Below are 144,179 nucleotides of genomic sequence, written 5' to 3'. Positions count from 1 at the left end.
TGCTCGTTTGTTTGGGCCTTTTGACATTTAGTTTGAATAGTTGTTAGGAAAAAAAAACCTTAGTTTGAATAAAAATGATTAAAATAAAATAGAAAATACATATTCTTACTATATTTATTATTTTTATAAAAAATATTAATAATTTTTTTATAAATTAAATAACTCCTTTTTATTATAAAAGTATATGTATTTTAATATATTTTATGAGAATATATATCTTAATATAAAATAACATTTTATTCCTTACATGCACTTTGTGTAGAATATAGGTATAGATAATAATACAATTATTTAATTATTAAAATAAAATTACTTTATTGAATTCTTTCAATATAAGGCTATAAGCACAGTTTTATTTATTTTTATTTCACCAACGATATCATATATGAATGAGTTTTATTTCACAAATATCTTATTTGAATCATTAATCTTTAAAATAATAGAATACCAATTATTCTTATTTATTATTTGTTATTTTTTCATTTAAATTTTAACATATATATATATATATATATATATACATTTAAAGACATTTAAATTTTAGCATAACATATTATAATAAATTATTGCAACAATAAATATGACAGCAATGGGACTTTTTTGTGCGGAGGGATGGCACATGGGTGTGCGCGTGCATAATGTGTTAAAATTTTCACTGTTTTCATGTTCCTTTTTCGGTGCAAACGATTAAAATTTATGCTAGTTTAGTGATACAGAATTTATTTATGTGAATAAGTAATGATTCAAAATCTTAATTATTGATTATTTCATATTTTATTTTTTATGTTTGATACATTCATGTGTATCGAACGCATGTTAATTAAGTTAATAAAGTTAAAAAAACAAGGAACACATCCCTTGAATGAGTGAATGTATCTTGATAATAAGTAAATAAGAGTAGGCAATTATGGGAAGGACCAGGAACATTTGTCGTGAAGGAATTTAGGCTAACAAGGTTCAACCGTTGATATAGTGAGCAAAATATTCTTTAAAAAGTGTCCTCCCACAAAGGAGAAGGCTAGGCCTCTCTATCTAGTCATAACTACTAATGTAGTAGTAATTCAATTACATTGCCCAAAATATCTTCAGCCATTGTTTTTATTAATTAATAAATAAACCATATATAATTACTACAATTTCTCACAAAATTTTGTTAAAGCCACTGATAATTTTGAAGGAGATTTCTTTGATGAATTTTTTTTCTTAAGTATTTTCTACTTATATATCCACCTGGATCGTCTTAGGATGTAAGTACCTATTTATTGGAGGTCATTCGAATTTTTCTTAATTAAAGATTCTTTTAATTAATTTATGTCTTTTAATAAAAATAGGTAATTTGAATCATGAGAGAAATTAATTAAGTAAGGATATGTAGGAAAAAAATAGTTAATGTATCTAGAAAATAAAATAAAAATTAATACAAAAGAATAAATAATTTTTTTAAAAAAAATCTTATAATTAAGAACAGATAAAATAAAATATTACATTATAAGTTTGATTAGTAGCCAAACATATGTGGAAGCTTACGTTCGTGCATGGAATTTATAGCCCTCCATGTATGTGGAGCTAGCTTCTATGCAATAATTAATCCCGAAATTTACAACAACAAAAATAAGTGCAACGACGACTTTTGGTGATTATCTCTTGCTAATAGTGTACAGTATTCTATTAATAGTTCTTGTGTTCCTTATCATCTCGGGAATCACTGTTACATGTCTCACACGTTTTCTTTGAGTATTGAAGTCCTTCGACGTAGGTCTCTTACTAAGTTTACGATGATTATTGTCAATTGCAAGGATTAAAATGTTTAAGTCAATTAAAGTAAAGAAGTAAGAGATAAAGATACAGATAATATTGTTTCTTGTTGGTTGGTTTGTATTTTCAAGTATATATATACTGTACAAGAAGTAAATTACGGCAACTTATGGAATAATTCTTCAGCTGTGTTTCATGTTAACAAATTGGATACAATCAAGCTATTTGATCATTTCCTTATGGTGACATCAAACAAATCGTGGCGGGAATGCACGCGTGATCTTGATCAACAAGAATATGATTTTATTCTTCCTTTTTAATTTGGTGCATCGTGGAAATCATAATAATCAAATAAAGCCATAGAATTCTACGATTAGCTGTAAAGACTTTGAATTACCAAATAAGAATAGTACTTATTAATTTAAAATAAAAATATTTTATTAAAAAAAATGTAGATGGCACTTTGTTTTGAAAGAATATGCCCCCGAAACAGCTGTTTGATACGAAAGTAAATAGATTTGATTGACATGTTAGGGAATTTGGGATATAATGTATATTGTAGAATATAACCAATTAAGGTAGGCCCCAGGAGTTTTGAGCAAGAAATTTCTTGAAACGTACAATTTTCATTTTCTTTCCAAGGCAAATACTTGTTTTTGAACTCCATTAAATAATGATGAACTGGTAGCGTACATGAACAAGCATCTATTGCTTAGTGGGTCTTCATTAACAAACACACAAAGTACAGAAAAAGGAAAACACAGTATATGCTTATTTTTCGTATAATAAAATACTTGAGGCGATTCCTTAATAGTTAAGATCTTATGGGATGTGTTAAAATTCTCGATTTTGTTTTCTTCGTATTAGAGAAAATAAATTTTGCATGCATGTTATGCTTGTGCATTAAAGAACAGGAACAGAAAATGAAGAAAATAATAAAACGACAGCGATAAGTAGGGCGAAAACATGTTAAATCGTTAATGATGACATAATTAAAGAAAAACAACAACAAATAAGTGGATAGAGAACGCCATTAGAATGAGTTATCATGTGTTTTTTTAATTAAAACAATAATAAAATGACACGTGTATGTGTTAAAATTATTAAATATTAATCTTTATAAATGCCACCTGTCTTTGTTTTAGGAAAGTATATAAGTGCCATAAGCTAAAGGTGCCATCTAGAGAAGAAAAAAATGACTTTAAATTCTTTATATTTTTTTATCTATTATATTTGTATTATGTTGAGTACATTAATGATTAAGTAATAAATCAGTGCTGGCCTAGAACTATTGTAGTAACATTGACTAGGTCTTCTGTTTGCGAGCAATGCCAAATGCTAAGCTACGTGAAGTCTTGAGATGAATGAATGCCACATGGAAAGATGGAGGAACAAGAGTTTGAAAATATTGTGAAGTTTGTGGATCTAACACTGCTTATTGCTATAATCACTTGAGGTTGGCCAACCACTCACTATCTCAAAGTGAATGATGACATTATGTTATGTAAGTATGTAACCTGGTTTTAACTTTTAATCAAATCCATGTGTAATGTGTATATTTCGTGATATTTGATCTGTTTTCTACTTTTATTAATTAATAATTATAATATCATTATTTTTCATAATTTCTTTCACAAAATCATAGAAAAGGGAAAATAACATATATATATATATATATAATTATTAATCAAAATATATTTCTAAAAATAATAACAAAAAACAATCAAAATGCATACTTGTCTAAAGTTAATGACTAACATGGCTTGAATATATTTTCTAAGGGTTGATGATTGATTAATGTAATGCATAGATCGTGTTTTCTAAATTAGGATGCGTGCAAGTTTTGTATAATGGTTTATAATTTTAGTCAGAGAAGGAGGCAATTGAATTTTCTTCTCTTAAGTCTTGACATCTTTAAACTTTAAAGCATCAATGCTATGTTTGGCTTGTTTAAGATTTGATTAGAAGTTGACATTGTTGCAAACCATGGTTGATGAACTGATACAGAACCAAATGTTATCACCTTTTCTCAAAACGCGTTTAGTCATTTTTGGTGATAAACTAAAACCAATCTCTCTAGTTTTCTTCTCCGGAGCAAATGGACTTAATTTGTCCCTTTATATTGCAAGATTTTGCGACGAACATAAAAATGAATTTAAGAAAAAGTTTTTCGCACCAAAAATTTAAATAGAAAGGCATGGGTTATATGCTAAATAATATTATTTTTTGTTGTGTTTCGTAAAATACGAAAAAGATGTTCCTCTCTGGTTCGTATCTGGCATCTAGATTGCAAGTTGTTGGACCAAAATCTTAAACAAGGATGCTGATGTTTGGGCCAAAAATCCAATCAACTTCATAAATGTTATTGGACTTTGATAGATAAATGTCCAATTTCTCTTTTCCTTGAAAAACTAAAGGCTTTTGTTATTTACACTTCTCACAATTACTATTTACACTCCCCTTTTCCTTTTTTTTTTTTATAAAAAAAGTGAATTTACTTAGATACCTTTATTTTAATATATTCCCCTTAAGACAATAATCAAAGCCTGGATTTCATTTCACTCTTTTCGGTTAATAAATCTAAATCTCATATCCATATGGCCCAACAAACGAACCACAACCACCTGTTCTTGTTTCCATTTGGTCTCTTTCAACAAAAGAACGGGCACTAAAACAATTCCACAAACCACAACATTCTTAAGAACGGTGATTTGAAGAAGTGTTCTGTGAATTTTAAACCATCATGTGGGGACTGTGAATTCCTTCATCGGTTTCTTCACTTCATCCAGGAGGTGGGGGCATGGATGTCTTGAACACTTAAGGATATCATTGTCTCTCGAGACAAAATATTTATGAATGAATGAAAAACTGGGCTTAAAATGGATTTTCTTAAAGAAGACTATATGTGGGCCATTGACAAAAACAAATAAACTTGGTGGACCACACCAAACTGGGTTGGATTGCCAATATCTTAAGATTTAATTAAATTAGGCTTATGTCTTTAGTCCTTTAACTTAGGCGATTATTTTTTTTTATTCTCTCAAATAAAATTTGTATTTTTAAGTTTCTTAAATTCTGGCAGAAGACTAACAAGAGTATTTTTTTTTCAATTTGAAGGAGGAAAATAAATACAAATTTTCATTTAGAGGACCATAAAAATAGGCCCCTAATTTGAGTTACTAAAAATGTAATTAAGCCTATTAATTATTAATGAGTTGTTGGTTTAAGTAATACATAATTTTGATTTTTTAAGTAATAGTTTAGGATCAAGTTTTGTATATGAATTTTATTTTACCAAAAGAGGTCCAAATAAATAAATAAAATAAAATATAAATAAAATTTACTTTTGCATGCATATTCTTAAAATTGATATTTGATAGATTTAAAGCATCCCCCGGGCCCATGTTAAAAAAATATAGGCAAACTTACCGCAAAAGTTCATATAGTTTTGTATTTGTATGTTTTACCCTTGAAAATGTTTTTTTAATTAATTAATTTTTTTTAGGAAGGAACGTTAGAAAAAAGACTGCCACCTTAAACTCTCAGGTGATTTAATTCGATTAACAACTCCCACTAATTAATACTTGCAACCTCCAGGGAATTCGTAACCTGATAAGTATACTATGGAGTTTCATCAACATACTTATGTTTCTATGTACATTTTAATGCTAATTAAGGACTTCACTTGTCCATTTACTCCTCCCAAAACCAATCAATTCAAAGGTTCATTGAATATTTGAAAACAAACTTGTAAACACAAGTACTAGTTGGGAATGGAAATCACAATTACATCAAGAGAAACAATCAAACCATTGTTCCCCACACCAGATGAACACAAATTCTTCCAACTCTCTTTGTTTGATCAGCTTCAACTTGTCACCTATTTGCCAATGGTTATGTTTTACCCCAACAAGGTGGGGTTCCCTGAACCCTCTCATATCTGTGCTCAATTGAAACAATCACTGTCTGAGACACTAACAATTTTCTACCCTGTAGCAGGCAGAAGAGAAGACCACACTTTCATCACTTGTAATGATGAGGGTGCACTTTACTTGGAAGCCAAGGTGAACCTTAACATGGTTGAGTTCCTCACACCACCTAAGCTAGAATTTCTAAACAAATTGCTCCCACGTGAGCCTAACAAGATGCACTCACATAGAGAAACCTTGCCCCAAGTACTTTTACAAGTGAACATATTCAATTGTGGTGGAATAGCTATAGGCACATGTAATCTCCATACTCTTCTTGATGGTTGCTCTGGAAGCCTCTTTCAAACTACTTGGGCCGCTATATGCCGTGGCTCTAAGGAGGAAGTTCCATCTCCTGATTTAAGTTCTGCCTCTTCTTTCTTTCCACCATTGAATCATTTGAGTTTGCATAACCATGCTAATCAAAATAATGAGGATTCAAGTGCACAAAAAATGTGCACCACTAGAAGGTTTGTGTTTGGTGTTGAATCCATCAACACTCTAAGAGCTGAAGCAAAAGACGGTGATTATGATGAAAGCTCAAAGCCTCTTACCAGATATGAAGCACTGACTGCATTCATTTGGAAACACATGACACTTGCATGCAAGATGGAGTCTGATAGCACAAGACCAGCAGTGGCTATCCATATTGTGGACATGAGAAGGAGGATTGGTGAACCTTTCTCTAGATACACCATTGGTAACATTTTGTGGCCAGTGATGGTGTTTTCTGAAACAGTCAATGCAGACACTAGTGTTAGATATTTGGTCAGCATTGCCAGGGAGAAATTTGGAAAGCTTTCAAGGGAGTTGTTTTTAAGAGTGAAAAGTGATCCTAATATCCTAGGGAGCACTCAGTGTGTGGATCTGCCTCAAGGTATTGAAACAATAAGTCCAATTCCAATTGTGCTGACAAGTTGGTGTGGCTTGAATTTCAGTGAACTAGATTTTGGTTTTGGGAAGCCTTTGTGGGTTGGTGTTAGAGGAGGGGATCAGGAAACTCTCCCCAATGTAGCTGTTATCATGGAAACAGATGAAGGCATGGAAGCTTGGTTGACAATGGAAATGCAACATATTGCTAACTTGGAAAGAGACGTTGAGTTTCTCAGATTAGCTTTGCCTAATCCTAGTGTTTCAAACATCTAGTTTTGACATCTGCAAATGAATTAACTTTTCAAATAGAAACAATTGAAACATGTGTTTGCAAAAAAGAATGATAAAATGTTTGTTGATCTCCAGAAAGGTTGAAGTACTAATCACTTGTCAAGTCACTGTTAAAGACAAAGACCTCTTGGGATAAAATGAAAAATAAGTTGAATTCTTGTCTGGTCCAAACTAATTAATAGGTATTGAATTATAGGAAAAATACCAGTATGCTAGACAAAAAAGCTAGTTAACAGCTTCTATGACAAACCAAGTAGGTGCACTGCAGCGCTAATAAATTTAATGGAATTCTGAAATAAACTAGTTCCACGCATAACCAGTGTTCGGAAGCTGAGCAAAGACTCAGACAATTTTTCCTTTCTACTTAGCTGTTAGTTTCTTCAAGCAGTCAACTGTATTTTTTAAATTTGTATTTTGTATTTTCACGGTCATCTATAACTATACTACAGGTGATGTACCTATACCTACCGATACCGATCAATTATTAGTTCAGTTCATAATTTTTCTACCATACCTGAATGATAGAAAGAATAAGTATTGTGTCAGTAATACCGATTCTATCTGAATTAACAATACATTGATTAGCCTTCTTGTATAGTAGTATTAACGTGTTATCCAAGTTTTATATTGATCTTACAAACAAATATCAATGGAACTTGGACTATAGTACTCCATATGAAATGAAAATGAACATAATAGAAAGTGCGTGGAACTGCAGCTAGAGTCACTAGTAGTGCTTGCTGCAGTTGTTGGTCCACATCACATAATTTCACTGGATGGAGCAGCACGTGATTCTTCCAACCAGATAGGAGTGGCTATAGCATGACGGTATGGTAGTGATGAATAATACCTTGCAAAAAGGTAGGTATGGCAATCCATACATAATTAAAGGGGAGGGCGAGTAAGATAACAGGTTATGAAAATATTTGATGATAAACAAAGTTAGATTTGAGTTTCTTTTTCAGTAACAATTTTATTTAAAACAGCATCATCATATATACAAAAGAGATGTGAATTACTTAATTATCTTTCTTATGTGTTGGTACTACTTGTTCCCCCAAGAGTGCAACAGAAAGGAATGGAAATTAATTTAAGGGTATTTAAGACTGAATTCCACCGTTTTAAATCGGCAAATCAATTCCAAAAATTGAAGATCAACCAAATCGAAAGTATGTGGTGTAGCAAATGCATGTGTCAACAGCAGTGGTCACAATAATGAAAAATATCTTTGTAAAATGTCACTATGTATTTTTAAAATCAAAAACCAAATTTACATATAGATAGATGTTTTTGAAATAAATGGAAAGTATTTTAAAATTGAGTTAAAAGTTATTTCAACTCAATTTCAGCCAAATACATTTTGATCCAGTATTTTTTTTCTTTTCTAATTTACAAGTAGTATAACTACTAGTCTATTGCTATTGAATATTATTAATATTATATCTGATATCAATAATGGTTTTATTTTATTATATTTTTCATTTTATTTAATTAGATATTAAACATGCAATTTAGGTATTTTACTTTTAGTTTATGACAAATATAATATTTTGAACAATAAATGAAGAACATTATTACTTTCATCTGAAAAAAAATTTCATTTTAGATTATTTTACACAGATAAAATAAACTAATAAATAGAAAAAAATACTAAAATAAAAACTAAAATAACACTTATTAAGAATATTAATAAAAATAATATTATATTAAAAAGTTAAAAAAATTACTTATTTTGAATTATTTTTTTTCATATGCGAAGGGAGTAGTATTTTAGTCATATAAAGAGGCTCACTCCACAACTTCCTACCAGCTACAAAGCAACTTTTATTAAAATGGGGGTTGGTGAGAAGTTTGAAAAGAATACGTACGATAATTATTCTTCAACTTCATGATAATCGGGTTTGTTGTCATTCGAGCGCTATAATTGATTCTGCATGAAAATCTTGTTGTTTGGAAATTAATGTAGGCGATAGCTCTAATTAATTCTTGCTTAACCATATCTGAGTGTTATTAAGTATCAATTCAAACAAAATTTATACAGTACTACACAATAATGAAAACTAAAGACTTCAAGAAACAAATTCTCGTCTACATTAAAAGAACATAGTGTCATTTTTTTTTTTCTCAAAAAAATAATACGAGTAGATAATAGTAGAGCTCTCTGTTATAGCTCTGTTTACATAAAATATATGGAACCGCAACTACAATTATTTTGATAATAGTATAACAAACACAAGGATTGAGGGTTAGGTGGCATTGCGATTATTGAAGCTATATAAGTTGCCCGTGTATCAGAAAACAATTGATAGTGATTTAGGTGAAATTAATTTTTTTTTAAAAAGGTGTTTCAGGAGGCTGACGCCAGAGCAAACCCAAAATAAATTCATGTAAGGCCATATAAGACTACTAAATGATCAAAATTGCAGTTAGAAATTAGTCCGGGAATAGGGAGCAGAGTTTAAGTTTTAACTACAGTAATTAAGGAACCTGGGAATAATTTACAGCTGACATTGTTATGCTATTCTGTTGTTTATCTTTTTCATACTAAATTTATATTTTTTTAGGCAAATGTTAATTAATACCTTTGGATTATTGGTTTAATTTTTTTTTTATTGAAATACATAAAATTATGCGATTCATAACTTTTTTATGTTTTTTTTTATAACTTTTATAATAAATATTTTTGTCTTTTAAGTTTCTTAATTAATTAGTGCTCTAAAGATATTACTGATTAACAAAATTTCTCTAAAAGGAAATTTTATTTGAAACAAGAACACAGGGAGTGTTCTAACAGAAGTACACAAATGATCATGACAATGTGACTGACAAACTCCCTTTATACACTTCATGGGATTAATGAACCAAATTGCAAAAAATACAACCGAATCCACCCTCTTTTGAAGTAAACCAATTTGAAAAGTATACCTTTACCATATTCACTACATAAACATAACACCATTAAAGACTATCCTAATCCCACACAGCCTACAAGAGAATTGTAAAAGATAAGCCGTGCCTTATATTATTTCGTCTCTCTGAACAGAGTTGTATGTTGAGTAAAATGGGCAAAACCATCATTGTAAAGAATCATGTTAAATTCCAACTAGTTTTTTTTTCTATATTTTTCGTTCTTATAAATATTAAAAAATTTAGAATCTATTCTTGAAAAATTTTTGGTATTTTTTCATCCTCGTAAAATTAAAATATATTATTTTTTGGCTTGGAGTTAAACTAGGACGAATTTGAGCTTGTGTCATTTTTTAAAACTTAAATTATAGGTTAAAATATATTTTTTGTCCCTATAAATATAAAAATGTTTGGAATCCGACCAACAAAATTTTGAGTCTTTTTTTCATTCTCGAAAAATTAAAATCTATTAATTTTTTACCCGGACTTAGGTTCGAGTATCCGAACCTATGTGTCATTCTTTCATTGATTTTATTGATGACTATGAGAGTAAGAGATTTTTTGGGTTAAAAATCACCGCAAAATACAAAAACAACCCCCCCCCCCCCACAAATTTGTAAATTTCACTTTCATAACCTTCTTCTTCTCTAACTTTCTTCATCTTCTTCGAATTTAAATAAATATTTTTTTTATATTTTTTAAATGTTATGTTCAATTGAAATAACCAATCCCACCTTATTGATCATATCTTCCTCTTCTTTGAATTTTTCTTCCTTCTGAAAATCTAATACCTTCACTCCTAAACTCAACGTTACAAATATCAATTTCACTGTTCTATTAGAATTGAACGTTGCTGACAAACTCAACAACTTTATGAATTCTCCTCTGTCTCGAATTAGCTTGGTGGATGGAGAAGATGAAGAAAGTTAGGGAAAAAGAAGGTTAAGGAAGAGGGATTTACAAATTTGTGAGTTTTTTTTTTTGAATTTTGTCACAGTTTTTAATCCCTAGATCCCAAACATTTAAAAAACTAAAAAATTTGTGGCGGTTTTGAAAAAAAACTCAAAATTTTGTAGGGACAGATTCCAAACATTTCAATATTTATAAGAACAAAAAATATATTTTAGCTTATAATTTAACCTTTAAAAAATGCCGCGTATGCCTGGATTCGTTCAAGCCTAAATCTGGACAAAAAATAACACATTTCAATTTTACAAGGATGAAAAAGATATAATTTTTTTTGTAAGGATGAATTATAAACTTTTCAATATTTATAAGGACGAAAAACATATTTTAAATTTTTTTTTTACTCTATGAAGACATTCTAATTAAATTCTTCAATTAATGCAAAAAAATATTTTTCATGTATAATGATTGATGCAAATGCTATCTGAGTGAATGGAGTGATGTTGTTTAGGTTTTTTATATATAAAAATGTATTATTATTTCATTATATATTTTTTTTCAAATTAGTGAAATTAATATATATATATATATATATATATATATATATATTATTTATGAGATAACAACTCAATGTTAAAACGATAATAGAAAATTAATTAATTAACTACATAAAAAATAAACCTACTTCTGTAATCCTTTTATACTAAAAAAGATATCTGTTTATATTATATTATTTAACATTTTCACTCTGTTGAACTTAAAATTAAATTATGTTATTTTACATATTATATTTGGTTGGTAGAGAAAGTTCATGCATTCAAAATTTTCTATCGTCCTTTCGGCCAGTCCTTAATTAGGAAAACTTTCTAAGTCAAGTTAGCTTCTGGTGAACCTTTTACATATTTTCAGAAACATAAAAAATAAAAAAAAGTCAACGCGGTTGATATGAGTTAGAGGGGAAAATGAAGGTAGAAAATTGGGGAAAAGCAAATAGATGTAACCAACTATGACATTAATCCCTCTGCTATCTCATCGTCAAACCAATATGGACTATGAACGTAAACCACAAGAAAACTCAAATTTAACTCAGGCTTATTAAATGTCAAGCATACTTTAGCGGCATTGAATTTTATTCATATAATCTTTCTTTTAATTAAACCCAATGGTTTACTACAAAGTACTAATCATAAGAAAAACAAATGCAAGTTTTGAAACTTTTATATATATATATATCCGGCCGTCCCAATAAAAACTAAAAACTAAAAGGAATGGATTATCTATCTTTGTATTAATGAATTTGCAAGTCTTTAATACATTGTCAATTTTGCAATTCTTTGGGTTTCATCAAATTATGTATGTTAATATATTACATTGTCACCATGCATGACTTTGTCTTTGTCTTACTTTTCATTAAGATATGCTGAGTGACACTTTATTTTGTAGGAATAAATATATTTAAATTGTTTTCCACTTTATCTAAATGGCGATAGTGACTTCTTTGTCATTTTGGTATATTTGTAATTGCATTGGATTTATATTGAATGTTGAGAGTCTATATCACATGATTGATTCACACGATGCTATACTGCTATTGTAATGCATATCCAATCGAATGAAGCTTATATGCATTTTCTGTTTCATGTATCGATATTTAGTTGGATTAGTAATTGAAAACTTCATATTGATAAAGCTAAAAAAAATTGTTATTAACATTTTGCATTATTTTATAATTTTATTTTATTTTATTAGAAGTATACCTTCTAAAAGGTTATTTAAAAAATCATTTTAGAATTCTTTTTTTTTAAAACACATTCCAAGACGAATCATCTTAAAATGACATTTTTTTAAGAAATTGTTATAAAAAAGAAAAACTTTTGACGACCCTTAAATTCAAAGACGATTTTGTTGTTTAAAATCTTCATTACATATATCCTGATTGTAATGAAAGATAAAACAACCAAAAATTATGTTTTAAGTTTACCAAAAAATAAATATTTACTATTCATTTTTATAAAATAAATAAGACCACGTATGTTAAAAAAAATGTCACATTGACAAAAAATATTTAATTTATAATTCTTTCTTTTAAAGTAATTTTTTTATTTTTAAATTTATTTTAGGTTTCTTACATCGTTTGGTCGATCCTAATATAAATATGTATTGTATTTAAATTGGTGTCCTCTTATGTAAAACCTCCTCCAAGTCACTGAGAAATTAACCATTATTATGTGCACCTATATTTTCCACAAAGTTGGCACATCTATATTGGTGCAGCATGTGTGTGGTTGTGACATCCCAAATGTCCAAATTCCGATAGTAAACGACGATGGGCGTCTAGCTATTTTTTATTTTATCATTTTTAAATTTAATCACATTTTTAATCTTCCATTTTCTTATTTTCAACAATTTTATTAATTAGTGTATTAAGTTTCATCCGTTTAGATTCAATATTTAATGAAAATTTTGATGTGATAAATTAAAGTTAAAAGATAAATTAAAGTGCCACATCATAATTTTCATTAAATATTGAATGATAAGTTAAAAAAATAAATTAAGCTTGCATAATTAAAATTAATAAGGAAGATGAAATTTGTGGGGGAAAAATCATGAGACAAAATTCATAAAATTGAGAAAGTAAAACATATAATAGAAACTTAAATTTATTTATTCTATAGTCTGTTTTTAGATAAAAAATAAAATAAATTCTAATTATTTTTGTTTTCTTCAATATTTTTTTATGAATTTATGTTTAATATATTGGACCATTAGAAAAATAAAATTTTGTTTGCTATTAATTTAATTATTATTAAAGTTGATAATCTTATGGTACATAATAATTTATAATTCAACAATAATGTGAAAAAAAACCCGTTCTCATGGCCAACACATTTTAATTAACTTCTTTTTTAATTCAATTTCATTATTCCTTGTATTATCGTCGTAGTCGTCATTCTTAAAAGGCTGGATCATACTTTTGGTTTCGTTACTATAGTTATTTGGTGATTTTTGGTCTTATCATTTTTTTTATCTTCAAAATTAAATTTTTGTCTATACTGTAATTTGACATCCAACATTTAGTCAAAATTAACATAACACTGTAGCAGAGCGTGGCATCAACACAGTTTTGTTAACATGAATTGCAATAGAGTGCCATTTTCATATTTTCATTACATATTGAATGTCAACTTAATAAATGAATCAAATGACATAATTGAAATAGTATAGGAATCAAAATTGTAAAAAGAAAATAAGGAGACTAAACTTTATAAAAGAGATGGTATACAATAAAAAAATTAAAAGTGTAATTAAGTCATATATAAAAATGATAGCTACAATGGTAAAGAATAAAGGAAGTGAATTATACAAATGAAGTTAATTAAATAAGTAAATTACACTAATCACTTACGAGATTTTATGAAAATATACAAACACCTGTTTCTTTTATATTCTACACAAATCTTTCTTAATTTTTAAAAAAATATACAAAACACTCGGTTATTCATTCCACTAATCTCTCCTACAAGAGTGATTACTGTAAATGTTAAAAATATATTATTCTAAAAATATCTTATATAATAGTGATAATATCTCTCTCAAGTCTCACAACATATTTTTTTCTGCGTTAATGATAACTCTACATGCGTTCCACGAGAAGTTAAAAACAATATATTGCTTCATAACTTGTGCATAAAAATAAATTTAACGTGATTTTATTACTACTATATATGTGCAAATTGAACGTGAGTCCAAACACACAAAATCGATTGAATTAACACTTGTACGTGTTGTGCACTAAGCACAATGTGATGGATATGGAGGACATTAATTTGGTACTTGAACATCATGTGTCCTAATAAAATGTCTCTACACACAGTTCAACATCCTTTGAAATCGTGTCTTGTGTCCACTGTCCACCAACCCCTCTCTTTCTCTCTTCTTCTCTTGCCCTTGCCCTACCCTTCTTCATCTCACTTACCTGTCCTTTTCCTCAATATTGACCAGTAAACTGAAACCACCACGCTCAATAACTTGGACCCAGCACTGCCTCCACCACACTTCACCCACATCCACGTCCCACAATCTCAGCCCTCCATTCCCATGACGATCCAACGGCCACCTCACGTTCTCAACTAACCCATCGGCTTACCCACCTACACTAAATGTCACCAACCCTTCTATATATACCCCCCATTTTTTCTCTCTTTCCTCAGGAAAATTTTTCTTTTCCCACACCCCCCCAAAATAGAAAATTTTCCATTTACCATTCTTATGCAATCTCACCCTCCAATCCCACATTTGTGCATTTGTTCCTTTCCAATTTCTAACTTCCCATGTACTACGTATTTATCCACCTAGCGTAGCTATAACACATCATATATCACCCAACAACATCATCATTCACATATCCACACACAAGATCTTAAGAGACAGAGAGAAATAAAACAAAAAACAACAACCTTAAGTTGATTTTTCCCATATCCTATAATACTTCCTCTCCGACCAGGCCATTTTTTTAGGATGGAATATTCCAAGGAAATTCATAGCAATGGCAATGCAAATGGTTCATTGAACCTTTGCAATGGTAGCACGGACCCACTTAACTGGGGCATGGCCGCGGAAGCTTTGAAGGGTAGCCACCTTGATGAGGTGAAGCGCATGGTGGAGGACTACCGTAACCCCGTGGTGACGTTGGGTGGCAAGAGCCTCACCGTGTCTCAGGTGGCGGCGGTTGCCACCCACCACCACGGCGGAGTTACGGCAATGCAAATGGTTCATTGAACCTTTGCAATGGTAGCACGGACCCACTTAACTGGGGCATGGCCGCGGAAGCTTTGAAGGGTAGCCACCTTGATGAGGTGAAGCGCATGGTGGAGGACTACCGTAACCCCGTGGTGACGTTGGGTGGCAAGAGCCTCACCGTGTCTCAGGTGGCGGCGGTTGCCACCCACCACCACGGCGGAGTTACGGTGAAGCTGGCCAAGGAGACCCATCGCGGTGTCAAGGCCAGCAGTGACTGGGTCATGGATAGCATGGTTAAGGGCACTGATAGCTACGGGGTTACCACAGGGTTTGGTGCAACCTCACATAGGAGAACCAAGCAAGGTGGTGCCCTCCAAACCGAACTCATCAGGTGATAATTATTTCTTTTTTATTAGAGTTTATTCGTCATGCATTATATATATATATATATTTGCGGAGAGATTAAAATTTAATAAAAAATTGTTTTTCTAATATAATTTTTATATTATCAATTAATTGTATCGCTTATAGCAACCGTTTATTTTATTGTATTTCTCTTTGAATTTATTCTTATATTTTAATCTAAAATAAAATAAGTTTATTTCTATAAAAAAACTTATAAAAAAATATTATTAGTATGATTTTTAAAATAATTATAATAAATTTATTTTATATATATAATAATAATAATTTATAATTAAATTACAGTATAAAACTGTACTTATTTCATTAATTGATTGATTAATGGGATATAAGTTATATTGGTGGATCTGGTGTTTTATATCTACATATAACTGAATATTTTAATTTTTTTGGGTACTTGGGGGTAGGTGGATTACCAGTGATCTGCTGCATGCAATTAGGTAGAGAGTCGTCTCATGATCTGTAATTTTTTTTTGTTTCCCTTTTTCGTGTGCTTTTGTAGATTTGACACAGGTGTGTCCTCTTTTCTACTTTCGTTTAGGTTCACTTAGGCCTCGTCTGATTGGACTGGAAAATCAAAGAAAAAAAAAATAAAGGAAAGAAAAGTTTAAATTTTGTTTATTTTTTTAATAAAATTGAGAGAAAAAAATTAGGTAATGTGGGTCTCATTTTAAAAATTATTTCCGTCCAAATCGAAAAAAAAAGTGAAAAAAATTCAAATTTATATATGAAAAGATAAAAAGACCCTCAATTTAGTTATTCAATCTCTTTCATGTTTTCTTTGTTATTTATTGTTGTTGCTTTTATGCGAGAGGTGTTTTTATTTATCTACTTGAGATTTTTTCTCCTTCCTCTTACCTTTACTTTGCAATAATTTTTTCCCATGTTCTTCTCCTTCCTCATTTTCTCATTCTTTTCTTCACCTTTTATTTAACGTTTTTTTTCCTTCTTCTTTTTGCTATTAATTTGTCGAGATATTTCTTGTATTTTTTTTCTTTTTCATTATTTCATCACTTGCAATATTTACTAATTTACTATGAGGATCCTGAAGGTGTTCAAAGGGTTGCGTTGCTTGATTTTATAATAATTTCATGTTTTTCTAATTTTTTATTTAAGTTTATAAAAATATATTAATATATTCATTTTTTTAATTTTGTGTGTAAATAATTTTGTTTAAGGATATTCATGTCTTTTTATAAATTTATATTTTTCTTTCTTCTCATTTTTAAGCAATCTAACAAAGGAAAATAAAACTCATTTTTTCTTTCTTTTGATTTTCTCTTATAACAAACCATAAAAAAAGCACCTCATTTATTCTTTTTCTTTCCTTTTTTCTTTTTCTTTTTCTTTTGTAAACCAAACAAAGAGTTACTGTTGATTCCAAAATGAGGTGAATAAAAAAATAGATAAAATTGAAATAAAAAGAAAAAATAACCAAACAATTATAACTTTTAAATAAGAAATAGTTCTATGTGGTAAAAGTCTGGATATAATAACTGCCGCTTATGGAAGCGGTTATTGATGTTTTGTAACCTCTAGTTTTAACGCATAAAATAATTATTAGGCATGGAAAAATAGGTGGAAAGGGTAAAAAACAAACTCCTATGATGTTTTTTTTTATGTATATATAGAAAACTCTTATAATGTTATGAAATACTTAAACGTTCTTATGGAAGTAGGTTTAATAATTTTTAAAAATTAAAATGATATTTTATATTTATTAAAAAAATCAATTAAAAAATAAGAACAGTACCCGTTCTCTACGAATTATTGATCAACAATGACTCGAGCACCCGCGTTAAGTGGTCCACTCCATTCCAACGTGTGTTTGGTTAAGATTTTTTTTTTTATAAATGTAAGTTGCTAAGTGATAGAAAGGAAAACATTTTCCCTTTAAATAAAAATGTATAAGAAAAGTATACTTACGGCAATATTTATCTTAAACGAACATGCTGTTAAAGAAGGAAGCAGTCACCAAAAAAAAAAAAAGAAGAAGGAAGTCATTATCCAAATGTTAATTATTATTATTATTATGCAAAAAAAAAAAAAGACATAACTTTCAAAGATGAAAACAGAAAATAAGACAATTTTAAGAGAACGTACACTTGTCTAATAGCCGGAAAGTAAACAAAAATTCCCAGTCACACAACAAAGAGATGACTTGTCATTTCTGAATTTTGCTTTTGCTGCTTTGTCTTTGAGTTGATATCGTCCCATCAAAGTCAAATCATGGCCACGAAATTTGTAATGGAGGAAAATACTATACGAATAATTATTAAAGAAATAACAAAGAATTGTATGAGAGTAGAAGTATTATTGCATGTGAAGTTGCGTGAAAACTGAAAAGTAAGTGATGTTTGACACATAGTGTAAATAAATATAAAGATATATCTATAAACTTTTAGGTATAAAAATGTTATATTCATGAGTGTGCTAAAAATTCGATGCTGACAAAGTTCGAATGACAGACCATTAATTATTAACCGATATTACGGTTGTCCCATTAGGCGAGTCTGCATGGAAGCACCAGAACCACTGATGCCACAACTTTATATTTAATGTTATGTGGCTCTTTCTTTATGCATTCTTTTTTTTCTCTTCCTTAATGCTATATTGCTCTGAGAAAAAGAAAGGAAGGATACCACTTTAATGCATGTTAAAAAAAACTACTTTAGTAGCATTTTAATATATTTTTTTTGGAAAAAAATAAGACAAAATACTGATTTGTTTTTTTAAAAAATATGATCAGATCAAATATACAAAATAAAAGATAAAAAGATATAGATAATTATCATCATAATTTGTATACAAAATTATATATTTTCATTTCAAACCAATTAATTTCCTATATGCAAGAAAGAAAGAAAAAAAAACAGAAGCAAATGCCGAATATGTGTGCCTAAAAAAGGTGTTATGAAAAAAAGTAGAAAATAAAAAATTCTTGCACGACTGATCAATTGTTAATATGTTATATTAAATGGCAATGGCGGAGTTATCTATTAATTGTTAGAGACTGGTTGGTGGCTTTACATGATTGGGATATTATTTTAATGTACTTGGACTTCTATTCAACACGATTGTTTGACTTAGTATGAATTACTTGGAAGCCCACCCTTATTGTTTATTCGGTTTAGTCAATATGTTTCTTAGTTGTTTATAATTTATTAGTATTATTCATTATATACAATTCTTGTCATTTTGTTATTATAATTTAGTGTTGACACTGACACAATTCAATAACTACTTTGTTTTAACAGATTTTTGAATGCTGGCATTTTTGGCAATGGAACAGAATCTTGTCACACCTTACCTCACTCAGCTACAAGGGCAGCCATGTTGGTTAGGATCAATACCTTGCTTCAAGGATACTCAGGCATTAGATTTGAAATCATGGAGGCCATCACCAAGTTTTTGAACCATAACATAACCCCATGTCTTCCTCTACGTGGTACAATCACTGCATCAGGTGACTTGGTTCCTTTATCATATGTTGCTGGCCTCTTGATTGGAAGGCCAAACTCCAAGTCTATTGGACCTAATGGACAAGTTCTTAATGCTAAAGAGGCCTTTCAACTAGCTGGAATAGATGGTGGTTTCTTTGAGTTGCAACCTAAAGAGGGTTTGGCACTAGTGAATGGCACTGCAGTAGGATCTGGCTTGGCTTCCACGGTTCTTTTTGAGGCAAATTTGCTTGTCATCCTTTCAGAAGTTTTGTCTGCAATTTTTGCTGAAGTCATGCAAGGAAAACAAGAATTCACAGACCACTTGACTCATAAATTGAAGCACCACCCTGGCCAAATTGAGGCTGCAGCTATCATGGAACATATATTAGATGGAAGCTCATATGTTAAGGCAGCACAGAAGTTACATGAGATTGATCCACTTCAAAAGCCTAAACAAGATAGGTATGCTCTTAGAACATCACCTCAATGGCTTGGACCACAAATTGAAGTAATTAGGCATGCAACAAATATGATTGAAAGGGAGATAAACTCTGTCAATGATAACCCCTTGATTGATGTTTCAAGGAATAAGGCACTCCATGGGGGGAATTTCCAAGGTACCCCAATTGGTGTTTCAATGGATAACACCCGTTTGGCTATTGCATCAATTGGTAAACTTATGTTTGCCCAGTTCTCTGAACTTGTGAATGACTTCTACAACAATGGTTTGCCTTCAAATCTAACAGCTAGTCGCAATCCAAGCTTAGACTATGGATTCAAAGGTGCTGAAATTGCAATGGCATCCTATTGTTCAGAACTCCAATACCTTGCCAATCCTGTTACCACTCATGTCCAGAGTGCTGAGCAACATAACCAAGATGTGAACTCTTTAGGCTTAATTTCCTCTAGAAAGACAGCTGAAGCAATAGATGTATTAAAGCTCATGTCATCCACTTTCTTAGTTGCTTTGTGCCAAGCCATTGATTTGAGGCATTTGGAGGAAAACTTGAAGAACACTGTTAAGAATACCGTTAGTCAAGTGGCCAAAAGAGTTCTCACAGTTGGCATCAATGGCGAGTTACATCCTTCTAGGTTTTGTGAGAAGGACTTACTCAAAATTGTTGATCGTGAGTATGTCTATGCTTACATTGATGACCCCTGTAGTGCAACCTACCCTCTGATGCAAAAGTTGAGATTAGTCCTAGTTGATCATGCATTGCAAAATGGTGACAAAGAGGCGAGTTCAAGTACCTCAATTTTCCAAAAGATTGGTGCCTTTGAAGAAGAGCTCAATGCCCTTTTGCCCAAAGAGGTGGAAAGTGCTAGGATTGAAGTTGAGAATGGAAATCCTGCTATTCCTAACCGAATTAAGGAATGCAGGTCTTACCCATTATATAAGTTTGTGAGAGAAAATTTGGGTACAACTTTGCTAACAGGAGAGAAAGTCAAGTCACCTGGTGAGGAATCTGATAAGGTATTTACTGCATTGTGTGAAGGGAAGTTCATCGATCCTTTGTTGGACTGTCTAAAAGAGTGGAATGGTGCTCCTCTACCAATATGCTGAGATGGTGCTACCTTTTTTCTTAAGAAAACCAAAATTTACTTTTCATTTTCCTATGATGTATGTTTTATAACGCTATTGGACGTGTATTTGAAACTGTAGGAATTGTATTTCAATCTAATATATGTTCTTTTTCTGTAAACTACCAAAACATTTATATTGGTGTTGATTAACCAGAGATGTTTGACCATGAAATCATAAACAAAATAAAAACATACGAAGTTCAAAGTAAAAGTAATACATAAGAAAAAAAAATGATTTATTTTATAATCTCAATTACCATAATAGAAGTTCAACTTCATACTTCGAGACAATATTAGAAAGTATATCATTTGTCCAACTATGGACTTTTCAAAAACATTTGGGACAATATAATTAATTCATGCAGCACTTTTTAGACTATTCTACTTTTTTTTTTGTATTTCCTTTTCATCAAGAGCATCAAGTCATCTGCATGTGCAAGATGGAAGATTTCAAGTCCATTTCTATATCTAAAACTAAAAAGGCCGTCAAGATTTTTTTGATCATTGATAATCAAATAGCTATTCCATATAAAGAATACTCTACTTGATTCTTATTCTTCAACCATGACAATTTACATTTAAATGTACTATATTTATTATGTTATAATTATTAAATTTTAATTATATTTGAAATATTTAAATATTAAATTTATATTTTTTTAAATTTGCAGTGTTATAATTATTGAATTGATTTTTTTATTAAGATATTAGCGACTGAAACATTTAATCGTAAATTACTTTATAATAAATTTAGTGACCAATAGAGTCGGTCGCAGAGTGAGAGACGATGATTAACTTATTTTAATATTTTACAATGTTAGCCCGACATATTGGATCGCCAAATATTAAATGACATTAGTGAGCGAATAACTTGGCAGCAAAGTTTATATTTTGCTACGGGATTAGCCACCATGTGAAATTGTTCCATTTGCGACTGAAAAATTGGTCTCTAATTCCGTCTGGGCATTTTAAAATCTTGTTATATGCAAAAAAGAGAAGCAGTCGCTGGATCGGTCGCTGGATCGGTCGCTTTCTTCCAGAGATGTTGTTCAGTCGCTGGATAGTCCCTATCGGCCGATAATATCGTTCAGTCGCAAAACTATGGTCGCTAAATCGGAATATTTTTTGTAGTGTCACTTGCTTTACAACATTCGTGAGAATGTTGACAACAAAACTAAGTCTATTATTTAAAGAGGCTTCACTAATTATTAGAAGAAAAAAAAATTAATTAAGACCCTTTACTCCTTTAGCTTTATATCACTATATTAATCTAACAATTGACAGGAATTGTCTGGAAATGATGTGATAAGATATTGGCCGGTGCAGGTCCCTTATTGCTAACTTATCAGCTGCAAATTGTTTTAAAGCTAAGCACTTGAAGCATCCAGAAATTTGGGCACGAGGTTTGATGATCCTATTCATATTCATTCTTGTTTCTTACTTTATTTTTTCTTCATCTTCTTCTTCTTCCATACTCACTATAATGTAACTCCAGCATATATGATGAGAAGTGGAAAAGGCTAAGTACTATTATGTTGCTGGATTTTTCCTCACCGTGTCCCTTGAGTCCATTAAAATTCTTGCTAGGAATGCAGCTGCGAATAATAAGGTAAGAATTACTCACCATATATAACTAGGCAGGATATAATTAATTAGTTACATCAATCATTATCTGTTTTTACTTTAGTGACATTGATCGAATCCTTACACACGTATCTAATACTAATTTGTTTATATATACCATTGACTAAAACCTGTTGGGGCACTTGATCTTCACGATGGACCTGTCTGCTCCATTCATCTGCGAGTTTTACGTACAGGGATGAGCAGGATCAAATTATGCCGTAAGCATTCTCACATTTTTTTTGTGCATCATATATGAACTGAGTTAATTAATGTTGACCTGTTCTGTCTAGGTATATTGACTATGTATTTGTTTATGGGGTTGAGGCTAGAACCTTTTCACAGGCGCATGGCTGGAAGGTAATTAGTGATTTCTAACAAGCCTTCATTAAATATATTCTATGGTTCAACAAAATCAATCAATTAATTTCTAGAAGCTAATTACATTCAATTTCATGTCCAATTAGACTGATAATAATGTTATCATTCAAGATCCAGTTCTTCCCGTTGTACTGGCTGAGGATGGAAAGATCAAATTATTCTCAGCTGTTCCACTGCCAAAAGAGAAGATTGTGGATACCAATGGAGTAGGTAAGCCATTCAATTCGTCTCTCCTTTTTGAGTTTAAAATTAATATAGCTACTATGGAACCAAGATAGGTCTATTTTATAAATTCCATATGTTATATATAGGATAAAACTTAAATGTGATTCTTGATGATCATGTGTTTCTGGTGTTGTTCTTCAATCAAAATTATAGTTTCATATCACTATAAAAGGTTTACAATATAGATTACTGAAATAAAACTCTGATTTTAATTGACAGATAGCAACGAAAGCACTTAAAAGAACTAGTATATCTAATGTTTGAAGTGATATAAAGTAAGATGCAGTTGTTCTTATAATCGTATTGTGTTGTACATGTGTGTGGCAGCGGACGCATTTGTTGGTGGATTCTTGTCACAGCTGGTTCAAGAAAAGGCCATTGAGGAGTGCGTGAAAGCTGGTTGCTATGCAGCAATTCTCATGTTAGTTAAACCTCTTTTCCTTTCGTTCTTGTTTTACATTACATGTTAAACTGTCTAATAATAAGAGTTTGTCTTGTGTCACACCCAGTGTGTAAGATCAGCATGGCCCTTCCAAAATGGCCTAGGATGTGATGTAACAAAAGAGAGATGTAAAATAAAATGAGTGTTAATTGAGTGTTTGAACTGTTTAAAAATCATTACGCGTATCACTTGTCGCTCTTACATTTCTTTCTCTATTATTCATGATCTCAACTTTATTGCCTTTGTGCTAAATCTCCCTGCAAGAAATTTAGGTTGGCAATGCATGCTGCATGGTAACCCAGTATCTTTAACACTGATTTGGAAAATGATTTGTTCCTCCTATAACATGATCCTCCAACCCATATTTTCCCCACTCCAACCAGTAGCTCAACCTTTTTCATATTAACACAAACCAACAAAGGAAAGGAAGACAGGCAAAGAGTAAGCTCACTGTCTTACAAAAAAAATCAGTGTTACAATATGGAGCATGAGCAATGAGCAATTGTGTCTTATTAGACATAGTCAATGTCACTACTGAGTCTCTTCACGTGGCCTAGTCAAAATCAATTAATAAAACAAGACTAAAAGTCATTTTACACGGAACTAAATAAAAAAATGAGGATATTTTTTTCTCCCCAAAAGATAAGTATATATATATATATATATATATATATATATATATATATATATATCTCAACGATTAAGTTAAGGATTTGCAAGCTATGGCTCATAAAATCCGTGAAGGATAGAAATTATCCGAGATTTTTGGAAGAGTTTATTAAGACTTATAAAAGTAATTCGTAACCATTCTATAAATTCTCTTTTAATTTATTTCAACAAAATTTACACTCAAACTTATGAATAAATTTTTATTTGATAAAAAATTATTAAATAAATAATTAATTTATAAGCTGTTTATATAAGCACGCTCTAAAAATATATTATAATGTATGCTAATATACTGATAGACCATAAGTATAAAGTAGGATATGCCAAATCTATATATCTAATATATACTTGAATATTTATCTTTCAATTATATTTGATGCATGCACAAAATGAAGGAAAATTATTTTTGTACACTCAAAGGATATTTACACCTTGAGAGAGATAAATAATTAATAAGTGATAATATAATGTGACAAAAAGAGAGATATAAAAATAAATAAAAAGTGTTGATGTTGATGGGAATATTTACATAATAGACGTGTCCAAATATCACCATTCATTTATTAATAATGTGAAATCACCGTACAAAATGTACAAATTAAACTTTTCCTGGAAAGCTAGTTACGTCTAGCTTCCAATAGCTATATATCATAATTTGTCTATATGACTCAGAATGGAAAATTGCTAGTATACTAGCTAGCTACAAACAGTTGAAGAGCTAGCCTCAGATCCTAGACAAGATCACCAGCATTGTGAAGAACAAGAAGGAAAATGTTCTCATTGCAAGGGATACGGAGTTTAGAATCATTGGTGAATCCAAACACATCCTCTGCATGGTCCAGCAAGGCTTGGAAGAGTGGATGGTTGAGCATACCTACTTTGATCACAAATCTCTTGCAATCCTCACCAACATAGACAACTAGGTGACCTTTTGGGACATCTTTGGGTACGTATGAGTGTGACTTTTCATGCGAGGAACAACATGTAACCAATATTGCATAATTGGGAAAATTAGCACTGACCTTTCTAATGAATTTATAAAATTCCCTTATGCAGCATTTGAGAAGTTTGAGCTTCATCTTCATCATACATAGAATTGAGACAGAGAGAGAGAGAGAGAGAGTCAAGAGATAGAGACACAAATTAAAACTAGAAGTAAAAAGAGGTTTATATATGTAGTTGTTGCAAAGAGGGAGAAGAGAGAGTTATTATTCTAAGCTTAATATATATTTTAATGGCCCAAAAGAATCATTTTTGGATCATGGCTCAAATATTTTAGTTTAGTACGAGTGGAGTTTTGCATGCATTAATTGTACGAAATAGGACCTTTTGTTGTTTATGGTATGGTTCATAACTCATAAGTGGGTTAATGTAGGGAAGTACGCTTTGGGAGGGTGGGAGTGACAGGAAAAAGGCACGCATGAAGGATAAGAAAGTGTTGGTTGGAAGAAGCACAGTGGTGAGAATGATTAATAAGAAAGTACCAAGTTGTGATTCCCCGTTCGGACAGATATATATATGGGAAGGGAATAAAGTGTAACAGTTCCCTTTTTGACAAACTAATTATTGGATGCACGATTACAAAATTCTCTCCTTTTCAGAAATTTTCATAACATGCCGTCACCCAATGATCTAGTGTGGAGTTGTTTTAATTTAATGAGACTCGAGTTTCGGTCATAATGAGTTACATATAAAATAGTTAGAAGAAGAGTTGCACCTTCATGGGTAAAGAAAGAAAGGAGAGAGAAGGATTTGTAGGTTCGAATATAATATTTTTACTTAACATCTCCAGTAAAATCAACAAATTAACACTTGATAAAAAAAATTCTAGTTTAAATAAAAATTGTCTCCCATAAAGAGAATATCTACATATGTCCTAATATTAATGCATTCATCTCAAATTATTTGTAACTTGCAAATTTTAGTTTATTAGAGTGTTTTAGTTCAAAAAATTATTTTTCTAACAATAACGAATGGAATATTAATAATTTAATACTATTTTTATATAGAGATACTTTAAAATGAAGAGGACAGTCTATAATTAACCAACTTGTTAGATGTGGTATTTGTTGTATATCTTGAAGACTGATCATAAATTTGTTTGAGGCAGATATTTCAAACATGCAGACATCATGGATGCATGAACGCAATGATTCCTTTGGTGGACACGCAAATCCAAATAAAACAGCCAACAGATTTATGTTTGGTAATTATCATGAAACAAGACATCCTCAATACGACACACACTATTCTCTAGGAGCCAACAGATTTGGGGTATATATTGATGGGTTTTATGTTAATTATTTTTTGGCTAGCTAGCTAGCTACGTACGTTCCAATTCGACACCCAAAGTACCGATCGAGCATATATATGGTTGAAGGTTGAGAAGTCTCTATCACATGCTAAGATATCTGGCACTTTTGGAAGGGTCTTGCAGCATGTCACGGCCAGATAATATTCTTTTGCATTATCTTTTAGCACCTTTCAGAATATATCACTCAAGATTTAATTTCCAACAATTTTGTTTGAATTTAATTTAATAACAAATAAAATCAACGTAAATCAATGGAACTTAGTGCTTTTTATAGCCTTAGTATTTTAGTAATTAAGTATTGATTTTGTTTAAAGGCGTTTAGGGATGAGTGGTAGTGAATCTTTGGTTGGCATCTTCAACATGTGAGTGTTGTCCTGATATATAGTATTGAGAGTATCTTTTTGTTCCACTATTTTTTTAACAAAAAAAAAAATTATTGATTTCGTTTGAGATATTTTTTTGACTCACTTGTATTTTCTATATGAAATAATTTTACTCAAGATGATATAGTCTTGTAATAGGAAGTCTTTTTCCTATTGTTTTAATAAATATTCGAACTGTACTTTTTGTAAGACAATAATATCTTTCGTCAGTTGGTGTTATCAAATAAACAAAAGTATCATAATTAAAGCGTCATGCGTCATTTGTCATTACATGTGTCTAAAGCCAAACATGACGAGAATATTGATCTGAGTAGATAGATATGTTCGAACTCAGAACAACCATCAATTCGATAAATCTAATACAAATTTCCGGATTTAATATTTTCTTAAAAATGGAAATAAATTATAGTACTTTTGTAAACAAATTAAACAATAGTTTTTACTATTTCTTGTAATAGTCATTGGAGAATATCGCGATTTCACATTCCTCCCAGTATCATTTCACACCCTCTGGATCGGAAGAGTGAAATTACGATATTATTAATTCTGGAGTGTTTTCTTCTTTTATAGTAGTATTGTTCATAGTATTTTTTCTTTTTTTTAAGAATTGATGTTATAAAAGTTCTATTTGAAACATAAAAAGGCATGTTTACTACATCAATCTAAAAAACTTAGGAAAAGTTGTTTCATTATAAGTATAGTTTATGTGAGCTCTTATAAAGATCTATTTTTTATTTTTACTATATTATATTTCGTTAAAGAGTTTAAAAACTATAAAATATTTTGCTCAATACCAAAACTTTTACAACTCTTTTTATAAAAAAAATGATTTTCAAATTCTCCACATAATCACTTCTAATGGATGTAACTTTAAATATTTTTCATTTTGAATCATTTTATCAAATTTATGAAATGCATTAAATTAATGTATCAATTTTATGAGGAATGAATCATGTTTTGATATTCTATTTGTGGATCAATTATGATTATATTTGATAAGATATTTCAATTAGTTTTTAATTTTTTTATTAATTGAAAAATTCATTTGACTGTTTGATAAATAAATTTTTTTAATAGTTTTTAATATTTTTTAAAACATTACTTGAAATAATGTTTTTTAAAATATTAATTTTTAATTTTTTATATTTTCTTTCACTTTTATCTTTGATATATTTATTTATTTTTATTGTTATTATTTTTAAATAAACCATGATATTATTATTTTATGTCATTTTACACTTTTTAACTATAACAGTTAATTTTATTAAATATTTTTAATTTAATAAGTTAATTTTTGAGCTTGCTTTCAACTATCAACTATCTTTTTATTTTCTAGCTAACATGTTAGTTTTTAATTTTTAACTAATTTTTCAATTAGTTTTATGAAACATGTGTTGCATCCGTTATCAAATTACTCGTCTTTAAAAAAGATGTTATAATTTTACATAAATTTTAATGTTATGATAATAGGTAAGTTTTAATTAAAAAATTCTAAAAATAAAGAAATTTTAATGTTATAATTCTAAAAATTTTAATGTTCTGATAATAGGTAAGTTTTAATCAAATTACTCACATTTTATACAATACTCTTACAATTAATAATAATTTTCTCTCGCAAAATACCGTGTTTTATTTTATTTTTTGTCTATAAATTAAATTTTAATAGTTTTTTTTAATATGTCAGTAACTGAAGATAATCTTGTATTATAATTTAAACTGTTCATTATAAATTTAAAATATATTATTTATATGTCCAAAATAATTCTACTATAAAAAAATATTTATCTCATAAATGTATAAACCAAAATAATAATTAGTGATTAATAATTAGTATTAACTATTAATATTTAATATGATTGCTGAGTACCTGCGGTGCAAATTAGCCGAGTAAGCAGGAGAGGACTAACATGAGCGGATAGACAATGTCACTCACAAGTCATAACATAAACGAAAACCACCGTTCTCTTTCTCTCTCCAAAAATTATACGGTGGGTTTGAACTTCGAACTATGAAGGGCGAAATCATGCACAGTACCATGCAGTTACAGGTTCTCCAATTCACTTCTTCCTTCAATTTTCACTTTGCATTTCGCTATTTTGCTCAATTCATGACCTTATAGTTTTTCCAATTGCTTCAATTTTATGCAAAAAATTCACCAAATCTCTTACCCATTTTTAGGGTTTTTGAAAATCTCAATGGACACTACCGCTGCACGTGATTGAGTAGAATTAGCCTCCTGCTCCAACTTGCATTGCTGTTTCAAATCTTCAATTTTCCTTTTTTATTTTTTACTTTCATGTAATGGGTAGTGTTGAAATCCCCAATTGGCTGAAAGGGTTGCCCCTGGCTCCGGAATTTCGCCCTACAGACACTGAATTTGCCGACCCAATTGCTTATATTTCGAAGATTGAGAAGGAAGCTGCCAACTTTGGGATTTGTAAGATTATCCCACCGTTTCCCAAACCTTCAAAAAAATACGTTTTTTCCAATTTGAATAGGTCACTCTTGAAGTGCCCTGATTTTGGTCCAGATAATAGTTCATTAGGTGTTTGTAATTCATCGAAAACCAGTTCTGGGGATGGTAGTAGTGACGGGGTGTTGCGAGCCGTGTTTACTACAAGGCATCAAGAACTGGGGCAGAGTCAGAGTGTGAAAAAAGCCAAAGGGACAGTTCAGAATCCACTGTCAGGTGTTCATAAGCAAGTATGGCAAAGTGGGGAGGCTTATACTCTGGAGCAGTTTGAGTCTAAATCGAAGTCTTTTGCGAAAAGTGTGCTAGGATCGGTGAAGGATGTTTCTCCTCTGGTTATAGAGTCTATGTTTTGGAAGGCAACTTTAGAGAAGCCTATATATGTAGAGTATGCAAATGACGTTCCTGGGTCTGCTTTTGAAGAGTCCAAGGGTCAATTTCATTATAGTCATAGAAGGCAAAGGAAAAGGACTTATTATAAGAGTAGGCTAGATAGCTCTGATTGTAAACAAACTGAAACGGGTTGCGTAAGAGATACCCAAACCGATGAGACCAAGGTTGCTTCTGTCCAAAGTCATTCGGACACATGTTTGCAGATGGCCAAATCAAGTACAACTGTGTCAACATTTTCATCAAATGATGATTCACAATCTTCTAAGGAAAAGAGTTCAGATGCCAGCAATGAAATGCAAGGCACTGCTGGTTGGAAGCTTTCAAACAGTCCTTGGAACTTGCAAGTTATTGCACGCTCGTCTGGCTCACTAACACGTTTTATGCCTGATGATATTCCTGGTGTCACGTCACCTATGGTATACATTGGTATGCTGTTCAGTTGGTTTGCTTGGCATGTAGAGGATCATGAGCTTCACAGCATGAATTTTCTTCACACTGGCTCATCAAAGACCTGGTATGCTGTTCCTGGAGATTATGCCTTTGCTTTTGAGGAAGTCATCCGCACTGAGGGTTATAGTGGTAACATTGATCACTTAGGTATGTGAATGCCTTGACTATTACCTGATTACGTTTGATCTATATGTTTGGCATGACATATTAAGAAAAGTGTGTAGTGATTTATAGCCATTTTTTCTTATATTTGCTAGTAAATGGGTCTCCTGTTTGCATATATGCCTGCCTTTTTAACATCCACTCCTGTGAATATTTATCTTATATGAGGATGATCAGAATTTTTTTTGTTTGAATTCAAACCTGATCATCTCATTGACTCATTTTTGTTTCCTTTTAGTTGATCCATTTTATTCTTAAGGTGGTTGACTGCTATAACTTCCACAGTGTATTTGTAACTCAAGTACAGTTTCTTTTCTTGCCAGCTGCTTTGAAACTTTTGGGTGAGAAAACGACTCTTTTATCACCTGAGGTAATTGTTGCATCTGGGATTCCTTGTTGCAGGTCAGTTGCTTAACATATATTCTTTTATGTTATGAATATCTTGTGATGTTAAATTATATGCTTACAACTTATTATTATTTAAAATATGTAGTTAGAGGTTGTTGCTGGCATTTCTGCCGAATATCCCATTCTCTTTCTTGAACTTCAAACTTATGTATGTGGTGTCTTTCCTTTCTAGGTTAACTCAGCACCCTGGTGAATTTGTTGTGACTTTTCCAAGAGCTTATCATGTAGGATTCAGCCATGGTAATTGTTTTGAAGTTTACGCACGTTCCTAATATTTGCGGAAAACTGGTGTTGTAGGTGTTTAGTCTATGATTGATGGATTGATTGTACAGGTCTTTCTGCAATTTGTGCTACAGAGATCTGTTTGACATGTGGTACATGAAGAATTTACATGCATATTGAAGACTACAATTAAAAATGCCAGTGTTTCTTAAAATGTTTTATCGGTTGAATTTTAGAATATCAATATATACTCTGTGGTTCTTGATAAGTAGAATAATGAGCATTTTTATTTTTTTAAATGTGAGGGAAAGTTTTTTGGCCATGCATTCTGAAAAGATATAGTTAAAACTAAAATATGCCAGTCATTCATATATCCTTTGATTGGTTGGTGATTATAAAATTAATTAGTTAAAGCTAGTGTGTGCCCAATATTTTTTGATGAGCAATGAATTAAGATATGTTTCACTACGGGAGTACAGGGATAAATGAAACATATCAGACATCTTCTACATATGCTATTATGGATAACTATGAACTATGATACTGGTACAATACTGGGATATTACATTTCTTTAAAATTAGGATACAATATGACAAGATATGGGATTGGCACATAAAAAATTAATATCGTCTCAAAAGCCACCCCATATTACATAACTAAAGATAAAACATGGTACTCTGTTGCTTCTTTTGGATATCCCACTCTTTTTTGGCTAACCAATGCTACCTTCTTATAACTATGTACTGCTAATGTATGGAATTAATATAGTATTTTAAAGAATGTAATTTGATGAGATAAACTTAAGAAACTGTGTAAGATATCTGGAGAGAAAGATAGAAGAGGATACTGAAAAAAGTGCAGTTTTTTTGAAAGTTGTGCATTCAGAGGGTTGATGTCTTATTCACTGCATAAAGATAATTTGTTTGTTCTGTTTTTCTTTAGTCTTTACTCTTTAATTTTCCTCTGGATTTGTTTTCTCCGCTTCTTTTCTTGGCTTGGAACTTTTTACTAGGAACCATTTTAACCACATAGTGGTTGATTTTAAATTTTAATCATGGCATCAATAGTAAAGAAAAAGCTTTTATCTGCCCATGGGATCTTAGAAACACACTACTTTTTTTATCCACCCTATACTGTCTTGTTAGGTCTCTTTCTCTTCAATTGTCAACATAATTCTTATTTTATATACCATTTGGTGAAATCAAGGTTTTAACTGTGGGGAAGCTGCTAACTTTGGAACTCCACAATGGCTTAGAGTAGCTAAGGAAGCTGCAGTACGCAGAGCTGCAATGAACTATCTTCCCATGCTTTCCCATCAGCAACTGCTTTACTTACTGACCATGTCTTTTATTTCAAGGTAAGCTAATCTTCCACCACTGCTTGTATACATAGATACTATACTGCTGTATGGAGATTATATTATCATTTCAATCAATAATTACCTCTTGTTTCTTTTCAATTATATCCTACTTACCTATAAAAGCTGGTGATAATCAGTTTTAACTTATAACTATTTGTGATTGCCGTTGGTGATTTTTAATTAATTATTGCACCAGTTGTTTAATGACATGAATGGATGGTAATATTATAAGTCCTTTGCTGTTACCATAACCGTATTCAAATTTCAAAATAGAGATGTTTGGGGCTTTATCAGCTTATGGGCCTGTTTGTTACAGCTTTTCTTGTAAAAGAATAAATTTTTTAAAATAATAATTTCAGGTTTTCATTTGTTTGTTTCAATTTATCAAAATAATCAACAGTTGAAAAGAATCTAAAATTTAATTAAAATCAAAAGCTATTTTGAACAGCTTCTCATAATAAAATCAGTTTTTTTAAGTGATTTTTATGATTGTAAACAAACATAAATTAGCTTTTTGTTTTTTATTTTTTATTTTTTTAGAATCTCCAAAAAAATAATCACTAGATTGTTTTATATCAGAATCACTTTTTTTTATAATCTGTAACAGACTTGCCTATATTTAATGTTCATATAAAACAGTTTTGAGAGATATTTTGGATTAAAAATGTAATATATATTTGGTTCAATTTGATCTTGAAGTGGAATCTTTCTGTTGGCTTTTAGATTGTACAGATATAAATATAGATCCATCTCCATTTCTTGTTTTTCTATCACAAAGATTGTTCTAACATTCAGAAGCATTATTGCAATTTGCAACATGTATTTTGCTTTTATCTAGGTTTCTAATGTCTTACATAATTTTTATTCCTCCTGATGATATGTTCATTTAATAGAGTGCCAAGAACACTATTACCTGGCGTGCGTAGTTCTCGTCTAAGAGACCGTCAGAAAGAAGAGAGGGAGTTTTTAGTAAAACAGGCTTTTATAGAAGACATGCTGCAGGAAAACAAGCTTCTATCCATTCTTCTTGGGAAGGAAGCAACTAAAAAAGCTGTTTTATGGAATGCTGATTTACTGCCTGATTCCAGCAAAGATTTTCAGTTGCCTGATTTAACTTCTACTACTGGATCCTCTATGGCACATATGTCAAATATTAGTTCTGCAGAAAAGAGTGGTCATTATCTGCTTGATGAAATGAGTTTGTATATGGAGAATTTGACTAATTTAGATCTTGGTGGTGATGATCTTCCATGTCACTTCCAAACTGATTCAGGAGCATTGGCTTGTGTGGGTTGTGGAATCCTTGGTTTTCCATTTATGACTGTGATACAACCAACCGAGAAATTGATAATGGAACTTCTTCCTGATAATCATCTAGTTCAAGTTTCCTCTCCAGACTCTACTGCTTGCGTTCATAGTTCCATCTCAAGTAATGCCTTCGTACTTTGTCATATTGTCTATATTTATATTTATTCTCTATCACATTTTCATTTGTAGGTTTTTATGCCTTTTTTGTGTTTAGTGGTAAAATTGAGCTTGTCAACTACTATGGATGTGCGAAGGTAGATGAACAACGCCTTATTTCTTCTATGAAATAATGAACCAAAATATTTTTTTATTCTCTTGCATTTACTGGAAATTCAGTATACTCCTTATCTCATTTTTTTAAAAGGCTAAAGATGAAATTTATTAATGACATACTCCTTTACTCATGATTAGGTGAAAAATAATGAAAAATGATTATATCAACTATTTACCATTTTGATTTGCATTTTCCTTTTTTATATTTATGAAATTACTGAAACTGACATGATGACCAAAACATATTTGATAAAAATGTAGGTTGAACTTTTTGAGGTAGTCCTTTACTTTGCCAATCAGATGACACTTAATATTGAAATGAGTTACTATGTGATCTGTTCTTCAGGGGATCTTTCTGTTTCCGAACTTTCATCAGTAAAGGAGTTGCCAGATCAATCATTAAACAAGTGCAATAAATGTTGGAACACCTCCAGTAAGTTTTTGAGGCCTCGGATTTTCTGCCTGGAGCATGCTGTTCAAATATTTGAGATGTTGCAGAGCAAAGGTGGAGCCAATGTGCTTATAATTTGCCATTCAGGTTAGTTTGCAGATTGCAAATATGTTTGCATTTTCATTCTGTAATAGTTGGGTAAAATCAATATCTAATTTTGCAAGAGATGTATGCCTTTCTGTTTTCTGCTGCTTTCAACTTCAATTTAGTAAGGAAAACTTGTGGCTCTTGGATATAACAATCTGACCAAAGTTTCAGCTATATAGGGTTTGTTGATGTATCTTGGAATATCTTGCATCTTGGATGATATCTTAGAAGTGGTTTCCATATTTCATGATTTTTTTCCTTATTTAATTAGGATATAATTATAGTATTATAACATAAATGAAGGCTAATTTTTTGTTTTTTGTATCACGTCTTAGCACATCAGATTAATATCGATTAGCTGGTCCCATTTTTCTCCTTTTCTTCTTTCCCTAGCTAAACCCTAAACATGAGTAAACCCTCAAATTAATCCTCAAAATTATGACTTGGGCATTTTAGTCCCTGAGGTTTTTCAACCCTCTGTTAATCCCTGACTTTACAAAATAATACCATTCTCCATAACCTGTCTCATCACTTTATTGCTGTTGAGTTCCTAAAGTCTGGAACTCTTTTGTTTGGTATATTCTGTTTTTCAATTGCTGGCTTTCACTGTTTTGTTGGCCATAACAAATTTTGGTCACCCTTTCCCTCTTCGATTTGTGTTTCATTTCTCATCGCTCCACCCACCTCACTGCTCTGGTATAGCATTTTTGGGGGTGACTGGACTGCGCCGCTATAAGAAAGTTGTTAAGAGAATTCTTATGGTGAATAATATCTTTGAAGATTTAGTCTTTAAATGAGCTGAATGTTGTGTGATCCATGTAGCTTACCTCATATAGTGGGATTAGACTTTTGTTGTTGATGTCGTTTCCTTATTTTATTAAGGACTAGTCTAAATGATCTTATTTATTATAAATAAGATTTTGTTATTTTTTCTGATAAAAAGAATATACATAAGAAATAATGCTGTTATTTTGTATCACATTGAATCAATGTCAAGTTAAGATTATTCATTCTCAAGTTTCTCCTCTCCATTCCCTGCATAAACAATATACTTTCTGCAGGGTCTAATAGAGATGGAATCCATGTGCACAAGTCAGCTGTTGATCAATATATAACTTGTGCTGCAATCCATGTTTATATCAATTTTTGTTATCAGTTATAGAAATGCAAGTTTTATTTTATAACTCTAGAAACAATGAAAAGCATAAATCTGTGTTTCAAATATTTAATATATTTATTTTTTTATACTTTTCTGCATTTTTGTAGACTACCAGAAAATAAAGGCACATGCCAGGGCAGTTGCGGAAGAGATACATAGTGCTTTTGATTATAATGAGGTTCCATTAGATACTGCATCCCCAGAAAATTTGACTTTGATAGATCTGGCAATTGATGGTGAAGAACATGATGAATGTGAAGACTGGACATCTAAACTAGGCATTAACCTACGGAATTGTGTCCATGCAAGAAATAACTCTCCATCTAAACAAGTTCCTTGGATACTAGGGACGCTGTTGTATGATAAATGCCTTGCTTCAAAATCTTTAGCTTTAAATTGGCAATCACGGAGATCTCGATCAAAAAGGTCAAGTTGTTTGGCTCAGACTAAACCGTGTGACAGTATTGAGAGAAAGAAGGAGGATCGGTTTTATGGAAGAATAGATGACTCCCCTGCTGAAAAGAAGCTACTTCAATATTCAAGAAGGAAGTTCAAGTCAAAGCAAAGGTGTTTCCCTGTAGCAAGCATGGTCAGTGAATTCCAAGAGAAGTCCAAAAATTTGTCAGCTACTTTGAATGGGGATCATAATAATTGTTTTTCTAAAACTGATCTTGAAGCTAAGAATTTCAGGAGTGATTATGCATTGTCATGTGTCTCTGCTTCTACCAAAATGTCTCCAATACATCCTGAAATCCAGATTGCTGAAATGCCTGCTAGCACGAGATTAAACGATGCTAAACCGCAACCTTCCAATTCCATTCCTGATCATACTTTAATGACTGAAGAAGTTGGAGCAGAGATTGAGAAGCAAACCATACAGGAATCAGATGTAGACAGAAATAATGATTTAACACTCGGTCATTCTAAGATGCATTGCAATACCAGTGTCTCAGAAATATGTGGCAAGGAGAGCCAAGGTTGTCAGGACAAGAAATGTTCTAGCTCACTTACAAATGCAACTGATAGAAATATTGAAATGATTAGAATTTCTGAAATTACAGAAGCAATTATCATCGATAGCAGGTGTAATAGCTTAATTTTGAATGGTGAAGGGCATCAAGAATATCAGTCTACCTGCAAAAGCAACAATGAGGAAGCTGCTTTATCACCTGCTTCATTGGTAAATCAATCTACCCTGGCATCTGTGGTTGGAAGTTTTGGAAGTCCAAATAATAATTATACTGCAGAAAAAATTAGCAGTCCTATTTTCCTAGAAAAGACAACTGAGGAAGAAATTGATTCTTTAAGCGAAAGGGACAAGGAACCTCTAATTGATGACAGACCAATTAGCGAACATACTCTAAAAGAAGTTTGTGAAGTTCAAAGAGAGCTTTATGCTTCTGCAGACTTGCATAATACCATAGTCTTGGATTATGAGATGCAACATGAAACTCAGGGTGGAAAAGATAGCAGAAAAGAAATAAATCAGTCAACTCTTGTTTCAACAATTACAAGAGGGGAATATGCTGAAGGGTTGAATGATGAAGTGATTCCAAAGTCTGTGGAGCAGTGCCAGATTGAAAATATGAATAAAATTAATGTGGAACCTGTTTCTAGCTATGTTGCAAAAGGTGAAAATAAATGTGTAACTTCATCAGAATTAGGATGTTCTGAAGTTTTAGTGGAAACCTATCCTAAAGACTCCTGTATTCAATTGATTTCAGATAAAGAAAAAGAAACGGAAATCCAGTCAGTGAGTATAATTGATGAGGAATTTTGCTCTGGCACAGATACATCGATAGATGACTCTTCATCAATCCAGGAATGTTCTAAAATTGAGAAAGAGAGCTGTGTTACAGAAAACATAAATGGAATCAAAGCCAATTTGTCAAAAGATAATAGGGAGCTGGAAAGCTGCGAGTTGACTACAGCAGTTCCCAGATCAAATGCCAGGAAGAATAAAAAGAGAAAAGTGAAAAATACAACGAAGAATCAATCCAATATTGACAACTTTATTAGAAGTCCGTGTGAGGGGTTGAGGCCAAGAGCTGGGAAGATTGCCACTGACAAAAGTGGGGTGGAAATCAACCAAGTTGACAAGGAAAATCAGGTGGCTAAAAGGGCAAGGAGATCTTCTGAAGGTTTGGTTCCTCACAAAAATAAAAAGGATGATGTTAAAAAGCCCCATAAGTGTGACCTTGATGGTTGCCAAATGAGTTTCAAGACTAAGGCTGAGTTACTACTGCATAAACGAAACCTTTGCCCACATGAAGGGTGTGGTAAGAAGTTCAGCTCCCACAAATATGCTTTACTTCACCAGCGTGTTCATGATGATGAGAGGCCCCTTAAGTGCCCATGGAAAGGTTGTTCCATGTCATTCAAGTGGGCTTGGGCAAGGACAGAGCATATTCGCGTACATACTGGGGAGAAGCCTTATCACTGCAAGGTCGAGGGATGTGGCCTTTCTTTCAGGTTTGTATCAGATTTTAGCAGGCACAGACGGAAAACGGGGCACCATGTGAAACCTCCTGCTTGAGAAGATATAATATTCATTTGTTAACTTTTTGTTCTCGCAACATGTGCATATTTGCAGTTAGATTGGTAAAAGTGAGGCATAGAGTCATGTCTGACCATAAGCATTCTGGTTAGTTGTAAAGTTAGGATAGAATGGTTGTTTTGTAGGTGCACAATATCCAATTCATTCGAAGGCAGTTAGAGTTGGTAACTTCAGAGAGTTTTGATCTTTCTCTCTTACTAGAATTCAGATCTAGCAACATCCTCTAAAGGAGGGAAAACTCTCCCTAGGAAGCTGCATCATGTTGGTTGGTCATGCCTATGATAGCTTTTGTTGATTGCCTGTACTTATGGTTCTTTTGAAGCAGTTGATAGGACCTTGATCTTTCAGGATATATAATTGTTCATTAGGGCTGTATATTACTTTGGATTAACATTATTTATTATTAAGGGGGACAAGAAAGTTGAGAGTAAAAACAAGGTATGTGCTCTCAATGATTGTATGTACTCTACCCTCTTCGCTAGTAAATTCAGTGGTTAAACATTCGGTTGACACTGCATATTCTAATTTGGTTGTCTACCCTTTTACGGTGTTTTTCATTAGTTTGATTTTTTTTCCAATTTTATCCTGTGCAATTTTCACCAAAATGTGTCAATTAATAAAATTCACTCCTATAAGGTGTATATGAAAATTGCTTAACTAGTTTTTTTTTTCCTTTGTTCAGAATTTTTAACAAAATAAGTTAGCATATTGATTGATTCTTGGGTATATGAGTTTTTTTTTTTTTACCTTTTTGTCCCATTCAACCTTTTAATGATTACTTGGGCAAAAAATCTGATTAATTTCTGGTTGCGTAGATGTATGAATATGCAAATTAGGACTTGTGTTATAGTATGATCTTCTATTCTTCGCCTACTGCAATTATTTTAATTTAAATTGTGAATATATTTATGTCAAATTCTACTTAAAAAGTTAACGATGATTAATTATCTAGACAGATGATTAGATAACCAACGAGTAACATAAACTTGGCGCTGACCAAATAGGTTGAAGAGCATAATAACACAGAAGGGCTCATGAGCTCTCTAAATGCTAGACCAATGGGGGATGTCATGGTTTGGATTTATGAAAATTAAATCAAATGTGTTTTAAAATTAGGGGGCTTCTATTCTCACTCCCAAAATTTCTATTGACACCCACGTGTGCTTAAATTTTGTTTTTTGGGAAATACCTTATTCGATCATATAAACACGATTTTATTGAAAAAATACACAATAAAATCATGTTTAGTTAATATATTAATGCTAATTGCAATACTCGAAATCCATTCATAATTGTTAGCATTCACAATAATAAAATTCTATTGAGTGCATAATCCTTGCGTTTAACTAAAAGTATTGAGTTCAAGTTTTAAGTATGTGTCAGTGTTAAGTATTCGAAAAAAAAAAATTATCTTTTAAAATAGTTTTATTTGATTGGAATGAGATTGCTTCTAATAAAATATACTTGTAATCTAAAAAAATTCACAATAATAAAATAAATATATGTATACATAACTAGTAATGCTAGATTAAGCCAACTCGGGCAAAATTATTATATAGTTCCGATATAATTTACAAACATTTGTAACCTAATATCCTTTGTCAGGATAATAATGTTAGATTATGCGAACATGGGCAAAATTATTATATAGTTCCGATATAATTTATAAACTTTAATTTTAACCTAGTATCCACTGTCAGGATAATGTAAGATATACAAAACAAATAAACAGGTGTAAGTATACTTGCCATGTATTATCATTTAATTTCATGTACTGATAATGCTCCCTACAATTTTAATATCCATCCTTTTAACCTACCCTCTCCATAGATTGACAAAGCTGGGGAGTCATCTGAGAAGATAAAGATAATCGATCTCAAGTTGTTTCCAAAACACTTAAAAATTATTTTTCATGTTGAACATAAATGAGTACTTAATTTCTTTGGATGTGTTGAAAACAAGATAGAGTTTCATGGGAAATGAAAGGTGATCGTAATAATTAAAATACGTACCGGTTTTTATAATATAATCTAAAAATATTTTTTGATATAAATAGCTACTTTTAATCACTACTGTGTTATACTAATCATAAATATTTGATAATATATATTTTAAAACGCTGTAAGTAAAAATTGTTTTTGCTTTTGAAAATATAAATTAGCTGAAAACTTATCGGCTATAAACTAGGTCTCAGCTGAAAAATTGAAAACTAGCTTAAAGTTTATATTTGAAATTAAATATAATATTAGGGTTTGTTCACGTTTTAGTTTTTTGCTTTTAACTAAAAAAAACTTGATGCAGCTTTTAATAAAATTTAAATATATTATTTTGTAATTTTATGTTTAACTATATATATATATATATATATATATATATATATATATATATATATATATATATATATATATATATATATATATATATATATTCTATTTTAAACTTAAAGTAAAATCCATATTTTATCTTCTATATCCTTTTAAGATAATCCCAAATCTTTATAAGTTTAACTCAATTGATTGAGTATGGTATGTGAGTATTATAAATATTCTGGTATCATGTTTAATTTCTATGGATAAAAAAATCTCAAATCTCCTTATGAGATCTTTTTATTAATTAATATTTTTATAGACTAAGTAAATAAAATATTAATTATTCTTTGTATTTTTGAGATATTAAATGTATTTTTTATTTAACTTATTTTTTTTATAAAATATTACAAAGATCAGAAAATACAGACATTATAAAAGGATATAACTTTGTGACCACCATAGACTTTGACTTTTCAGTGGGATTATGAGATATTTTTACAAGTTTTGTATTTTAATATCAATTATATGACTAATTTTGGTTGATGATTTAGTCATATATTAAAAATTCTTATATCTTTCTTAAATTTGCATTTTACGAAAATCAAATTTATGTCACAAACTCAGGGTGTACCAAGTAAGTTACACCCAATTGTGTAAAGGATATAACTTTTATACCCATTTTTTATATGTTTACAAACATTATTAGTTGTAGATGTAGTATCTCGTATACGGTGACCCGGAGAATTAGGGGTAAATACATGTTCTTCAATTTAAGATGAAAAGGATGTAAGGATAGTGTTTTTTTTTTTCTTCACTTCATTGGAAAGATGTAAGGAATAAGGATAGTCTGTGTTTTTACAAGTATTTTTTTTTCGTTAATTAAGTTTTAAAAAAATACCAATAACACTCTTTCTAATAACATTCTATTTCTAACACTTTTTTCATTGTTTTTATACATATAAGAAAAAAAAAACTCTTTTCATTAAATTTGTTGAAAATTATAAATTTTGATGGATCCCACAAATTTAATGTTGGAAATTTATTAATCCTAAATTAATATTTTAAAAGTCATATATTTGTTCTGTTATTTAACAAACGTAACCCTCCATTTTAAGTTGACGTTAACGTTACATTAAATAATATAAACGTCAACTTACCATAAAATAGACTTTATTTATACCGTGCACGTGGTTCATAAGGAAATGAACTTAAAAAATAGTCCAAATACATTTTGGTATGCATGCATGCCAAGCTGAGATAATATCCGAATGGAAAAAAAAAAATACATGACACCACCACAATGCTATTCAGTATTCAACATATATGCAGTGAGAGAGAAAAAAAATAAAAATATAGATATCATAAGATGATAAAAATAAAAAGTAATGATATTTGAACATTCATAATTTACACGTACTACACCAATGTCTTTTATTTCTCTTCATTTGATCTCTATCATTAATCTTATTAATTATTTATCTCTCATCTCTTGTTATCTCAAGATGTCTATATCCTTTTAATGTTCAAGAATCATTTTCCAAAGATTAATAAAAAGATATTGGTAGAGTGTTTAAAATAATAAGGTGTTGAAGGATCAAAATAATATAATTGAGCAATGATATTTAAATACCTATTTTTACTAAACACTTAATTAATTAGAACACATTATTTCTCTCTATCTTTCTTCCTATCACTTATAAAAACATATTTTATCATCATATTTATAAGATTCAATTTCTAATTCATTAACATTAAAGAAAAGAGTGAATTTAGTTGATAATAATAAATTTATCTTAAATTTATAATTTTATTAAAATTATGTTTGTCAATAATTTCCCTCTTTCTTCTAATTATTTGTTAATATGTTTTCTCTCTTCTTTTAATTAAGGGTATTTTTAATTCAAAAATAATTAATATAATAAACATTATATATTAAATCTAATAAAATATAAATAAATATCATTTTAAATTTGAGTCTTATAAATAAAAAAGATAGAGTAGTTATCTAACTAACAACATATTAGCCTTATTAGGTGTTGAAGTATTATTTTCCAATACATACAATTATCAAGCATCCACTAGTATAAATACGTATATAGGTGGTGAAGGTTGTAGCATGCACCACTGATCGATTTCAAGACTACTATGGCTATCTCGAAAAACAACAAAGCCCTTTCTCTTGCTCTACGAAGGTGATGCAACCATTTTCCATCAAATAACAATAAGTTACAACTCACCAAGATAAACAGCAATGGCAGTTTTCGACCCTTCTGCTCCTCTGGACAAAACCTTCTCAGGTGGCAAGTTTTACCACCACCTTTAAATTTACGATCACACCAGAATCATCTGACCCTGCTCCAGGTGATGCCATTGTCTTCTTCATTGCGTCACCTGACACTACCATCCCTGATTAGGTAGAAAATAAATAATCAAATTTTATATTATAATTAGGAAAAAGAGGCATTTTTTAAAGTTGAAAGGTAAAAAATATGCCTAGTATCAATACAATTTCATGCAAAAATGGAAAAATTGAATTAATATATCATGTATATGTTGCAGTGGCCGTGTGAAATCCCGTAAACTAATCAAAGTTTATATAGTGAGTGCTATCTAAATTGGCGACTAAAAAGACTTTAATACCGTTCACGTGTAATTTTTTTCGGAATTTACCAATTGGGGTTCATTTTTAAATTATTACTTATTTTGAAATAAATAGTAATAGGTGTTACATTTTTTCTGTGTTCGGACTGATAACATTTTTTTTATGGAATTCGTAAAATTTTTTATTACTTCAGTTTTTTTTAAGTTATGATTTCAAAGCAGGAAAGGTTTTTTTTTCGTTAATGTATTATTTTTTATGTTAATTTTTTAAAAAAATTGTAAATATACTTTTAATTTAATTATAAAAGAATTGTAAATATTTTTTTAATTTAATTATTTAATAAATAAATGTTTTTTTTTACTTTTTTAGTTTTATTTAATATTTTATATATATTTTTTATTAATGTTAAGGAATTTAATTTGTTTTGTAAATGAAAAACAACATAATACATTTAGTAATGACTAATATTATTTTTATTTTTTATATTTTTTTTAATTTGTATTGTTCATTTTATATTAATATATTATATTGTATTTATTTTAACAATTTTTATTATTAAATTATTATCTATTGTTAATATTAAATTCATTTATATAATAAAATTAATATTATTTAATAAATTATAAGTTAATATTAATAACAAACATTTTAATATTTTCGTTTAAATTTTAATCAACTTATATTAATGTATTATGTTGTCTTTTTATGTTTCTCTGTAGTCTTTTTAAATTTAAATATTTTTTATTATTTGTTAATTTATAAAACAAATCAAAACATTAATGAAAAAATATATAAAGTAAAACAATATTAAATAAAATCATATAAAAAATATATAAAAATATTAAATAAAACAAAAAAAAGTACAAAAATTATTAAATAATGAAATTAAAAAATTATTTACAATTTAAAAAAAATAAATTAAAAAAATATTTACAATTGTTTTAAAAACATTAACTTAAAAAGTAAAACATTAACAAAAAAATATTTACTAATTCAAAGTGATAAATATAAAAAAAATATGACTTTAAGGTGGTAAACTAAAAAAAAATTAAAATCATAAAAAAATTTATAATTTCTTTTTAAAAAGTCATAATAAATATTACCACTTCTAACATAAAAATTACAAAATTTATTATGATTTACTGTCTCGTCCTCTCACGATTCAAAAACAACCCTAATTGATATATTTAGAAAAAAAATTACATCCAACTGGTATTAAAACCGACTAAAAAAACACAATTAACCGTAAATTAAAACTGTCAGAATTTGCAAACTAATGTGTTAGTTTTAATTGGACGAAAAGCATTGGATTGAAGTAATTTTGAAAATAACGAAACCTAATTACAGCTTCAAAAAATATGAGGAACTAATTCAGCATTTTAAATAAATTAAGAAATCATTTTAATAATTAAGCCTTGATCGATTTTATTTTTTTTGCATGATTTTGTAATTTTTAATAAATTGTAACTAATTAAAAAGAATATATTTTAAAGAATACGTTAGAAAATATATTTTTTCTCGTTGTCTGAACACTCCTATGACTTGAAAATACCTGATATATCTTTCAGGAATTGAAGCAATACATCCCTTTTTTATGATTACATGTTATGGGATGGACATATCATATCGTTGGGCAATCCATTACGAGAAGTTCATATAGAATTTGGGTAATGAAATTGGGCTCTGAAAAAAAAAATATAGGAGGGGGATGGGGTTAGCTCAAATTGTGAGGGCTTTTTTATCTCAACAAATTTATTTGGAAGGGGATTTTAACCTTGTTTTTAAATTAATGAATTTTTTTCACATAAAAAACCTCATTTTTCTAAATCAGTTACCTATTCTTAAAATAGTCTTATCTCTTGAATAAAAAATAACAAGATGGATAAAAAATAGTAATCTTATGACTTTTAATTTTATTTGAGATTCCAGAACCAATTTTGGCCAAGAACGTTAATATACTAAAACAAAACAAAAAACTCTAATCTATCCTGGATTCCAAGCCATTCCCTCCCAAATTGGGTTACTGTCCTGATATCCAGTGTGTTTAATTTATTGTCCTGCAAGTAGATTAACATTCAATTTCCATTATTGTAAATTAAGCACTTCTTGTTACTTTGACAGCTGCAGCTTAATTTAGCCCCCTCTTCCCAAGGTGCATCTCTGCCACTTTATTCAATTTCACATCTTGTGATCATTCTTGCAATTTGCATAATTCGTCTTCATTGCTTGTGAATAAATGTTGTTGTTTCTACTTATATTTTGAAAGCTTGTTTCCCCAACATTTACTATTTAGTATACAAGTGCACGGCAAGGTATTTGAGTCATTTTAATTTTAAGTTATGTTACTTATGTATAAAAGAGATATGTACGAGCTATATTTTCTGCATTTGTGCTCCCTACAATCAAAATATCTTTTTGAGTTATATAAATTAAGAGGTGTGTATTACATATAACTATCATTTAAAAGGATCCATGAAATATGAAATTTCCTGTTAATTAAGAACACAATTTTTATATATATTGCTTCTCACAGAATAAACGTGGGAACTTATTCTCTATCAAGCACTTGCAGTAATGAACCCCACTTTCTTTATAACTTTAACTTTCAGGATTCAAAGTAACATAACAAGTAACCAAAGAAACCAGTGTGGGAGTGGACAAGCCATAAAGACACTGAAACTGAGCAATTGGCAAATACAACCTATAAAAGAAATTACAAGATAAAAGAATTTGTTAGAAGAAAATAACTTGAGAAAAATAATAATTATTCAAAAAAATGTCAAAACAAATAAATATTTGTTTCAAGTTTTGACTTACCAGCGTGTACTTGAAGTCATTACAGCCATCCCTGCATCAAATGAACAAATAATTGTTTATTTGACTAATCAATCGTATTTAGAAAGGAGACATATTCAAATAATTCCAGGTAACTAAAATATACTTCTTGCAGTGAGGAGCATCCCTATCCAAACGAGCAAGAGTACCAGCAAAAATGGAAACCTGAAATTAAAAGACAAGTTGTCGGAAAAAAGAAAGAAGTTGGATAATATTCAAGGTAGTGGTACTCAATCATAACAATAAATAAACCAAAAATTCATAAAACAACAAACTTATTTCCCAATAGTTTAAAATGTCACTGTGCTATGGGCAATAAAGTTTTATTAACTTAGTGCTTGCATGTTGCATGTTTAGATGTGCTCTCTCGCCATGCAAAAAGAATTTTTTTATTAAAAAAAAAAGTACTTTTCTTATAGTACATTAGTGTCAGCAATAAAATAAACAATTATTTGTTGATTTGAATTCATATTCATAGCGTTCCAATCACAGAATCATTCGAAAACACCAACTACGACTTTGAGTGGTCAAAAACCTCTGCGCTTCTCTCTCAAGTCTCAAAGACACGCTCCCTGAAAACCCTAACATCTACCACTTCTCTGAGATCTCCGCCGCAACCGCCAATTTCTCCGCGCCACGCCTTTCCTCTTCCTCCTGGCGCTGCGTAATTCGTCACCGCGAAGTCGTCGTTTCGCGCCGCGACTTCCGCCGTCAAATTGATATCCCGGAGCTCAGCCGCCGCCTCGCCCTCATCTGCCGGAGTCACCACAGCAGCCTCTTGAAACTCCTCGGCGCGTCGGTCTCTGGCGCCGTCATCTTCCTCGTCAACGAGTTCGTCCCCGGCGCCAGCCTCGCCGACTGCCTCCGCAACCGCCGGAACCCTAGCTTCACCGATCTCAACACGTGGATCTCTCGGATGCAGATCGCGTCCGACGTGGCGCACGGTCTCGATTACATCCACAATTTCTCTGGTTCCGGTTCGGATTCCGGTTCCGGATCAGGATCCGGATTCGTTCACAAGCACATCAAGAGTTCGAGCATTGTTATCACGGAGGAGAATCTGCGCGCGAGAATCTGCCACTTCGGCGTGTCGGGTCTCTGCGGCGAGGCCGTCGCCGGCGACGGCGATCCTTCTGGCGGCCGGACTGTGAGGATCGAGGGGAGGAGAGGCTACATGGCGCCGGAGTTTCAGATCAGCGGCGTCGCGACGAAGAAGAGCGACGTGTACGCTTTCGGAGTGGTGGTTTTGGAGCTGCTGAGCGGGGAAGAGGCGGTGAAGTTCGAATTCAACGACGACGGCGGTTATCGCAGGATTAGCGTGGTGGAGACGGCAAAGATTGCGGCGGAGGAGAACGGCGGCGTGAGGAAGTGGGTGGATACGAGGCTGAGGGATTCATTTCCCGTGAATGTTGCGGAGAGAATGATTCGGGTCGGATTGGAATGTGTCGGGGATGACCCGAATGAGAGACCCGATATGGGTTGGGTTTCTGATGAGGTGTCGAAGTTGTATTTGGATCTCGTTGGCCCCACGGTGACTTCTTTTGGTTGGGTTTGAGGGGTTTTCTTTTCTTTTTATTTGCATTCGCTATGAATTTTGATTGTAAAGAAAGAGAAAAAACTGACTGTGAAAAGAGATTGATGTATAATTTTATACTTTGTATAGTACATGATTGCGGATATGAAGGAAAAGGTGAAGTTTGAAGCACTCAAATCAGCCAATTGGGCTTGAGTGGAATGGAAGGATTCTGTCTTGTGTAGAATTTGGATTTTGAACAAAATAAACATATTTAGTTAAGCAAGCATCCAGTGTATTTGACTGCAACATAGGGCGGTTCACAATTTTGTATCAACATCTAAGGATGTCGTCATCAAGTTTCAGTCAATATGAATTATCAGTTATCGTTGGGATTTTGATATCTTTCCAATCAAGATCAATTATCATTGGTTATTTGATTGCTGTTTTCAGTTGACATTGATTTGTTCTCAGGATAATAAGTCTTCGTTTTCTACTTTCCTTATTATTTTCAGTAGTAATCATCTCATCTATAATGAAATGTCAAGATATGAATAGAGTAATTACAATTATTAACATTCCAAGAGTAAGAATTTCTCTTTCATGTGATTGTACTTGATCTTGCTTATATTTTTAAGCACTTGCGATTTTTTTTTTAAGAGTACCTGCGATCCTACTACGTTCACAAATACAAAAATATTCTTAAAAATAAATTATTTAAAAATTTGATAAACATTTTTATGTAATTATATTATTAAATAAAAATTGATTTTAATAGTGTAAAAACTCTATTTACCTTTCTTCCCCAAAGACCAAAGTCAAAGCCACATACTACGGGCTCTAGAGGGTAATTGCTTCATGCACCAATTTTTTATTTGGTGCACCACCAAAATTTGTAATGTCTCCATCTTACCCTTCTTCCCTTGCTCACTCTCTTCTTCTCTCCATTTCCTCTTCACGGCATCACACCTTCTCACTGCTGTCACTAACCCTTTCTCTCATGCCCTTCCATCAGCAGCAAAGCCTCCTCACCCTTCAGATTCAATATTCAAAGTTATGGTTTCATAACTCTGAATCCCAAATCCAAAGGGTAAAGAGGGTGTGCCGGGGATGAATAGGTGCAGTGGAAGAGATTAGTGGCAGCAGAGAGAAGGCGTGATGCGATCAAGAGGAAGAAGATGGAAAGAAGAAGAGACTGAGCAAAGGGAGAGGGAAAAAGGGTAAGATGGGGTTATATTAAATTTTGGTGGTGCATAAAGCAATTTCTGCTCTAGAGAACGAAAATACAAAGCCTAAAGCTGGTGTCGTAGAAAAGAAGAAAAAAAAAAGCTAAAAAAACTCAGAAAGTAGAAGGTCTGGGCATAACACCACATTACATTGGCTTGGGAGCTATGGCGGCAAGGATGTTGCAGAGGCGATTCATTTCAATCTTCTCAAGACAAACCCATCACCCCATTACTCAAGGCATGTCCTCACCTTCATTCTTTGCCGATACCTTTGCACAGTTTCTTTTGTGTGTGTGTTGTTCAAGTTTTAGTTCCTCTCAATACTAGCTTCTTCAACAAACTACCCCTTTTTTTTATTCACGAATAACCCTTTATTCAATTTTATCATTTTGCCTTAAAAATTTTAATTGAATGCATTGGTAACATGACTGGTTTCTAGTTTCCACTTTACGGAATTGCCTTGGATTTTAATTTCTTTTGGCAATTATTTTATCTGTAGGGCTTCTCATAACTGGTTCTGAAAAGTGCTAGGCTTGTCAAGGATGATGTCTTTTTTTAGGGATTCTTGATAGCTTTAGTATAATACTTTGATTGTTATGGCTTTCTTTGTCATGATTTAGCACTTTTGGATGCATTAACTTCATTTTTTTTCATTTTCTGTTTAACATGAATCTTGATAAAAACCTTTTAGTATTAAATTAAGCAATTAGGATGTTCAGGAAGATATCTTAATAGCAATAAAAGACATGTAAAGCAATACAAAGATGAAGATGTCACTCTGGTGTCAAAAGCAAAAAAATGCTATTCATGAAGGATAATTTCTTCAAAAAAACACATTTTGTAATATTTGGCTGAACGCCTGAACTGGTTGTTGTACTAGTCCTTTTGAACCAGTAAACAGACACTGAACTGCCAAACAAAAGGCATTTCCATTGGGTGGGGAAACCCTCTTTAACAAAAAGTGTTAATGTTGGGAATTAAAGCACCAGATGTTGGATAACAAATAGCTAGGCCTTAGGCATGCTTGCTCTGTTATAGTACCTGTAAAAATTTACCTTTTTATATAGGTTTCCTTAAATTAACTTTCTGTTTCGTTGATGGATTTGGTTCAAAACTCTGGACTTAGGCAATGAAAATTTACTGTTAAACAACTTATAGATTTTATAAACAGATTTTAACACTCGCATCTCCTATAATGCAAAGCAGACAGTGTTTTCAGAATAACAGGAAAGATTAGGTATTGTTAAGTGTTAACTTGAATTGGACTTGCTCTAAGCTCTAAGCAATCTGATGTCTTCCACCTTATCCATTTTGTGGTAAAATATGTTTCTGCTTGGTATTTGCTCGAGTTAAAGCCATTTTTTATCATTGAGTCAGCTAATAACTTAAGTTTATGCATTAAAAAAATGAAGAACTATCTAATTCTCTCTCTCTCTCTTATTTATTCCCTTGTGTGTGAAAGTTTTTCTTATTAATATGTGAATGTTGTATATTGGCAGAATCTTGGTATTCTCCTACCAGTGCAATATTAAACAGTTATGGATTCCATCAACGGGGGGTCATGACCCATACAAATCCAATCAAACCTGTCTGTGAAGATGTAGAGAATAATGAAGCAGACACCTTAAAATCAAGTCCAAACCCAGATGAAGTTGCTACATCTATTAGTGTTAATGAAACCTCTTCTGTAAAGTTTTCTGCCAAGTCCAGTTTGAAGACATCCTCAAGGCATGATCTTGCTATGGTTTTCACCTGCAAGGTCTGTGAAACGAGATCCATTAAGACGGCTTGTCGCGAATCGTATGAGAAAGGTGTAGTGGTGGCAAGATGTGGGGGGTGTAATAACCTTCACCTGATTGCAGATCACCTTGGGTGGTTTGGTGAACCAGGAAGCGTTGAGGACTTCCTGGCTGCTCGTGGAGAAGAAGTGAAAAGAGGTTCAGTTGACACACTGAATCTTACATTGGAAGATTTAGCTGGAAGGAAACCTTGAAAGATAGAATTTGACCAAGTGTATGTTCTGCAATAGGGTGTCACTGAGAGTTTGGAAGTGCAAGGGAGGTAACAATAGTTGGTTTTGTAAACTCGGCTCTTCTGTCTATAATTATGCTAGTAATATTAAAAAGCAACATATTCAATGTACTGTTTGCTTTATCAATTATTTTTGGTGCCTGCCAAAGGAATGTTTTTAGACCATGATACACCTTCATGTGCAAAACTTAGCCAAGAAAGGAATTTATGAAAACATATTATTTGAGTAGAACTGAGATTTTAGTAGGAATAGTTATTTCCTTTGATGCTTAAATGATTAAAACTAGTACTTCGTTTCTAAAAGTTAAATTTATATACTCCATCCCAATTTTCTTTGTTAGACTTGGTTGGTAGTTTGTTTTGAGAAAAAATTTGCGAGACCCATGAAAGAAAATGTTCTAGTAACGGAAGCACAGTTATTGAATCAAATAATTGATATTTTATCAACATGATTCACCATAGTCGATACATATTTAGTCATATGCATACAAAAGACTTTATTAAGAAAGACAAATCTTTCGTAAGTGATGTTTACATTGTGTAGCCTTACTGCATAGTGGTGTAACCTTCATACATACTCTACTTGGTGTCAATGGTCTCTGATATTAACTCGTCTGACGACAAGTTTGTGAATGTTGATCTCTATGCTCACTTGAGCAAATCTACCATGATAAGCAAATAAAGTGTTTGTATCCACCTTAATGGATTTACCAATAACAAAGTTAGTCCCAACTGAAAACTTTTTATCATAGAACACCGCATTTAACCTTGAAAAATGAACTTAAACCAAACTACTACCTATCATGCTTTTGCAATGAATTTTGGTGTCCACATTTTCACTAATAAATAATGATAAAAAAATTATTCAAAGGTTACCACTCATCCTTTCCATCTAGCTTTCAAAGAATCGAACTTAAACATGAATTATCCATGGCCAATGTCATGTAGGTCAAAATCTTGTAGAAGCTTCTACATTGACTTCAACTTTGATAAGTGCCTCTCACCCAGGCTCATGTAGCTCTTAGAAATATTGATCATCCACAATAAGTTTAGGGAGTAAAAGATTACTTTTCTCAAATTCCACTTTCAATAGATTAACCTTATGTTTGGATGAAGAATTTTAAATGTTAATTTAATTGACAGTAATTAAATTTTAATCAATTGTAAATTAACTTGTTTGGGTTATAAATGTTAGACAAGTGACCTCATTATCTTAAGAAGGGGGAATTGAATTAAGATACAAAATTTTGCCTAATTAAAATTTAATTCTCTTTTTGGATTAACAATGCACCCTTAATATGATTATTCAAAGAACAATTCAAAAATAAACTTCTTTAAAGTAAAAGATAAATTGCAATAATTAAAAGAAGTTTAAGGGAAGAAAGAATGTAAACTCAGTTTTTATACTGGTTCGGCCACGTCATGTGCCTATGTCCAGTCCCCAAGCAACCCGCTTGAGATTTCCATTATCTTGTAAAATGTCTTTTACAAAGTCTGAATCGCACAGAGACAACCCTTTCCTTATGTTCAGAAATCCTTACATCTTAAAAGATCGGTCCCTTAATCAATTTCTTTGAATAAGAAAAAGAAGAAGTTTCTCTCTTTAAGAGAAGAATATTACAATTGAAGTTCAATCAAGATTCCTTATTGAATATGCAAGTGTTTGACCAATGAATCTTTTTGAGAGGATAAAATATTTCAGTTCAGAAAAAACTCTCTAAGGAATTTCGTGTCCAAGTCACCTATATATAGGTCTTTGATGGCCATTCAAAAACATTTGAATAGATGTGACTGTTGGGAGTTATTTTTGAATAATTTCTTACTGGTAATCGATTATCAAAATGGTGTAATCGATTACACATTTATTTTTTTAAGAGTTGTGACTCTTCAGACTTGAAATTTGAATTTTAAGTTCTGGTAATCGATTACACACAAGCTGTAATCGATTACAGACTTTGAAATTTAAATTCAAATTTTTAAAGACTTTTATAGAACGTTTAAAACTTATGGTAATTGATTACAAGTTTTGTGTAATCGATTACAGGCTCTTAAAAACAAATTCAAAATTTTAAGAACATTTCAGAAACTACTTTGGCCACTGGTAATCGATTATATCCTCTAGTAATCGATTATCGATTACCAGAGAGTAAATACCATATTTTTGAAATTTCAAAAAACTTTTTGAAAAATGTCCTTTTGCCAAACCTTTTGCATCATCAAATAAAGAATGTTGTCTAAGACTTTAAGGACTAACTTCATCATTTATCTTGAATTTCTGAGTCCTTGACTTGGATTAAACTTAAGAAGCGTTTATCTTATGGCATCATCAAAACTTCATATTAAGTATGCTTCTACAATAAATTTTTGCAAATAATTGAATTTCAAAACAAATGTTTCTCCTAGCATGCTTTGTCTCTCTACCACACATTTCAACCACCAACATTGCAGCACAAATCTCACCACGGAAATCGAATCTTGAAAATTTTAAAACAAATTTCAAGTTATAATGGTAAGGAAGCAGATTCATTCACAGTCACTTCTAGTCATCAATGGAGGTGTTGGCATGGTCAAAGCCCTTGTGGAAATCAATGACATTGACAACGGTGACGATGTAGCAGATGTTCTTCACGGTGCTGATGATTATGCGATGAATGGAACGTTTGTTGAGCGAAAGGTACTACGGTGAAACTCAAGCTTAAATGACTCAACCTCGTCGACCACTAGGCAAACTTGCTTTTCCCCATCATCGCTATCTCCGTCGCACCAATCAACCACTAAGTTACTAAAAAAATGAAAGGGATAAAATGATAAAAGATGAGGTTGGGGATGACGAGATAGAGAATGAGAAATTTTTTATATCCACCATTTTGGGGGGATTTTAATTCCCTAATCTTAACAAGAGATAAAATATTTGGGGAATTCTTCAAATTCTCCTATTAAACATCCAAATGGAATATTTTAATTAACAATAATTGAAATACCCAAAAAAATACATTACGTACCTTAATTGATTCATCCAAACACAAGATTAAAATAAATATACTTTGATTGCTCCTTGGTCATAAGGGAAAATCACTTTGGTTTCAAGCATTTACTAATAGCATGTTTGGAGGTGGCAAGGAGAGGTGAGACAAAATCAAATTTCAATTTGATAATAAATGCGAAGTAACACTATTATTTTGAAACACTTTTTACATAATTTTAAAGTAATCACCATGATTTTAAAGGTATGCAAACATGATATAAAAGTATTGATAGGTCTCCATCACTCAAATAATATCAAACATTTAATTTCTCATTAACATTTGAAAATCACATTTACTGAAAATGCAGTTTGGATTAAAGAAAAATAGATTTTATGGAAGTATAATAGGAAAAACACATAAGTATATATTAAAAGTGCAGTAGTTTAACTCAACTTTAATAATAAAAAATAGAAATCGAAACAAACTGAAATAAAAAAGTGAATTTTTCAGCATTTTTCATTTTAATGATTTTTTTTTTTTTACCACATGTGAATCAAACAAATCAAAATTACATGGTTATACTTATGCATATTATTATACCAAAACCAAAATATTTAAATATATTTTTAATCATTATAAAGTACACACTTTTAAAATTTTGATTTCAGTAAAAAAATCATTTTTAGTTATTATATGTTTATATTTTTTTAATTTTATCCTTATAATTTATTTTGTTGAATTTTAGTTTTTATAAGTTTTTATTTTTTAATTTTGATCCCTCTAAATTTGTATTATTTTTTAAATTTTAGTCTGATCAACATAACTCACAAAAATTAAAAATTAAAAAATAAAAATTCCAAAGTAACTACAATAAAAAAAAACACAAACTTACATAACTAAAAATAAAGGAAAAAAACATACAGGATCAAAATTTGAATAATCACTGGAAAAAAACATGTATAAGCCAAACCAAAATGTTTGCAAAGAACCCCCTCCCCCTTTGTTTATTAATCTAATATAATTATTCGAAAAAAGAAAAACCTTGCGGCGGTGTAAGAGACAGAGATATAGAGTAAACAAAAACGAAAGGCAAAGTGAGTACGAGAAATGGCATGTCGCTCTGTTCTTTCATCTTCTCCTCACATAACGAACTCCATGGCCATCAAGGAGGGTGTCCTCTCCTTCGCACCCAACCCTCCTCTGCTTCTTCGTCTCCCGAAAGCCGTTACCTTTCTCTCCTTTTCTGCTTCCACTAAACCCCCCACTAAGTCTTTTCAAGGTTTTCAAACTTTTCTATTTTGTTTTTGAGATTTCTTTTTTATTTATACTTTTTGGATTTTTGTAATTCCAGTTATCTGTTCTGTTTCATGTGTTCATATTGGTGGAATTGCCACTTGCTGCTGTTGGCGTGTTACATTGGTTGAGCCTAACCCAGTAACGTTATTTTGTTTTTTGGTGTGCCCTGTCCTTAACTTGATATGTTATCCCTTTTGTTGGTCTAGTTAAGGAGTGTGGATATTGATTTTTTTTATCTGTGAGAATCGAAAACAATGTCAAGATTAACTCACGCATCCTACTCATTCAACTGATAACAAGTTAATAGAAATTGATAAAGAGAAGATATAGAATGGGAAAATAAATGTTTTAGTGATTTTTCTGATCATCTTTTTGTGCAGGATTCTCATTTCTCTTTATTTTTAATTAAAGGGTTAGGTTCAGTATCATTTTACAGTTACATAACTAGCTTATAGCCCACCATAAATTGGGTCTAACTGTGTACTGTTGGTGTCTGAATGATGATATAAATTATAGTTTTTCTTTAAATTTGAGATTGCATCATGTTTAGTACTAGGCTGCTAGTTTTTCTTAGGCAATTTGTGCTTTTTTTTTATAGGCGGAAATTTGTGCTTTTGAGTTTTGAGACGTCTTTTGAGTTTTTGATAACACTTTTTTTTTATGGTTATTACCTTTTTTAATTGTCAGTGAGATCAGTTGCTGGTACTACAGAAGCTGCATCGGGGTTTGATGAGATGATTTCTGGGACTAAGAGGAAGTATTACATGCTTGGTGGGAAAGGGGGAGTAGGGAAGACAAGTTGTGCTGCTTCGCTTGCTGTTAAATTTGCCAATAATGGACACCCCACTCTCGTGGTTTCCACCGATCCAGCGCATTCTTTGAGTGATTCTTTTGCTCAGGTTAATTACATGTGTAGCCTTATAGTTCTGATGATGCTTGCATGGTGGATTATGCTCTGTGTAACACAAGTTTTGCAAATTGTACTCTAGGATTTGACTGGGGGTGCATTGGTGCCAGTGGAAGGACCTGATTATCCACTTTTTGCTCTTGAAGTAAGTTGGCATTTCTGTATAATAGATTGGCTGATATTTAGCATCCGGTTTTCTTGATGACATGATTGGTATTTTTTGAGATTGTGTGTGTAGTATTTAATATAATACCACTCTCCACTTATTTAAGTTTGTAGTTCCTTACTTCATTTACAGATTAACCCTGAGAAGTTTAGGGAAGAGTTTCAAAATGCCGCCCAGAAAAAGGGTGGAACCGGAGTCAAAGACTTCATGGATGGCATGGGCCTTGGAATGATTGCAGATCAGGTAAAGATTTATTGAGATGTTATCATCATTTCTTGTTATGTATATCTTCCTTTAAAGTAAGTTTTCTATCAGAACTACAATTCTATATGCTATCAACCTGCTACAATATTGGCACTAACACATCCTCTTTGATAGCCAGATTAACCTAGAAGAACTTATTAAGTTGGACTTTAAGCACTAAAGCATGAAGGAAAAGAGAAAAAGTTTGTTACACACAGAGGGTTAGGATCTGATAGCATTGTAAATCAAAATCAATCATAATATCATTGATAACTTTAGTTAGATTGATTATGTAACAAACTCCACTGCTCGATTGAAAGAATGCATCATGCTCATGAAGTTCACGTCAACCAAGCTTTTTTCTACTCCACAAATTCATGTTGAAACTAATATATAATATTCTGTTCAAATAAATTAAAAATTTACCACTCAATTGCATGCTTTTAGGCTTTTGGCCATTTAAATTTATGAAATTTCGTTATGTAAGATTTAGGGCTTAGGGTAATTGGTTCTGCTTCGTTATAAGCTTGCTTCTCTAAGATGAGTTGTTACATGTTTTGGTTGCAATAGTTGGGAGAACTAAAACTGGGAGAATTACTGGATTCACCTCCTCCTGGACTGGATGAAGCTATTGCGATCTCCAAGGCATGCATTTTATGTACTGTGATTAATTATTTCATTGCTAATTTTTCAAGTAATAATCCCTTTTTGCTCTCCTAACAATTAAAAGCCTCTTGTCAGGTTATACAATTTCTCGAATCACAGGAATATAGCATGTTTACTCGAATAGTATTTGATACAGCACCTACGGTGAGCAAAAAGATGATAGTTATATATTTCAGATCACCTTTGTTTTTTAGCATTTCATAGGATTTATGCATGTTACTTAACAGGGTCACACATTACGATTATTGTCCTTACCCGATTTCTTGGATGCATCCATTGGGAAGATACTGAAGGTAAGACTGCTAATTTTAATAGTAAGACCCCCGCTCCGCCCACACACACACACCAAAAAAAAAACTGATCTTTATATTTGACATCTGTCAAGGAGCCGAATGAATAAATTGTTGAAACCCTAGTGCACTAAAGCAGAGTAATGGAGCAGAGAGGTCTACGGGATTCGAATAACAATGGTTTTCAAGAGTGGCCATTGCAGCCGCAATAGTGACTTTCACACACTATAGCCTTCTAAAACCCATTTTTACCCATGAAATAGTTTTTTGGATTTTTTTTGGGGGGGGTCAAAATATTCCACAAAAAGTTACCTCTGTTTTGACCTTTGTTCCTTCACACATCATAGGACAATTTTTTTTCCTGGGTTCCATTCTTTCTTCTCCCTATAGACTTCCCAATTCACTTTCTGCTAACTCTTATCTAAGTTGTTATATTTTTTTCCCTATAAATTTCGCCATCATCTTTCATTTGTTGACTTCATTCCGATGTTCTTATTTTTCCTATATTGATGGTGATTGTGTGTAAACTGTGACTTATTATTTATAATGAATTTCTGTAACTGGGTAAAAATGCCTGATTCATGATGAGATTTCATCAAAAGTTCGGTGACAGTTTACCAAAGAGCTTATTCGTACAATGTCTCACATGTACTTAATCATATTTAATCTCCCTTCCACTAAGTGAACAGTCAGGACAGGATAAGACTTAAGAGCACATACAGACTATCTCTTCCTCCCAACCCCCCATCCCAAATTCTTTTTCCAAGTTCCAAGCTTGGAATGATCGTTGTAAGTTATAGTCATTGATACCAATTATTCTGCTGCAGCTAAGACAAAAGATAGCTTCTGCTACCTCAGCAATTAAATCCGTATTTGGGCAAGAAGAAACCCGACAGAATGCTGTAAGATTTATACCTGTAGTCACTGTTGCGTTTAGTTTCATCTTAATATGTTCACCATTTGTTATATCATTTATTGTGCAGGCTGATAAATTGGAGAAACTCAGGGAGAGGATGATAAAAGTGCGTGAACTCTTTCGTGATACTGATTCAACCGAATTTGTCATTGTTACAATCCCCACGGTATGACTTATAACTGGTGCATATAACGATATATTGGTGAATTGACTTATAATTTAGTGTCACCAACCCTACCAAGAAGGACTTTGGCTTTAAGGTTTAAATGCAATCAGGTGTGGAAAGGAAATGATCATTTCATAGGGAATGCCATTTGCCTCCAATTTGAGGGAACTATCCTTCTATTCCATGAATGGTTTATTTAATTTAATTATCATTATAACGTGTGTCTTTCAGTGAAATTGTGTCCCACCTGCCATGTCCACTGATGCTGGGGGGGGGGTGGGGGGGGGTTAAGTTTTTCCTATTTAAAGAATTGAAATTCTGAAGTGGAAGACTTGTGTGCTGGAGAAAAGCTCTGGGGTTTCAAGTACAAAAAGAATAAGACTTTGAGGGGAATCAAAATTTTATAAATAACAAAGGTGATAAAGGAAACCATACTAAATTATAGGGGTTTGGTTTTTTCCTTTTGACAAGAAGTAAAGAAGCGAGAGAAAAAAGGAAAGAAAGAAGTGTACTGCTGAGCTGGGCATTTATAGCTACTCTTTTGCTCAGTGATTTCCTGTGTAAATGGAAGTGAAGCTAATCTTATTGCCTGATCTACTTTCACTTTAAGAATCGACTACCACTTTTAATTAAAAAAGAAAAGAAAAGGATACACTAAATCAGTTTAACTTTTGACAGAACAAAATACCATCATTTGATTAATGTAGCTAACCTCGTCTAATGGGAAAAGGCTTTTGTTGTTGGTGTAGTTTAAATACGTATTTCTTAATCATTTATATTGTGCCGTTACTCCCTCAGGTGATGGCAGTTAGTGAATCATCTAGATTGAGTGCTTCCTTGAAGAAGGAAAATGTTCCTGTGAAGAGACTTATTGTCAACCAGATTCTTCCACCGTCTACATCTGATTGCAAGTTTTGTGCTATGAAAAGAAAGGTACTTTAATTGTTTTCTCTTTAATTGATATGTAACAGAACTGATAGCTGAGCATACCAAAGAAGAACTTGAAGGAGAAGGGGAAGAAAAACTCTTGTGTCTTGTACGTTATGTTCATTTTTATTTAAAGAGCTAAAACTTGCAATACCATGAACAAACTTTTTTCAGGATCAAATGCGTGCTCTTGATATAGTTCAGAATGATCCAGAACTCTCCAGTTTATCAATGATCCAGGCACCACTCGTAGATGTTGAGATAAGAGGTGTTCCAGCTCTCAAATTTCTTGGTGACATTATTTGGAAATGATTTACACAGTTACTCAAGCAATGATTAGGTAATATGTTCTTTGAAGTATTTCATTGATAGTGCTAATTTAAGTATGATTGCTCTTTTAAACTTTACTATATTACTGTTTAAGATTTTAAGTCTTTGGTTAACAAGTTATAATTATAGTTATAGTATTTTTAGAGTCCGATCATATATGGTTTATAGTTATACTGAAATTAGAATTTCTTCTTTTCTTCTAATATTGTTAGGTTAAATTTAGTAATTTGCTGAAGTTGGCAGTTGAAACCATAGACACATGGCATGATATCAGGGCTCATCAGATTTTGTATGATGAAGTTTTGGAGCACTTGAGATGTTCAGATTCTGGTACTGGCAGTTCTTAAAGAGACACTGGCTTCCAATATTCACACGCTAGAGTTTCAAAACACCAGAAAGCTTTTTTGGTTTTTCACATTATAAATATTGTTATTGTAAATTTATTTCTCCAGTAATTGTATCTGCACTTTTTATTTTTTTTGTTCTAATCCCCTTATTTAAGCCTTTTTTTTTTGTTGGGGGCTGTAATGGTCTTTATGTTTTGAAGTGTTGACTGAGATATTCTTGACGCACACATGAAACATATAAGAAAAGTTATATTTCAAATGTTGATTATCATCAACAAATATATTTTAGTAGTTGAGTTTGAATAATCTAAATAACTCAATATTGAGGAGAAATGTTCAGAAGACCAAAACAATAACTGTGAAGAACTAGACATAAATTACAATGGTCATAAATTGAGGCCAAAATCAGATAATATAAAAGGATCCGAATGGCTCAAACGCCATTCAAACCTAATTGATATAAGGCACGTAAGCTATATTTAAATATTAAAAATAATACAATCATTCCGATGTCTCATGCTGTTGCTGCAGTACTTTTAGACTTCTTTCTTGGTTCTAATCGTCAATTAAGTACTAAAATTAATAGCAATGAAAAATAAATTTACTAGAATGAAAGAAAATAACCACTAAATATGGCCATGCAACAATGACATGACTAATTGATCACATCTAAAATGTATAAAGGCCAATAACCAGTATCAGCCCCAAAAAAATTATCAGACATTCTTCAAATCATGAGAATCCTAATGAAATTCCTATAAGTGGTCATGCTGGCCTCTCCAATTTGTACAACTCAGATTTGTAAGACGTATAATTTGGTAGCCTGAAGTTTGGCCTTTACTTCTTTCGGAAGGTGACCATACAGAAAAATGCTATAGCCCGGCAAATTACACCCATTAGAATGAGGATAGATATGCACAAACTCCAATCGTGAAGATTATAGCCAGTTTTCAAAAGTGAACCACAACGAGTTATGAGCCACACTCCCTGATACCTGCAGTATAAAAGAAATTAACAGCATTTCAATGCCCATCTATCATTCCTTATTCTTGCACTTTTAAATTTTTGTATGCTTTACAATAATGTTGATCATTTTCTACAGATGTATGAAAACCTCAAAATACTTCATAACCTTATTTGATGCAAACAATAGTCCATGCTTCTTATTATTCTCTTTGATTTCTCATATCATTTAATAGCAATATGTTCAACCCTCAATGTGGTCAACAATTCATTATTTGCTGAAATTTGGGCCGTAAAACTACTCCTACCTGGTACCCTTCTATTGGAAATTTGGAAGTAGGGGTGCTACACTAAGTGAATAGGAATGTGCGTTTACATTATATTTTCTGATCAGTAAAATTCATCCCACAAAAAATCAAATTTATATCAAAGGCATGAATATGATGGTCCAAAATTTTCAAGAGAAATTGCCATTTGTAAGTGAAAAGAGCCCTTTATCAACCTTATGTGACATGGACATATATACTGAAGTTCACAACCACTAGTTACTACTCTATGCTGAAATTTCTAGATGGAATTGTTAAGGATTGAACTCTTGACCAAATACCCTATCAAATGGCTACTTAGGCTGAAAACTATGGCCGCAAGGGAAAATGGTAAGATACAATCTGAATAGCCAAATTATCAACGCTCCAAAAGAGGGAGTGAAAACCTTGTATTATAGCCAAACCCTCAATTACCATCACTTGAATTGGAAGTTCCGATATGTGACGAAATTTTAAACTTCTAGGATTAGGAAAATCATAAAAAGTAGCTTAATTCTAATCAAGACCAATTTAGATCTCAAATAAGACAAAAAAAAAAAAAACTAATAGCCAGATCCATAACTGCAAAAGGATCATAAATAAATAGTCTGATAATTTAGTGATTAAAGGTTGTGTAAACTTAGGATTCTAAATGCTTAGTTCCAATTTGAAGACTGCCATGAACTACAGGGAAAGGAGTAATTTATCTAGCCCTAATACCTTTTGCAAGCAAAAACCTTTTTCTTACTATATGCAATTATGCATTAATAACAGCATCAAATTCCAATAAAGCCAAACATATCAAAGTAGTTTTTTCTTCAAGCTATTTAGTAATTTAATATATTAATCATCCTGAACAGTTTACCTTTCAGCATTTGCAACAACTAAGGCTTGTAAAGCCCACTTAGAGTAGCATAAATTAGCTATATTCTTCAAAACTTTACTATCTTTTGGTTGTGTTGCAATGAGAGTCAAAACAACTGGCAGAAGTACTGACCACTGCAATAAAACAAAATAGAGGAGAAATAGAAACATAATGATGAGTAAATTTGAATTGTGGGGCTGCTAAATGTTTTATGGTCAGCTTCTAATACTTACCAGCTGGGCTGCACCAGGTTCAAAAAATATGGACAATGCATATGCTATGCCAGTGACACAGTATACAAGACAAAGCAGCACAACATAATTATCTGCAAAAGTTGATCTCGGATTGGTGAAGAAATAGAACATAGAAAGATACACCACAGGCTTGATCAGTGTATTAAAATGATCAATTGTGTCTTTAGAGAGGAAATAAGCCAAGCTGCTCATGCCAGAATCACTCTCCCTCCAATAGTGTAATTTATCCAGAGAAAATGATCTCAAGGCCGCTATTTTGCACAGAAGAGCTGAAATTAACAACAATAGATAAGAATAAAGCATTGCTCACATGAATGCTAGGTAGTTGGTACATTATTTAGTGATATTTATGTGACTTACATACACCAATCACCGTATGGGTGTACCCAGCTGCACCAAATGTTTGGTCACTTGATTTGGAAAGTGATCCTAAGCAGGCTCCAGCAAGTAACAAAATAAGATAATCAATGGCTTGGATCCTAGCTTCTCGTAGTCGCTGCTTCCCAACCCTGGAATAACATTATCATATAGTAAGTACCAGCAACTATCAAAAGAAAATGCAACGACAAATTGAGAAGACATGTGCTTTATTAAAAGTTATACGGTACTCTTTCTCCTATGAAGAAACACAGCACTAAATGGAGCATGAGAAGAAAAGTAATGATGACATTTAGCAAATATTCTGTGGCACAATTAGCAGGGGTAAGTTCCACTTTGGTGAAGCAGCAAGTATAAGGGAATTGACCCTCATATGAGCAGACAAAAAGGTTTTATTTGTATTTTTCCTTCTTTATACTTCCCTTATAACACACAGAACCTTGGACTATGGTTAAGTCATAAAAAGAAATGTAATTATTGAATCTCCAGCATTAACAAAATCCAGTTTGTGCCATGCTTTCAAAGTGGACATAAAGATGCAATGAGGAAAAATTAGACCTCCAAGTTGGCAAAAAATTGAGGTCATTAGATGGTTTACCGTATAAGAAAGTACTTGTATTGCTTGAAAACACCAGGAGTTTCCCGGTTAGATAAATCCTTGGATTTAAAAAAATTGAGTCTTATCTTCTCCCTCTTCAGTTCCACATTGTTTCTCATATCTTGCCATAATTCTCCAGCAAAGGTTTTTCCGACATGACCAGATCCATTGGAATCTATTTCATTTGCTGAATTTACACTCTGGGACATATCAAATTGAACTGCATTCTGCCTCATATCAAGAGGTATTGGATATCCATTATGAAGCATCCATCTTACCGGAAGCTCTTTATAACTGAGTCCTGAGCCCCCTCCAGGGGTTGTTATGCCCTCCAAAATGTCAATGAAGTAATCAGGAGGATTAATCCGCTCCGGAACATTGATCCCCACGCCTGAAAAGTATTCTTCAACTTTCTTGGCAGATCCATGATAGACAGTAAGACCACCTTTTCCCAGAAGTATCAGGTCATCAAACATCTTGAACAAAGCATAGCTGAAGCAGAAAGTTACAATCATGAATAAATTAAAGGGAAACTAATTTTACTGTTAACAAATCCCAATTAAAAGTGATATAATTCAAGTTATGAATATAAAACACCCTAGTTGTGATACAGAGGTAGCCATATAACACGCTTAAAGGATACATCACCAATTTTGAAGTATTTGTGCTTTAAAGCCTGTGAAAATGATACATATTATGAATAAAATAAAATTCTAATTCAGTAAATGGTAGCTGGAAAGAAAAAAACAATGACTTATTAGGTAAGCAATATCTCAATGATGCAACATGGGATTAAAATTCACCTGGGTTGGTGAACCACCATGCAAATGTTAACTCCCTCAAGAGCTTCGCGTCTTAGTGCTCTAAGAAGGAGCTGAGATGATGCACTGTCCAAGCCAGATGTGGGTTCATCCAAGATCAAGAGTGAAGGTTCCATAACCATTTCCAACCCAACATTTACACGTTTCCTTTGGCCTCCAGAGATCCCTCTTTTTTCCACAGTTCCAACCAAGGCATTGCGCACAGATTGAAGCCCTAAGAATTCAATAACTCTTTCAACAACTAGAACTTTTTCTGGTTTTGACAAGTCAGCAGATAGCCTTTGACAAAAGTTCATTTGAATTAGCACATATACAAACGCACAAAAACTGCCATAAACAATATCTTATGTACAAGTAATAGAAAACAAGCAAGGAAAAGCCAAAAGAAAACTCATAACATTTTAGAATATATTGCAATTAAAATGTTCAACGATGTAAAATACCTGCACTGTGCACTGAACCAGAGATTCTCTTCCACTGTCAGATTTCCATGAACTACATCATCTTGTGGCACAAAGCCAGTAATTTTCTTAAAGGAGTGGATTGATTCATTCCTTCCATTTATAAGAATTGAACCAGTGACCAAGCATCCCAATGCTTTTCCGGCTAGAGCTGAAAGAAATGTTGTCTTGCCAGCCCCTGATGGACCCATGACAGCAGTGATGCGGCCAGGTTTAATTTTCCCAGTAACATATCTCAATATATGTTTGTTTTGAGCTTTCAATGTAAGAGTCAGGTCCTTGAAAGAAATCTCCATTAAAGGCCTTTTCCTTTTATCAGTGTTTGTAGCCATTTTAATTACCCCCGAGAAGGTAAGCTTCTTGTTTTCTTTTTGTTGAGCCTTCTCTTTTTCAAGTTGAGAATATGCATACTTAAAAATTTGGCTATGAGTATGTGGTTGTTTTCCCTTTGGCACATTTTCTCTAACACCTGTATCTCTAGTTTCTATTTCTGTATGAAGGTTGTCATTTATATCTGGATCATTTTCAATTTCGTGTATCATCAGCATTAGACTGCTGGGTTCTTTTCCCTTTTCCTTTGTTGCCATAGATGAAGTTGCAACCATGCTTGAAGTTGTAGGTCGTGAATGTGATAACAATTCAACACCCACTTCAGAAGTTGCTTGATTCAAAATTTTAACTTTTTCCAGATTTGCAGCATCCTTCTTGAAGGTGCGTGATAGTTGAGCTTGCAACCCCATTGCACCCTTCTTAGTGGCATCTTTTGCAAATCGCCATCTTTGGCGTGCATTTGCAGTCTTCCTTGCACTTCTAGCTGCTGCTTCTCTAGATTTGGCCACTCTTCTTTCCCTAGTAGTTAGAACTTGGTCAGAACAATTGTAAATAATGAGTAGCAAAGTACTCAAAGCAGCCTGCATAAGCAGTTAAAGAGCGTTAATTTCTACCAATATGGTATCTGTGTGTGTGTGAACATGTATGTCAATTATGTTTCTATATGTGACATGGTACAAAGAATTGACCATGATTCATAAACAGACACTGATATTAATACCCAAAATAACTGATAAATTCCCATAACAATGAAATTCCAATCAGTGCAACTATATCCCATTGTTTCAATTCCATGCTCTAACGTTCAGGTTCAGAAATAACCACTTACAATGAGCATAATTCCATATGCATGCATATTTTGGGTTGCGGTGTTTGAATTACATGAACTCAACTTGAAGCATCCTACAAGATAATCAGTAAATGGTCATATGTACTCTGCATATATACAGCCAGAAATTGATTAGTAAATATGAGACCTAAACAGAGATCTACTGCTGCATGAATTCACAATTCATGATATCTTACTTTTCTCAGATGTGGAGCCCATCCTGCAGTAATGCCTGAAATTTCAAGAGAAAATGTTAAGAAACTTCCCAATAATGAAACAATATAACAAGTATACTAAGAAATTAACTAAATTTGTCATCTTTTGGCCGGCTAGGTAAAGGTATCACTGCAACTATGTAAGACTATTTCCTCTAAAAGCTTTGAACACTTCATATTGCTTTTTGAATATTATAAATCCTATTATTAATATTTCTAATCCTCAAATGAAGACGGAGTTGAATGCTTTCCATGCTGCAGTGCCAAGATATAAAATGCGTCTATTTTTTCGTTCAATACTTTGTTTATTAAGTATGAGGAGAATATTATAGTCTTGGGAGCAAAATAATACCCACTACTGCAGGGAATTCTTTTTGTGGTTGTTGGACAATATGATCCAGCTGAGCAAAATATCTCACTACTGCTACTAACGTCGGCCCAAACATTTGCTCCACCACAGGTATGGTTTGTCTGCATTGGAGGCAGCTGATAAAGATATCTGCAGAAATATATTTGTCCATTAATTTCACAACACCATGCAGGCAACAACTCAAGGAAAAACTAACAGATCATTGGGCCAGAATTAGAACTCACGGTTCGCATACGCCAGTTGTTTTATTGAGTGTAGCAAGAGGGCAATAGGAACCTAGAGGGCATGCTTCAAGAACAATAAGACAGAATAGAAGCATCAGAGACAGTTTTTGAGATACATCTAGACAATCACTAGCGTTATTACAATTGATACCAATATGCTTCAATGATATAGACTCTTCATCACAGAAGCTGCATATCATACACACACTAGCACAAGATATATTTCCAAAGATATGAATTACACAGAAATGTAAATTCTTCAATATCTATTCAAAACTTCTTTATTGAATCTTTACAACTAAAAAGTATTAAACAGCTTGAAGATGCTTAAAAGTTGAATAAAAATTGGTATAGAAGCTATTTGCAGTCATCTGTAGTGAAAAAGTGATTGTAAAGAATCTTATTCATTATACTTACGTATCATGCATGTAATCCCATGAGGACAAAAGAAGCCTTCACAACAGGCTTGACAATTCAAAGTTCTTGCGGGTATCTCCTTTGAATTTTTGAGGTCAACCTTCTGGCTTGAGGGAACACTACAGGCCCATCCCGGCTCACAACCGGGGACCCATGAGGTTAAATTGCAGTTCTTGTTAGGCTTTAAATAATTGGCACTTACAGATTTCTCCAACAAACTATTTAAGAAAAACTTCACTTCTGCTGCTGTACACAAACGTTTTGCAATATCTCCTGTTAAATCACCAGAATCCAAAGCATAAGAAGAGTTGTCTCATTAGACAAACAGATTTCCGGTAGTATATAACAGAAATTCAAATGTTGCTCGTTTCCCTCATCCATTCACCTCAGTTGTAGCAAGAAACACTTTTTCTTTTTTCTCTAGTCCTCATTTTTATTTTTACAGGATGATGAAATGAAAAATAGTGGTCAAAATAGGAGAATACAAACAAGTCACTAATATAAAAGATGGTGTATAGAATAACGAGGAACCTTCTGTTAACTGTGAACAATGTAGTCCCAGCATAAACATATTCATGAATTCCATGTTTGTCTTGTACTATTATCCCTAATCAAGATCAAAATAAAGTGTACTAATTTTCCCTTTCAAGTTACATCCATATTAGTTATAATACATCCATAATTTTCATCCTCAAAGGCCAATAAGCATGTAGTATGTTTCAAAAATTTCTGTTTCCTTAGATCTGCGAACATGCTCATTCAGATTTTCTAGCTAAATCATGAACATGTTGGGTTGGCTGCTCGGAAACAGAATAAGGAAAATGAAAGAAATGATAGAAAAAAAAGGTGTATTTTCTTACCTCTAGTCTTCTTAATGCAAGACGCCAAGAAGCCCAAATCAGATGAAAAATTAAATGCTTGATTCCAATCAGCATCCCTGTAATTTAAGTGTGAAATAAGTACTATCTTCCATTGATTTCCATTAATTATCACGAAATTCATCTCTCTCTATTCTTTTTCAACCCTCGTTAAAATAAATAAATAAAAATATAAATTTTAAACAGTTGAAGCAGAATAACTTCATATGATTCACTTCAACATCAACTGCATTTCTCACTAACAACATCTCCATCAACATCAAATATAAACTTAACGAAACTATTTTTGAGTTTTAAGCTTTCCTCTACTAGTAAACCAACTTATTCCATACACTTAAAAACATTGATTTTAAGTTCTAACCATCATGACAATGAGCATCCTGCATCCAAATGCCAACAATCACACGTATATTTTTAAATTGCAGTTGCGGTGAGTTAGAAAAACTTTTACATTGCGGACAACTGCGAAAAAATGCGGCCATGATGTGGTTGCAGACCCATATTTAAAACTTACTGATCTACTTGTCCAACCTTATAATTAAACTGTCTAATGTCTATGCATTCCCACCCCAGCTCAGAAGGTTGCCAAAGTGACCAAACAGATGGAAAAAAATGCATATAATTAAATAATAAAAAAAAAGCAAAGAAACTCACGGATCTTTGACACAGAAAGTAGACTCTTTGCTAATTTCCTGACTGAGAATTGATGTCAAGTTGGAGATTTGACTATAGACAAGCTGAGTAAGGAGAGGAAGAACAGCAGGGCTATCAATCTGATCATAGTCATTCACTTGTTGGCACTGTAACTGTATCATCCCAAGGAACAAGCTCAATACCACAATAATGTGCACCCTCAAATGCATTGGGTTTGTGCTCCACCTACACATATTGTGATGTTGGAGTGACCACAAACGTTGAAAATGAATGCAACAGAGGTTTTTGAGTCTCTAAAACAAAAGGGTTTTGAGCTTCTGCTTCGGGGAATAATGGCATGATATGGGAACATAGCAATAGAAAAGATAAAAAAATGAGAAGTGAAGTAGAAGTGGTGGGACCCGCCAAAAGGGACAGTCGTGACACCACGTTCGAACGAGGTTACGTGTAAACTGTTGAATGCATCGACAAGACAAGTACTACTATTTTTTGTTGTACAAAAATAGAAGGTCATTCCGTTAACTTAGCCACTGATTATGCTGATACATGGTTCACCCAACATTTTAAGTTTTTTTCTTCGTACTCAATGAGGCTCTTCGCTATGCGAAGGTATGGGGAAGAGATGTTGTACGCAGCCTTACCCTTGCATATGCAAAGAGGCTGTTTTCGGATTCGAACCCATGACCAACAAGTCACGCACAACTTTACCACTGCACCAAGTAAATGGGTAAAAATGTCTTTCACTCAAGTTAATTCATATAAGTCGTACGGATATTAATCATGTTAAATAATACTGATCATATTAATCCATATGAGTCATACGGATCAACATGATCCATATGACTCGTACGGATCAAGTTCATTCATAAAAATTATACGAATCAAATTTATCTGTATGTTTAAATTATACTTACGGATTATATAAACTTACATACCTTTAACACATGATCATTTTAAAATTAATAAAAAATAGCACAAACAATAAAACTGATCCACCTAGCAACACCCTTTAACCAAAAGTCTTCGTTAACATACATGTTATAATTTCAAACTTTGAAGCAATCTAGTTTTACTTCTCATGATACATATACAGACACGCGTTATTTCTTCTTTTTTATGCCTAAATAATTTTACTTTCCTTGAAAGGTAAAAAATTAGTTCATTTCAATTATAAAAAAAAAATACGTGTACATAATGAATTGTTTACTTAATTTATTTACTATTTTACTTACCAAGCGATGATCCTATTTTTTTATGAGAAAAAAGGACTATGCTAAAATTGTTTGTCAAGTTCAGCTAAAGCAAGGTAGCTAGTATTGCACTTGCCCACTTTTACATAATGTAAAATAATGTAAGCTTTTACATAATAAAAGCTGGTATATGTAATATAAGTTTTTACTATTATAGAAACTAGTTTTAATAATATTTAAAATAATGCATTACAAAAACTAATTTTTGTAATGTATTAAAATATAACTACGTCGCAAAAATTAAAAAAGGGGGTGCAATGGTGAAAAAAAGAGATGTTTAGAGAATATGGAAAACAAAGAGAAAAAAATTGAGAATAAATAGGTTGTGAGTAGCAAGACCCTCTAAATCTGTATTGTGATGTACTTCATTGAGATTCATTAATTTGTATTGTGATGTACTTCATTGACATTCATTAATTAGATTAAATGATTTATTTGTTGATTTATTTTATCTTTTTTTTTTCAATTTGATCCTTTGTCTTTTAGAGAATTCAATTTAATTTTTTGTTTTATTTTTTTTTCAATTTAATGTTTTATCTTTTAAAAAGTTTAATTTGATCATTTATCTTATTTTTCTATCCATAAAAATTAAACACAATACTAGGGGTTTAAAACATTCATACCACCCTTTTCAACCAAGAACTAGACCCCCTTGATTAGTTTTTTGGTTTAATTTAATCTTTTATCTTAATATTTTTTTTGTTTAATTTGATCATTCAATCTATTTAAATTTGATATTGTTAATCATTTAAAAATGATTTTTTTATTTAGTTTCCTCACATTCTCCTCCACTTCATTTTTAACTAAAAAAATTAATTATTAAATAATTAATGGCGTTAATTTTAGATGGACTGAAGAATCAAAATGAACAATAAAATAAAAATAAATAATCAAAATAAACTTTTTAGAAGATAAAGGACTAAATCAAACTTTTTTGATTTAGTTTTCTTCCATTTTCCTCTATTTCATTTTTAACTTAAAAAAATATTCTTAAATGATTAAAATAAATTTTTAAAAAAATAAAGGACTAATCTGGAAAAAAAATAAGATAAAGGATCAAATTAAACTTTTTAAAAGATAAATGACTAAATTAAACTAAAAAATAAGATAAATAATCAAATAGGTGGTTTGACCCATTAGTTATTTTTATTTTTTAACATTTTAGGTTATTAATTATTTAAAACTTTGTATATTAATAATCTCCTTTTCATGACAAATCCAAGATTCTCATATTTTACTCAAAAATACATTTTTAAATTCTTTTATATAAATTTTAAGTATTTATACTTTTATATAGTTTTTTTTTTTACTTTAAATAAGAGAATTATATGTTGGATTTTTTTTTTCAAGATATATGATATTTATATTTTTTGTCAAAATATGAGACTTTTTATTTTATAAAGACTAATATAAAATAATTTTTTTATTAATAGACCAAAAAAGTTTAAACTTTAATTGTTTTACCTTTAAATTAGCCCTACATAATTAAGAGTGATCAAATTTCTTGATAAATATTAGTTATCAATTGAAATATAAGATATTATGCATTAATATTAAGATGAAAAAAAAATACAATTAAAATACTGCACGCCGGCAACAATGTTGATGTTAGTTTTTAAACTGCCGCATGCTTGTAATTAAAAAACTTAATGTCAAATTAAAACATTGCATGCTAATAATTAAAACAATGGATAATTTTATATATGCAGAAGTATTTTTTATTATAAAGTATAAATTTTATTGGTATAAAATAAACATTTATCTTACGTAATGTATAGACAAAAATAATAGTAGTAGAATTATTTTTTATTTTTAAAAATCAAACTTAAAATATTAGTGAAAGAAATTAAACATATACTCCTAAATTACTAATTAATAAGTATTTTTTTATCAATGCAAGGTGATAAGTATAAACTTCACTCTCATGTATTTAAAAAAAAAAAAAGATTAGAAAATTCGTACTTCAATTATAATTAGCATGACTTGCGTATTGTAGTTCCAAGCTACGAGTGTGATACTAAATATGAATAATCGTTGGTCCTACTAATATTGAATATGATTTTTTTAAAATAAAAGTTTGAATTTCAATCTTATAGATAAAAAAGTGGTCAATTAATAAGATTTTTTTAACTGAAATTAGTGACAAAATCAATAAATACTTTTTATCAATAATTATACCTCTTAAAAAATACCAGTGACTATTAAAGTTACGGGTCGCATTTTACTTTTTCTTGACATAGTACTTAATTATACCTCTAATTTTAATATACGAAAATGGAATAAAAAAGAGAGATCTGTAGATTGAGCTTACATAAATGAATAAAAAAAGATTGAGCTTACACAAGTTTGGGATAGTGAGAAGTATGCATCTCACATTTTTTTTAATTATGATTTTATTTGTATATTTTTCAAAATTATATTAATTTATTAGTTATATTTCAGTTCAAACAATGTATTGAAATTAATGATAATAAAAGTCTAAAAAAATAATTAAATGTATGATTTTAATTTAATAATTTAATCAATGTTATATAATTTGAGTACTATTTGATGCAAAACTGGGTGTTAAGAGATATTTTCTCCTTTTCTCTAAAAAAAAGTCAATATTTTTACTTTTAAATATAAACAGATTTTACTTTTAATTACAAACAAGAGATTATTTTTAAAATATTTTTTATTTAATTGAGATTTATACTTGATATCACATAAAGAGTAGATTAAAAAAAGTTAATCTTTTAACTAAGACTGACACAAACTATTTTTCTTAATAGAGGAAATAAGATTGACCAGCTGTAAACAGCGGCGCCGTTTATTCCCGTGGGATCGGCCCACTGCTATTTGTCGACATAGGATATTTTTCACTGTCAAATTATTATTTTTATACATTCAAATTCCATTGCCGTCCTTATATATACTAAACTAAGTTTAATCGTTTTCACTTTCAGTCACATATAATATTAAAATAATTAGTACTGTATACCTGTAACATAAAACAGTTTCAAATTGCAAATCATCATTTATAATAAATTTATTATATTTTATAATAATTATATTAAAAATTATACTATTAAAGAATTTAATTCAACTAATAGAATATGTATTAGTATTATAAAATTTTGCATATGATATTTAATTCTTATAATTAAAAAAATTAAAATTTTTACTAACAAAGACATGTGATTAGATAATAATGTAATTTTTTTTATATTAACAGGTTATTAAATTTTTTATTTTACATATAATTAAATTTTATGATAAATAAATACTTTTTCAATATATGATTATATTTTCTATTTATAAAAAAATGTTTAAATTGTGATATTAGACTGATTTTAACTATTGATAAAAAAATATTAAAATTTCATTTAAAAATAAAATAAGATAAATTGAAAGAATAAACAATTTAAATCAAGTACATGGATAAATATACAACAAAATGGTTAATTTTTGCTCGTTGCAAGTATACCACGTAAGTTTTAGAAAAGCAATTTCTAATAATTTCAACCCACCAAAATAACTTTTAAAATATAAATGACTAAAATAATAAGAATTTAAATGCTTATATTTTAAGAGTGTAAAATAGTTTTACATTATCATATAATTATAAATTATCATTTAAATTATTTTAAAATAATTATTTTAAAAGTTATGTCATACTTGAAAGAATGTGATCGGATGATTCCATAAAAAAATATAAATTTTTCAATGTATAACTTTTTTCCTTAAACAATGAGAATTTAATATTTATGTACTGATAAAACAATTTTATAATGTAAAATAATTTTATATTATTATTTAATCATAAATCACCGTTTAATTAAGATAATTATTTAAAAAATAAATAAATTTATCATATACAATAAATTGTGATTAGATAACAATTTTTACACTTTCAATGCATTATTTTTTCCCAAACAATAAAATGCAAAAGCTTAATTGAGCAAAATGGTATTTTAGTCTTAATTAGACATTCTCAATAGTTTTCCTCTTCTCTTGGTGCATTTGGCACACTACCTATACGGTTTGTTAGTTAAAAACTGGTGGTTGTTTTAAAAATCTTTTAAATTTACAACTAAAAGTTACTCCAAAGGAGCCTAAAATTTCTCTTTCAATAATCTCAAATTACCTTTCCTTTTTTCTTTGTTTATATACTTGATTTTTTTAACTGTTTATCCCTTTTAATTTATATATTTTTAATTTCTATCTATAAATTTAGTTTTCATATATTTTTTTTATCAATAAGTAAAAATAACTTTATATTACAATTTAAATTGCCTACTATAAAACTAAAACTATAATTTAAGTATATTCATTTATCACACTTTTCTATAATGATATGATTTACATATTTAAAATATTTATTTATTATAAATTTTATTTATATAATACCTGTCTAATTAATTGGAAGTAAAATTTAATAATTATAATAATAAATATTAAGCATGCCTGTTTATTTAAATTTTAATATAAATAGAGATATTACTTGTCACCTTGCAGGGTAAAAGTAACGGAGTTTTATTTGCTTGGTTACTGTGATATTGTGCATTTTCTCGTCTAGTTTTCTTCAGCATTCAACAAACCTCTTCACCCTCTCTATCTTCCAATCCCATTTTTCATTCCCTGTCGTCTTTCTTTGCTTTCTCATCCTTTTCCTTTTCCCAAGGTTCGTTTTTTTTTTCATTTTTTTTTTGCTATTTTTTTCTTCTATTTCTCTCTTCTCTTTCTTCCAATTTTTATTTTTAATTGATTTTTCCCCTTTTGGGTGATCGGGGATTTTTGTGTCTGGATATTGGTTTAGGGTTTTTTCTTCAGTGATCATTGGTGTGCATGTTTCAAGTTTGATGTGTTGGCAGTGGAAATCAAAGGTTCTTTTTGTGTTATTGGATGCAAAAGTTTCAACTTTTAGTCTTTGTGATTTCATGTTAAACAAGCATTTGTAATGGGTCTAATGGTGGATGATATCCCCTTTTTTTTTTTTTTTTTTTTCTCTCTTGTGGGTTTATGGGTTCGATTGAGTGTTTTCTGGAGTATGTGGACAACTGGGTTGATGTGAAGCCCTGATCTAATAAGATATTTTTAGGGTGAATTTGATGAATGATGGCTTTATACTTTTAGTTTTCAATATTTCCATGATGAATTGTGTTTCATTAGTTAGATAAAAAGAGCATCATTTAATCATATTAATATTTTCGCTCCTTGTATAAAGTTCATTGTTTTTTATCAAACTATGTTCTGCAACACACACATATGAAAGCATTTATTTAGTTTGACTATTATTTTTTGTCCATTTTCAGCAATTGTACTCTTTAGGGGCATAATACACGTAAAGCAAGTTGGTTTCTGGAGTAGTTAGAGTTACATGTGTTTTGCAGGCACATGGCAATATATGAACTGGATCCCGATGTTGTTCGCTGGGGTCTTCATCTCCTAGATGATTGCACACTTTCCCACCATTATTCGCCTAGTATTGTAACTCAATATGATCCTGATTTAAGTCAAGTTGAATATGTTACAGAAGGCTTTTGTCAGCATCAGTATGTGGATAGTGACGAGGCTGTTGCACAAGCTTATCAAGAAGAATTATGGCAACTTGATTCCATGGTAGCTTCTGGGATATCCAATTTTGAGAATGAAGGAATGCAAGGATCTGTTTATACACAAGATTGGCCTCAGTCTTCAAATGGAAATGATAACTTAGGTACGGAGTTGCATTCTGTATTAGTTTTTTGTGATGTTTTGTTTATTTTATTTTACTTTTGTGTAATGGATTTTTTTAAATTGTCATGATAAATTATCAACAACATGTAGGCAATGAATCTTGCCAGAACTCTGTAGGTGAGTCCTATAATATGAAAGAAGTGGGGAATTATGGTCCAACTCCAAGTGAAAGAAAAAATGACGTGCATGAAAATGATGTTTGTGGTTCGTCTTCTGGATCAGTAGAGGTACCTGCTACTGCTACTAGTGATGACTTCTGGGATTCATTGGAAATATCGGATGAATCTCTTGATGGTGAAGTTGGCAAAAGATTAAACCAGATGGTTCCCATTCCTGTAAGTGTAGCTTTAGTGCAGCCACTTTATTTTTTTTTAAAGTCATCATGTGTCATCTTTTACTATAATTTCCTATTGTATTAGTCGCCATTTGATTTGTGTATTCTTTTGGATGATTTCTGGTAAATTTCATGGACAGAATTTTATTGTGTAAAATTTAAATGATGATCTTTTAACTCAATAAGACTTGCAGAAAAAAAAATCTTGATAGAAATGTAGGAACCGGATTGGTACTAATTAATGCTCAGATCTAGAGAAACAAAGTTCAATGTAGATCAATTATGTGCCTCATTATACACTAATATAAAACTTGAGGCTAGAGCTTTATAATTACAATTTATATACTGAAGACCAGGGTAATCAATTGTGTGCTATCACGCCACAATTGTGGGGTGACGGAGCGGAGTGCCCCCCTCCCTCCTGAGGCACTCGTTTTGTAGTGCCTGGCTGTTGTGGCCATCATTGCAGAAAATAACAGCAATTTGCGGCTACTCCTCTGTTTGCACCATTGCTGGACAGGCTATGCGACCTGTGCCATCATCAGACAGCCTTTGTTCTGCGTCTTTTCTAGAATTTCCAGTGAGGCAAAATTGTTGGGTGAAGAGGAGGAGAGGGGCGGCTGATGGGGGAAAGAGGCTAGGTTTTTCTTTCTTGGGTGAGGGGGTGACTAATGATGGGAGATACTAGAAAGAGGCTAAGTTTTTTTTGGTTTATTGGGTGATAATGGGTGTTGGGCATGCACCTCAAATTGGGTCACTCTTCACCCTATTCAGTACTCTGATATTTAAATATTAATACATAATTTATATAGCATTTAATAATATATAAATATATAAATAAAAAATGTAATAATTAAATAGAATAACTATAGTTAAGATTAGTGGCTATCCCACTATCTCACTATTTTGTGGGTGGTAGCTCTGTGCCACTATACATATGAATTTCTAATTTAAGCAATATTACAGTATAGATATGAATTTCTAATTTAAGCAACAATTCATTCACTTACTTTTCTTGTTCATGTTTGCAGCATGTTCCTAAAACCAATGAAAAAATACCATCTGATGACGAAGAAATATCAGATCATCAAAGACTTCTAGACAGGTCTTCATTTACTTCTCTTGTTCATGTTTTATATTTGTTGGCTTGAGTGGTTTTGCAGATATTAGTATAATTCTGCACTACCGCAATAAAAAACTGTCTTACTTCCCCCCCCCCCCCCTCCCCCCCTAAAGATTCTTACTATTTTGCTAGTTTGACGGGGGGGTGTATTTCTTATTGGAAACTAACCACTAAGCCCCACCTCTTACATTCATTCAATCACTCTTTTAAGAAATTTTAAAAAATTGTATTTTTTTTTCTTCCTTTTTAAAAAACAAAGTATTTTTTATTGAGAAGTAGAAGTGAGGTGAGGATAATTCATCCCCAAGAGTTGAAAATAAAAAGTAATGGAGAAGCAGAAAACTAGGAATATAGCAATGTTTCCAAATCCCTTTGCATAGATGGTTGCTCCATTAATACATTGGGCAGAGCTTCTCTAGAGAAGAGTAGAGCGAACAGCTATCAAATTATCCCATGTGTCTGAGTAGAGTGTCACACCTGGTTTCTGAATAACTTGGTGCCTTCGTGATGAAGCTTCTGAATAACTTGGTACCTTCATGACCTAGTTTATATAGGAAATTGCTATTTTAGCTTCCAAAGCAATATTTTTAGAGACAAAACTTTCCAGAACTAAACCCCTTTATTTTTCCTTGCATTTAAATTACAACAAAATGTATGTCTTATCTATGTCTTTTTTGTTGTTGAGCATTTATCTCAATTTAGGAATTTGGTCTTTCTTAGATTGCAGTTATATGATCTGATTGAATGCAAGGTTCAAGGAGATGGTAACTGCCAGGTTAGTTATTTCTAAGTTTAGTAGAGTAGTGGTTGGATTTTGTTAGAAAATTTATTATGACTTGGTGGAAATTTGACAAATTTGCAGTTATATAACTAAATATTTTAGTTTTTCTTAATCTTTTTTGTTATGAACACTGCTAACCTTGTCAGTGAATCACCGAAAATTTCATGATCATTAAATAGTACTCTTCAATAGAAACTGTGCCTTATTGGTGTCATATTATTTCAGTTTCGTTCTTTATCAGATCAACTCTATCGTTCTCCGGACCACCACAAATTTGTGCGGGAGCAAATTATTCAACAGGTTCATTGCTGTACATCCTATTTCCTGTTGAGTGGACTGCCTTATGTTCATTGGTATTGATACATTGCTTTTTGCTGTCTTGTGTCAGCTCAAATATTACCCAGATCTGTATGCTGGTTATGTTCCCTTGGCGTATAGTGACTATTTGAGAAATATGAGCAAGTATGTGCATATCTCTCATTATGCTATGTTATTTCTCATCATGTGGCTTTATTTTATGTCCTTTGTGTTCACTGCTAGCTTTTTGTGTGGATGTACCAGAAGTGGCGAATGGGGTGATCATGTCACATTGCAGGCTGCTGCAGATTGGGTATGAGGAAATAAACAGTTTTCATTCTATTTTTTCCTTGTATATAATACTTTTCCTTTTTTATTGGCTATGTTGCTTAGTGCCTTTGCAAATGTAATTGAGATTTCAAAGTGGAAAATATTTATCGTTTTGATTCCCATGGATGCTTATTCCCTTGATTTGCATCTGAAGAATGTTTTGGATCTTTTACAGACTATTTTGAAGTTACTTAAATTTTTTATCTGGATTTTAAATTGATCATATAATAGTTAAAGAAATTCCTGTGGGTTTTTAGGCATTTTTTTTCTTAATCACAAAATATCCTTTTACTTAATCACTAATTTATCCAAAATTTTAAATGATTAGATTTATAGTAAAAACTAACGTACCCCAGTGCCCGAAGGCTCCTCACTGTGCGAAGTTATGGGGGAGTGTCATTGTATGCAGCCTTACCCTTGCATATGCAAAGAGGCTATTTCCGGATTCGAACTCATGACCAATCGGTCACCAAGGCACAAATTTACCGTTGTGCCAGGGCTCTCCCTCAAATGATTAGAATTATAATCTTTATATTTAATAAAAAGTTGTTTGGGGCTTTAAAAACTGTTATAGGCTGCTAGCATCAAATAGGTTAGGAGCCAGGAGAGCTTTGTCCCTTTAATGAGTCCCACCCAGCTTGACTGAAATGAGTCACGGTACAAGGTGGCTTCTGGATACGGAAGGTCTTGAACTAAAGAGAGAAGAGGTAGGAATTATGGATAAATTGAGTATCCCAAGGGTAGGATTTTAACAGTGTATCTTACATTTGAAGTGGTGAATAAAATCTGATAACATTGCATTTTTGTTGATGTAAAATCCTCATTTAATTTTGTGACTGAAATGGTCATTTCTCATGTTCTTTCAGTATGGCGTCAAAATTTTTGTTATTACGTCTTTTAAGGATACATGTTACATCGAGATTCTTCCACAGATACAGAAGTCTGAAAGAGGTAAGATTGTATTAGTACTTGTTAAGTTTATATATGTGTGCACGTGTGTGCATGTGAATGATGTTTTAGATTATAAATGAACTTCTTGGTGGTTACTTATACTTTTATCATTGAGAAAGATCAAAAATACAAAATAATTGTATACGAGAAGATATTGGTGTAGCATTAATTAAGAAAAAAAATGACAAAAATGGTTACAGTGTTTTAGACACGCACAAAGAAGGCCACTAGAAGCTCTGATGTGGAGAGTTGATTACATGGTTTTTAGTCATGTTAAAAGGGGGGAGAGACCAAGAAGGGCATTGGATGAATTTGTTAAGAGGAATCTAATGGTGAATAGTATCTTTGAAGATTTGGTCTTTAATTGAGCCGAATGGCGTTTTTGATCTATGTAAGCTGACTTCTCCTAGTGCAAATGAATGCCTATATATAGTATGTACTATGCAAATAAGCCGAAGGTATGTAGCTCTGTCAGACTGCTAGCAAAGGGTGGAAGAGAGTGATAGAATGATGAGAATATTTTGATGATGTAATTTTTAATTAAAAAAAGTTGTTTGATAAATTAATTAACTTATGGTTGCAAATTTTTTTATTTGCCAATGAATAGATGGTAGCAGTTTCACTTATTACATTAACATATGAAATAAGCAAATTCACGAATGGTAATATGTTGCATATGTATAGAAAAGTAAGGGCCCATTTATTTTCAGAAAAGGTTTTTTGTTTTCTTTTAATTACAAAATTGTATCCTTGTTTTCAATTTGTTTCTTATTTTCAAATATTTACACTGGAAGTAGTGAAAAACAACTTTTATTTGTTATTTTTTTTCCTGTTTCCTTTACAAATCTTTGAATACAGGAAACAAGTTGAAAACAAGCTGATAGTTTTGTAATTAAAAGTGAAAACAAAAAATGGAAACAGAAGTTAACCAACCCTAATTTTCAACTATGGTGCATAATCTAAGTACCAATAGTACTTTTAGTTCTGTTTCAGCAACATGCTAAGTTTGTGGCTCATGTGATTTCTGCAGTGATATTTCTGAGCTTTTGGGCAGAGGTGCATTACAACTCAATTTATCCAGAAGGAGGTAACATTTTTATCTTTTATAAGCTCTTAAACTGTAGACGGTTACAATTAATGTATTCCCACACCCAGTTTTGATAATGCTCCATTAAATCTCTTCTACTATGTCCTCCTGAAGGTTCAAAGTATTCCTCACATTATCATTTACTATTTATTATGCTATGAATCCTGTTTACCAATCTGTAGACATGTAGTTAGAGATCTCTCTAGCTAACAATTGGAATGAAAATTTTACCCCTCTTGTGAATACACACACTACTTGATTTTCCAAAGTGAAGCATGTGATGAGTTCACTGAGTTGCAGTTGGCTAACGAACCATATATGTTCATGCATTTGAATTCATTCATTTACTGGCCATTATTACAGCTTTATGTAATATTGCAATACCTGTTGAATTTTGAACCATCCTAAAATATCTCCTCAATATTTTATTACTGAGTTGGTTTCTTTGAACCATCCTTGATCTTTGGAAAGATAAAAGGAAGGCCAGAATCATTTATGAAAAATAAGGGAGAGAGAAAATAACTTTTAATTATAATTTTACCTGAAGAAATATTTTAGAGGCGGTTTCCTCATCTGTTTTTAAATCAGCATGGAATATAAAACACTAATTTTGCCTTTTGAATGTTGTTGGTGAAATTAAAGTTCTGTGTATCTTCATTTGATTGTTTCACATGTCATTCAGATTCAGAATTGCCCTCATCTCATACAAAGAAAAAGAAGAAATGGTGGAATTTTGCTGGCTAGGTTCAGTGTCAGTCATTGGATGCAACCAATCACTCTTCAGTCCATGATTATGATCGATCCATCGGCTGTGATTATTGAGCTTTTAATGTTTTAGTGTTGTTGCTAACACTAACTCTGCCTCCATTATTTCGTATATATTATTTTCTTTTTCTGTATAGTATTCTTTTGTATATATTATTTATTTATCCTATTTAAAACAAAACCGGTATGTAAAAAAAAAAAATCAGCCCGGAATAACAGTGATTAAAACCCTACTTTTTTTTATAGCTAGGTCTCAATCAAATGTATTTTTTATATTATTTGATTTTTTTAATGTTCAGAATATGACGATAACCTAGAAATTTTATTGAAAATGAGAAGCTAAAAAAATATTCCAGCCCAATTAGAATATCATAATTGACTTAAATATGCTATATAGAATGCCGAAAAAAATGTTAGTACTAATTATATTTTTCTGTTTTGTTTTGTTTTGATCCCTTACTAATTTTTTTTCCAGATTGGCATGTGATCATTTAATGGAAAAAAATGCATTGACTAACAAGGTATTTTTTTTAGAACATAAATGAGGAATTCAAGCCAAAAATAATCATTTTATTCTGTTAATTTATTACTTAGTATATTACATGACGATAGATCATGTCAAGAGATTTAAGTGATTTAAGTTAGTTGATATTTTAAATTTTCTAACACTATGATTCCTATCGATAAAAAAAAAAAACATTTAATAGATGATAGAAGGTTTGTGTCATTATGTCGTTTAATAATGTTTGATAATTGATAGTATTAATTGGGGCAGGGAGAGTTGTCGATGTTCGGTCAATGCCCATCATTAAAAAATGTTTAGAACCTACGTACAAAAAGATGTTAAGTACACTTTTTGGTGTATAACAGTCGTACTGATCAGAACTAAATTCAATGAATAGAAGTTCAATACTTTTTTCCAAACTAACTAATTCCTTGCACTGATTAAAAAGACCTCACCAAATAGTTCCTTGCACTGATTAAAAAGAAGTCCAAAAAAGAAGTTCAATATCCCAAGGGAATAAAAAGGAAAAAAAAGCAAGGAATTATTTAGTTTGAAAAAATATTTCTATTTACTTTCTATTTTTAATTACAAAACATCACAATTTTTATATAAAAAACAAAATAAAATGACATTTTTATAGTTTTTTTTTTAAGAAAAAGAAATATCTTCTCTAACAAAGTTTCAGTATCCATTTATGATGTAGAGAATAAAACTCTTAAACCATTAGAAAATAATAGAATTTTTTTAACACCGTTTTATTGAACAAGAAATTATTTACAAGCTAAAATCAAATAAACTTGACAAATAATGACATAAACTATTAGGTATTTCTTGAATGGGGCAATCCTAATGGGTAAAATTGTTTTAGCATGGGTGATTCATCACGTTTTTCTCAAGTAACAAGCCATGTTAAATCTGAACATGAATAAACACTCGTGCAAACACAACTTATCTTTGGGGGTAATAATTTAACTTAAATTTCTCTTCTAGCATAAGAAAAGTGCACCTAGGTTATGTCATGGAAATCAAAGACAGATCAACGCAAGAAAATTCGCAGCATATTATTTACATAGATGAAATAGAAGTTTAGAGCCTGATCTAATAATGACTCTGGTTACTGCAATAAGTCATTTACCATTATTTTCTTTACAGACAATGGACCTCATATACATACACAATAAATACACATTGCCGTCTATTCTTGACATCCTAAGTTAACTCTCCTTACGGAGATTTTCAGTCAAGTTGTTGTAGTAACGAAATCAAGCAAAGTAAGAAAAAGTAATTTATTCTAATGGCCAAGCTGATCGCATTTATCTCCAATGCTTTATATAAAGTAAAGCTTGCAGGGGAAACTTTGATATAAACATTCATGTTAGCTGTACAAAAGGAAAAGTTGGGACAGTAAGAGAGGACGGACTACTTGTCTCCAAGACCTTCATTGGATGCCTGAGGATGAACGAATTAGGCCAACAACCCTATGCGCCTTTCTGCAAATGAGGGACGGGTTTATGAGAAATCAAGGTACAGCAATGGAAATTTATACAAGAAAGGGTATGTTTGATTCCCTTTTCCCTTTTGGGTTTTAAAAACTGTTTTCTAAAACAATTTCACACTACTCAATGATCAATTTCTCATTCAAAATCTATTAATATTTGAAAATTGTTTCTAAAAGCAAGTGTTGTAAAAACCACATAAACAGAAACAGCTCGAAAATGTTTTCTAATAGAAATACTTTCCACCAGCTGTCTGAACAACCTTGTTTAGTTGTATTTTGAAAACTAAAAACAGTTTTTGAAATAGAAATCAAGCACCCCCCTAGTCTTTGCATTCCTCACCTCCAGTGGTTATCAGCTTCTCCACACGGGAAACTATATGTTTGCCATAAGTATACCGCTTCAGTGCATTTAAGTGAACCTTGATGCGAGAAAGGATCAGCTCAAGACTTCGATCGTCACAAGTCTCAAGAACCTTTTGCACTACATAATTTCCAAAAGGGTCCTTCATCATAGCCTGCAAATTGATGTTATGTCATCATTCACTAAGAGCCTCTGATTTGACAAATATAAAAAGCAACTTGATACTTAAACTTCTATAAAAAAAAAAATGGAATCCTTGGATAGTTTCCTCTTCCTAAAATCTTTTTTAGCATTGCAAACAAAACATTAGAAAGGAAAGTGAACACACAGGAACAGATTTTTGAACAATCATTGCACAGTAATAAAAGTTACAAACTAACCTCCCTCAGCTAATACTAAATTAAATGACATGAAAATAGTTTGAGTAACAGATCATCTCCAGCCTTGGAAAAGCTGAAGCTTTGAACAAGAGATGAAAGGAGCCATACCTGTAAGGGCTCATTCTCATCAGAAGTGCCAAGCATTTCATTCACCAAAATCTGACGTTCTTCAGGACTACCAAAAGCCAAACATTTCTCAATAACATTTGAAGCAAACTTTTGCTGGCTCATCTTAACAATCTGACCAGCAAGCTTGCTGATAATGGTAGTCCGTTCATGTGGTTTACCATGTTCCACAATATGCTACCAAAGAAAATTATGGTATAGAAGTACAAAGGAATTAGTAAACAACAATTAACATAAAATAGATATTATGATACAGCATACATAAACAAAACGGCATAAATAATAAACGACTCACATTTATTTTTTTCAAAAAAAAAAAGGAAAAAAGGTTCAAGTATCCCAAGTGAAAACAAACAAAATATAAAGCAAGCCATCTCAATATTCAATATATTAATAGGTGCTAAAACTTCAGCACAAGATGAAACCCAACACCATTAATCCAATTATCAACAGTGGACGAAATGGTAATATTTGTTCTATATCACTTGATAATGAAACCTCCATATATTAACTACACAAAATATAAAAGAGGAATAACAGTTGCAAGTGGCATATTAAATGTCTATTTATTAGCTTACTCAACATTTACTTAGACCAAGACAGAAGCAGAAAATGCTGTTTGTCAAAATGCAAACACAAACTTGGTACTTTTCTAAAATTGGAGACACAACCAAAGTCACAAAACTATAATGCATATTACAAGGGAGGGTATTAAGCACAGAAGTGTCAAAGCATAAAATGTTGCATCTGTAATGCCGATGTGCATTTCCTATCCCATATGAAAAAGTTCATATAATGAAAGCTACATACCTGAATAACATAATTTCCATATTGATCCTGTGCTAAAGTGCTGACAGATTGCATGATTTCCTCCATGATAATTTGTTGTGTATTTTGATCATCACAATGTTCTAGAACCCTCTGTTAGCATCCATGTAAATTGTTAATCGTTAAATAAAATGCTAAAAGAAAAAAAGTGCAACACAGCCTCAATAGAAGATGCACTATGTCGAATAGTCTAACCTGGATAACTCTGCACCCATAAGGATGAGTAGAAAGTGCAACAACTTGCCCATAAAAGGATGAAACAATAAACTGAATTTTATCTTGAGGGACACACTCTATACACTTCTGAATAACATGGTTTCCATTTTGATCACGTACACATTTCATTATTGCACCATTGAGCTCAGACACCATTTGACCCTGCTGATCCACATCAACCACCTCCAAGGCCTGTCAATAAAGTTAGCTAAGATTTGATAATGCATTCATTTCAGCTTATCTAAAAGCAAATAATCAAGAGAACAAATAAGCAGGAGGGGGTCCAGTTCCTTAAAGCTTGACCTTGTAACAATAAATATTTATCAACATCACCATAAACCAAATAAGAATTAAATTAACATTGTTGTTTAATTCTAATATAGACCTAAATACCTAAAGATGATAAAACCTTATAAGTTTGATGAGATACCACTAAAAAATATGAAATAACAAACTGACAAATTTCAGTACCGCAGAAATTGGAAAGTAATACACAAGAATATCTCAAGTGCTTCATTATTTACTTGATATTAAAGTAAATATTTAACAGTTTGAAAAAGAACTGAGCCAAAATTACTGATTTGGAAAACAGAAGTCACCTGTCCCTATAAACACAGCACTAAAGTTTGACAAGGGAAAAAGGGGATCATCTTATGGAAAAATTGAGGAAATGGGACTCTAAGAGTCAGGCATAAATTAATGCTCATATATGGTGAACAATAAGATAACATAAAGCTTGAAAGGCACCTTTTGAATCACTCTGCAACCATACATTTGCAGACTAAGAGGTAAAACATGACCTGTAAGTTGGTTGGCTAATTCCTTTCTTTGACTTTCGGTACCATGCTCAAAAAACTGCAACAGAGCATGTCAAGCATGAAATTCTTAAATCAACAACCAAATAAAAAAGAGAATATTTGTGTCAGTACTCAGTATTCAGTTGTATAAGCTAATTATACTTTTTGTATAACATAATTGCCAAAAACATCAGTCATTAAGGCACGAGCATGAGGAATGATCTCAGGAAATATCTTGGTCTTCTCTTCTACAGATGCCGTTTCTAATTTCTGCTGAATAAAGCGGCTACCATACTGATCAGTACTGCATTATGGCACAGATTATCAATTCAGATCCCCAGAGCCATATCACTAGGAAAAAACATCGGAGATGCAAGATCGATACCTGAATTGAACCACATGATCAATGATATCTGGAAGTTCAAAAGGCCTGGTCTTCTTGTTCTTGAACTCGTCTAGTAAGGATGGAGCAAATCTTCCCTCTATATTATTGCAAATATCAGCATGCCATGAGCCACCAGAACCTCCCATTGAACTTCTCATCATGGAATTTAAGCGTGAAATACGTTCATTCTCAAAGAGTGGATTTCCAGATCCAAGAGAAGGAAGTGTGGAATTTGCAATCTGCTTTCCAGAATATGGCATGCCAAGACCATATGGCTGACTCCCATAGAACCCATTAGTCAGCCCAGATTTGCTCAGAAGTGGTAGTTCATACTGTTGCTTTTGTTGAGTAAGAAGTGTCTCAAGATATGCTTTCCTAAGTCCCTCCAAATCTCCATGTGAAGCATCGGGGAAATTTCTCATTTGAAGAGGATGACCAGAACTACTCATCCCTTGCATCGAGTAATCAGCACTTTGCTGCAAGCATTGGATGAAGCGTGGGTCCAGAGTTGTGGAATGAAGTTCAGGACCAACATGGTTTCCTTGTGCATCTAAACTTTGTCCATCTCTGCGAAGTCTCATAGCTGGAACCCAAAAACTGAATTGTTAGACCAATCTAATAAGGCTAAAATCCAATGAGCATAAACAATTGATTTAATTCACACAAACACAGAGGAGTCACAGAGAGAGAGAGAGAGACCTGTCTCGAGATTATTATCGTAAACAGAATTCAATTTCGAGTTTACAAGATATGCACTAGGAACATGGCCAGTGAAGTCTGCACTTGGCAAACTTGCTGCATTTCCAGTAGAATGCACTTTTGAGCGAAGATTAGCAGAAGAAGCAGTTTTTTTCAGTAGATTGACATGGTCATTTGAACTAAAGGTGTTAAGGTTTGTCACAATATCATTATGTCTGGGCAAATTAACATTGCTTTGCGTGTTTAGTAGAACATCAGCATGGTTATCAACATCCATTTGTAGCTTAGATTTCAAAAGACTATCTTGCTCTGCATGTCTAACACCTGACAAATTTAACCCAGCTAAAGAAGACACCACATCAGTAAGATCAGTCATATTGGAAGAATGGCCATGCTGGCTGCCCACGCCCATACCACTATTCTCAACAGAGAAAACTTTACCACCCATTTGGGAAGCTGCAGACCCAACAGGTCTCCCAATAACCTGTGGTTCAGGGGTTTTCACCCTTGACAGAGAAGTGCCCACAGAGGGTGCAAAACTATGAGAAAGATTTACACCATGGTTCTGAAGTCCAACCAAACCAGGGGTAGAAGCTGAAGAACGCAAGCCCTCAAAGGATTCACGATCAACAATGCCAGTTGAACCCATAATATCACCAAATGCATTGTGACTCGCTGGACGTGACATGGTGCTAGACAACATTGTAGGTTGCTCAAGTCCTTCCTGCTAAAATGCTAACTTCAGTTATAACTATAACAGAGGGCCAATGGTAGAACAATATAAAGAAAAATAGTAGGACATGCTCTATCAGTTTATTTGCTTAAATTATAAATGTGAAAAGCATTTTTCATTTTATTGGATAGTTATGGTTAACAGTAGAAATTGAATGATAAGGATGAAATTATGATCACAAAAGAAGTTAACAACACTAAGTCAACCCCAAATCAATATAAAGGGACACTTTACAGTTTCAAAATTTAAATAATTCAAGAATAAGGAAGGATGTGTTAAGACCAAACACATACTTAACCTGGAAAACCCAGGAAAATATTAATATAGATAATTATGGACACTCTGCCACAGGAAACACCAAAATTAGAGATGCCCACCAAGTACTTCAAACTTTTTATCTAACATTTGACCAATATTTAATCAGATGTTTACGAAAAACCATTTTGAGTTACAAAGTATTTTAGGCATGTAGAATTAAGAGACTTTAAACCTCATTTAAAGATATTGTCTGCATAAGTCATAACAAACAAATTTCTTGCTTGTAAAAAAAAACAATTTTTTTGTGATTGCCACATTTATATTCATTTACATGGGTGCAGCTTTTGAAAGTCATGGATGGCACATGCCCCATAGATGTGATGATAGATGATAGAACACTCCATATCATAGTTTATGCTAGGTCAATTTGGAGTAGCTCAATGCAATTTGAAATAGTTACTATGCTATGCACCATTGTTTTTTTATATACTTTTGACTATTAGTATACTGCATATATGAACATGATAAATGGAAATGAACTAGTGCCTCCAGATTCAACAAAACTGACATCTCCAGTATGTTCTGGAATGTTGACAACAGAATTTAGCCAAAACTGTCAGATCAAAGCACCTATATTTAATGACATACACCCAAGCTTCTTTAACCATCATAACATGCCAACAACTAGTAATTAGTAAAAGTTAGACAATTCCATAAAACTGATAACGAAATCAATTTTTACCATCTTACTCTGTCAAGATGACGTTGAAACGAAAAATGACACCTCACAGTTAATAGCACATAGAAAATGTTTCATCTAGAATTGGAAATTACTACACATGCAACAACAGCATTAATTGCCTTATCCCACCAAGTGAAGTCGGCTGCATGGATCATACAATGCCATCGAGCTCGGTTAAACTCAAAAAATATTATTTAACATGAGATCTTTCTTAATAATTTTCTCCAAATTAATTACCTGAAGAATGTCAGTATAACTCGTTCTCCTCCCACCAAGACCAGCTCCTGACATTCTTGTCAAACCACCCATATGTCTGTCGAGCATCTGACTTGAACCCTGCCTAGAGACATTCCATCCACTGGCTTTGCTCAGTTCCATCAAATCATTCTCTACCTGTTGCACAGAAAATCCTGGCTGCATTGAAAATAGAGACGAACTATCGCCATTGGGAGCTACATTCTTCCTCCAGTCCCCAAATCCCTCAATTGAAGAAGACCCACCACCATGAAACCTTTGTGCAACACGCCAGTCTTCTTTCGACAACAAAGGTGGAGGCAACCTAGGATTTATACTCTCATGTGAGTAATAATAAGAAAGATATGCAGGATGCGATCGTATCTCATCTTCAGTCAAAAGTCCATTGTTATTACTCCTCCTATCATTGATCAATCCGAAATCAGAGTTCCTTAGGCTCCCAAAAGCACTCAACGATCCCTCCACTGTCGGCGGTGCACTTCCACTCCTACTAATATTGTATTCCCTCTCTCGATTGATAAATTGCCGATTACGCTGCTCTTGCAGTATCTTCTCCAGCTCACTCTGCAAGGTGTCTTCAATAGTCCCATTTGCCAAAGGCTGCATACCCTCATCTAATGTTTGCAAATCTACCTTACTCCCACCGCCCATCTGCATATCCAAACTAGAAGTCACCTACAAATGCCACCAAAAAAATGTTTAATCAAAGTTGAACAAAAGACAAACATTAAAAGAAAAAAAAGAAGACATATCTACTCCTTAATCCACTTCCTTGATGCTAAATCATGGGAAACAAAACAAAACAAAAATAAAACAACAGTCGCTGTTCCTTCTCCTTTACTATATCCTCCAAAAGGTAAATTCAAACCTAAAACATCATCAAACACAACCCCTACTATATTTATTCTCTCTCTTCATTTTTACACACAATTAGGACATACGCAAATCAATGAAGAAATTTAAATTTAAATTACAAGGGAAAACCAATCATACCTAAGACTCCACAAGCTCAAAGGCAACCTTCACACATCAACACAAACGAAACCCGAAATCTGATCCTCTCTGAAACCAAAATAGAGAAACCCATTATCGAGAAAAAGATACGACCAACCACTTCAGACAATTCACGTGCAAATCAACACGTCAATTTTCCACATTTCGACAAAAAAATCACGACGAGAAAAATAAAAAAACAGATTTTTCTTTGAAGGCAAAAAAAAAAAAGTTGCAGAGATTAATGAAAAGGGAATAAAAGTTACCACGTTGTTCTGAATGCAGATGTGAGGATGAGGAAGCTGAAAAAGAAAAAAAATGCTTTCTTTTTCTTGTTTTCTGTTCCAATCCGAAAAACAATAATTTTTTGAGAAAAAAGGGATTATTTGCAGAGAGATGGGGTGGGCCTTGGGCCGTTTTGATCACAAAAGCTTTTTTCTTTATTTTCTGTTATGCATATATATTGTTAATTTTGTTAGTGATCATCAAATTTTTCGTAGGAAATAGTAAAATTTTATGAGAATGGGATGCAATTTGATTCCTAGGTTAAAGTCTATTACAGGTTTGACAGGTAACTCATTGGGATATTAATAAGTAATTGACCTAATAATAAAACACCACTAACATTAATTGTAACCCCAAGATTTTTTTGAGGGAGGAAATTTTCTATCTGCTGTGATAATTCTATCCAATTTAACATGGATGAGTCGACTCTTTTAATATAGTGTTTTGAGAGGAGCCGTTACTACTATAATTGTTAAGAAAATTATGCACCGACTTTCAATCATAAATGATAAATTTGTTATTTTGTAAAAAAAATTATATCAGCAGAGTGATTATGATTAGATCATAAAATAAAATTATTTTATATTATTAGTAAATCACCATTACACTTGTTTTTTAATACACTTTATTTTAACACTTTTTATTATAAATTAAAATTTATTAAAAAAATAATCCTAGAAAGTTTGTTATTCCTAAAACACGTTTATTAAAATTTATTTATTTATAGTCTCATTTCTTAATTAATGAATCTCATTTATGATTTGATAATTTATGTATATAATTAATATTACAAAATAGTATAATAATAATTTACTCCATCTCATTGTTTTCATCAGACCCTATATCATTCATAAGATGCTTTAGGCTATATTCAATCAAATTAGCTAAAAAATTAATTGAAAACTAAAAAATTAGTTAGAATATGAAAACTAGAACTTGAAAAGTATTTGGTAAAATTAAATATTAAATTAACAAAAAAAATTATAAAATCACATGAAATCATGATTTGTTTTTAAAAAGTAATAAGGAAATTTAACAAATGTACTAAGGACAAAAGAAAAGAAAATATAAAAAAAAACTAGAAGCTAACTTTTATAAAATACTATTTTAAGTAACATTTTAAAAATTATTAAAAGCTATTAAAAACACTTATTCATCCAACAGTCAAACAGGTTATTTAACTAATAAAAAGAGTTAGAAATTAATTAAAATGTTTTGTCAAACATAAAAGTGATTGCATATTAGATTGGATTGATTTTGAAGAGAAAAATCATTCGATCTAATCATTTGGATTTTATTAATTTATCATTCAACTGATTTAATTTAAACTTTTAATCCGATCGAATCCAATTTTAAACAATTTGGATTGGATCAATTTTTGATTTTATTACTACTTTCAATTTTTTAAAATATATTAAATAAAAGGTAAGATATATAATAAATATAAGTGCAAATAATTTAAATATAAAATATTTTATTTATGTGTCATCATATAATTGATAATAGAATATTTACACATCTTAAATCAAGTATATTTTTCATAAATAAATATAAGTTATATCATAATTTTATAAATATATAAGAAAAGAAATAAAAAGGAGTGATATTATAAATTTATAAACAAACATATATACATATAATTTCAATTTGAATCAATTTTTAAAAATCAAATCCAAAATCTGATATAATTCAATAAAATTTTCCATTTTCCATTTTGTTTGATCTGTTTGAATTCGATTTTTGCTGTTTCGGATTGATTTTTCGATATTGAATCATTTATGAACATCCCTAATATCATCAACTAATTCACAAAGATTACAAAAATATTTTATTTAATTAATAATATTAAATTTATCCAAAAATAATTACCCCACACATTTATAAGACATACTACTAATAAGGACTATATGTAGATGGTGTAATGCATAATAGTGCTAATAAACTAATATAAATACTACTACAAATAAAGTAAATATTATATACTAATGAATTATAAATTAAATCTCATTAAATACTAATAAGTTGATAAATATGAAATAATATTAAATAATGATGCATATTTCACAAAAAATGATGCATATAAATAATAAATATATAATAATATATTACAATTAATATGGATAATTTAATGTTGATAAAAATAAATTAGAATAGGTTAACATTCTTCCACAAAATATAAATATATTGGATACGATATAAATATATTACGATAAGATTAACTATAAATATATGATATAAATATTGTTTAGTGAAACACAAAAAAATTATTACATTGATAATAACGTCTTATTTCAACACTAAAATATGAAATAAAAAAATTAAGACAACACAATTTTTAAAAGAAGAAATGTTTAAAACAGAGTGATTAAGCTATAATTAAAATATATAATATTAAGACAAAGTATTACCCCTAACCTTCCAAGCTAACGATGGGTTCAATTCCCTCTAACTGCTTATATTCTCTATTTATTTTATTTGAATATATATTTTTCTTATAGAATAAATTTAGATTTTTAATTATTTTTTCAATTATTTATTTAAAATTCTTAATAAAATAATAGTCTTTTAAGATTATGCACATTGATTAAGAAACATTTAATTGATACAAATTTAGAAGAAAAAAAATACCAGTAGATTTTCAACTACTATTGTCATTAATTATCCCATTATCAACCAATAACAAATACATTATTTTCTCATCAAAAAAATACATTCTTCCCTCCACCAATTTATTTCTACGGCAAATGTCTCTTTCCAATGTAAGTATTTATTGTTTTTCTTAATTACATCTAGGGGTATCGTTGAAAAAATATCTGAAAAAAGTTAAAAAATTATTATTTTGAAACAAAAACTAAAAAGACTATTGTTTTGGAACGAATGGAGTAAAATTGTGAAACTCATGTCTTATTTGATGAACCTTCTCATAATTTTATAATTTTTGATAAAGTTTTAACCAACATAAAAAAAAATGTGACACAAAAATAGTGTTTGAGTGTGTGTTCCTAGCACTATTCGGCCAAAATTATACAATTAGAACTTGAGACATCAAAATCCCACAAATATGATGCTGAACAAAAATTACAACTAAATCTTTATAAAAATGATTTTAGATGATCATATTTGTTGAATTTTGTGACCCGAATTTGGTTGAAGAGATATTTAGAAAAAATATACCAGTGAATTTTAGTGAAGAAATACTTAGGGGTGTATTTAATTAGAATTTTAAAAGATTTTTAAAAAAAATTGTGAAAAAAATGTTGAGGTATTCAATCAAAATTTTTAAACAATAAAAATAAATCTTATGTTATTTAATGAACATTATTATGACTTTTAAAGAAATATAATAAAATTTGATGGTATTCAATTAAGATTTTTTAAAACTTTAAAAATATCTTGTGATATTCAAAGATATACAAATTTTGATGTATTTGTTTAGAATGAATTTCATGAGACTTTTTAGTAGAAAATGTACATTAAACAATCCCACTCAAATTCTTGAAATTTCATGAGACTTTTTTTTTCTTTTCCAATTAATTGACATGTTTTTCTTGTTTCATCACGCAAAATCTCTCATCTCTTCATTGAAAATGGTAGACATTATAATTTTTTGTACTCTTTCGATCAATGATCAACATGCCCTAAAACATGTTATATGAGAGATCTTTCAAATTCTTTGAAGTTGAGACATCTTGATTACATGCTTATACATATAAATGAATATAAATATATATGAACATGAAAATATATAATTTGAATGAACGTGAGAAGTTGACTTATGTGTAATTAGATAAATATATATCTGGGGTTGAAACAATTGTTTAACATATTTTTTGTTTGGTGAGATCGTTATTGTGAGAATGACTACAAGTATTATGTTACTGTAAAATATTACGATATATAAATTTTATATAATTAACATTATTGATGATTGAATGAGAATAAACCTAGTGTGTTTGTAAATATGTTAGAAAAAAATTGATTTATTACTTAATAAGATGAGTTTTTATTTAAAGTGTTAGCCCGATAAAATTCATGGATTTTTATAATGATTTTGAATATTTTTTAAAAATTTATAAAATTCTTTAAAATCTATAATGTATTTTCAAATCTTATGAATTCATATTTTATAAATTTATTAAAATCCGAACTAAAAAATCTTAATCATAAAAATCTTTTAAAAAAATCTTAAAAGTCATTATATTCTTATAAAATCTTTTAAAATCCAAAAAAAAAATTATACCAAAATAATTTTTTAAAATCTTAATCTAATACATTTTTTATAAAAAAAATATCTTACTAGATTTGTGATTGATATCCCACATATTTTCTCTAATTAGCATATTAATATCTTAGAAATTTTTCTAACTCGTGCATCAATCTCAGATACTTTCTCTAATTATTATATCAAATATCCCATGGTTTTTTCGTGTCTTGGGTTTCCACGTAAAATTCTTGATGTTTATTAAGTTCGTATTTTTAGTTTTCTGTTTGCCATTATTTCGTAACAATATGTTTTAATAAAATTTAAAATAATTTTTTAATCCAATGTAAAATTTATATTTTTTGTAATAAACTTTTTTTAGCTATAAAATTAATTTTAATTTTAAAAAACCGACTACCACAACTCATCTAAATATGCAATTAATTCCTTTCGGATGACCTGAAAAATGTTGATTAAGTATTTATTAGGTGCAGATGTGTTTAATGACTCTATGACTTTACAAGTTTAGCCGGATTAAATTCTACAGAAGTTTTTTACATTCTCCTATTTTTATGATTTTTTTTTTTTTTTACATTTTCCTCGAATAGAAAAGTAAGGATGTTTAATATTGGTTTCTTTTATATTCTCATTTTATCTCACCATCATCCTAATCTGCATATATATAGTTTTTTCCCGTTAATCTGATAAACTATTAATTCAGATGAGATAATGGTTAATTTAGTTTTAATTAAGTTTAAGTAAATAGATGATTAGTTTAATTTTATAATTAGTCAAATCCTTATAACAAACCCTGTAATTGGTCAATATCTAGTGTGTGTTTTGTTTTAACTTTTTAGCGTGTGCCTCCAAGATAGTATGAATAAAAGTAGTTCGATCCTCCATAAAATCTCACTGTACTCACAAGTTTGTTGAGTAATCTCCCTTCGTAAGGAGAAGTATATCTTATTCTCTATAATCCATACTCCGTTAACTCTGAGGAGTATACACTACACAAATTGATTAAATGTTAATTCTATGATAGTAGTATATTATAGATTAGTGACTTTACGAAAAAGAAATTTTTGAAAGTTTCTAAACACGGACGAAAACATTAGAGAAATGTTGATGGACACGATTTTCCAACAGTGTATGATCCATGATCATAAATTCATTTTCATTTTGAAGACAGTAATAGTATCTATTCAGTGGATCAGACAATCAATAACAAGCTTGTAGGCTGCGAAGACTTGAAAATTTATGATTAAAAAGTTAGATGAAAGAGCGCTGGTCAGTGAAAATAATGTGTTATAACTTGAAAATTTATGATTAGAAAGTTTATTCAACATATCAAGTTTCAACCATGCATTTAATTCTCCATAAATTATGAAGAAAGAACAAGGAAACAAAGTAAGGTTAGGCAACAAACCTTGCTGTCTTGAATGAAAAATTGAAGACACTACCCATATTCATTGAGCTATAATTTATGTTCGAGCACTTTTGGTGACTGAGTACTCTATATTGCGGCATTAAATGGTTATAAATATCCTTTATCATCACCAGAAGATTGCACTAGACACTTTCAACATAGAAAAAAAAAGTATCTTCAACAAACTCATTTGATCGCTCCTTACAAACTAAGTGTTGTCTCTGCCACAATCTATGATTACCAATACTTCAAACATGAGCAAAACTTTTTATGGTAAGGTAACAAGAGATCAGAAAAACCACAAATAAACAGAATGGAGAAGTCATGGCAAGCAAAAACTTGACTCAAAATTGTGGATGTGCAATCAAACTAGATAGAATGACTGGACAGACTAGACAACAGCAGACATATCTAATCTTCCAGGATTTAAGCCTCAAAACTTCACTCCCTCAAACTCTTCACAATCTCGGAGAGGGCGGAGTATGTTCCAAAAGCAGAACATACAACACCTACTGTGATAATTGTAATGCAAAGTGCTGCCTGTAGACATGAAGTAAAAATAGTCACAGTATTAATCATAAACTATGCAAGTAAGTTTTAAACTAATTAGTGGGAAACAAAAGTATCTTTTGATATTTCTTCTAGCATTGCTTAAAAATCCTTGGGTGTCTCGTTGTAAGTCGTATTGATTTCAAAATGGTATATTTCTATTCAAAATTCCTTTTCATTTGTATCCTTTAAGTGTTAGTTTTGATTTTGAAATCAAATGAAAGTGGTCCTAATTTTTCTCACGATTCCAAGTTATTAACACGATTTCAGTTTTAATTATAAAGTTGTTGAAAGTATATTTACATCCTGATATTATGGAATCAGTTTTTATTTTTATGATGGATAAAATCTAATCTATATAAATAGGCATCCCTATAAACACATTAGAAACAATCCCCATTCCATCCATCCAAGGTGAGTATGTTAAAGGGTAGAAGTATTCTTTGTGATTAAATTAAATATACTGTTATGCTTTTTGTGGTGTACAAAATTTATCATTAAGTTCTATAAATATCAAAATAGTTTGTTTTTGAAGCCTTTGAGTAGTTCACACTTAATTTTGAGGGGACATTATTAGTCTGTTACCAACTTACCATGTTTAATATTCATTTCACCTCAGGCTCATAATTTGTGTAAAGATCCCTCTTTAGTCAAGCTTATTTATAGTAATTGTTTGAAAGTGTTCATATTCATCCAGGCATGCTAATTTTTTTATCAATGCTGTCACATTAAGAGTTGCTTATTGTTCTAGCTCCAGGACTTGGGAAGGGTAGTTATATGAAATGGATGATCTAAGATTCGGTCACTAAGTAAATTGCAAGTGGAAACCTCTAATGACAAAATCAAAGAAGTAAATGTCCGGATATTCATGATTCGTTAAAATCGTTGTATTCCATAAAGTCATAAAGAATTTATTTTTTCACATCAATACTCTCTTTTTATATGTCCACTTTTGAAAGAAAAATTTGTTTCTTCTTATCGTCCATTAAGAAGTTCAAGACAACATCAATCACTATCTTCTCATTTATACCCTTTTCTCTAACTAAGTCTTAAAATGAGAGATAAAAGTAGTGGAAGTCAAATTAAGAAGTTAAAAATAGGAAGATATTTATTACATTATGGCTTATATTGAGCCGTATTATTAAGTATGAAATCATCATACCTGTATTCGTGTCACTTTGCCCCGCAAGATTCTTAGGAAACAAGCACAGGGTAGTATCAAAGTCTGTCATCAAGGTTGGTTTTAATTAGTAAAATGCTTATGTCAGTAATTTTAGGAGCAAGAACAGATAAACTGAATGGAACTTACAACAAGCATTGTGAGTAATGATCCAATCAATGACATCACCAGACCTGTAAAAGAAAAAATTATATTTGCTGTTAATATACATAGTGCAACTATGTCGCAGTGCAAAGATTTTCTGAAATGAGAAAGTAATGCATTTAATTGTTCCCTGGGTTGGTCTATATATAAATAGTTTTCAGATTTAGTAAAGAAATAATATGAAGTGAAATTGATCAACAACCAAGCACATGAGAATAGGAAGTGGGAAGACTCACCAAAAAAGGGAACTGAGAGACCAATAAATAGGGTAGAAAGAACCAGCCCTGTTCTGATGAAGATGGAATATAGATAAGACTTGGCATGGTTTGACGGTATCAACTCCTCCAGACTCATTGCCACTGGAGATATAGTCAATGCATACGTGATGCTAGTTAAGTACAAAACATCTTTCTTTGCTCACAGTGTAAAAGTACTTTAGAAATGCAAGAGAAATGACATGTGGGACTAAAATTGATATAACATATTATTTCCTGTCAAATACTATCATCTTGAATTAACATTTTGTACATGAAAAGGAACACAAAGAGAAAGTCCATGTCCTTTATCATGTTTTATATATTTTTTCCACAATTCAAGTAAAACATGATGCTACTTAGAAATGTTGTCAATTGTGCAGCATTCCTGTCTCTGATGATGCAAAATGCTTGAATTACTTGAAAATATTTTGTTTGCAACAAAATTTCTTATTCAATTTTCTCTCAAATATTACTTAAAAGAAGAAGAAATTTCAAATTTTAAATGCGGTCACAAATAAAGAAGTCAATAAATGCAGGATGGAAACAATGCCATTCCTTTTTTCCACATTATATAATGATATGCTGGTTCATATGTAATTTACGTAAGGCACGTATAAAGGATATTTGGTAAATGGATTAACCACCTGCAAAATAAAAGTAACAGATAACAATGTTGGTTATTTATATGATTAATAAAACATTAATAATATGCTGATACTGAATTAAGAATAGTATTAGAATAATAAAAAACAAAAATAGAGAAGCTCTTTCCCCAACTCTTTCATTGACCTCAAAAAAAGGCATATGAAATTTAAAAATGGCAACTTGAAGTGCCCCCGGTAACACTAGAACTATTAAATTTAATATCCTGAATAATATGATCAGCTTCCCTTAGCCACTTGGTCAATGGTTATAGAGGAACTAATGCTATGCAAGAATCAATTATCCCAAAAGCACATGCTATTATGTTTAGGCCCAAGATTGGTCTTTTCTTCAATATTCATTTCCATGAGGAAAACCCAAAAAAATAAAATGCAAATCTAATAAAGATGTTTCCACTAAAAAAAAAATCTGAAATAGGATGTAGAATAAGTATACCGTAGTCCAGACAGCAATATTTGTGGCTACCAATTCTTTAGGCATGTTGAGAGTGAACTGAGACAGTATAGCTTCTCCAAACATTGTGTATCCCATTACAGCAGCCCCAGCATACAATAAGGTACAAATACCAAAACTGTGAGAAAAAGAACAGTCACAGGTTGTATTAGACTCACTGATAGAATTTTAACTAAAGAAAATAAAAATCTTATGCATCATGTACATCATATATTCCACATCTTGAGGCATTCATGCCTAACTGCTAGATGATCTGTGTTGCTTATACTTCTCTTCTAGTTGACCTAAAACAGATAATTATATCTTTTGATTATACTTGTAAATTACAATTTGTACAGGACTTGAGGAGATTCAATATTTAGTGGAAGGACTAGTGGCAGCTGAGCTATAGATTATGGCCAAAAGTTATTTACCATGCTAAGAGCACTCCAGGAAATTGGTTTGGATTTGCCATGGATGTATAAATGTTCGGGAACACTGCATGTCCAGAGTAGCAGTAACCATAAAGACCAACAGCAACAGGAAGAGTTGAAAGATTGAGTGTGGTCCCTTTGCTATGAAAGCCTACGTCCTCTATGCCAACCCATAACAAGCAGAGAACCACTAAAATCGATGCAACAACTCCACCAGCTATAACAAACATGGTAAAAGATTATAATAAGCTTTTACAAATAATGATGACAGTGTAATATGTGTCTGCTGACTGCCAAAACATACAAATTGATGGACAACTAGTAACCAATTATGAATGACAACAATTAGAAGAATGAAATTTGAGAAGCTACAAATGTTATATATAGTTGGTAACTTGATACGTTATTATAGTTTCCTTTAACAACAACAACAAAGCTTATCCCAATACAGAAAAGGATATACCATGAAGTATAATAAAACCTTATTTCAGCAATATGACCTTAAGGCCAAAGGCAAATGGGACCAAGCTTTAATGGATAACTGATCACTACCTGCACCAAAAATAAGCTCTTACCGGATATGTAACTGAGAATGCTTAGGTCACGGAGCCAAACAGTAGGAAGAACAGCCAAGGTAGTAATCACAGCAAACAAAGTACGTGAATTCAGTTCAATTCCACCCAAATTCAAGTGTGCACTTGGAAATAAAGAAGACAAATTGTCACCCTCCAAAATTATATATTCAATGCAACAAGCCTGCATGAAGAAATATTCAATAGGCAAAGTAGTTGCTAGAAATTTAAAAACGTCATCATAATAGGTAGCCAATAAGATGCAACTGTGGAATCCAAATAGGTAGCCACTCAGAATTTAATTTTCATCATTATAATTATTTGGTTTTAAAAAATTACTATAGGTAGAGACTACGAACGGAATACTCGCTGCTGAGAGAAGGCATCGGTACTTACATATAATTCCACGTACAATACTATCTGCATCCAAAGAAAAAAAAAAGAGAGAATAAAAGAGATATTAGAAACTAGTTATTTTTAATTAACATATCATTTGTCCCCATAGAAAGCACATAAACAACATGATAGAGACATGGGAACACAACAAAATTAAAAAATTACAAGACCTGACACATCTATAATCTATAATACAACTTATAAAATTAACCTAAAACATAAATCTTAAATCAAAATAGAGAATCAATGTTTGGAAAGTGAGCATGAGTTATTATAGACATAATAAAATGTTATAATTTGTCTACTTATTGTGATATTTTTATCTCTGTCAGTATAAAAGTTTATAAAATAAAAATAGAACTGTTTGACATGAATACATATGAGACACGGGTGGGACATGGACACTTCAAATAAGAGTAGAGATCAGCATGAAGACTTACTGAAATGGCAATACGTCCAGTAGTACCAAATGCAGCTTGGCCAATATCAGGATACGTCTCAAGCTCAGGTTCACTGTCCAGGCAGGAACGCAAGAGCAGCCCAGTATAAAATGAAATAATTGCAAAAATGACCAATATAGAAAGCCCAAGCCATCCACCTACTTTGGCAGCATAAGGTGTAGAAAGGATTCCAACACCACAAAGAACATTTATGCCTACAAAATCCAAAATATGAATAAGGGAACAGCATCACTAGCAATTCAAATAGTTTCAAATCAATATCATCAACAAAAGCCTTATCCCATTAGGTAATGTCAGCTACATGGATCACAATGTCATTCGGTTCGGTTAAAGACCAAATTCTCATAGATATTATTCACCTTAAGATCCCTCTTAATAATTTCCTCTATTATCATTCCTGGAATGCCTCTATCCTTGTTCATAGGGCTATCATGCAATTTACTTTGTTCTTCAATGCTTCCAATAACCTTCTTTACACATGTCAAAATTACCTTAACCATTTTTTTTCTTTTTTACAATGATGACAATGAGAATCAAACTTCAGTCATCGTCCATCTACTCCAATCCTTACCACTGGACCCAAATAGTAAATCGAGGTACCCATTTTATGATAAACTTTCCTTCCATTTTTGTTCCTCTAGTAGGCCTAGTATTTCCGGCAATTGCAATGGTTTCTTTATTTTTTCATGTTAAAAAAAATAAGATTTTTTAGATACAGAAAACAAAGTAAAATTGTGGGGTTTTTTATTCCCCAATTATAATACTAAATTCAAAAAAAGGAGAGTAATGAGTATAATCTTTCGCTCAGAAGATGTATTAATATATTCTATGGCGGAGGTTCGAAGAACAAGCAATTTATTTTGGGCCGTTTTCACTTTGTTACCCTAATGAGTTAAATTCAATCTAAATTAGTATATATAAGATCATGGTCAACTTAGATATGAGAAAATGAAATTATGAACCATTTTGAACAAGTGATGCTGACAAAGTGGTTTGAACTGTCACTCTTTTAATTTATGTAGGCCTGATAAGCTAGGAAAAGTTATATCATTGGCTAATATGGTCCCCGCAATCAGAGGACTGATTGAATGTGTCTGTTGGACATCTTAATTGCCGCTTGCAGAAAACACATAATGTTCCGAACCCCTGCCACTCTCGCTAGTAAGGATGACAAATAGATACCCAACCCTTTATCTTCAAATAAAACATATGTCAAGTAATTTTGTATTAAATAATTCATAAAATGAAGTAAAAGATTGAACCAACTAGTACTATTAATACAAACACTTGTGCTTAACTCTATGGTTTACTTTATTATAATTTAAATATTATGGAGACATATTTGAGTTTGAAGTGGTTTAAATGAGTGTCTATATCTCAAACCTATCTCCACCTCACAATTTATAAGTTGTGTAAGATCTGATCCTAACTCCAAACCTAATCAATCAAGTGGGACAGGAAGGGTACCCGCCATGTTTTTTATTTGATTCTTTTGTCATGTAACTCTTATGGACGCTGTTTTTTGGAGTGTTATCTTGCTTGTTTACCTTCTATTTAATGCAACCCGTGCATTGTCTCAATTTTCAAGCACAAAGAAACATTCCTTTTTTACAACTCAGATCATGATTATGTATGGATACAAAAGAAAGATAACGTATATGAAGAAATTTACATCCCCTCTTTTTTCTCACCAAATTTTGCTTGCGTCTAGAAAATTCCTTCAAATATATAAGTGTAAATTTGCTTATAAAAATGTGGCAACATGGTATACTTTAAGATATAAAAAATAAGCTTATATAGTACACCAATTAATTTGTATCATTTCCTTCTTTTACCTTAACCAATTATTTAATATTTTTCCCTCCTTCTTTTGTCCTATTTATTCACTTCGAAGATAAGGTTGAACATTTTTTTTCTTATAATAGAATTATGGCCGTAGATCAAATGAAAAGTATAGAAAGCCCAAAGGTTAAACAATATACCATTAAGCATAGCTTGCCCAAAAGAGCAGTGGCGAGAGGGAACTTCAAGATGAGCAACCTTGGAATCCTTCTTAATCAAAGAAGACCTTCTAGAAGGAAGAGGAGGAAGCAAGGTATGAGAGCTACGTCTCTGATGCTGCTCATCTTCTGTGTCTTGTTGTATCAGAGGCTTTGTCAATGAAGGAAGTGCTTCAGGAGTGTGCCTCCTTGTTAGTGATGTAGAAAGGAAAGAACTGCTTAGTCTTGACAATGAGGGTGTGCCCAAAAATCCAATGTTTGGTGATGGCACACTACTATATAGATCAATAGATTGCCTGAAACATCATCAATTACAACAATAGCATGAATATTCAATTGATGCACTTCACAACAACTGGTTGGTAAAAAAATTCAACTTTTTTACATGCTTCTTGACTAGGTCAAACACGAGTGCTTTTTTCTTTTATCGACAAATATTAGTTGATTAGTTTTGTTAGAAATATCCGGTGGAGGGATTTGAACTCGTGAACTCTCCATCCTCCCTTCTCCCTTCACCATTCTCAACGAGGGTAAACCTTATATCTCCTATAAAACACAACTGTTATATTCTGGTTTCTTCTGATGCTGAAAAACTTATCAGAAAAAGGTTCCTAACAAATTTTACATTAACCCCAAAAAGTAAAATCACTTTCCAAGGATCATAATAGAAAAGGAAGAGAAGAAAAAGACAATTATTAACCATGAAAAGAAATTAGAAGATGCCTTTTGACACTCCTAGAAACATAAAAAAAAGGAAACATGAAAAAACAATCATAAGAAAATCACAAATCGAGTGGAATTGAAACAAGAAAAGGGGTTGACCTGTAACTCTGAGGCCATGAGATGTTGTAAGAACTGGGCTTTCTCTGTGGAGGGTTTTCATTTGAGTAATTGGAAGAATCAGAATCGTTTCCACCACCTTCACCTTTGTTCAAATCCTTCTCCTCGTCTTCTTCATCACTCTCAATGATGAAACTGTTTTCTGAAACAGAGTTATTCATCTTCCTTCAATCTCTATCTCCCTTCAAAAATCCGCTACCTCTTCAGCAGTTCACCTTCACAAAATGACTCTGTCTCATCAAAACACATCACAAGAGCATAAAGGATGAGAAGCCTTTATAATAAATTTTAAGGTAATTTTGCAACTCCAAATCCTGAGTATCCTAATCTTGAACTTTTCACTTTAAACCAAAATGCAAACTGCACGTGGGGTGAGATTTGAAGAAACCATTCCTATTACATATTCTTACTCAGAGATACAAATTAACCTCTCAACTTAAAAACACAAGCACCTTTATGTGGATTTTGTTTTTTTTTCAAAGAACAATAAAGTGAAAAGTGAAAACCAAGGGAGAGGAGAACACAGAGAAAAGAAACAGGTGGCTAAGCAAAGTACCTTTGCTTTGTGTTCTCACTTCTCACACACACTCTCTGTGAATATGCAGTTATGGTTCTTACTCTTAGTTCTTATAAATAATACAGCTTTTGATGGTGGTGTTGGTGTATGTGAAAAAACGTGAAGATTCACGATGACAGAACAGAAGGAAGGAGGAGGCTTTAGCAGTTTCTTGTTATGCGTATATCTGTACTTTGTCTTAGACGGTGCAGGCACCTAACAAAATCCTAGCCCTGCATCATTATTATTATGTAATAATAGATTGCCAATTGCCATGTTGATGCTGGCATGGGTCCCCATTTTTGTTTGTAGTTACTTATAGATCATCATGATAATAACTTTAACAACTTAAGGAGTGTTGGTACTTATTTACATAACTGCTGCTTCAAGTAACATCACTTTATTTTATTTTAGGGGGGGCCAAGCAGGAGCTAGCTTCCTTTGGGAACTTTATACATTCCTAAAATGAACACATGATATATATGAAATTAAAATTAAGGCAACTGAAAATATGTTTCATATTCTCTCTTGCTTTTTTATCCCTTACCTAAGCAAACAATGCTCTCCCAAAATGGTAGAAATTAGCAAAAATAATTAAATATAGTTTTTTTATTAGAAGAATGTTTAAATATAGTTATATCACAGTATACTGTCACAATATATCAACAATCCAAAAGATGTGTCATTTAATTATGAATCGTATGGTGAGATAATTAATATTTATAAAAATTACTTTAAAACACATACTTTCTTCGGTCACATCTATTAGAAAAAAAATTCACACTTAAGAAAATTAGTTATGTTTATTAAATTGTGTGAATCTTAATTAAAAAACAGTTTTTTTAAATTAACCTTTATTAGATAAAAAAACATAAATCCCCTTCGGTAAAAATAATAAATCAAGCATAAACCTCTATTAAATAAAAAAAAATCTATTTTGAAAATAGTTGAGATTTATTTATATTTAAAATTCAAATACAATGATTTTTTTGTTTGTATTTGAGACCAAAGTAGTATTTAATTAGAATATTCTTTAAATTGAATATATATATATATATATTTGAATTTGATACATATTTTATTATAGATAAAATTGATGATATAAAAGAACAGCATCTACAACTTAGATAATGGTATGATATATTTAATTATTGTAATTCAATGCTTATTTAATACTTATTACTAAAAAATTCAATTATTTAAGCCATGTAAGTGTTATAAATCATTAATATCGTATTCAATTTCTATATAAAAAAAATCTGCGTCCCTGAGCACATGTAATATAAGGAACTGATTTTATCAAATAATTTGTTGACATGCATTTCATACTTTTAGAGGGACTCAAATCCTGCATATAACTCATCTTTTTTTTTTCATTTTATAAGAAATTATCATTGTCATAATGACCATCATCATGTTGGTTGTGGTTGTAGTTATGATGATATTGATCTTGACATAATTTAATTTTTTTTTCAATAAGTAATAAAATTAAATCTTTAAGATATTTGATTTTTTATTTAATAAATCCTATAAAAAATTTATCGTTAAATAAAATTTTAATTTTAATTCTAATATTTTATTTTAATCTATCGATTAAAATTAATCGTTTTCATTTTATATAAAATAATTATTCTCATATTATACATATTCTAATAACAAGGGTATTTATATCATTTTTCTTTAAAAAAATGCAAAGGGAAACTTGCTTTTCCGTATGGTGACCTTTCTATTGTGTTTTATTTTCAATTTCTGTCTTATTTTCATTTTCATAGTTTTCCATAACTAATAAAATGCAATAATACAAAAACAAAAAAATTATTTTTATTTAAAGTGTAGGTGATAATGCTCAATCCAAGAAAAGTGTAAAATGCCACTTTTTATTTTTTTTATTTGCCAAAACTTTTCCCCCATTTATGTTTTGAAAATTGTAAAACAATCAATGTCTTTTGTCTTATTAATTATGTCTTTATCTTTATTTAAGTCTTAAATATTTACACGCTTACTAAAAATAAGAGGAAAAAATCCATAACATATGAAGAAGTTGTTAATAATTTAATATAAATAAGTATTAATTGTATATTTCAAATTTACATAATGTTTAAGTGTAATTTTGATCTCTTTATTTTAGAATGTAGACATTGAGTCTCTTTATTTTTTAAAATATGTAATTTTAATTTCTTGTTTCAAAATAGAGATATTTTTGTTTTTCCTATTTTACAATTTTTTTTTCAAATTTAGTCCAGTTTTTAATTTTATCTATGCTTTGTTTCTTTTAATTTGATCAAGTTGAATCTTAAACTCAAAATATTTATTTAAGGTATTATAAAAAATAAATTTAATTAATTATAATGTAAGAAATAAAATTGAAGATTTGATCAAAATTGTTAGATTTTTTTAAATGTGGAGATCAAAATTATAAATTTTCTAAAATAAAATGATCAAATATTTCTATTTTAAAATATAAAGACTAAAATTACGAAATTCTTAGAATGAAAGAATCAAATATTTCTATTTTCAAATAAAAAGACCGAAATTACTTATTGAACAAAATATAAGTAACAAAAGTTACATTTAAGTCTTTATATAATTGTTATAGTTTGAAAAAAAAATATTTTCTATCAACATATTAGTATTAAACACCATGTGAAAAAAATTAGAAGGAAAAACGCTTCAACTTTGGGATTGTGATAAGTAAGTTATTTTTAATTTAAATACTTATACTTAACAGTTTTTATTTATTTATTGTAATGATATATAATAAAAATAATTTATTTTTTTCTCTATTCTGCCTCATATACTTATACCAAATTACTACTAATAACAAGCATAAGATAAATATTTAAAATAATAAACGGTTGGGATTAAAATATTTAAAAATTAAAATTAAACAATAATTTAACCATCAAATCTCTAAAAAAAATCATACAATGAGTTAATCTTTTATAACTTAATTATCACATCACTTTTCTTCTTCTTCAAAAGTATATTGTTAACATACAAATCACATCATTATTATTATTTTTATCGTCATTCCGTAATTGTCACCTAAAATATCTATTTTTTTTTTAAGTGATTGTACCTTACCCTTTAAATAAATTAAATTTCTTATTAGCTTTTAAAATATAATTATCTAGCCAAATTAAATTGATGAAAATAGTTTTAAAAAATTAACTCTTTTAATCAAAATAAAAAACTGCATATACTAAAATCCAAAACAAGCATGTGCTTACTCATTGTACTCAAATTCTCTCTTTATTATATTATTATATATGTTGAAAAACAGATACTTAAGAATATTCCTATTGTTTATAAGGGCAACTTGACAATGTTTTTCTTCATGAATAAAGTGAGACATATAAAAAGAACAACAGTTTAATTATGCCTTTAATACTAATTTTATAAACTCTACAGGCTATTATATAAAATTATCTTCAATATACATCTAAATCAAATGTAACAATTTTACTCCATAAACTATTAAAAGATGACATCAAACATGTGATTGAGTGTTGTTGTTTGATCCCAAGAAACAACAAATCATGACAACGAACATGTGGTTTTCCTGAGAACAACGTTCCAAACTCTCTCAACCAATATCGTACCCTTGTCTCGTCCAGACAAGATATTCACGTTCATGGCAAAGCCAATGCTGAAATCTATCATCATCACAATATTGCAAGTTTATGGATTATTAGTAACTACGCCATCTGCTGGGTTGTGTGGTTAGGATTGTGAAGAATCAACTGCTTGACTTGGGGACCAAATGTAAAAAGTAAAAACAATGATTTTTTTTTTTTTATTTCTCAGTAAAATTCTGTTCAGGAAATTTTCCAATGTATTGATACAACTTTTAATTACCTCAAAACTTTTACATATTTTGCAAGTATCTAATGTCTCAATCAATAAATAAATAAAAATATTGAAAATTATAGTAGAGATGTATTGAAAATCACAATGAAAGAGTTTTTGTAAATTGTGTAAGATCTTTCCGTAACACTTTTTTCATTTTTTATTTTTTATTTTTTAACTAGTACTATTTGTCAACGTTTTCTATTTTTTTTAATTAAAACTAAATTATTTGACTGAAATATCGCAATAGCTAGAATGAATTAAATTTAATATATTGTGAATGTAATTTTTTTACATTATTAACTAATTAAAAACCACTTTATATATTTATTACTTATTCAATATTTTTTAATTATACGATAACTAAAATTATATTAATATCTACATTATAATTTTATTTTATTACTATATAAATTCATTTGATCGAGCTTCGATTTATTTATCTTATCTGGGTTCATCACTCATCAAAATGGTTTCAGACATATCTACCAGTTAATTTCGTTAATTATATTTTGATGCTTTCAATCAATTATTCGAATACGCTGTCGATTTTCCGCTTCCTCTAAAACACACGTTAAATGTATCCAATCCGTACCTTTTTCAATTAATGAATACAGTAGTTGTTTGAAAGGGCACTTGTGTTTTGGATCAGAGATGCTTTGGTTGGTTGTCATATTTAAAATACTTTTGGATCGTATTCGTATAATCGTATGTACGTACTGGCATTAACATTAACTCCTTAATTTGTATAAACGGATTCTTTCTCTCTTTTTAGTCTTTATACATGTGACAATTTGCACTGTTTACACTATAATTATCTTGAATTATTTTGTTGAAAATGTTATGGTACTTTTACTTTTCATTTATTTTGGACATATTCATTAATTATTTGATTTTGACAAAAAAGTATCAAAGATATAATTATTATATAATACTGTATATTTCAATCATACATTTATTGAATTTCTACATTAGTACTGTAATTAGCATATAAAGATGATTAGAAATGGTAAAAAAAAACAGTCGATATTAGCAATAAAGCGTATAGTTGTCAATTATGTTAAGTCAAAAAGATATTGCGTGAAACATGGTCAAGTTTACCACTAACGGCAGTTAATTAAGTCAAAAGAAATTGCGTGAAACGTAGATAACTTTACCACCAAGGGCATTTAATATAACGGCATAATTTTAAAAAGTTTTACAATTCAGTCAATAAAAATCACCATCAATATATTTTTTAAATTATAAAAAACAACAAATTGTATCATACATAACAATTTTTTTTTTACAGAAGTATCATACATAATAATTAATCATTTATTTATAATAATATATATAAAACTCAAAACAGTCATGTACATGTTTTATTTCAATCTTAAGCATTAAAATATAATCTAATAGTTTATATATATTTGTTGTATTATTAATATAATAATAAAATCTTGGTTGATGCATTTCTCATTCCATATACTCATATCTATTTTTCTTATTTTCTCTCTCTATATGACTATATGTGTAAGTTTCAAATCGAGTTCCTATATATGGAAATCGTCCACATAGTTAATAAGATGCTTGTCATACTTCTGAATATTCGTATATATTGATCACTCACAAATTTATGGATCTTTATTTTTATTGTGCATTTCAGATATGTTAAGCCCAAACACATACATACTATACTATACGTACTGTGTCAAATATGGGATTAATGTTTCAAATCTCCAATTTATTATTCTTCTGAATCTGCAGATCTCCCACGTATACGATTATTGATAAGATTCTTATCATACTTTTAAATCATTAGCATCAATTATTTATAAACAGATCTTTGTTTCTAATAATACATAATGGTACGTAGCTAGACTGGACTCTAGAATTCATTGCCACCTAATGTTACATTGAACATGGACAGTGGACACCCATGTCAGGTTCGCAAAAACCTCTTGCTAAAAAATCCTTTATATAGTTTCTAGCGAATTCTTTTTTCTTTTTTTTAAAAAAAAAATAAAAACATAATTTTTTACTTCATTCCCACGTCTATTATTATACGTGACTTAAGATATTTTAATTTATCTCAAAATGTTCATCATTTTTACAAACCAGTAAATATCATTTTTAATATATCATCGGTTACGTACATTAATCTTCAATTATGCATATCTTTGAACTATTCGACAAATTTTAATTAGGTTTCTAATATTTTTTGAAGGAAGTCTCTGAATTCGTATTTATTTTTTAATTAAGTCCCTGATAGCATCTAATTAAAAAAATAAATACAAATTATTTAGAGACCTAATTGAAAAAAATAATCCAGAGACCTATTAAAAATGATAAATTGTTCAGGAACTTAATTAAAAATTGTAAGTCTATACATGGTATAGTATTCTCACTTTTATAAGTCTATGCATATGTTATATTAAATTAAAAATATCTTTTAAAATAAATAGCAAAATCTAGACCATCAAATTACTATAATGACCTGAAAAAGAAGAGAATCAGGATATATGACTTCCCCATCCTAAAGTCATTGAATTTGATTCCCACTAATGACAATAATCAATGGTGGCAACAATATGAAACTTGGAGGATGAATCATGAAAATACGAAATGATTTACTCCCCCATCTCATAATTAGTAGTGTCGGGTTTATTTACACAAACAATAAAAAATAATAAATAAATCACAAAAAATAACACATTAATTTTATAAACACATTCAGAAAAAAATAAAATTATAAAACTAATTTTATTATCATTAATTCATTTATAATTTTTGTTGTTCATTAATAATATTATCAACAGTATAAATAAAAAACAATTAATATCATATTACAAAAATTAAATAAAACATTTATTTAATTTTTTTTCTTAATACTGTTGTTGTCATGGGATGAAAGGAATAAATATAGTATTTCCTTGCGCGGTCATAAACATTCAATAATGCCATCTAAATTAGATGTAACATGATCAAGCATCCATTAATTTTTGACCACGAAAGAAAAGACATATACGTGGCCAGGCTTGATTTAAAAAAGAAAAAAATAATAATAACTGTGAACTCTGATTGGCTAGACAAAGATTTGTCTTTGGCCTTAATGCACATTAATTTATTCATAACCATTATAAGATATTGTCTCCAACTCGACCAAAATGCACATTAATTTATTCATTTTGTAGAATTCACACATACTTATCCACATGTCAGAATCCACCAATTAATATAACCCTTCTTCGTCAATAATCAATGACTACTTGCAACACCAACTAAACATGCAAGACTTCTCCTATGTAAAATAGCATTATCAATTTTACCAGAGACAAAAAAAAATAAAAATGTATAGTACCATCAATCAAATTTCCATGCATTAACTCATCGAACTAGAAACCTTCTTTTCCCTGTAGGTCCCGTTGTCCTAGCCTGCCAATTTTCTTCTCTCTCTCTTAAAGGTGTACATAATTACATATACCTTGATGACAAAGTAAAAACGTTAGTACATGCTTTTTCTGCATATATATATATAGTATCTTAAGTTTAGAGTAATTTTAATTTTAATTCGGTTTTTCAGTTAAGAATCTTTTTTTAATCTTTTAAATTTGTAAAATATTATTTTTAATCGTTTAAAGTAAATTTAAGGAACTAAAAATAACACTATGAATTTGAGAGATAAAAAGAATAAAATTTTAAATATTAAAGGACCAAAACAAAAATGCTCCAAATTTAAATATTAAAAACATATTTAACTTTTTCATATGAAACAAAAGGCTTCATCTCCATGATATTCTTGGCACAAAATTAAGCAAGCCCACTGCCCACAGTTCCACACTCAAATATAATTGTTTCTCATGTAGAAACTATTTGTGGTCTAAAAAATGAGAGGAAAGTGTCCCGATTCAAAATAAGAAAAGTCTCCAACTTAATTAAGAAATAGTAATAAAAAGGGTTTTTTGCTTGAAATATTGGTTAAAAAATTAAAATAAAAAATGAATGTGTCATTAGTTCTATTGTTACTAATTTATTCTTTTAAGTAATGTCTCAAGTATAAATTTTGTAAATAAAAAAATATAACAGAGAGAGGATCCCACCAAATTAATGTAATCAACTAATTTTATGAAAAAGATTAATCATCAATAAAGTTATTAAATACTCCATACTAATTAATAATATTATAAAAAGAGACTATATTTTTTATTAAAAATCATATGATCAACAACACATTTAAAATCATAAGAACATATTTTACACATCTCAATAAAATATTTTTCCTTATGATCTTCTTTCATTGAGGGATATTTTTAGTATAAAAATAATTAATATAAAAAGTATCATAAATAAGAACAAACGTCATTTAAAATTTAAGTTTTATAAATAAAAAAAGAAAAAATATAAAACTTGAACTTAAGAATATTAGTTAAACTGGAACACTCTTATAATACATGATTCACATGCCGAATAATTATTAATTATTGAACTCTATTATTTAAGTGGACAATTAAACAATCACTTTTATAATTCATTTTCTTTTTAAGGAAGTGTTTTGATGATATCTTTTACCCTTCATTTTAGATTTTTAAGTTATTTTTTGTTGTTTCATAGTCCCATACCATTATAAGAAAATCATACATAAATTTACTTCAATATTAAAAAAACTTTAAGAAACTTCAAAAAACCAATGTTTTTATACTTTTTTACTTTTACTTTTATTTAATTATAGTTTAATTATGACACTGTTATGTGTCAAATAAATATTATTTTTTATTGTTAAAAAATAATTTATTGTTGAAGATACAAATTTTAATTTTAAGAAACTTCCTCTGTCACATAAATTTACTTCGATAAAAAAAATTATAAAAATTAATTTCTTCACTTATAAGAAATCTTAAAAAAAAATCTCGATTAAATATGCTCTTACTCAAAACATGTGACGTGAAGAAAGCTGACAACTCATAGCTGCACCCACCTCATCCGTCATCCCACACATTATCAGATTATAATATATGATATCGACCAACTTGTTGCGTTAAGTTTTAGAGGAATAAAAACATAATCGCGGCTATTATTTTAATCAAAGAGTAACGTTATAACTCGTATTATTTTTTTATGGTAAAGAACTTCCTATTGTTTTACCGAAAAAATATATTATATATAAACTATTTTTAAAATATTACATATATACTATTTTTTAAATATAAAAATCAATACTTATCATATATAAAAAATAAGAATCAACATGTTATTGGTCTAAATAAAATTAAATTGGATTTCTTTAGGTAGATGTCAAATTTAAATTTTGTAGATAAAAAAATATAATTGAAAGAAAAAAAATTAAGACTTTATTAAATTAATTGTTAATAAAATTAGTGGATACTTTAAATATTAAATTATTAATTTTATGATGATCTAAAAATAATAAAATTAAAAAATTGTTAAAATATGTTTTTTATCCTCTTAAAATTAAAAATATTTGAATTTTATTTCTACAAATTTTTTAGTATATTTTTCCTTGCAAAATTAAAAAACATTAAATTTTGACTCAGTTAAATTTAAATATATAATGTTTGCATAACATCTAACAAAATGATGTCTTACCTCATGGTTAAATGTGTTTGTTTTTGTAGATTCCATTTCTAGGTCAAACAGGGGATTGGCCTAGGTTATAATAATATTATTTTATAAGTTAAATTATTTATTTGATTTTTATAATTTTATGATTTTTATATTTTTATTTTTATAATTTGAAAGTGATTTTTTAGTCCTTATCATTTGCATTTTAATTTTTTTAGTTTTTATATTTTTAATTTTTATACTTTATATTTTAATTTTCTTTTAGTTCTTACGATCAAAATATGAATAATATTATCAATTATAATTAACTATAAAAATATTAATAAGTAATTCATAATTCGTAAGTAATTTAACACAAAATAATTTATAATAAAAAAATAATTATAATTTATAATTAATTATTTTTATATATTTTTGTGTAATAAGAACTAAAAAGTAATTAAAATATAAATTATAGGAACTAAAAAAATAAAAACCTTAAAACTATAAGGAACAAATGATTAATTTAACCTAAATAAATAATGATCTTTAAAGATATATCAAAATTAATTTTTAATTTATTGATAATATAAAATCTTTTAATTATATTGAAAACATTTTAATAATAAAACTTTGATCAATAATTTCATAGAAAAAAATAAAGTTAAACTTGATGAAATTATAGTAAATTAAATATTAGATATAAAAAATAAAGTTAGTAGTAACAGAGTGAGCAAACTCTTCTAGTGGGTCTCTCTTGGTGCCTAGCATTGCCGGTGTTACCAGAAGAACTGATCAGAGAGATTCTTCTTAGGGTTCCGGTGAGATGCGTATGCAAATCGTGGAATGCCCCAATCTCCGATCCAACGATTACTCTGTGAGCCATCATTGCCCCAAACATACCGTATCTTACTTTGTTTGACTCTTAAGAAATCTCATTTTGTTGTGTGGCTCATGAAGGAGTACGGGGTTCAACTGTCTTAATTTATTCGAGATTCATCAACCGCATTGAGCAATTGTATGACCCCTTGTGCATTTCAGAAAATCGCCTTGTTTTGTTGGAAGCTACATCTCAAAGGACCATCCTTGGTTCCATCATATGCATATTTATCATGAAAGTTTGGTTTCACTACCATGTTAAAATCACATTTATTTGTGGACTCTTTCCTATTGTTTAAAATCACATTTGCTTTGGGTTTAATTTGAATAACAGAATATAGGGTGTCTATGGTGTGTCAGAGTTCTTTAATTGGCTAGGTGCTCTTTCTTGTTTTATTCAGAAAATGTATTGATGTTATTAATTTGGACTGGGAAGACACTTCTTATTTCTTATTATGTTCTTATTTTACTCTCGTGTCCTATGATATTATGGTTACCAATAGAGCCATTTTTTTCATGAAACAAAGGTGAAAACATTTGACATGAATTGTTGTTCTTTGATATGGAACTTGAAAAAAAATGATTTAGTTGTATAACTCCTAATTAATGTGAAGTTTAGTTTATATTTTAAGTATTTTCCTTCTCATGTCCTGCACAACACCTCCAAGGGGCCAGTGGAATTGCATTAGAACGCTATTGTATTTTTATGTCTTACCTTGTATTAATATTATATTAAAATAAATTTAGGTGTAGTAAGGTAATACTCCTAGCGTGTTATCCTTGGTGTGATTTGGATTTAATTTGACAATTATTTTAATAAAAATGAAAGTAATATAGCGCATATAATAATGATATTAGAATTAGAATAAAAACAAAACAAACATATTTTAATTTTAAATTAAATTTAAAAAGAAATATTTAAGATATATGTTGTGAATTAGAAGTTTATTTTATATAAAGTTTTCAATTACCAGCTATTTATTTATTATTTTTTTGTTTTTATTTCACTCATTCTTTCTGTACATTTTCTTATTACACTATTCATTTGAGCTAATATACTATTTAATTTATTATTTTAACATTATATATATACTTCACGAAATTGATCATAATAAATCTTAGATTAATTTTATTTTTTCTACTTTTTAAATAACTTTGTATTAGAAAATTAATTTTAATTACGATAATTAACATAATATCTAATTAATTGTATTTTTTTCTTTATTTTAAACTTGATTAAAAATATTTTAATATATAGTATAAAATTAATAGTAGAATACATAATATGAAAAAATGTAATAAAAATAATTCATCTATAAATAAAATTACAAGAGTTTAAAATTAATTAAAACACCTCAAAATATATTTTTATCCATAAAATAAAATTAAAATTTATATACTTATAATTTAACAAGTTAATTCAATTTTTTTTTCGGTCCATTTTTTTCACTTTCAACTAATTTTGTCGAATATAATCATTATACCTATCAATGCCAATGAAAATAACCAAGAGAACATAATGCTATTGTGTGTTTTTTTCATATATATACTTTATTAGTTTAGTTATTAACAAACGAGACTTTATTAGATCTCCAAAATCAAAGGGAAAGTCTTCATATTTAGCATAACCAAAAGAAAGTAGATGTAATTTGGTTAAAAAAATGTAAAAAGCTCATGACAACATTCATCTAATGATTTTATTAAGCTAATTACATGAAAGTGAATATCTATAAAATGGATAAATATCCAAAATAAATGGGACACACTCAAATTCCTTCTCTTCACATGAGAGGGAGGATTTAATTTGTCTTTTTAGTGACACCATCTACCCTATACATATATGTACTAATAGTAAAAAAAATAAAAATACAAAATTAACACATTTAAATAAAAGCATTTCAAAAGAGTAAAAGACTCGCATTCACTTTTCTAACGTCATAATAGAACTTGTCCAACTAAATAATAAAATTATTTCAGTTCAAAATAAGGTTATCCAAAACTCCAAAGAATGAAGTAAGACTCAGCATGTAAAACAAAATGATAAAAATTACATATCCAGAACTTCATGCAATTAATACAGAAACTCACGTCCCAATGTCACATCCTATCAGAGTATTGTGTTCCAGCGTCCTCTAACATGAGGTTCTCCATAGTCATTCACCTAACCATCTACTCCCATGGACATAAGGTTCGAGATCATCACAGAATCTAAACACAAACAATACACGGGGAGTGAGTTATCATATTCTTAACTAATAGAGGGAAGCGGGACAACATGTAGATATACATATCATATAAGTGAAACTTACTTTAACACATCTCATGCCATTCCTGCACTTATTGTGTAACATCACATCTCAACACTACACGTTTTACACATTTTCACATCATTCATGTACTCAAGAATCAAAGCACAATATCACTCAATCAATCAATATCGACCAATACACAAGCGTTATGTAACAAATATACTAAGACTCAATCCTATATACAATGTGGTACCATGTCAGTGAAAAACCTCGTTGGGCGCCTAAGAGTAAATGACAAGACAGATCACACACTGGTAAGTCAGGTCACTCTCATTAGGTAAAATCATAAAGAGACCAGTCAGGGTCACTCTATTTTGCGAGAACACTTCAACCATATGAGATCAACATAGGCTTCAAGGAACATTCAAACAGAGTGTATTTACCCCCAAGGCCTACACTCTGAAGAGTCCGTTAAGGCCTCTCCCTCTTGATTCAAGTCCAACCTAGAAAATATTTTAGCACGTAGACTCTATCTTTGAACTGTACAAAACACACGACTCCTCAATTGTTCTCAAAATAATTTTAACTCGTCGCGTCTCAAAGTTATTACACTCGTTGGGTTCCCATAGTGGATCCCACCATAATACTCGTCATACATTAACTCGTTACCCTTAAGGGGTCTTACAGTTGTGTGATTCTACAGTTCATAGCTCACAACTCAATACACACAACATCTCAATACACATGTTTATTCTAACCCCAATTGCAATAAACTTATCCTTTACCTCTAAGTGGACTCACGTGTATAGTTGGACAATGATAACGACATCTCTAGTGATTTCCTAAGATTCCTCAATGTTTTTCCTCTAGTTGCTCGATTTCCAAGAATTAGAGAAAAGAAAAAGAGATTTGAGCCTCCATTTCATTATCTCTGTGCGAGGGACATTTCTCTTTCCACAAACATTATTTTGTAAATTCCAACGGTGGAGATGTGCGAAATTGAGTTCCGAACCTGTTGCTCAAATTTCACAACGATTCAACGGCTAACAAGTTCGGGAATGTAGTTTTATTAGAACAGGTTTTGATGTATGCGAGAAAAAGAAAGTTATGTGTGAGGAACATTTCTCTCACCCAAGACATTATTTTGCAAATCCCAATGATGAAGATGTGCAAAAATGAGTTTTGAACTTGGTGCTCAAATTTCACAAAGATCCAACGATTAATGAATCCAAGATTATAGTTTTACTGAGACGAATTTGATTATATGCGGGAAAAAAAGAATTTTGGGAGAGAGGGAATGACAAAAAGATTTAAGAGAATATGTCTCAATTAATAACTAGGGTACTCTAAATTTATTATTTTATAAAAAAGAACTCAATTTTATTCTCTATCAAATGAATAAATAAAATATTCCTAAAATTCTATTTATTTTTAAATAAAATCATTTTTAATTTATTTTATGAAAAATGTCTTTGCTAGACTTTTGATGGAACTAATTTTGAAAGCATATTTAGAAGTCATTATACAATAAGATGAACAGAAAATACATACAAGTCATATAATCATCAATTTTATACACAGGAAATTGAAAATTAAAGGTCATTTCTCGATAACGAGATGAACAGGAAAGATGCCACTACCATTATGGCAAATGAAAAATCTAAAACAATCCATTAACACTATGAAAAGGCCTTTGTGATATACCTGCAATTATTCTAAATATGTGCTAAGACTGAATTCTATTGTCAGGAATAAAATTAAAGTAAAATTGTGTTACCTGATTTACAAGCTCTAAATAAAGTTTCCATTTTCAACAATCTATGATGAACCCTAGCTGGTGAAAGACAGACATTAATTTTTTTTGGTACAGATATCTATCAACGCATTGCATAAGCTTTACTTTCTCAAAGTTTGCTTAAATGATCAATTGCCTTTTCTCTTTAAAATCTTTTTTCTGAATATTAAATTCAGATGAATGAGCTCTTAATTCTTCATTTCAAGATCCATGCATGGCCTGATGTTGATTTAGGACTTGGCCAGACTAGAAAGGTTTAAGAATTATCACGTAATGTGGGGAAGCTAACCCCGTCCTTGAGATGGCTTACTGCCGTGGGACATAACCATTTCAGCATGTTTGGACCTAAAACCTGGTCAAGAGACAGACGAACATATCCTTAGGTAAGAAACACTATCAGTACATATCTGCAAATTAGTGCCAGCAAAGACCACAAAATAGGGAGAGACCAAAGTAATATTTTTGTATGCGCCAATGTTGAATGGATGCCGATAGCTTTGCCCAGACTTCATAGCCAACCATTTTGCACGCTTTCCTTCATAATACTGAAAAAAAAAAGACAAAATGAAATCTTCCAAGACATAAATAAAGACAAAGTATTTCAGTGGTGTATATTCAACTAGAAACCCACCTCTATGGTTGTCATGTTATGAAGGATAAGGTAGACATGCCATCCAAAAAGAGTCAAAAGGGTTATGGTCAAACCCACCACCATTGTTCCATACAAGACCTAAAAACCATTCATAAATCTTATTGTTAGTTTATGATTTAAGAAAATTAAGGATTAATAAAAGAAGAACGAGTTACCCAAGTTTTAAGTATGTTTTCTCAACAGAAAACCATGTAAAGTCCCATCCTCTGTCTCTATGTTGCTAATTATAAGTTTATAATTATAACTTAAAGAGGGAAAATAAAACCATGTTGCTTCATCATTTACTAGTGATAAAAATAAGTGTGGTTAGAGAAAGGAGTCTATCAAGAAACCATTTGTTTAATGTGTTTCACTGTCTATCACAGTAAAGAACATATTTGTCATAAATTAAAAGTACTAGAACGAAGTATGTGCAGTGACTCTTCTGTCCTGCAGAAGCTTGCCATTTGGATCCATGGGACAGTCCACAAACCAGAGCATACCCACTAGGATATGGCAACACTAGTCACGGATTGAGCCATCTCAATACCCAGAAAATACTTAAGGTGACCCAAATCCTTAGTCTGAAAATGAACAAAGATGTTTCAATTGATAGATTCCTGCCTCATCTCATCACAGCATGGAATGACAATGACATCAACTCAAACAATTACATAGATATCCTGACCTTGGGAGGAGTGTCAATAGAATATGGAATGGTTTGCCTCACTACAAAAAGCATAGCGACACAAGCAGCAAACTAATCTAGATTTCCCATGGGCAACAAATCCAAGTAGTTTCTCCCTATAAACTTCCGCAAACAGACAGGCAATTGATCCATCAGGTCCCGCACCCACTGTCTCCATGGTCTTGAGATTTTCCCTGTGTTGCATCCATCTATATCTGCAACTCCTCTACCTATTGTCACACTCACACCCCCTCTAGATGGGTTTCACGATCTCTATCAGTCACACCTACTGTATATTATGGTCTCCCACAACCCTTTTCTTGAATGAATTTTGTGTCACTCACTAGATCTAAGAATTCAAATGCCGATTGTTACACTGGCACAGCAGAATTAACCAAAAAAAATGGATCTTACTTTATTGAAGAACTGAATTCCAGACTAGACTCAGAGTGTAAACTGGGCACAGTGCAAATGAAATTCATACAGAAAATACTCTTCTATCTCCAACAATCTCAGCTAGTCCCCTTTTCCCTAACTGTTAGAATACAAATAGTAACTAAATGATTAACAACTTCTCTAATTAATTATTGGGTCAATTTGGGATCTCTCAGTTGTGGCCCATCCCATTTGCTTCTAATATAGACCTATTTAATTATTGCCTTCCTTGGCATGGATCACAAATTTTAGCATAAAAAACTCAATAAATGGAATCCAAAGGATGAAGAAATATCAAGACTGAAGAGATAAGAATCAAAAGGTTCCAATCCAAAAACCAAGAGAGAACTCTCACTTAGCACAAAGGCTAATCTCAAATTTCATCCAAATCTATCTTTACAAAATGTTTAGAGTATCATATTTATATTCCTAAATAACATCTAGGTCCATTTGGCACATGGGCCCAACAAGCTAAACACATAAAACTACGATGTCAATTACAAAATCCCAATAAAGGCCCAATTAAACCAACAAAAAATTACACAAACATAATAGGCCCTTAGTAGCTTCCTAGTCCACTATCAATTGTTGTTGTTGTTGTAGCTACTACAAAACCCATTATGCAACATACAACATATATATCAAATATTTTGAAGTAAAAATGTAATTGAAGCAAACTAATGAAGGAAAGGTATAAGGGTTCTCACTCAACTTAAGAAAATGCCTCGGCTTATAATTGGAGGACAATGACATTTAGGATTATTTGCAAATGAACAAACTAGAAGGAGACATGCAATAACATGAATAGAATACAAGTAACTATGAAAAATTCAAGCAGCTGAAATTAACTTAATGATTAAAAAGGTATAAAATGATTTGAAAGAGTTTGAAGTATCAACAGACAATAAATAATATGGCCTACAATTTCCTTCTATGTCTAACAGGGGCACAGATCTATTGCACACATATCAGAACATCCGTAAATAATAGCATGCAACTTACAAAAAAGGTCTTAAGAGAACTTCCTTTAATGGGATCCCAGTACTTCTGAAATACACAGCTCATAAATATGATCTGCACATTTTAAAAGCTTATGTCAAATAGGAATCCTGTTCAGTACAGAAACAGTAGATGCCAGATTGGAAACATACCGTAGAATAAATACTTGCCATGGTGGCATAGAATACAAAAACAAAGAATGTCTTATAATTCCAATAGCCAACACAGTTATTTATCCACAAGCAGTGATGATCCTAGATCAAATTCAGCAACCAGACAAAAAGGTCAAAATAAATCCTTCAGGAACTCAAATGCAAAAATGAAGCTCAAAGTAACATCCATTGCCGAGATGCAACTGACCTACCATTTTCAGAATACACCTTCTGCAAACTCGACAATGATGAGTCCTGGGAGGCTTGTATGCAAAGCACTTGTCACATTTCTTCTGTTCTGCATTCTGCAGAAAATTAATCAAGGAACTCAGCAACGGTTCAAACAAATCAGATCACTAGTAAGAAAACATAACAATACCAACACCTTAATCTGTCATAACTCATAAACACATCAGAAACCTCAGATAATGTAAAAGCAACACACTTAAATCCTTGGCCATAAAATCACGATGGGGGGGGGGGGGGGAGCAAATGCCAGAGAAACTAATCATACAAATATCAGAATTTGAGTTTGGGCCTAACTCAGACCCAAAAAGTAGCTCATAAAGTGAGAGTTGTCATTGTAGGATCTCCAACAAGAAATATATCCATATATAAAGTGCAAACAGCTATAAGTTAAGCACCATAAATTGTTCAATAACCATGCATAACAGCTAAAATGAAACATCTGCAGGCTGCAGCATTGATCCATTGACAATTTACATAACAACCACGATTCAGAGAATCTCAGTTCAATTTCCTACTTTGATTCACATAAGGGACACAAGTAGCTACTACACACTTAAGGACCCAGATCACTTTCCCAAGCACACAGACAGACCCATGATGGAGATGTGAGAAAAGCTTACATCTTTGGAGAATTCAACATCTGGGGCGTAGGAAGAAGGGACGTGGCCAGGGTCAGTGAGAACGCAGGAGAAGAAAGAGAAGAGGGAGAGAGAGGCAAAGAGAGAGAAGAGGAACGCATTCAAAGTGCCAGGGGAACTCTGCAAACCGAGCCAATCTTGGAGGAAGACGAACATTGAACAGTAATACACAAAAACCATTAACAAAATCACTGCCAACACAGGCACTGATACAAACCTTTTGCCCTTCATCGACAACATGGACATGGAGAACAACAAAACAAAACCCCTTCCTTCTTCACTCTGCTGTTTGTTGCTCTTCGATTTCTTAATTACTAAATTTTACGGGACCTTTCTTGAAACAAAACAAAATGCATGCCGTTCGATTCATATAAAAAGCCTTTCTTGGAGAGACAAATCTATAACTCCAAGATTAGTCTTTTTTTTTTTTTGAGAAAGTGTAAAATTATACGGAAATAAATATGTTTTATTCTAATTTATATGCATTAGATATCTTAACAAATAAATTCTTAATTTGATTCTTTTAAGATTTTAGAGTATTGACTTGACTTTTCGACAACAAATTAAATAAGGAGGAAAATTTGACATTATTAATTTTTTAATGAATAAACAGGTTTTAAAAGAATTTAGAGTAAACTAGTAAGTAATGTTGACCCGTGGGATCCTAGATTCGTGTTGGTGTCTGCTTTTGTATTAAAAAAATAGATGTTTAAAATCTTGTTTTAATGTTAAAACATATACTGCAGTTAATGTCTACTAATTTATTTTACATTATATTATTTAATTTCATCTAGTTAAATGTAGAAGGTATCATATATATTTGAACTAAATGAGCATCGATTTATTCAGTTATCATAAAGGGGAAGATATTGGAACTGATATACAGTATCCAGGCACTTGTAAATGATTTATGCAGGTTAACATTTGAAAAATTTAATTTTGTAAAAAAATTAATTAGTCATTATTTTCTGAAATACCAACTTTAATTATTATACTTTTAAGTTTTACCGACTTTCATATTTGTGTGCTCCAAAAATTAGACCAAACGAACCCATTACCAGCATCAGGCTTCGGCAGCCCAAGATGTCAAACAAAGAAGGGCTTAATATTCCCACACTGTTTCGCTAAGTCCACCTCTAGTCTTTTGATATTTTTACCAAAATACCCCTGCCAAAAATAGGTTTCCATTGGTAGAAATATATAAGGGAAACATATTTTCGTTATACATAATCAATTTATATCCCTTAATATAACGAAAATATATTTCTGCCGTGTATTTTGTTTTAATACACAATTACCATACTGCAATTGCAAGGACATTATAGCTCACCGTTTATCGGAAAATTAAAGGCTACTTCGCAATTGGCTCACCCTTTTTTCCTTTGAAACATGAGAGTTATTGTCTATCATTTTTAGTTATTTGTGTCTATATCATGCTCTAACCTTAAAGTGATGAATTGTTAGATAATTTATAAGCGATCAAATGTTAAAGTTTGGGCAAGAAGATTTGGCTTCAAAGAAAAATCTCACAACTGGAGTAAGAAAAGGATGATTTGGAAATGAAAGTCAAAGCTTCCAAAGAAGAAAAACAGTCCTTAAGATATAACACGGATCACTTGTAATGTAATCTATACCAAAAAGTCTATGCGTAGGAATATATGTGTGTGTGCCTTAGGTAAAGGGGTGAATTATGAGTGACTTTTATTAGTTTTTAATGATAAGTTAACGAAAACCAATAGAAGGGTGGTGCTTGAGTACTCTTGGTTGGTGGTAACTATGGAGTGGGGAGAGCTACTTTATGGTTGGTAAACTAAGAGAAACATTAGGCCCTAGCTAGCACTCATATATGGATATTTGCCAGTTACATTAGTTCTTGATTTTCACTGTCTTGTTGCAGAGATAGATTGGTAATATCAATCCCATATGCACTTTTAAACATCGTGAATCATTTGCCTTTCTAGTCTTTTCTGTTTACAACACAAGGAAATGTGGAAGCCCATAGGCTTTTAGAGTTGGAAAAACATGATGACTAGGGGATTTGGGTGGATGATACACCTTGAGCAACTCTTCTAGCTAGATGCAACTACATGTAAATTTACTAATTTCTGTTCAAAATTTCGGTTAACTTTGATGAAATCACACATTTAATCTTTAAAAAATAAAAAAATGTAATACCACATTACACTTAAGGTTTAAGAAATTTCAAAATATATTAAGCAGGGTTTGAAGGACTACAACCTAGTGATCATCTAACTGTCTAGCATATATGCATCTTCTTTACTTTTATTAAACACTTCTCCTTGAAATTTTTTAATTAATTGAGATCTTTGAAGTAATTAGTGCTTCTTTAATTTGTAGCTAATTAACTTTATCTTGTTGCTTTTTCATTAAATTTTTCTGTCAATAGGGATGACAAGTAGGTTTGATCAACTACTCAAACTCCTCATCGATCACTGTCCAACAATAGGATAAAAACGTTAACCAATCAGCTTAGGTTAATTTCTGCGTTAAGATTGAGAATTTCTAGTGGGTTTTATCTTTCAACACTTCAGCATCATATCATATTTTCAAATGATATATATATATATATATATATATATATATATATACTAGCATGTTCCCTAAATATATATTGATATGACAGTTTTGCATATACAAACACTAAGCTATAGTTTAAAAAGCTTAGCTACTAGCCTAACTAACATAAACCTAATGATAGAAGCAGAGGATGCTCAACTCCTTGTTTCGAGGACAAGGTACCTCCTGAGATAAGAATTGGGATAAATTTCTCTGTGTATTTCATTGATATCAGCAACCTTCTTATATACAACTCTGTAATAACAGCTTTTCTAACAAACTCTAACAACTTTATCAATATTCCAATTTACTAATTATTATTATTATAAATGGTTGCAACAGATTCGTTGGTGCTTTTGGTGTTGAGCTTGGATATTGGCGCGCGAATGCTTCCCACTTCAGACTTCATAATCCTGAAGGTAATTTGGTTGCTTGGTTGCTCGTTTGGGCCTTTCTGATATGTTGGGTTCTGCTGTGGGGTTGGGTTCTGCGGGGTTGGGTTCTGCGGGGTTGGGTTCTGCTGTGGGGTCTATTATAAAGTCTGGTGTATTGCTAACAATACCCCCCTCCTCAAAAACCACCTTGTCCTCAAGGTGGTAGGTGTTACGAAGCTCCTGCCATGGCTCCCATGATGTGTCCTCAGGAGGTTGGCCTAACCACTGGGTGAGCACGTAACGGGTTGGGGGAGACGTAGAATGGTCAGTTTTGGTTGCGAGGAAGGATAAGGGCTGAGGGACGGGCTTATGGTCAATAACTTGTAGGGGCCAGTTATCGGGTGAAGGGGGAAGCGGTCCATGGTGAGGACGGAGGAGGGAGCAATGGAAGACAGGGTGGATGCGGGCGGCTGCGGGAAGACGAAGGTGATAGGCAACTTGTCCCACGCGAGCAATGATTTGAAAAGGCCCAAAATAGCGCTTGGAAAGCTTGGGGTTCATAGTGATATGCATGGAACGTTGCCGGAATGGGCGTAACCTCACGTATACCCATTGGCCAGGCTCGAAAGTAATGTCCTGGCGTTTAGAATCAGCGTGGACCTTCATAGAAGCCTGTGCCTTGAGGAGACGGCGCTGGAGAGTGTCATGGAGTTCCTGTCGAGAAGTCAACAAGGAGTCAACGGCCTCGTTGTTAGATGTTCCGGCAAGGTACTGTGGGAGGGACGGCGGCGGTTTCCCGTAAATTACTTCAAAGGGGGTGTAACCGGACCCGGAGTGTAAGGAGGTGTTGTAGGACCACTCGGCCAAGGGAAGGAAACGGAACCACTGAGAGGGTTGAGAGTGGACGAAGGCACGCAAGTACTGTTCCAAGATGCGGTTCATTACCTCGGTCTGTCCATCGGACTGAGGATGATAGGCCGTACTCATGCGCAGCCGTGTACCGCTTAGCCGGAAAAGTTCCCGCCAGAAGGAGCTGATGAAGACGGGGTCGCGATCAGAAACGATGCTCCGGGGAAAGCCGTGGAGCTTGCAGACCATATCGAGGAATAGAGAGGCAACCTTAAAGGCGGAGTAGTGGGTTGGGAGGGCTCCGAAATGAACACCCTTGGAGTAACGGTCGACGACGACGAGCACAACCGTGAAGCCGTGAGATGGTGGTAAATGGGTAATAAAATCCATTGAAACGTCTTCCCAAACCCCACTCGGAATTGGCAGGGGTTGTAAGAGGCCGGCAGGACGACGGGTGCTAGGTTTGGTCTGCTGGCAGGTATGACATTCCCGAACAAAGCGCGTGACATCCTTGCGGATGGTGTCCCAGTGGAAGCTCGACTGAAGTCTATGGAGGGTCTTGGCAACCCCCAAATGACCTCCCAAGGGGGTAGCGTGAAATTCGAGCAGAAGGTTGGGGATGAAGGGGTTGGTGGGATCCAACCATATACGGCCCTTGAAGAAGAGAAGCCCGTTATGAAGGTGAAAATCAGGAAAGGCAGTAGGTTGGGCCTTGACTTTATCGAACTGGGCCATGAACGTAGGGCTGTCATGTAGAGTCCGGCGGAGATCATCAATGAAGACAAAATTGGGGACCGAGAGAAGGAGGAGCTGGCCGGAATTATCACAATTGGTCCTCGAAAGAGCATCTGCAACAAGGTTGGAGGGACCAGGTTTGTATTGAATTGAGTAATCGAAGCCGAGAAGCTTGGACAAATAGTAATGTTGCTCAGGAGTTTGGATCACCTGAGACATGAGTTCTCTAAGACTCTTGTGATCTGTTAAAATGGTGAACGAATGGCCAAGCAGGTACTGCCGCCATTTGCGGACTGCCGTGACAATCGCATGGAGCTCCCTGACATATGTTGAGGCATGTAAAAGGCGAGGTCCGAACTGCTTGCTGAAGAAGGCAATGGGATGGCCTGATTGCATCAGAACGGCGCCCATGGCGGTGCCGGACGCGTCTGTTTCTACGACAAAGGGAACCGTAAAATCGGGCAGGGCCAAGACAGGGGCCTGGGTCATAACAGTTTTCAAGTGGTCAAAGGCGGCCTGAGAGGTTGGGGACCAAGCAAAGGCATCTTTGCACAGGAGTGCAGTGAGAGGAGCCGCAATCGCCGCATAGTTCTTGATGAATTTGCGGTAGAACCCGGTGAGACCGAGAAAGGCCCGGAGGTCCTTAGCCGATGTTGGAGATGGCCAGTTCACGATAGCCTGGAGCTTGGATGGTTCAGGTTCGACTCCCTTAGCGGAGACGAGGTGCCCGAGGTACTCCAATTGGCGCTGGGCAATCAAGCATTTGGTGCGCTTAAGGAAGAATTGTTGTTGCAACAATGCCTGAAAGACAAGCTCGAGGTGGTGGAGATGAGATGATAATGAGTCGCTGTAGACCAAAATATCATCAAAGAAGACTGTGGCAAAACGGCGCAGGAAGGGGGCGAGCAGGGTGTTCATCGCGGCCTGGAAGGTGGAAGGCGCGTTGCACAAGCCGAAGGGCATGACGCGGTACTCGTAGTGCCCGTGATGCGTTCGGAATGCAGTCTTCTCAATGTCTGGTTCGTGCATGAGGATTTGATGAAATCCCTGACGAAGGTCGAGCTTGGAAAACCAGGAAGCATGGCCAAGCTCGTCAAGTAATTCGTCAATGGTCGGGATCGGAAAACGATCGCGAATGGTGACGGAATTCAGGGCGCGATAATCCACGCACATGCGCCAGGATGCATCCTTCTTCTTGACCAGAAGGACGGGGGAGGAGTACGGGCTTGTGCTTGGGCGGATAAGGCCCGCCGTGAGGAGCTCCGAGACCTGCCGCTCAATCTCAGCCTTCTGAAAGTGAGGGTAGCGGTAGGGGCGGACGTTCACCGGGGCAGTGGATGGAAAGAGGTTGATACGGTGGGTCACTTGGCGGGGAGGGGGAAGAAGGGAAGGTGGGTCGAAGAGAGGCTGGAATTTGGACAGTAAAGCTTCAATGGCAGGGATGGGGGATGACGGGGTCGAAGGCGGGTCGGGTGGGTTTACGGGTAAAAGGCAGAGGTGATAGAGAGCTGAGGTGGAGCCGGTTTGAAGTAAGCGTTTGAATTGAGGGGCAGAAATGGTCTCAGGCCCAATAGCAGCGTCAGCATGAAGTGTGGTGGGGAGGCCCAGATGAGTGAAGTGCATAATAAAGGAGGTGTAATCAGTAGTGACGGGCCCAAGTTGCTTGAGCCACTCAATACCTAAAACCGCGTCTGCGCCGCTAATGGGAAGAAGATGAAAGGTGACGGTGAAAGGGTGGTCTTGGAGGGTGAGAGGGACGTCGGGGCAGAGCTGAGTGCAGTCCAAAACAGAGCCGTTGCCGACCAAGACATGTAAAGGGGTAGTGGTTTGGGTGGGAAGATGAAGGAAATGGGCAAGGCGAGGCTGGAGGAAATTGTGGGTACTCCCACTATCGATAAGAATGGTGAGACGGTGGTGGTGTATGGTTCCAAAAAGGCGAAAGGTGTCGTGGGAAGGAAGGCCTGAGAGAGCATGAAGGCTAATGTGGGAAGAAGATGGGTCAAGGGACGGGGCAGGAGTAAGGGTGGTGGGGTCGTATGTGGGTAGGTCAGGCAGGGAGGGGTCGAAGGTGGTGGGTTCGAAGGAGGGTGTGTGTGTGGGTTCGGGTTCGGGGTGGGAGGGGTCCGCGATGAAGAGGAGGACACGGCCTTTGCAGCGATGGGAAGAATTCCACTTCTCATCGCAATTGTAGCAAAGCCCCTTTTCACGGCGGAGGGCAATTTCGTCGGGGGTACGTTGGATAAAAGGGGGTTTAGGGCGAAGGGGGGGTGTGGGAGCGTGGGGGGCGGAGGAAATGTGGGAAGGGGAAGGGTAAGGCCGTGAGGGAAAACGGCGGTCGCGGAGCTTATCCTCCTGAAGCTTGGCGAGGGACGTAGCCTGGGGCAAGGAGATTGGTTGAAGGGCGAGAACCTCCCGACGGATCTCCGGTGACAACCCGGAGATGAAACAGCTCAGCAAGAAAGGTGGAGGAAGGCCAATAACGCGGTTGGCCAGGCGCTCGAACTCGGTGAGGTACTCATTGACCGTGCCTCGCTGAGAGAGCTTGAAGAGGGCCCCCTTCGGATCGTCGTAGTGGGTGGGAGCAAAACGGGACTCCAAAGCCTGCAAGAACCCGGACCAGGAAGTGATGAATCCGTTGCGGAACATCCACTGGTACCAGCTAAGGGCGGCGCCGTCGAGGTAGAAGGAGGCGACAGTGATGCGCTCCTCTTCCGGAGTGTTCTGATAGTCAAAGAGCTGGGATATCTTGAATATCCAGCCAAGCGGGTCGCGGCCATCGAAGCGTGGGATGTCCAGCTTGACGGGACTGCGGTGAGAGGGCTGGGTACTAGCGCTGGAAGGGGAAGGGTTGGGGGAGTGGTTGGAATTAAGTTGGTGGAGCTGGGCGAGGATGGCGTCGACCTTGCCGGAAAGGTCCATGTATTTATCGGCGAGGTCAGTGTGCTTGTCGAGAAGAGAAGAATGGTGGATGGAAAGGCGAGAGATGGCGTCCTCAAGCCTATCCGTGGTGGTCTTGCGAGTACCATGGTCGGCCATGGCACGGCAGGTCGGACCAGTTGATAGAAGCAGAGGATGCTCAACTCCTTGTTTCGAGGACAAGGTACCTCCTGAGATAAGAATTGGGATAAATTTCTCTGTGTATTTCATTGATATCAGCAACCTTCTTATATACAACTCTGTAATAACAGCTTTTCTAACAAACTCTAACAACTTTATCAATATTCCAATTTACTAATTATTATTATTATAAATGGTTGCAACAGATTCGTTGGTGCTTTTGGTGTTGAGCTTGGATATTGGCGCGCGAATGCTTCCCACTTCAGACTTCATAATCCTGAAGGTAATTTGGTTGCTTGGTTGCTCGTTTGGGCCTTTCTGATATGTTGGGTTCTGCTGTGGGGTTGGGTTCTGCGGGGTTGGGTTCTGCGGGGTTGGGTTCTGCTGTGGGGTCTATTATAAAGTCTGGTGTATTGCTAACACCTAAGGTTCCATTTAATCCTTTACTGCTCAAGAAACAAATCATGCATGTACGTTTTGTTTACCATGCTACATACAAAGCTGTCTTTTTTGTCCTATGTGGCTCCAAATAGCTTGTACAAGATATATATTCAGATCCACATACCATTGGTCAATTTTGATATCATATAGTTTCCTTTAACCCAATACATTGGAGACACGCATTGAGGTTAAGATCATTCTTCAATGTGGGGATATCAATTCTTCTCTTTGTGGACCTTTACAGTACATAAATATTTGGCTGTTGTTGATAATTTAGCGAAAATGAGTTAGGTGTAGGACACTCAAAAGAAAAGAATAGGTACAGAATCTGAGCACTGCCAACTAGTAAAAGGAGTGGTGAAATTGGGCTTGGCAAAACAATGCAAAGTGAAGGAGGTACAACAGAGTTGGCACAACAAGTGTCAATGAAAAATCTAGGGACCAGAATCACTGCCTATTTAGGGGGACCATATGTGAGATATGAACTTTCATTTTCCGTTAATTTTGGCAAATAAAAGATTAGCAAAATGAACAGGATGAAAAAGCTATAACTGCAAAAGTGGTATCCATTAAGGTAAGATGTATCACAATCAAGTGAGAGACATGTATAACACCAAGGCATGAAAAGTTGTTTCCTTAGTGAGAAGATGACAATTAACTGTATCGATCTAATGTGTGTGCATGTTGTATTTCTTTTATATGTTTTTCTATAAATATTTTCATTCATAATTCAGTGTTACTCCTCCGAGACACACCTAAATACTAAATATGGACTTCATCCCTAACAAGAATTTAAATCTTGATTACGAATTTTTTAACCTCGTTTTACTTCTTGAAAATTTTCCTCAAAATTATTACTTTAATATTTGGATCCTCAGATGATTCTTTTTTACATCAAATTAACCAAAATGATCAATTTAATTTGATAATAAGAAATTAATTATAAAGACTAATTCAATGTTAATTATATACTATTTTTTTTTATAAATAAATTAGTGTTTCTATATATTCCTTCGACACTGCAACACAACATGAAGGAAACACAACATTATACAGAATAGAAACCTTAAAGCATTTCAATATGAGAATAATATTGATATAATGCATGATGGGTGGACATTAAAAATGGAAATGAAAATATTTGCAAAAACAAAATTACAGAGGCATGTAAAGTTCTCGTGATGCAGGTCAAGCTTATCGTATGTACTTCGAAGGACCAGCAGCAACTTAAAGTGTTTTTTGTCAAATAAAGGTTAATTAGTTTCTGAAATTATTATATTGAATTGGCACTTTTATGCACAATTTAAAAGATGGAAAGGTAGAACATGGTTTTGATATGACCACCAACACCCTTATTATCAAGAACATTTCAAAGATAACGAAAACACGTTATCCTGTTCTCTTGTCGTATTTCTTAATTTTTATTCACTTTTGATTCTTATCCTCCTTTTCCCTTTCAACTTCCGAAAATATCCTACGATTAAATTCTAGCATTACCATATTAAAGGCCACCTAGGGAATAAAGTACTTGTAACTTATTAACATAATCTGCTGCTTTTATAAAGTTCTACTAGCAAAACTATGTTGATGAATTATCAAATTGTATCAGTAAAGTAATTGAAGAGTTCAACATATATTGTTGTTGATCTATATATATAAAGTCAAGTGTTTATTATTGGATGAGATACACAAATTATGTCAAAGTTCAAGAGTATATTACCTACTCTCCCTAAATAATAATAATAACGATTTTTTTGTTTCAAATATGTAACTTCTTTAGTAGTTTGATTACCTTCTATTTATAAGTCTAAGCAGTACGTGTTCTTTTCATCCTTTTTAGCTCTCTTGCTTTATTCTTTCCGTCGCTATTTTTATCTCCCCCTCTTTGGGTCGTTTTTATTTTCTTTAAAAGTTAAACTCAAAGAAATAAGATTATTTAAATAACTACCAAAAATTGTAAAAAACTACAAAAGATAATGTCATATAGCACTCTGTTTATATATATAAAAAAAGAGGATAATAGTGAAATTTAGCCCCAAACTAATGATTCCATTCTTCAACCAAATGGTTCTTTCATCAGACTATAAGCTTTTGGTGGACCTTCGAAAGTGAGAATGATTCGTATATATAGCTTCTTTTTTATTTGTCAATATCACAAAACAGCTTTTGTTACTAATTACACATGACATGGCTTGTGATATGCACTCATGATTGGGGATATTCTTTCAGACACTTACTTAACACAACAATTAATGGGTCTCCCCCATTGTCAGGTGACTACATTTTATGCACATGACAAAAACAAAATGGATGACCAATAAATGAAAAGTAATGAAGAAAAAGAGAGAGAAACAAATAGAAACTATTCGATATTAGAAAAAAAAAAGTAATAAAAAATATATTTTTTTAAAACCTAAATTTGAGTGACTCTAGAATTATTAGTGCTGGAAAATAATTTCCTGTGCCAAATTTAATGACTAATTTATTAATTTTTAGTAGTGATTAATGATTTTTATGGGGTATCTTTTATAAACCAAGATTGTGAAGAATTATGATTGCATTATTGCGTTTGATTATAGTTAGGATTAAAGAGATATGAAGTACGACAACCATATCCTCATAATATTAAGATCACATTATTGAATGATAATATAGGAAATTTATGTTAACTATAGGAAAGAATGTCTTGTTCTAAGAAAAAACTATTGTTTTGAATGTTAGATCCTAATTAACATACTTTGGTGCAACTTGATTACAACTTTGTTTCTCAGGGTGGTGGAAAGACATTTGCTCATTATATATATATATATATATATATATATAGAGAGAGAGAGAGAGAGAGAGAGAGAGAAGAATTCAAGGATAATTGGTTTTTAAGTTTGGAGACATGAATAATAGGGGATGGGGGTTATACTTCTTTCTGGTTAGATGGGTGTGTAGGAGGGTTTGTTAAAAGATAGGTTTAGTAAATTATAGTCTCAGTGGTGGCAGACAATAAAAGCGACTTACTAAGTGATGGGGTTATACTTCTTTTTTATTATATTTTTTTATTTTCACTTTCATCTTCATTCTGGAGAATGGAGAGAGTGAAGATAGAAGTGAAAATGAAAAAAGAGATAACTTTTCTAATGGGAGGAGGACGTGTTTTGCAAAATCTACCGAGTGAAAAGCAAATAAAAAGAGGGAGAGAATGATAGATGGGTTTGAAAGGTGCAAATAAGTGGTGTTAATTTACTCAGTAAAATCAACATACAATATATATGTTAATGACTCCTTTTACAGCTCACGAGGATACATTTTTTTGAAAGGGGGATATTGCGTGCCAATATCAAATACTTTTATGCAAAGGATATCTCTAAGGCTTTGATGTACGATCTAATTAAGGTGGTGGGATATTTCCTTGACTTTACACTGTCACTGCAAAACTAATTAACTTCTTTCAGTTTGACAACTATTTCTTTATAATTAATTCAGTAAATAAAGCACTATGATAAATGGTTTGATATGTTGTCATATGAGTAATTTGTGTACAATATGATGTTATATTGATATTAATTATTTATTTTGAAATATACACTATAAAAAATATTTTAATTTTAGTTTTATATTTCTTTAATTGTATGATTTAACTATTATAATGTTATTATTGTTATATGGATTGATTGATCCCACCCATATATTATTGAATTTTAATTAGGGTTTGCTAACCTGTACCGCCAAGGTGTACAAGCTAAGGCATCAGTGTTAAGAAATCAATAAATGGAAGGAAAAAATTATTATTGAAATTGTATTGGAAATCACATACAGGAGTATACTGTTACATTTTTTAATAAAAAATATCACTTTTGATTCCTTAAACAGTGTTTTAGGGACACTACTAGTTAACATTTTCTTTTTAATTAAGTTTGAGTCAAAATCAATAATTTTATCAATCTTTCTTAGAAAGAAAAAATAGACTAAAGTAAGTTGGTCACCTTGGATGAACACTAACAATTTCGGTGATGCGTTTTCTTTTCTCCAAATCTATGCGCAAGGAGGACAAAACAAAAGTAGTACCCCTGTACAAAACTAGTAATGATTCCAATTTACTATCATCGAAATACATCTTTGGTCAGAAGGTATAGTATAGAATATTTTAAGGAAATAATGGTACCAAAAATCATTATGATCGGTTTAATATTTTAGGAAAATGTTTAAAATTAAACGTCATTATAAGATATTAAAAATCATTTCCTTTAGGATTTATTTTCAAATGTATATATACAAAAGATAAAAGTGATAAATAAATTATATTTTTTAACATTTTATTAATATAGAGTATTCATTGATTTGATTATGACTAATCTCTATTAATTAATCTGGCTAACCTTCAGTGAATTCTATTTTTTTAATTATATTTCTTTGATTCACAAAACTTAAATACGAGATTTTATTTAAAGAAATTAAGTTGAATATAACAACTTATTTGTATAAAATAAAAATAAAAATAAAATATAATTTTTATCCTCTTATTTTATCATGTTTGCACTTTTGTTCCCCCATTATTTAATTGAAACTTTTTATTTTTACTTTTAAAAAATTCATGAATTTAATCTCATATTTTTTTCATTTAGATATTTTGTCTCCTTGTTTTAAAAATTTTGTAATTTTTAATCCTTATAGTCAATTTTAAGTATTGATTTATATATTTTGTAAACGTTAACCAACATATATTTATTATACACATCAAAAATATTTTTTTTTAAATAATTAAAAAACTACATAATCAACAAGTTTTAAATTAATCAAATAAATTAAAATCATAGATTTTTTAAAAGTGAAAAACAAAATATGAATTAATAAATAAAGAAATTAAAATTAAAAATAAAATATTTCAATTATAAAAAACTAAAATCATAAATTTAAAAAAATAAGAAGAAAAAAAATTATATTTTAACTTAAAAATAATTACTTATGCTTTCAATTTTGTTTGTTAAAACAATATATATAAAATTGATTATTTTAGTGGGTGACAACAAAAAAACTAGTAGTTCTTCGGAAACTTTCGTTGCACCTTCGCTTTACATGGTGGGACATGAAGTAGCACTAAGGCTGCGCTGTGTACATAGCATGTCTCATCAACCAGACATATATCAGTCCTTCAATTCTCATTCTATAAACATATTGTTTAAGAAATTAACTTATAGTTTGTTACCTTTCCTAACTTATGTTTAGAATAACAACCAAAACAAGAAAGAAAAGAAAAATGCAGTACAGTTAGTACTCCACAAAGCAGGTCTATGCAAAAGTATAAATTGAGTTCTGCAATTGCAGTTATATATGGAGACACCAATGCCTACAACCACAGATCTCACTAGATTTCAGGCACAGCCATAATTATTCATATAATGGATATTAGTAATACCAACACGTAATTGGACTTTCAATGGAGCAAGATTAAAGTGAAGTCTACTCACTAGCACGTACTGCACGTAAAAGCGTATATTAAATAGTTTATATATTCCCTGCAAACTCTATGTGGCTGTTCAAAGTGTAAGGTATCATCCAGCTGGCAATTAGTACTGAATGCCAGAAGAAGTAGAACAACATACAATTGATACAGAAGATACCATGCCTTCAGAGCAAGAAAATTAAGATGAAGGGGAAGCATCTTCTAGTAAGATCTAAGCCCTTAATTTCTTTTTTCTTGGTATATGTATGAGACTATATGTATTCTGTTTTAAGAAGTAATCTTGTTTGAATTAGATATATATGATCATTAATAATAAGTACTAAAGTTTTTTTTTCTGAATATTTAATACAATTATATATTTAGGGTTTTAATTTAAAATTATTGATTAAATTGGAACATGTCAAAGTTATTCACGCATTCGATGGTACATGTAATAAGGCATTCTAGTTGTTAATTAATGTAGGAGTTGATAAATTAATGGATGAAGATGGCTGAATCATTATTTTCCATTTTAACAAAAGGCGTGAAGCTAATTTGCACGGGTATCTGTGTCAGAGAAAGGATGTTTATCCGATGATGAACTTGCTGGAAGTATGGTCATCAAGTTTAAGAAACCGAAATGCATGATAGATACTAACCAAAATTGTGATGAATGATGTTTTCAAATATTATATACAAAATTAATTAACAAATCTGCAGCTCAATTAATTGGTACATAATTTTTGTTTTCTATAATGATGGAAAGCAAGTACAAATTAAATTAACATTTTGCTTTAATTTAGTATCTTTAAAACCCTAAGAATTGAACCAGGAAACCATCAGATCAACGAAATTTAAGAACACTTCATCTCAAACTTTGACACACACACACACGTGTATAATTCAGTTTCTTATATCAGTTTCCTGGGAAAACAAACGGATAACTTTCAACAAAAAATTAATTTTATGAACACAAATATATATCAATAAGGGTATTAATTAGAATCTTACCTCGCAGACATGAAAATTCAAGAAACAGATAACTTTTCTGTTCATGAAGATCACTTCCATGAGAAGATCTCTCTATATTGGAAAGAAGCCCATGAATCATCTATTGCTGATGCAGCATCATCAAGATTCTCAGCACCGAAACACACGCCCCCAAGGAGGTAAATCTGTGTGTGAATCTTGATGCTGCTGCACCTGCAAACAACGACTATATATATACAAATCCTTGTAGCTTCAACCTCCCTTCTTAGCTTGAACTATGATCAAATTTTGGATCCAATTGATCCAGTGCAAAAGAACAAGATTACCAAGACCCTCAACCATGGTGCTTGCTATATATACGACAGATATATATAGCAGAATATAAGTGAACAACTTAGGGAACCCTAACAGAATATACGGTTTCTACAGGCTGCAGATTCAGTAGAGAGAGAGAAAGATTTAAAAACGATTTGAAGAGTAGCAAAGCATTAAACTATAGAAAGAGGGGAAATAATAATCTAGGGAAGGAGAAGCAAGCAATTAAAATACACAAACAAATTAAATTAAAGCTGAACAACCTTTAATTGGTGGATTATTCATGGGTTTTGTGTGTTTTTATTTTTTGGTGATGATTTGGTGTACATGGTACATATTGTATATAATACAAATAACACTATCTAATTATATGTGTGGTCTTGGATTAGATTAGAACAAGAGTACTGGATGGATGGCTTAGTAGTATTTTGTGTTTCTGAATAATGGATGTATAATTTGGTGGCACTAATGACAGCTTTTGAGTAAGAAGGGTTGGGTTGGGCCACACCCTTGTGTTCCATTTAATAAACTGATACAACAACTAAAAAAAAAGGACTGGGAAGAAAGAAAGAAAGAAAGAAAAAAGAAGAGGAAGAGCGAGACACCACATCATGGTGAGGCAGAAGAAAAGATTAAAAAAAAGAAAGACTAGCAACCAGTAAGTCAAGATCCAATTGCAGTTGAATCTGCTGTATATATAAACCTAGGAAGAGGGAGAGAAGGTTGAGGAGGATTTTATTTTAGGTTGTCACACACACAAAACACACGCGTTGTTATATGCTGTGTTACCAACAACTTCACTATCTGCCAAGAGAAGAAAGATGACAGTTTTCTTTTTTTAATTATTAACTGTTGTCGTTAGCAAACAATCAATGATTATACTTTTAGTACATTATTTGTATGATAATATTTTAGAGTTTAACTTTTATACCATTAATTAGAAATTACCTTAAAGTTGTTACTTAAATGGTGAAGTATTTTAGAAATTATTTTTTATATACTATATCAAGATAAAAAGATTACATTATTAATTAATTATAAAACTCAACAATGACCTCATACATAAAAAACTTATAATTAGATCAGAGTACACTATAAATATATTCTAATTGAATTTATTTTTTATGACATTTTATTTGATATTGTTTTAATTTTCTCAATCTCTATATCAATCACATCACTTATCACTTATTTTATTCTGTACTTTTTATTATTTTCTTGTTATGTCTTTCATAATTGAAAAAAAATGTAAGAATTTATTATGTAAAAATGATTGAGTTTAATTTTGATATATTATTATAATATTTTTTATATTAATAATTAATTAAAAATTATAAATATAACTTTTAAAATAATTATTACAAATAAAAAATTATATAAATGACAATGTTAATGTATTTAAATTAAATTAAAAAAAGCATCTTCTCATATTTTTTTTTATTAGTTAATTAATTAGGTAGATTCAGTTATTCAAGCTCCTCAGTCCTCAGATTCTTCAAGGAGGAACGAAACTCATTATCACTACACTAAAAGTCATCAACTGTGAAAGATGAATGGTTTGTATTTTTTATTATCTTTATCAAATATTTATTGGTTTTATTGATAACTAATTTTTTTAAAAAAAATCTAACTGTTAAAATTTGTTAATTAATAATGGTTTTAATTTTGAATTTTCCCTCTCTTACCTAGCTATAACCAATAAGTCTGTGAAAATTTTAAAAAATAAGAAATTATAAATATATATATATATATATATATATATATATATATATATATATATATACACAATAAACTTGTATAATATTTTATACATAAGAGAGATAAAGAGAGAGAAAAAAGATAGGATTGATGAAAGAAATAAAAAATAATTAAAAAAATGATATGAATAATAAAACGTTAATCTAAACAATCAGTTCTCAGTTAATTTTGCTTTCTACGAATGAAAAATCTTGCTGTTGCTGCTCTCCTTTCCAAACACCTCTGCCCACGTGAAGAAGGTACGGAAAATCATTTTTAAAAAAATGGGCACGACAACAACTAACGGAAAACAAAAGGAGCCAAATGTGACACATACACAAATTAAAAATAAAAGTAAAAGTACCCATGCGAAATATGGGTTTTATATATCAGTATCCAGTGCATTATTTTTTAAAAGTAATAGCAAATTTTTTTTATTGGATAATAAAAGGTAAAAAATAATCTTAGTTATAAATCATAAATGTCCAAGATTTATTTTATTTAAATATAATAATAACTATTTATGTAATTATACGTCTAAGATTAACTTCTCACACTTTCACCTTATAAACTTTTTAGATCATAAAACTCAACATCATTTTCTCACATGAAGAAACTTATTTCATTCCATTCAAAATGATAGAATAAATACAGGGTGAACTATAATGAAAAGTGTGATGCCTAACAAAGCAAAGCATCGTGACATCCTAACAAGAATACGAGCGTCATATAATTAACTTGTTTTTTTAATAAAATTAACCGAATAGTTTTAATAATAAAACTTAATAGCACACTACAAACTTTATATAATAAGTGATTTCAATCAATTCAACTATTGAAATCTGAAAATCACAAAAGAAAAGGTTGTCTCATAGTGAAATTTAATCAAAAACAGTTATAATTTGTCTTGACAATCACTACAGATTTTTCTTAGTGTTGTTTATGCGTAGTAAAATCATTGCTTAAAGAACAGGTAACACCTCGTACTACTATTGTTCCAAACAGTTGTCAAAGAAAAAGAAAAAGACTTTTTTTAGACCATATTTTTTAGATGTTGCGCTAGAATAAAAATATGTTGTAATACAACTAATATTTAAAGTTAATTATAGTAATCAAACTTATGTAATACTAAAAATTGGATAGAATTTAATTCATTTAAAGTGATGAGATACATAAAATGAGAAGGTGGCAACTTATAGTAAGTTAATTATGTTAACAATATACTTTAAATTAATTATGAATAAAATCTCACTTTCTCATTTTATTTTATTTTATAACTTTAGAAGAAACAAATCTAATCCATAGACGTGAGGAATTTTATAATCATGATATATCAAAACAAAACCCATTATTAATAGTCCTCTTTGTGAGCATCTCATAGAAAATTATACAAATAAGCAAAATGAAAAAAAAAAAAACATAAACTACATAAATAAAATAAAGATTTATTACTTCCAAGCATATTAATATATGACTTAAATATGATTTTGTTACTTGTAAGTTAATATCTTTTCATTTTTGGTCATTGTAAGTTTATTTTTCTATTTTTAGTATTTGTAAGTATGTTTTTTTTAAAACAAAATTGATCTGTATAAGATATTTTATTCATGATTAGTTTTTATAAGTTTGTATTTTTTTAATTTTAATTCATGTGAGTGCAAATTTATGCAGACTATAAATGTAAAAATTAAAATTTTAAAGAAACTAAAATTAAAAAAAAATACAAACTTGTAAAGACTAAAAGTAAACAAAAAAAACTTTTAGGAAACCAAAATTGAAAAAATATAAACTTATAGAGACTAAAACTATAAAAATGCACTCATGGGATCAAAAATGAAATAGAACTACCTTATAGAAAAATAAAAACATATTTAAACCTTAACATATCACTAACTTATAATAATGTTTTTTTTTTTTACAATAGTCACAAGGGTAACAAAATTAGAATTTAAGATCATGTGTACATATCTACATTATAGTGAGGTTGTACAAGTACACCCTCTCATTTTTTTAAGAAAATCAGGTAAAAAAAATTGACAGAAAATTACAAATTAAATCTTATAATTTTGTATTTTATCTCCTCTAATTTTATATTTTTGCGCTCGCTGAATTCAGTTTTTATAATTTGTCCCTCCGGCTTTAGGGTCCTAGATACGTTAGTGCTTGTGTATACATACTATTCAAATCTCTCATTATTAGTTCAACTTAAATAGGTTAATAATGTATAATCTTAAATAACGTGATAAACGCATCACTTAACTTTTACTTCTAACATAAAGGAATCGTTTATTAAAAAAAGAAGACAATGAATTATAAGCGAAAAATAAGAGATATAAAAATTATTTAAGCATTTTATTTATTTTCTATATCACCCTGAACCAGATCCAAAGTTATCTCCAGGAAGTGGTTTTTTAGCTAAAACAAAGGGTGGCCATTGTTTTTTGTCTAATTGGTTTTCAAACCCCGCTTTATATGTATTGTTTGTGCCCTTAGATAGAGTGTTATACAGTTTATTATTTTTCTGTTATCTCTATATAGTTTTGTTATTTCAATTTTCAAGTGTAGTTTATGTTGGATCATTTGGAATTCATTATATATATATATATCACCCTGAACTTGACTTTCATAAACGGAGTGGAATCTGAATGGAAGACATATATTTTTAAAGAAAATTAGTGTGTTAGTTAGCAAGCCATAATTTGTTATTTGTTTTCAAGTATGAATGCTCGGGCCTCAAGAGCAATATATTAATTTTTAAAGGAGATGTTAATTTTATGTCTTCTCTTGGTGTATTAATTGGACCAGGAATCAACCAGTGTTTATATCCTATTTGTAGCCACTTAAAATGGTTCTCTACCACCAATAATACTTTTCCCCATGTTTCCATGTATCTCTTGTTAGGAAAGTTAGTGTGTTCACATAGGAAGATTACAAATTTAATAATGCCGACAAACATTAGATGAACTGCAGCATTTCTTTCAAGATATATATATATATATATATATATATATAATTGCTTTTTCTTGACGTACGAACGTGATGAGGTTTACCTTAGCTTGGAGAGATTTTATTTTGGCCATGAGAATTGACTCAAAGTAGACTCATAAATCTCAAATTTGATTTTTGTTGCTTGTCCTTTATTATACTCGTTAGTAATATTGTAAGCTTTTGTTAAGACTTTATTATAACATGATCAAACATTAAAATAAAGCAATATTCCCCCTGCCTAAACTTTTATTCCAGCAACCAAAAAAATAACGAAAGAGACCCTATAATATCATTTTTAACGTATTATCACTGTGATAATCATTATAATTTGTAATACTACTATTACCGTTTTGTCATTTCTATTGATATTGTCCTATATAAATATAAAATTAAATAGGTTTATATTAACAAATCTATATCCGCTCCTCAGATCATTGTTTTCTATCGTCAGCATTGCAATTGCTACCATCTTATACGCAATAACATGGCCACATGCTAACATTGCTGGGTACATGACATGTCCCACATGGTGATTGCATCAATATATATATGGTCATGGCATCACTTAAATTATAGTAAAAAATTCAAATACTTACCAACAAATAAGATGCCAATAATATTTTAAGGTAGGAAAGAAAACAGAGACGCTAGGAAAATATTTTTTTATGGGTATAAATTAAAGATAATATTAAAAGATTTACAATAACTCATAATCATATTTAACCAATTAAATTAGTTATCAAAAGAGAAATCATGTGTTGATGTTAAACCAACTAAACTTTTATGGTACAGTCGTTTGTACTAACTCTACTAAATTGGATTCCAACTGCCTTAGTTACTAAGATCTCTTTTATGTCTCTTAACTGTTGTGGGGTTCAGATAATAATGATTAAATATCAGTCTCGTGCAGCCAACTCACTCTAGTATGAAATTGTAACCTAATATATGCCAAAGTAAAGAAACGGGAAATTGCCTCACTGATGGCGAACAACCTAGTACTACTTTATTTATCCTTAGGTGGCTCTCATTGATATCTAACTTTAAGTACTACAAATTAAAAGAATATATTAAATTCTCATCATTTAGAAAAGCCACTTTTGTTCAGTAATCTGATGAGTATTGAGATGTAAAACTATTTGTTAGCTTCACACAATAACAAAAGCTTTTAAGAGATTAAAAAAATTTATAAGGTAGTATATAGTTTTGGTACGAGATTAAATAGTTAACAATTTGATTTTGCCACTTTTTAAAATAAAAAGTAAATTTGAATATAAAGTAATTTCATTTTTATAAAACACTAATATATATAAATTAAGTGATACTAATATTTAAGACATGAATTGCAAACAATTTAAGTCTTGTCAAGAATTGAAAACTACAGTGTCATAATTAACAAATGAAACACTATCAACATACTAATCACATACTAGTATTTTTTTAGGATCAAGTCAGCTAGACTAATTTGCAAGATTCAAAAAGAGTGAAAAGATTTGTTGATTCAAATTTGTCTGCAAGTGCATGGAATTCAGCATCAAGTCATTAATTAGTTCTATTGCATTATTTTAATTTATTTGGGGAGTTGTTAATATAATTTTGTTCCATTGTGAATTCTTAAATAGCTTATTCTTTAAAGGATCAAAGCACATTAGACCAAGAAGGAAAATGATAAAATACTTTTTTTAAACCATCCTACTTAATTAGAATATTCTACTCTTCAGCAAAACTATGAGATATTGCTACAAGTTTTGATTTTTTTAGCCAATTATGAGACTATTTTTCAGAAGATTTGTCACATTTAATTATAGTTCATTGTCTTTTTTTTTTTTTTTTTTTGCTACATAGTTCATTGTCTTCTGCAAGCTAAGGAAGTGTTTTACAGAACCAAAACCTTTCTCTACAAACTCATGTGTTGCCATCTAATAACAGTAGAAAAATAGAATTGAAATATAAAGGAACGAACCATTAATTAGTTCCAAATTACATAGATCTTGCGAAGACACTCCTGCTTATTGTTCGAATTAAGGTTTGATTGCAGATCAGCTTGCAGGCTACTCGCATCCTATAAAACAATTAAGGATTGCATTCATAAAATAATCTCCCTTCTATGTCTAGGGATGACTCATGTTGTTTCAATACTTCACACTAGGTTAATTATAACATGTGACTTTTGGTCTAGTTTAAAATTAATTTTGATGAATTTTAATTCTAAAAATTAAATTTCACACATTTTAAAAATGAGTTTGAGT

The 144,179-nt window shown here is 31.4% G+C and overlaps 11 protein-coding genes and 1 pseudogene across 21 annotated transcripts; 8 read left to right on the top strand and 4 right to left on the bottom strand.

The window, feature by feature from the left end:
* The first annotated feature begins 5,528 nt into the window (after positions 1-5,528).
* On the top strand, positions 5,529-7,125 carry LOC114369488 (vinorine synthase-like). Its single transcript, XM_028326720.1, has one exon. It carries the CDS (start codon positions 5,529-5,531, stop codon positions 6,867-6,869), a length of 1,341 nt encoding a protein of 446 aa, XP_028182521.1. The 3' UTR covers positions 6,870-7,125.
* Positions 7,126-14,897: 7,772 nt separating this feature from the next.
* LOC114371207 (phenylalanine ammonia-lyase 2-like) lies at positions 14,898-21,040 on the top strand. 2 transcript variants are annotated; one of them, XM_028328653.1, is made up of 3 exons: positions 14,898-15,261; positions 15,471-15,831; positions 19,121-21,040. In XM_028328653.1, the coding sequence occupies exons 1-3, from the start codon at positions 15,219-15,221 to the stop codon at positions 20,868-20,870; spliced, it is 2,154 nt and encodes a 717-aa protein (XP_028184454.1). In that variant the 5' UTR covers positions 14,898-15,218; the 3' UTR covers positions 20,871-21,040. The 2 variants fall into 2 exon arrangements, with proteins under 2 accessions (XP_028184454.1, XP_028184455.1); XM_028328654.1 differs by having other exon boundaries at positions 14,898-15,301; positions 15,493-15,831.
* Positions 21,041-21,330: 290 nt separating this feature from the next.
* LOC114371806 lies at positions 21,331-23,679 on the top strand (annotated as a pseudogene).
* Positions 23,680-28,864: 5,185 nt separating this feature from the next.
* On the top strand, positions 28,865-38,768 carry LOC114369355 (probable lysine-specific demethylase ELF6). Its single transcript, XM_028326575.1, has 8 exons — positions 28,865-28,974; positions 29,106-30,387; positions 30,726-30,804; positions 30,983-31,050; positions 32,240-32,390; positions 33,287-33,822; positions 34,321-34,512; positions 35,779-38,768. The coding sequence occupies exons 2-8, from the start codon at positions 29,229-29,231 to the stop codon at positions 38,205-38,207; spliced, it is 4,614 nt and encodes a 1,537-aa protein (XP_028182376.1). The 5' UTR covers positions 28,865-28,974; positions 29,106-29,228; the 3' UTR covers positions 38,208-38,768.
* A 4,020-nt stretch (positions 38,769-42,788) lies between these two features.
* LOC114371805 (lysM domain receptor-like kinase 3) lies at positions 42,789-47,886 on the top strand. The gene is made up of 2 exons (XM_028329136.1): positions 42,789-42,834; positions 46,499-47,886. Exons 1-2 carry the CDS (start codon positions 42,789-42,791, stop codon positions 47,527-47,529), a joined length of 1,077 nt encoding a protein of 358 aa, XP_028184937.1. The 3' UTR covers positions 47,530-47,886.
* A 904-nt stretch (positions 47,887-48,790) lies between these two features.
* LOC114370148 (DNL-type zinc finger protein-like) lies at positions 48,791-50,976 on the top strand. Its single transcript, XM_028327433.1, has 2 exons — positions 48,791-48,951; positions 50,213-50,976. The coding sequence occupies exons 1-2, from the start codon at positions 48,879-48,881 to the stop codon at positions 50,704-50,706; spliced, it is 567 nt and encodes a 188-aa protein (XP_028183234.1). The 5' UTR covers positions 48,791-48,878; the 3' UTR covers positions 50,707-50,976.
* Positions 50,977-54,739: 3,763 nt separating this feature from the next.
* Positions 54,740-60,245, top strand: LOC114371255 (ATPase ARSA1-like). 3 transcript variants are annotated; one of them, XM_028328721.1, is made up of 12 exons: positions 54,740-54,989; positions 55,694-55,905; positions 55,996-56,058; positions 56,212-56,322; positions 56,893-56,967; positions 57,064-57,132; positions 57,216-57,281; positions 58,106-58,180; positions 58,262-58,300; positions 59,159-59,293; positions 59,462-59,627; positions 59,830-60,245. In XM_028328721.1, the coding sequence occupies exons 1-11, from the start codon at positions 54,818-54,820 to the stop codon at positions 59,597-59,599; spliced, it is 1,155 nt and encodes a 384-aa protein (XP_028184522.1). In that variant the 5' UTR covers positions 54,740-54,817; the 3' UTR covers positions 59,600-59,627; positions 59,830-60,245. The 3 variants fall into 3 exon arrangements, with proteins under 3 accessions (XP_028184522.1, XP_028184521.1, XP_028184520.1); XM_028328720.1 differs by having other exon boundaries at positions 58,262-58,360; positions 59,854-60,245; XM_028328719.1 differs by having other exon boundaries at positions 54,741-54,989; positions 58,262-58,360.
* Positions 60,246-60,379: 134 nt separating this feature from the next.
* On the bottom strand, positions 60,380-68,879 carry LOC114371254 (ABC transporter G family member 24-like). The gene is made up of 14 exons (XM_028328717.1): positions 68,527-68,879; positions 67,855-67,931; positions 66,995-67,267; positions 66,578-66,641; positions 66,336-66,482; positions 65,966-66,000; positions 65,769-65,842; positions 64,592-65,520; positions 64,131-64,427; positions 63,328-63,819; positions 62,712-62,860; positions 62,331-62,620; positions 62,098-62,231; positions 60,380-60,958 (listed from the first exon to the last, which is right to left on the bottom strand). Exons 1-14 carry the CDS (start codon positions 68,757-68,759, stop codon positions 60,802-60,804), a joined length of 3,351 nt encoding a protein of 1,116 aa, XP_028184518.1. The 5' UTR covers positions 68,760-68,879; the 3' UTR covers positions 60,380-60,801.
* Positions 68,880-74,277: 5,398 nt separating this feature from the next.
* Positions 74,278-81,494, top strand: LOC114369292. 4 transcript variants are annotated; one of them, XM_028326494.1, is made up of 11 exons: positions 74,278-74,439; positions 75,149-75,474; positions 75,585-75,829; positions 76,860-76,933; positions 77,672-77,726; positions 77,958-78,032; positions 78,121-78,194; positions 78,273-78,342; positions 79,226-79,310; positions 80,341-80,397; positions 81,080-81,494. In XM_028326494.1, the coding sequence occupies exons 2-11, from the start codon at positions 75,153-75,155 to the stop codon at positions 81,139-81,141; spliced, it is 1,119 nt and encodes a 372-aa protein (XP_028182295.1). In that variant the 5' UTR covers positions 74,278-74,439; positions 75,149-75,152; the 3' UTR covers positions 81,142-81,494. The 4 variants fall into 4 exon arrangements, with proteins under 4 accessions (XP_028182295.1, XP_028182297.1, XP_028182294.1 ...); XM_028326496.1 differs by having other exon boundaries at positions 75,071-75,474; positions 75,612-75,829; XM_028326493.1 differs by having other exon boundaries at positions 75,071-75,474.
* Positions 81,495-82,705: 1,211 nt separating this feature from the next.
* LOC114369930 (pumilio homolog 4-like) lies at positions 82,706-90,354 on the bottom strand. 3 transcript variants are annotated; one of them, XM_028327211.1, is made up of 12 exons: positions 90,205-90,337; positions 89,939-90,007; positions 88,928-89,620; positions 86,958-87,684; positions 86,259-86,841; positions 86,036-86,177; positions 85,824-85,931; positions 85,056-85,268; positions 84,843-84,953; positions 84,015-84,209; positions 83,506-83,680; positions 82,706-83,157 (listed from the first exon to the last, which is right to left on the bottom strand). In XM_028327211.1, exons 3-12 carry the CDS (start codon positions 89,600-89,602, stop codon positions 83,132-83,134), a joined length of 2,955 nt encoding a protein of 984 aa, XP_028183012.1. In that variant the 5' UTR covers positions 89,603-89,620; positions 89,939-90,007; positions 90,205-90,337; the 3' UTR covers positions 82,706-83,131. The 3 variants fall into 3 exon arrangements, with proteins under 3 accessions (XP_028183012.1, XP_028183013.1, XP_028183014.1); XM_028327212.1 differs by having other exon boundaries at positions 86,958-87,681; positions 90,205-90,336; XM_028327213.1 differs by lacking the exon at positions 89,939-90,007 and having other exon boundaries at positions 90,205-90,354.
* Positions 90,355-95,859: 5,505 nt separating this feature from the next.
* Positions 95,860-104,626, bottom strand: LOC114370949 (amino acid transporter AVT1C-like). 3 transcript variants are annotated; one of them, XM_028328353.1, is made up of 13 exons: positions 104,335-104,626; positions 103,761-103,993; positions 102,921-103,234; positions 100,918-101,132; positions 100,478-100,501; positions 100,085-100,265; positions 99,510-99,726; positions 99,079-99,214; positions 98,605-98,624; positions 97,960-98,105; positions 97,709-97,752; positions 97,562-97,624; positions 95,860-96,390 (listed from the first exon to the last, which is right to left on the bottom strand). In XM_028328353.1, exons 2-13 carry the CDS (start codon positions 103,937-103,939, stop codon positions 96,292-96,294), a joined length of 1,638 nt encoding a protein of 545 aa, XP_028184154.1. In that variant the 5' UTR covers positions 103,940-103,993; positions 104,335-104,626; the 3' UTR covers positions 95,860-96,291. The 3 variants fall into 3 exon arrangements, with proteins under 3 accessions (XP_028184154.1, XP_028184155.1, XP_028184153.1); XM_028328354.1 differs by having other exon boundaries at positions 103,761-104,008; positions 104,397-104,626; XM_028328352.1 differs by having other exon boundaries at positions 103,761-104,008; positions 104,335-104,625.
* A 13,774-nt stretch (positions 104,627-118,400) lies between these two features.
* On the bottom strand, positions 118,401-122,847 carry LOC114369707 (probable protein S-acyltransferase 15). Its single transcript, XM_028326952.1, has 7 exons — positions 122,422-122,847; positions 121,765-121,857; positions 121,553-121,654; positions 121,404-121,475; positions 119,279-119,377; positions 119,097-119,192; positions 118,401-118,999 (listed from the first exon to the last, which is right to left on the bottom strand). The coding sequence occupies exons 1-7, from the start codon at positions 122,683-122,685 to the stop codon at positions 118,904-118,906; spliced, it is 822 nt and encodes a 273-aa protein (XP_028182753.1). The 5' UTR covers positions 122,686-122,847; the 3' UTR covers positions 118,401-118,903.
* Between the last annotated feature and the right edge of the window lie 21,332 nt (positions 122,848-144,179).

This window comes from Glycine soja, chromosome 10 (genome assembly GCF_004193775.1).
Source record: "Glycine soja cultivar W05 chromosome 10, ASM419377v2, whole genome shotgun sequence".
NCBI lineage: Eukaryota > Viridiplantae > Streptophyta > Magnoliopsida > Fabales > Fabaceae > Glycine > Glycine soja.
Note: the sequence above shows the minus strand (reverse complement) of the source record. Positions and strands in the feature narration are given on the sequence as shown.

Coding starts and splice junctions, on each gene's coding strand:
- LOC114369292 (XM_028326494.1), top strand. CDS start 75,153: ATGGCAATATATGAACTGGATCCCGATGTTGTTCGCTGGGGTCTTCAT. Junction 78,033..78,120: donor GGGAGCAAATTATTCAACAG/GTTCATTGCTGT, acceptor GTCTTGTGTCAG/CTCAAATATTACCCAGATCT. Junction 80,398..81,079: donor CTCAATTTATCCAGAAGGAG/GTAACATTTTTA, acceptor CATGTCATTCAG/ATTCAGAATTGCCCTCATCT.
- LOC114369488 (XM_028326720.1), top strand. CDS start 5,529: ATGGAAATCACAATTACATCAAGAGAAACAATCAAACCATTGTTCCCC.
- LOC114371255 (XM_028328720.1), top strand. CDS start 54,818: ATGGCATGTCGCTCTGTTCTTTCATCTTCTCCTCACATAACGAACTCC. Junction 55,906..55,995: donor TGAGTGATTCTTTTGCTCAG/GTTAATTACATG, acceptor ATTGTACTCTAG/GATTTGACTGGGGGTGCATT. Junction 58,361..59,158: donor TCATTGTTACAATCCCCACG/GTATGACTTATA, acceptor TTACTCCCTCAG/GTGATGGCAGTTAGTGAATC.
- LOC114370148 (XM_028327433.1), top strand. CDS start 48,879: ATGGCGGCAAGGATGTTGCAGAGGCGATTCATTTCAATCTTCTCAAGA. Junction 48,952..50,212: donor CCATCACCCCATTACTCAAG/GCATGTCCTCAC, acceptor GTATATTGGCAG/AATCTTGGTATTCTCCTACC.
- LOC114371207 (XM_028328654.1), top strand. CDS start 15,219: ATGGAATATTCCAAGGAAATTCATAGCAATGGCAATGCAAATGGTTCA. Junction 15,302..15,492: donor GGTAGCACGGACCCACTTAA/CTGGGGCATGGC, acceptor CCTTTGCAATGG/TAGCACGGACCCACTTAACT. Junction 15,832..19,120: donor CTCCAAACCGAACTCATCAG/GTGATAATTATT, acceptor TTGTTTTAACAG/ATTTTTGAATGCTGGCATTT.
- LOC114371254 (XM_028328717.1), bottom strand. CDS start 68,759: ATGTGTAGGTGGAGCACAAACCCAATGCATTTGAGGGTGCACATTATT. Junction 62,232..62,330: donor AACCTGGTGCAGCCCAGCTG/GTAAGTATTAGA, acceptor GTTTTATTGCAG/TGGTCAGTACTTCTGCCAGT. Junction 60,959..62,097: donor GTTGTTGCAAATGCTGAAAG/GTAAACTGTTCA, acceptor TTTATACTGCAG/GTATCAGGGAGTGTGGCTCA.
- LOC114369355 (XM_028326575.1), top strand. CDS start 29,229: ATGGGTAGTGTTGAAATCCCCAATTGGCTGAAAGGGTTGCCCCTGGCT. Junction 31,051..32,239: donor TCATGTAGGATTCAGCCATG/GTAATTGTTTTG, acceptor GGTGAAATCAAG/GTTTTAACTGTGGGGAAGCT. Junction 33,823..34,320: donor CGTTCATAGTTCCATCTCAA/GTAATGCCTTCG, acceptor TCTGTTCTTCAG/GGGATCTTTCTGTTTCCGAA.
- LOC114369707 (XM_028326952.1), bottom strand. CDS start 122,685: ATGTCCATGTTGTCGATGAAGGGCAAAAGGTTTGTATCAGTGCCTGTG. Junction 121,476..121,552: donor TGGCAAGTATTTATTCTACG/GTATGTTTCCAA, acceptor TAAAATGTGCAG/ATCATATTTATGAGCTGTGT. Junction 119,000..119,096: donor CATACAAAAATATTACTTTG/GTCTCTCCCTAT, acceptor TCTCTTGACCAG/GTTTTAGGTCCAAACATGCT.
- LOC114369930 (XM_028327213.1), bottom strand. CDS start 89,602: ATGCAGATGGGCGGTGGGAGTAAGGTAGATTTGCAAACATTAGATGAG. Junction 86,842..86,957: donor CGATAATAATCTCGAGACAG/GTCTCTCTCTCT, acceptor TTTGGGTTCCAG/CTATGAGACTTCGCAGAGAT. Junction 84,210..84,842: donor ATGGAAATTATGTTATTCAG/GTATGTAGCTTT, acceptor TTTCTTTGGTAG/CATATTGTGGAACATGGTAA.
- LOC114370949 (XM_028328353.1), bottom strand. CDS start 103,939: ATGAATAACTCTGTTTCAGAAAACAGTTTCATCATTGAGAGTGATGAA. Junction 103,235..103,760: donor TCATGGCCTCAGAGTTACAG/GTCAACCCCTTT, acceptor ATGATGTTTCAG/GCAATCTATTGATCTATATA. Junction 99,215..99,509: donor CCTGGAGTGCTCTTAGCATG/GTAAATAACTTT, acceptor TTTTTCTCACAG/TTTTGGTATTTGTACCTTAT.
- LOC114371805 (XM_028329136.1), top strand. CDS start 42,789: ATGGCAGTTTTCGACCCTTCTGCTCCTCTGGACAAAACCTTCTCAG. Junction 42,835..46,498: donor TCTGGACAAAACCTTCTCAG/GTGGCAAGTTTT, acceptor TACGACTTTGAG/TGGTCAAAAACCTCTGCGCT.